Source organism: Callithrix jacchus, chromosome 19 (assembly GCF_049354715.1).
Source record: "Callithrix jacchus isolate 240 chromosome 19, calJac240_pri, whole genome shotgun sequence".
In the NCBI taxonomy this organism is placed as follows: domain Eukaryota; kingdom Metazoa; phylum Chordata; class Mammalia; order Primates; family Cebidae; genus Callithrix; species Callithrix jacchus.
Window position 1 is genome coordinate 7,887,735 of NC_133520.1, and position 121,896 is coordinate 8,009,630.

Genomic DNA, 121,896 nt, shown 5'->3' on the forward strand with positions numbered 1-121,896 from the left:
TAAGGCAGGAGGATCGCTTGATCCTGGAAGGTGGAGGTTGCAGTGAGCTATGATTGTGTCACGGCACTCCAAGGGGGATCAACAGAATGAGATCTCATCTCAAAAAAATACTTAAGTACAAAAAATATAGACTGTTATACTATTTTACCATTAAAGTTTGTGATATATTTAAGAATAATGTGGATATGTTGGTACAAGCACACACAATGTTTGACAATTTAGTTCATTAGGATGCCAAAGAAATTAATTTTGTGATTCCAACTTAAAATGTGAGCCAGCATGGTGACTTTCACCTGTAATCCCAGCAACTCTAGAGGCTGTGGTGGGAGGATCCCTTGAGGCCAGGAAGTCTGAGCAACATAGTGAGGCCCCATTTCTAAAAAAATTTGAATGCGGGGCAGGCGCAGAGGCTCATGCCTATAATTCCAGCACTTCGTAGGCCGAGGTGGGCGGATCACGAGGTCAATAGATCGAAACCATCCTTTCACCATTCAACACGGTGAAACCCCATCTCTACTAAAAAATAAAATAAAAATACAAAAATTAGCTGGGTGTGGTGGCGCGTGCCTGAAGTCCCAGCTACTCCGGAGGCTGAGGCAGGAAAATCGCTTGAACCCAGGAGGTGGAGGTTGCAGGAAGCCGAGATCGTGCCACTGCACTCCAGCCTGGGCAACAAGAGCAAAACTCTGTCTCAAAAACAAACAAACAGAAACAAATGTGTAAACAAGTAACCGATTTAGTCTTTTAACTATTTAATGCAATAAGTAATGACATATTTAATATTATATAGTCTTTATATGTAAAATTGTGTATAAAATTTATATACAATTCAATTTCAGGTGAAAGGGGTATGAAAATAAATTTACTATATTTATAAGACTTAGAGTTTTGTTATATAATTGAAGTCCTTGAGAAGAAAGCAAAATATTAAATTTGTAAAAGTTGATTGAAATGTTTGGGGGAACTAAATTAAGTAAAGAGTAAAAGTAACTCCTTACGGTAATTGTGGAATTGTATTGGGTTTGTAAATAGTTTAAAACAGTATGTAATTTGAATGTAAAAGGTTAAGAGAAAGCAGATTTGTAACTTCACTAAAGCAACTATTGCTTTATATACAAATGGAGACCCTCGTAGTCCCTTTTCTGTGTGCAAAACTGACCTCAAAGACCTCTAGGCTGCTTATCAAATGGTGATATGGTTTGGTTCTATGTCCCCACCAAATTTCATGTTGAATTGTAATTTCCAATGTTGGAGGTGGGGCCTGGTCATGTTAGCAGCACCCCTGGGTGCTATTCCCGTGATAGTGAGGGAGTGAGCTATCGTGAGATCTTGTTGTTTAAAAGTGTGTGGTGCACACCTCCCCCTTTTCTCTCTCATTCCTGCTTCGGCCGTGTTTGCCTGTTTTCCCTTCACCTTCTGCCATGATTGTAAGTTTTCTGAGGCCGTCCCAGAACTGTGAGTCAATTAACCCTCTTTTCTTCATGAATTACTCAGTCTCAGGCATTTCTTTATAGCAGTGTGAGAAAGAACGAATACAAATGGAGACGAAGTTAGAACATCCATGGACCTAAAATACATTTTTGTCAGAACAAGATACTGTTCAAACGTCACAACAACATTAAGTCTGCCTTCAAAGGCAGAACACTAGAACAATTAAAAACTGATCTCCAGATTCAGTCTCTATAACCAGTGAACAGGCAGGATTTAAGATGTAATCAGAAACTGTCTTTATGTGGCATTCCTTTGTCTCTCTGCAAGTTATTCTGTGCAGAGACTGAGTCTCTTTCTCCTGGGAGAAAATGTAGGCAGTCCTATAGTTTTTCTGTTCACACAGAGGTAATAAGTCCCAAAGTTGTAAATATAGTCTTAATCTATATAATCCTAAATCACGTAATGTTCAATTCCATGTAATACTCAGAACCTGGAACCTGATTTAAGTAAATCCTCTCTCCTCCCTCAGGCAGCACCTGATGTGGGTGTGTACCTGTGTGCGGTGGCGATGAGGGAGTGGGGACTGGGGAGAAACAACAGTTTCTCTTCTGTTTCCCCCACCTAGTGTTTCTCAGTCTCCCAAGCTTGCAAAGTGATTTCTGACCCTTCCAGGACCTAAACAGAGAACAGTGAAGAAAACATCTTCCATCACTAGTATTGCCAAGGCGTTGTCTCACCCACAAGGCCTAGCAGATATTTGAAGCTGCTTTTCTATAGTTCTTTGCAGGCCCTCACTGGAAACATTCTACTGTACTGGTTATGACCCAGCAAATACCCTTGAACCCCTGATCACCTACGCCCTCCTCAATCTCCAGGGGTCCTGTGGTTCCATGCCAATGCTATGGTCTGAAAGTCTGTGTCCCACCCTCCCAAATTCATGTATTAAATTTCTAACTCCAAGGTGATAGTATCAGGGGATGGGAGGCCTCTGGGAGGTGATTAGGTCATGAAATGGAGCCCTCATGGGACTAATGCCCTTATAAAAAGAGGCCCCAGAGAGAAATCCCTCACCCCTTCTGCCATATGAGGACACATTAAGAGAGAGAATCTGCTGGCACCTTGATCTTGGACTTCCCAAGCTCCAGAACACTGAGAAATAAGTTTCTATTGTTTGCAAGTTACCCAGTTTATGATTTTTTTTATAGCAACCCAAATGGACTATGACAACTGGTTTTCCTATCCTGTGCCTTTAAGATGGCCATGAGGATACAGGATTTGATATATGGACTTCAGTGCTTCCTCATTTGGTGAAGGGCTCGAATAGCAAGCTCTGGGCTGGGCCATCTCCAGCATAACTCCTAGAATGATGACAGGGCTGTTACTTGTGCTGTAGTGAGGAAGCTGGGGCACCAGGAGGCTGCCACTGGAGCTGGTGGCTGTATGGATATACCACTTCAGCTGCCACCTGGGAAGCCCTCAAATCCCCTCAGTTAGCTACAGTCCAGTCCTGCCTGTGTCCCTGTCTGCTAGAGCTGCCATAACAAAATACTGCAGACTGGTGGCTTAACCAAGAGAAATTAATTTTCCCACAGTTCTGGAGGCTGGAAGTCTGAGTTTAAGGTGTTGGCAGGTTTGGTTTCTCCTCAGGCCTCTCTCTTTGGCTTGCAGATGGCCGCCTTCTTTCTGTCCTCACATCACCTTTGTTCTGTGCATGCACCTCCTCGCTCCTTCTTCCTCTTTTTAAAAAGACACTGGTCCTATTGGATCAGAGCCCCATCCTTATGACCTCATTCCACCTGTCTGTCCTTCTTTCTTTCTTTTTGACAGGGTCTGGAGCAGTGGTGTGATCTCAGCTCACTGCAGCCTTTGCCTCCTGGGTTCAAGCCATCCTTCCACCTCAGCCTCCCAAGCAGCTATGATTACAGGCCTGAGCCACCATGCCCAGCTATTTTTTGTAGTTTTTGTAGATACTGGGTTTTGCCATGTTGCCCAGGCTGGTCTTGAACTGGGCTCAAGCAATCCACCTTCCTCAGCCTCCCAAAGTGCTGGGATTACAAGTGTGAGCCACCTCACCCAGCCTCAGTCAACCTTAATGACCTCTTCGAAGGCCCTATCTTCAAATACAATCATATCTAAAGTACTGGAGGTTCATGTTTCAACCTGTGAATTGGGAGGTATGGGGCACAATTCAGTCCATAACAGACTGCTGGTCTGCACTGGCCACACACAGGCACCCCTCCCCTTTCTTTCAATACCCATGAGACTGAGGAGCAGACACTGGCATTCTGGCTGGAAAATCCCAACACCTGCAGGAGTGTGCTTGTCAGCAGAAGCAGCATAAACAGCTGAAGCTTGGCTTCCCCCCCTCTGCCTTCCAAAGCTCATGGGAGTGCACCTGATTAGCCTAAGCTAACTTGCTCAATTTCCTCCAGTGCCCCAGGGACCCTAAGTGATTTCACCTCCTAGACTGCACGCTGGAATGAGAGTGAGAAGAATGCTGAGCGACAAACCCACAACATTCACCGCTTGTAGGAATCTTTCTTTACTGATAAGAATTAGAAACTTGTTCTCCAAAGGAGCAAGGACATTGGAGAGCTAAGAGTTACGAAAACACATCATTAGTTACTGAGTTCAAAAATGTGTAGAGACCTCAGAAGCTTAAAAGTAACTGCTTATTTGGAATGACTTGCATAGAAATAGCTACAGGTATTTAATTGAAAACAAAGTTTCCATTTGTTCTTATGTTTTACTGTTTACTCTTCCATTTTGTAACAAATGTGTGAATTTAGAGTGAGAACACGTGTATAGACCAGAGACTGTATGAATTAAAGTTGTTTAAAACACTTTACAAGATAGATATAGACTGAAGAAGAAATATGTCTTTGGCTGATAAGAGCTGGTTACCAACCACGGACCAGACAGGAAAACATTTTTAATTTTCCAAAGATTGCAGCTTAAAAGGAAGGCGGGGGTACAGAGGTGGTGGGAGTGGCAGCCTCATATACCAGCTAAGCCTTAGTTTATGGTGCAGTCTAAAAAAAAAAATGGATGGTTAAAAAAATTACCCTTTCTTAGGTTAAAAAATTTACTTTTTAAAGATTATTTTTAATTGGGGCCTTCTACATTACCCTTTAGTTCAAAAAGTGATAAAAATAGGTGACATAGCAGGAAAAGAAACATTTCCACTTAAGTTTTAAGTATTTTCCTCAAATACGTATCTGCCGTAGTCATACAGGTCCCATAAAATGCACAGTTAGAGGCCAGGCGCAGTGGCTCAAGCCTGTAATCCCAGCACTTTGGGAGGCCGAGGCGGATGGATCACGAGGTCAAGAGATCGAGACCATTTTGGTCGACATGGTGAAACCCCGTCTCTACTAAAAATACAAAAAATTAGCTGGGCATAGTGGCGCATGCCTGTAACCCCAGCTACTCAGGAGGCTGAGGCAGGAGAATTGCCTGAACCCAGGAGGTGGAGGTTGCGGTGAGCTGAGATCGCGCTATTGTGAAACTCCGTCTCAAAAAAAAAAAAAAAAAAAAAAAAAAAATGCACAGTTAGAAATCTCAGGCACAGCACATTTTTATTTCACCTGAAGGGTTAGAGTTCTACATAGAGATAAAGGGCAAAGACTTGACATAAATACAGCGTATCGTGAAATTGCAGTTAAAGGGCACTGCAACTAGAATTTGCTACAATCATAAAACAAGGGTCTTGCATATATTTTTTCTTGTGGAATCTGAAGAATTTTTAAAATTCAAGAGCAACACTTTTCATTGTTGGCGGCTGTCCTGAGGGACTAACCATTAAAACCCACCAAGAGGCCGGGTGCGATGGCTCACACCTGGAATCCCAGCACTTTGGGAGGCCGAGGTCAAGAGATCGAGACCCTCCTGGCCAACATGGCGAAACCCCGTCTCTACTAAAAATACAAAAATTAGGTAGGCGTCGTGACACGTGCCTGTAATCCCAGCTACTTAGGAGGCTGAGACAAGAGAATTGCTTGAACCAGGGAGGCGGAAGTTGCAGTGAGCCGAGATCGCGCCATTGCACTTAAGCCTGGGCAACAAGAGTGAAACTGCGTCTCAAAAAACAAAACAAAACAAAACAAAAAAAGAAACCACCACCAAAAGTAAGCTTAGCTGGGGTGGGGGTGGGCCGGAGCGCTAATCAGAGTACATTCACATTCACCTCTGGCTAGCACAAGCATCGACCTTCTGGGCCATCATGGTCCACAGCCCAAAGCCTTTGGTCTTGCGAGGCTTTGAGCTGGGAGGAGACGGAGCGCAGTGTGGGCATTTGGGTTCACCTTTGGCTCCATCTCCAGCAGAGCCCAGGCACCAACCGCTGTGCCGATACACGAGAAAGCACGTAAGCTCTGCTTTGCAGGGCTCCCTCCCGCAGCTTTCTCAGCATAACTGTGGGGGTGAGAGTGGCATCACAGGGCTGCGTGATTCGTTTATTTTCTTACTGGGGGCTTTTCCAAATTCCACTCTGTCCTGCCAGCCCACATTGTAACTATTATAAAAGCATGGCTGACTTCTCCTCACTCCAGAAGAGGCACCTGAGTGCCAGGCCCACTTTTTCAGAAAAGAGCCCACTTTCCGCCCTGTCCTACCCAGCCCAGCGACTTGCCCAGGTGTGGAAACTGCTGTAGCCCGCTGCTCACCGAGGAAAGGCATGCCCGTCTCTAGAATCCCGTGCACCAAGCTTTCTTGCATTCAGCTCTCTTTGATATCACAGCAGAATGCAATTTTTACTTGTGTGTGCACAGATTTATATCTGTGTTATCACCAAATTGGAAAGTCTTTTGAATCATTCTATTCGGAAGCAGAATCAGAAGTCTCCTGTGGATAAAGTTTCGAAGCATCATAAGTTATTGGACGTGAGGCAGACAGGGAATAAGTAAACTTTTTACTGGTACTTTGGAAACTGAACTGTTAGGATCTTTCTGTTTGTCTGAGTAATAAAACTGACTTACCCTTTTGCCCATGGCCCCATATAGACTCTAAGCAGAAAGTGAAAGCTAAAATCCTAAGAACTCAAACTGAAAATGACCTGGAACATTTGGACAGACTTCTGCAACCCACGGAGTGAGGATTTATTTCAGAGTACTCTAGACCAGAGTAATTGTACTCTGTATCCTATGCCCTCTGTATCCTGCACTCTAAGAACAAAGGGAAGTTACGAATAGACATTGGAATTTCACTTAGTGGTTTTATAGTTAGTACAGTTTCGCTATTTTGGACCTATTTGTTTTATTGGACCTATTTTGGATCAAAAATAAATAAATGATGTTAGCTTTGTTATGAATCAAGAGCTTCAGAGTGGCCAATGTATGAGACATCCATTAAAAAGAAAACAAAGCACAATTATAGTTTGAGTATAGGATCAAGAATTTAAGTATTATGGTGGTGAAGTGACATTGGGACTATCTTGAAACTAGCTGTGAACTTTTTAGACATATGTTTGTGTGTGTGTGTGTATGTATACTTTTCCCACGGCCGTCCATTGAAATGGCCCATAAGTCATTCCAGCAGCACGAAGCCAGATAAGCACCTCGCAGTGCTCACAGTTGGGTCTCAATATCAATTTTGCCTGAAAGAAATTGGGGCTTTGAACATTAGTTGATTTCACATCTGGGACCAGATGTACAAAATGGGCCTGGGGCATCTTGTTGCCAAAAAGCAAAGTTACTTTAAATATTTTTCATGTTTTTTGTAAAAGGGCTACAAAGGCCAGTTAAAAGTTTCCTTTGGCTAAATTGTGACATTTAATCACTGAAAAAGAACTGATGACTACAAATAATTGAAACAAATTGTGTCAATGAAAAGCCATTCGTTCCTCACAGCAATCGGAGAAAAAAGTATATCAAAAGAATATAGCTGTAAAAGATTATGTTATTTTTAGATGTTATTTTAATATCTCTAAGGCTTTAGCCCCATCAGAGTTACATAATACAAAAAGAATGCAGAATTCCATGACGTTTTCACCAAAATTGTCATCAAAACTTTTATCAAAATTTATTGAGAGAATTTTCATGAAAATGTATCAAATTCTATTAAAAATATATGAAAGCTTTTACTTGGGGATATGAGGGATCCAATGAAATGGAATTAAAATGCCTTTGTAGCTGGATGGAAAGATGTTTAAATCACATGAGCAAATAAAAAAGTGCAAACTCCAACTTAAGCAGGGAAGGATGTTGGCCTCAAATCCATGAGTAGGCAGAAGGAAAAAGACATGCTGCTAGTTAAGTTTAGGGCACGTGGGACACAAAACCAAGTGCTTCTTGGGGAGAGGGCTTTGGGGTGTCTGTGATACAGACAGATCCAGAGGGTTCTGGTTGTTTGCAGGTGGTGGGACAGAAGCACCGTGTCTTGGGCAGGTGTTTTCCCTGACCTCCAGTAGTTCTCTCTGGTAATGACAGAAACGAACAGTTTCAATGTGTCAAAACCTTTAAAAGAAATGGTATTTCTGTCCTTTTGGCTGGGCTTATGTCTGCTCAATAGAGTAGCAGAGATTATCTGATACCAGAATATTTAATTGACAAATGGATTATTATTTAAATGCTGCTTGATGGAACCAACCTTTCAAAAGTTAGGTCAACAGGCTGGGCGCGGTGGATCACACCTGTAATTCCAGCACTTTAGGAGGCCAAGGTGGGTGGATTACAAGGTCAAGAGATCGAGACTATCCTGGCCAACGTGGTGAAACTCCATCTCTACTAAAAATACAAAAATTAGCCAGGCGTTTGGCATGCACCTGTAGTTCCAGATACTCAGGAGGCTGAGGCGGAAGAATCACTTGAACCCGGGAGGCAAGGGCTGCAGTGAGCCAAGACTCTGCACTGCGCTCTAGCCTGGCAACAGAGCAAGACACCATCTCAAAAAAAAAAAAAAAGTTAGGTCCACAAAGAGAAACGTGGGTGTTGGTAGGTGGTTGTTGATGATGATGTTGGAAAGAACCAGCAGTGCAGCAGGCTGGGATTCCAAAAGCCAGGGTGGAGACTTTGCTGGAAAAGACTTCGGAACAAATCATTTAAGACATCTTTGAATCCAGGTTCCTCAGGAGAGGAATGAAAGCATGACTAAAATAGTGTCTCAGGCCTCATCATCCCTGATCTTCTGAGAACACTAAGTGGAAGCAAAATTGGAATCAGTTTTTCAGTCTAGAACCAGTTTTTCAGTCTGGATACATTTACTTCCATAGTTAAGTAAACTTCATTTAAGAGACCGGATTATACCTTTAAAAAGAAACAGATTAAAGAAAAAACACTACCACTCATGTTTAGATCCCACTTTGTACTCAACATCTGAAGTCAAACTGCTTGGATTAATCCAACCTTTTCAGCTCCTTTACAATAGCTGAGAAAAACAAGTTATGTCAGCTGTGTGCCTATTTTGGGGTCATTTAATTTTCAAATAATAGCAACAATAAGCAGAATGCATTTTTATGAGTTAAAACATCAAACTTTAAATTTTTTACTTAATTATTATTTGATGAGGAGAAGGGCTACCGGAAAGCTGCAAGGGAAGTGGGAAAAGAACTCTTTTTACAGGGAGAGAGCAGAGACCACATTGATGCTCATAAAACTGAGGTGTCACCTGGCACGGTGGCTCACACCTTTAATCCCAGCACTTCAGGAGACCAAGGCAGGTGGATCACTTGAGGTCAGGAGTTCAAGATCAGCCTGGTCAAGATGATGAAACCCCATTTCCACTAAAACTACAAAAATTAGCCAGGCGTGGTAGCACATGCTTGTAGTCCCAACTACTCAGGAGGCTGAGGCAGGAGAACTGCTTGAACCCAAAAGGTGGAGGTTGCAGTGAGCTGAGATGACACCACTGCACTTCAGCTTGGGTGATAGACTGAGACTCTGAAAATAAAAGTAAGAGAGGGAAGGAAGGACGGAAGGAAGGAAGGAAGGAAGGAAGGAAGGAAGGAAGGAAGGAAGGAAGGAAGGAAGGAAGGAAGGAAGGAGAAAGAGAGAGAGAAGGAAAGAATGAAAGAAGAAAAGAAAAAAATAGAAACACATGTCACAGGGAAGAATCTCTGATGGCTGTCCTGTTTTGCAGTACTTGTCAGATATTCTTTACCCAAATCAATCTGCTCTAAAGGAAGGGCAAAGGAGACATTAAGATGCAGAGTCACTCAAAAATATACAGATTTGGAATTACTCTCTTGAAAAAAGAATATTGGAAGAGGCCCACGAATGAAGCTGTAGGGACTGAATTATATCTGCTAAGTTTAGGGAAAAAAAGAATAAATTATGTAAGAGAATATGTGTCTCACTAGGACGAGGGGATGGCTTCGATGAGCTGGGGGTTGTCTCTGCCCCTTGTTGGTGTCCTAACTCCTCTTTATCCCCTCTCCCTAGCCCCTGGCAACCACCGATCTTTCTGTTTCTATGAAATTGACTACTCTAGGTACCTCATATAAGAGGAACCATACTGTGTTTGTCCTCTTGTGACTGTTTATTTCACTTAGTATAATGTCCTGAAGGCCCATCCGTACTATAGCATGTATTAGAATTTCATTCCCTTTTCAAACGGAATAATATTCCATTGTACGTATACATCGCGTTATGTTTACCATTCATTGTCCATTCCTCCGTCAATGAACACCGGGTTGCTTCCTCCTTTTCGCTATTGTGGACAATGCTACTATGAATATGGTGGTGCAAATACACTGGAGTCCCTGCTTTCAATTCTTTTGTGTATATACCCAGAAGTAGAATTGCTGGACCATGTGGTAATTCTATTTTTAACTTTTGAGGAATCACCATACTGTTTTTCACAGGGGCTGCACATTACATTCCCATCAGCAATTCACAAGAGTTCCAGTTTCTCCACATACTTGCCAATACTTTTTGTTTTGTTTTTTTATAGTAGGCATCAAATCGGTGTCAAGTGTATCTCATTGTGGTTTTGATTTGCATTGCCCTAGGGATTAGTGATCTTGAACATCTTTGCGTGTGTTTATTGGCCATTTTCATATCTTCTTTGCAGAAATGTCTATCCAGTTCCTTTGCCCATTTTTAATCAGGTTATTTGTTACTGTCATTGTTGTTTCTTTTCTTTTCTTTTTTTTTTTGAGACAGAGTCTCACTCTGTTGCCCAGGCTGGAATGCAATGGTGCTATCTTGGCTCACTGCAACCTCCACCGCCTGGATTCAAATGATTCTCCTGCCTCAGCCTTCAGAGTAGCTGGGATTACAGGCACGTGCAACCACACCCGGCTAATTTTTGTATTTTTAGTAGAGACGGGTTTTCACCATGTTAAGTTGGCAAGGCTGGTCTTAGCACTCCTGACCTCAGGTGATCTGCCAGCCAAAGCCTCCCAAAGTGCTGGGATTACAGATGTGAGCCACCAGAGCCCAGCCTATCATTGCTATTTCTTAGCAACATGTCTTTTTTTTTTTTTTTTTTTTTTTTGAGACAGAGTCTTACTCTGTCACGCAGGCTGGAGTGTAGTGGTATGATCTCAGCTCACTGCAACCTCCACCTCCTAGGTTCAAGTGGTTCTCCTGCCTCAGCCTCTGAGTAGCTGGGATTACAGGCATGCACCAACATGCCCAGCTAAGTTTTGTATTTTTAGTAGAGATGGGGTTTCACCATGTTGGCCAGGCTGGTCTCGAACCCCTGACTTCAGGTGATCCACCCACCTCATTCTCCCAAAGTGCTAGGAATACAAGCGTGAGCCACCCCGCCCGGCCTGAGCAACATGTCTAATAACAGATTTGATTTTGGTAAGGACTGCTGAGAAAGTTCTTGGAGGGAAACATGCTAAGTAGAAAACACCATAAAGAGCATCAAGTCTGTGAAAAGTAGGTCCAATGCAGGACATGGGCAGGTTTTGGGCTGTTATCTTTCTGCACTACTGTCTTTCATCTGGTTGAAGATGACTCCTTGCCAGGTGTGGTGGCTCATGTCTAATTCCAGCACTTTGGGAGGCTGAGGCAGGCAGATCACTTGATGTTGCGAGTTCAAGACCAGCCTGGCCACGTGGCAAATCCTCGTCTCTACTAAAAATACAAACAAACAGTAGCTAGGCCTGGTGGCTTGCGCCTGTAGTCTCACCTACTTGGAAGGATGAGGCAAGAGACTTATTTGAACCCCAAGGCAGAGGTTGCAGTGAGCCGAGATTGTGCCACTGCACTCCAGCCTGGGCAACAGAGTTTGACTCTGTCAAAAAGAAGAAAACAAAGATGAGTCCTGAACATTACTTCCTCAAAGCAGCAAGATGAAGTGGGGACACTCTCTTTATGGAAACACATGGGGCAGAGGAAATGAACAGCCTTTATTCAAAGAGGGTTGCAGGAAAATGCTGCCTCTTGGAAGAGGCAAGGTAAGACAGGGAGGTGGAAGGAAAGTCCTGTGCAGAGATGAGGCGGTGAATGCTCCTTTGGACTAGGTTTCCAGAGAGCTTCAAACTATACTACAAGGCTACAGTAATCAAAACAGCATAGTATTGGTACCAAAATGGAGATATGGACCAATGGAACATAAAAGAGGCCTCAGAAGTAACACCACACATCTACAACAATCTGATCTTTGACAAATCTGACAAAAACAAGCAATGGGGAAAGGATTCCCTGTTTAATAAATGGTGTTGGGAAAACTGGCTAGCCATGTGCAGAAAGCTGAAACTGGATCCCTTCCTTATACCTTATACAGAAATTAACTCCAGATGGATTAAAGATTTAAACATAACACCATAAAAACCTTAGAAGAAAACCTAGGCAATACCATTCAGGACATAGGCATAGGCAAGGACTTCATGACTAAAACACCAAAAGCAATGGCAACAAAAGCCAAAATAGACAAATGGAACCTAGTTAAACTTAAAAGCTTCTGCACAGCAAAAGAAATGATCATTAGAGTGAAGCAGCAACCAATAGAATGAGAAAAAATTTTTGCAAGCTACCCATCTGACAAAGGGCTTATAACCAGAATCTACAAAGAACTAAAACAAATTTACAAGACAAAAACAACCCCAACAAAAAGTAGGTGAAGGATATGAACAGACACTTTTTAAAAGAAGACATATATGAGGCCAACAAGCATATGAAAAAATGCTCATCATCCCTGGTCATTAGAGAAATGCAAATCAAAACCACATTGAGATACCATCTCACGCCAGTTAGAACAGCTATCGTTAAAAAATCTGGAGACAACAGATGCCGAAGAGGATGTGGAGAAATAGAAATGCTTTTACACTGTTGGTAGGAGTGTAAATTAGTTCAACCATTATGGAAGACAGTGTGGTGATTCCTCAAGGATCTAGAAATAGAAATACCATTTGACCCAGCAATCCCATTACTGGGTATGTACCCAAAGGAATATGAATCATTCTGCTATAAAGTTACATGCACGCATATGTTCGTTGTGGCACTGTTTACACTAGCAAAGACTTGGAACCAACCCAAATGCCCATCAATGATAGAGTAGATGAAGAAAATGTGGCACTTATACACCATGGTTACAGTAAACCAAGATCATGCCACTGCATTCCAGTCTGGCGACATAGTAAGACTCTGTCTCAAAAAAATAATAATAATGAATAATAAATAGACCACTATTGAATAAATGGGTTCAAGATGGCCTCTGTGTATTGATCTCCGTGCTGTTTTCTTCTGTACCACAGCCCGACTGTCAACTCAAGCCTACCAGCACCAAATTCGAATTCTTTCATATCCAATTACTGTAAAGATAGCTCAAATATGTTTTACCCTTTTAGTGCCCACCTGTTCTGTATAACTTGTGAAATGGCATCCAATACCTTCACACCATACACAAGACCAACTATGGGGCTATGAAAGACCCCAGATGGCTGCTGTCCCTTGGGGATCTAGAACCAAGAGACTCCTCACTATGCTGCTATGTGACATCCCCACTCTGCAAACCCCTCTCCGATCCTCCTCTCCCTTGGAGTTTCCTTGTCCCTTTCCCCTCATGGTGATGGCCCTGCTGCTGTCTGGAAAGTCTCCTGATCTGAGGACTTTCCCCTTCCATGCAATCTCTCCAAGCCTCTCCAAATAAAGCTCTTGTGTGCTACTGCCATCTCGTGGTCTGGTCTTTCCTTTGATCAACCCCCAACACTCAAACTCACTGTTTATGTGCAGAATTTGCTATTGAAGTAGACTGGAGGACATACAGCAAAATATTCCCAGTGGTTTCTGGATAGTGAGGTGTTTCAGGGTTTTGTTTTCCTCTTTTGGCTTACTTGTATATCTAAATTTTCATCAAACATCTGTCATTTTAATAAGAAAATGAATAGTTTATTTTAAAAACAGAATAGCATACAAGGTTATTTTTATTGCCATTCTGTTATTTTATGACTCTTAGCTGCAAAAGTAACATTCAAAGGCACTAGAACAGCTCAGCATATAAAATTTCTTAATTTTTTTAATTGTAGAAACCGGCTTGGTGTGATGGCTCACGCCTGTAATCCCAGCACTTTGGGAGGCCAAGGCAGGTGGATCATGAGGTCAGGAGGTTGAGACCAGCCTGACTGACATGGTAAAACCCCATCTCTACTAAAAATACAAAAATTAGCTGGGTGTGGTGATGCGCGCCTGTAATCTCAGCTACTCAGGAGGCTGAGGCAGGAGAATCACTTGAACCCTGGAGGGGGAGGTTGCAGTGAGCCGAGATCTTGCCACTACACTACAACCTGGGTGACTGGGTGACATCATAAATATTGAGAGTCTATCAAAAAAAACAAACAAACAAAAATTGTAGAAGCCAAGAGAATTCCTTCACCTCATCTTTCTAATATATTACTTCCCCCACCCCGCCCCAATAGTTTACATTCGTTAGGTACTCAAAAGGGTCTTTTAGATGGAGTGGAATGCTCTGGAACTATACGGCAGTATTGCATGGCATAGTATAGTATATCATAGATGAAGCTTTGGATACATAGGCAAACGGCAATATTACCTTGAGAAAAATGTATGCATTAGGTAACTTCAATATCTTGAAGTGAGAGAACTTCAGTCTCTCACGCCAGCTTGTCAACTTCAGCCTCTTGAAATGCTCTTAAAAGGAAGACCTGCTACATCAACCTGGCTCACCCCAAATAGCATTTTAAGTGGCTGAGATGAGCCAGGCTGTTTACTAGGAGCTGTGGTGCAATGTCTTCTTGCTGTGGTTTGCTTAGTGCCAATTATTGTGTATTTGTTTCAGAATTCTCCCAGCTCACCAGATGTTACAGGAGATCCTGTGTTTATTTTGTGGCTTTCTTCTTTGAGTCCCAAGTCCCACTAGTGTGTCTGCAAAATAAATACTTCTGGCAAACTTCAGAAAAAATAATGTGAAATATCTGAATTGCTGGAAGCGTGCTTTGAGAAACTGAGCAAAACAGAAGAGGCACTAGACACTACCAAAACAGGTACACATCAAAGATCTAGAAAGATCTTTGAGTTGCTTAGGAACTAAGCACTGAGGAAGGAAAATGAAAGGTAATTATTAGCAATTAGCATGGATTCATTAAGAACTGCATTCTACCAGATAACCTTTCCCTCCTCCTTCTCTTTCTTCTTGTTGTTATTATTGTTAAATAGAATGGAAAGTATACCTAGATTTCAGCTACACGTCTGGAAAAATCAAAATGGGGAAGAGCAAGTTGGATGATTACAGATTTAATAAGACTTGTAACTGGCTGAATGAAATAGAGGCAGATCAGGAAATTGTCCACATACTTGTGCTTCAGGCCCCTCCCAGTGGAGGATGGAGAGGAGAGATGGGAGGGGGGAAGAGGGGTTTCCTTTGGGACAATAGTTTTCTTTGTGCTCTGTGCCTGCCCTTGGCAATATTAAGGGCAGGCTGGCCTTGTCTTTGTTACCAATGAAGCAGCGGTAGCATCGCCAGTTTTGGGAGACAGCCTAATTTAGAGCCAGCATCATAAGAGCTCTTTCAATCTATATTTTGATTCTTGGACATTTATTATCAGTTAGTCTAGACATGGATAATAATAATTTATATAAATTACTGTTGGAGTTGAAAAAACTGTCCACAATGGGTACAGGGATATCCAACAGGAGTGCCTCATGTCAAATAATTTAATTAATGGTGGCATAAATACAAAATATTAACTCGATACAACTCAGATACTACTTTAATAAAATTTGCACTCTGGGAATGTATAAAGAATTCCAGTTAGATTTGTTTATGGGTAAAAAGGTATGAGTGAGATATTATCAGCATGTAAGAGAGTTTGACATCATAAATATTGAGGAGTTTTCTTGTATTTTACTTGCACATTCCCATCTATGTCAAAACATGACTGACTTAGAGATAAACTAAGACCAAAACTAAGAAATGCCACCTTTTTTCAATGTAAAAGTTACAGTAATACTAAGTAAAAAGTATTACTTTTTCCAAGTATTTTGATTTTCAAAGTAAATGTCACTAAGTTTTTTGAATTACCTTTTCTTTAGAAGAAAAAAGATCAAGATTGAAGTATCGTTTCCCCACGCCTTGTCTATATTTCAAGTGTATTAGCACAGAACCACTGAGTATAGCAGCAATTATTAGGAAATGTTACAGAACATGTCTATTTGCAATGATCATACAGTAGAGCTTTGAAGTGAGAGAAATTTAGTCTCTGACACCAGCTTGTCAGAGACTGAACTTCTTCAGTCTCTGAAATTTAAAAATATTGATGATTTTTAAAAGACGATGTTTCTTATATTTTATATTTATATCTTATATTTATATTTCTTATATTTAACACTCCATATCTACAAACGGGTTTTTGTATTGCCATATATACTGTGTCCTAACAGCCTTGCAAAAGAGGCTGTAATTTTTTTTAGGGGTCTCGCTATGTTGCCCAGGCTACAGGGCAGTAGCATGATCTCAGCTCACTGCAGCCTCAACTTCCCAGGCCAAAGTGATCCTCCTGCCTCCATCTCCGAAGAAGCTGGGACTACAGGGACTACAGGCTGAGACTACAGGGACTACGGGCATGCATTACCATGTCCAGCTAAATGTTTTCTACTTTTTGCAGAGACAGGGTCTCACTATGTTGTCCAGGCTGGTCTTGAAATCCTGGGCTCAAGCGATCCTCCTGCCTTGGCTTCCCAAAATGCTGGGATTAAAAAAAAAAAAATTATCTGGGCGTGGTGGCACATGCCTGTAATCCCAGATACTCAGGAGGCTGAGACACAAGAATCACTTGAACCCGGCAGGTGGATGTTGCAGTGAGCCAAGACCATGCCAGTGCACTCCAGCCTGGGCAACAGAGCAACAAGACTCTGTCTCAAAAAAAAAAAAGAAAGAAAGAAAGAAAGAAAGACAAAGAAAGTGTCTGATAATCGTAGTTATTACTACTTTCTCATCTCTGGCCCAATGTTGTTGCCATTACACTAAATTAAATTCACTTGCTGTTATGTGCCTTACACAACTCTTTCTCCCTGTTATGAAAGAAAATGTTTATTAAGTTGCAATTCTGAGAAGCCTAGAGCTTTATTCAGCTCTGAGTTACTTAACAACTGATTTTTTTTTTTTTTTTTTTTTTGAGACAAGGTCTTGCTTTGTCGCCAACTAGTGTGCAGTGGCACAGTCACAGCTCACTGTAGCCTCAGCTTCCTGGGCTCAAGCAAACCTTCCACCTCAGTCTCTCGAGCAGCTGGGATGACAGGTGCATGCCACTATATCAGGCTAATTTTTTTAACTTTTTGTAGAGATGGGGTCTCCCTATGTTGCTCAGGCTGGTCTCAAACTCCTGCACTCAAGCAATCCTCCCTCCTCTGCCTCCCAAAGCAGTAGGATTACAGGCATGAACCACCACACAATGGCTCTAAACAACTGCTTTTTGTAAAGAACAGAGACCAGTGTTTGTCTTGTGCCAAGTGTGAGCCTCATGGTCTTTGCATAGCCCCTACACAGGGTGGCAGCTGCCTCACAATCTATGGTCTGTGTACTGGCAAAGTAGATTTATAATCTTCCCCATGTAAGAGGTCTAATGAATTAGGACACACCCTCCCTTAGAGTCAGTTTGCTCTGTCTGAATGGAAACCCCAGGCACCATCCCGAGTGACTCTACCATTAGATAAATGTAGTGTCTACCAAAGGTCTACGTGTACACACGTCACTCTCAGGCAGGGGACCCTGGAAATCATGCAAAGGCCTTCCCAGTCTAAAAATAAAATTGAAAACCCTGCTTATATGAGACTACAGTTTGTGTAAATTGTATGTCTTCCACATTCCATAGACTTCCCATTGTATTTTTAGGAGAAAAGAATGCTAGAGATAAATGTCATCTGTAGCATCCAACTGATATTTCTAACAATATGTCTTAGGGGAGAAAAACAAAAAACTAATATATGCCATGCTATACAAATTGACTGCAAACATAATTCATTTGACCAGCCCTCTTGGGAATGTGCTTCAGTGACTGACTTTCAGAAATCCCATCAATCAAACCTCAGCATGGGCGGCTCCACACCAGCCATTTGCTCAGCAGCAATTCATACCAGCTATCAACTACGCTCAGGACTCAGGAGGTGAACTGTAGCCAGAGGTGAGGCAGAACTCAAGTTTCAAGTAAAAGGTGACTTACCTAAAGCCAGTGGACTGATAATAAAATAATGGAATTGGCCAGGCACAATGGCTTACGCCTGTAATCCCAGCACTTTGGGAGGCGAAGGCGGGTGGATCATGAGGTCAAGAGATTGAGACCATCCTGGCAACATGGTGAAACCTCATTTCTACTAAAAATACAAAAAGTAGCTGGGCATGGTGGCGCACGCCTATAATCCCAGCCACTCAGGAGGCTGAGGCAGGAGAATCGCTTGAACCCGGGAGGCGGAGGTTGCAGTGAGCCAAGATAGCACCACTGCACTCCAGCCTGGCAACAGAGCAGACTCTGTCTCAAAAATAATAAATAAATAAAATAATGAAATAATGCTCAGATCTAAAAATGCCTCTAACAGGAAAATTTGCCAACAGCAGAAAATATGAATCGGTTTATACAAAACACAAGAGCAAGCAACTCTGGGAAAAAAATAACTTGACTCAGGAACAGCCTCATTAGCCTCAGGGCTGCCTGTGGCAAAGCCTGGGGAAACTTTGCAAGTCTACTTCATAAAATTCAACCAACATCTGTTCTGTTTGCCAGATGTACCGTGACTGTTTTATTTAACTGTCTGTTTTCTACTGTGAGACGTCTACAAGCACAACAAACCAAGCCACCAAAGCCACCAAAGCCAGGATTTCTGTGGCCTCCTAAAGAGGAACAAGCCACAGAAGATAGCAACCCGGGACCCCTTGGCAGGCCTGCCTCTGGGGGTCCACCCTCTTGGGTTCCACCCTCGGGGGCATTCAGCAGAGGAGAGGCCCCACCACCGCCTGTCGCTTTCACGTCACCACTTTCCACTGGGCATCGTGCTGCCCGCCTGTGGTTTCTCTCCTTTTTCATATGTTTGAACTTCCCATTTGGAACTCACATAGACATTTTCCTGTCAAAAATACTTGAAGTTTCCAACATTTTTGAAGTTTCCTTTGCTCCTATAAAACATTCATCTCAAACTATCCATTCATCAGCTAGCTGAGAGGAAAGGGTCCGGGAGGTGACTGGGTCTCTTTATGTCCCACTCAAGTGAAAGTCCCTGCAGCCACCCCATGGTCCAGAGGAGAAAGACACCAAATACTTCAGAACCCTTCGAGACTCTGGCTTACACCTACAGAGAATCTTTTTTTCCTTTTTCTCTTTTTTCTTTTCCTGTGTGTATGTGTGTGTGTGTGTTTTGTTTTGTTTTTGTTTTCTGTTGTTTAATTATTATTTTTTTCCACCTATAGAGAATCTAGATGTGGAAGGGACCCTGAGAGGTCACTTTATTCTCTCTGCCTCTAAACATGACTATATCTAGTGCCAAATACTGAAAAGTTCAAAGTCCTCACATAAAACAAAAAAATATATATATTTAAAATTTGAATATTTTTCTCTTTCTGAGTGAAACATATGTAAAGCTGGAGCTAAAAATCAGTTTTCTGATTATAAAATTTTTGGAGGCCAGGCACGGTGGCTCATGCCTGTAATCCCAGCACTTTGGAAGACTGAGGTAGGCAGATCACCTGAGGTCAGGAGTTCGAAACTAACCTGGCCAACACAATGAAATCTTGTCCCTACTAAAAATACAAACAACAAAAAAAAATTAGCTGGGCATGATGGCATGCACCTGTAATCCCAGCTACTGGGGAGGCTGAGGCAGGAGAATCACTTAAGCCAAGATCGCCTCACTGCACTCCAGCCTGGACCACAAAGCAAGACTCCATTTAAAAAAAAATCAGAACTGTATTAGAGCTGAGTCTTTCTTTCTCTTGCTCATGTCTACATGTGCACATCATGCTTCACAGATGCCCTTAACATGTGCCTTGTCTGTCTATTGAGTAACCTCCTACCCAGATGTCTACCTTTTTCTCAGACTTCTTAAAAAAAAAAAAAAATCCTCCTTTGCTCACAAACTCTTGGCAAGGTTGGGAAAGAGCCTGGCCCAACCAGCGAGATTCCCACCAGAGGTCCCTTTCCAAGACAGCACCAGCAGAATAAACACCACTGTTTATTTAGTCTGGCCCACTGTTGACCCTTTTCACATTCCTAACACTGTGGTTCAGAATAGATCTTCCCCTCACAATGAGATGTGTAGCTCAACCAGGAAGGAGCAGGTTGGCATATTCAGTCTGTTCCTTTGTTGGTGAAATGAGCATTATAATTATATCATGAGGCTGGACGCGGTGGCTGATGCCTGTAATCCCAGCCTTTTGGGAGGCTCAGGTGGGCAGATCACCTGAGGTCAGGAATTTGAGACCAGCCTGACCAAGACAGCAAAATCCCGTCTCTACTAGAAATACAAAAATTAGCCAGGCATGGTGGTGCCCGCCTGTAATTCTAGCTACTTAGGAGGCTGAGGCAGGAGAGCTGCTTGAACTCTGGAAGGAAAGGTTGCAGTGAGCTGAGATCACGCCACTGCTCTCCATCCTGGCTGATAGAGCAAGACTCTGTCTCAAAAAATAAATAAATAGAACATAATTACATCATGGGGGTGTTGTGATTACAAAATAAGGTGAAAAATGTGAAGTGCTCAGAACAGTATCCAGTACATTATAAAAGATGACTAAATGACAATGATCATAGAAGTGATAATTACTATTTAAAATAAACGTTCTCTTGATGCCTGTGATTATCCGCATTCCCGTAAGCAGAAATCAACAACTGCGTACATGTGTTACCTGCTTCATCTTCAGCAAAGGAGATGATGAACTTGCTATGGGTACTGATCAGCCCTGGGAAGGCACAGGACGTGGTACTGCCCAGGCAAAGATCCTGCTTCTTCCATTTCCTGGTTTTTCTATCTTCCTGCAAAGCCATAAGTCGACTAGAAGAAAAATGAAACCTTATGTTTTAGGAATCCATATATCCACTCTGCAGAATACTTTTTCTCCTAAAACCAGGGATGCCTGAGTACTAGGACTGAGTCCCCCATTAGGAGATGAATAACTAGCCTCCCTCCAAGCACCCAAAAAGCTGCTTCAGAGCTACTTCAATCACCCACTTGCCCTAGATATGGAAGTTCACATTCTACATAAAAGGAGTTCAGGTCAGGCCCAGTGACTCACACCTATAAACCCAGCACTTTGGGAGGCCAAGGCAAGCAGATCACTTGAGCTCAGAAGTTCAAGACCAGTCTGGCCAACAGGGTGAAACCCTGTCTTTACTAAAAATACAAAAATTAGTGGGACAGGGTGGTGCACACCTGTAGTCCCAGCTACTTGGGAAGCTGAAGCACAAGAATCGCTTGAACCCAGGAGGTGGACATTGCAGTGAGCCAAGATCATGCCACTGCACACCCCAGCCTGTGTGACGAGTGAGACTTCATCTCAAAAAAAAATATGAGTTTAGTGCCATGTGGATTGTGCAGGCAGCACCACTACAAAAGACTGATCTGATTTTTATTACTTGTGTGACCTTTGGATAGTTGCCCAATATCTCTAAGCTTCAGATTCCTCATCTGTAAAATGGGGAGTGATAACATAATTTACCATAGGGGAGGATTGCAAAGGTTAAATAAAATAATATACATAAAGATATCACCAATGTGTGTGGCACACAGTAAGGGCTAAAAAGACTACTAGCTGTTATTATTATTGCTATTATTATTTATGTCTATATAGTAGCAGAAAGATGCTTCATGTCCCTCTATCATCCATCTGAACTAAAAGCAGGTTTGTAGAAGAAAAGGGAAAGGAAGTTGGTTAGACCCAAGGTGCTCATCAGAATCACCTGGAAAGTTTTATGGAAACAGAGATCCCAAACCCAGGGGATTTTGATAAGTACACCTCAATTAAGAATCACTGCCTACTGACAGGGTGCAGTGGCTTATGCCTGTAATCCCAACACTTTGGGAGGCTGAGGCACGCAGATCACCTGAGACCAGGAGTTTGAGACCAGTCTGGCCAACATAGCAAAACCCCATCTCTACTGAAAACACAAAAATTAGGCAGGTGTGCTGGTGTGCACCTGTAGTTCCAGGTGCTTGGGAGGCTGAGGCAGGCGAATCACTTCAATCTGGGAGGGAGGGGTTGCAGTGAGCCGAGATCACACTACGGCACTCCAGCCAGGGTGACAGAGCAAGAATCTATCTCAAAAAAAAAAAAAAAAAGGATCACTGCATTTTAACCAAATGATGTGTGTACAGGGGCAGGGTGGTGAGTGGAGGTTGTAGGGAAAAAAACCATAAAGAACAATGAAATCCCAGAGATCTAGTAAGTGATGATAAAGGACCTGAATAGAAATCAATGGCATTAACTTCACTCCATCTCCATAACCAAGAATTGCAGCATGAAAATAGAACGCCTTTTCTAACAGGGACCAGATTTACTCTCCCATCTTAAACAGTCTGAAACCTGCACAAGATAGAGGAATAATGGCTTAAAAGATTCTGAAGTTCGGGCAGTATAGTAGTGTGTTCTCTGAGAGATAAGAAACAAACAAGGTAAACCCGATGATTGTCCAACATACTACCTTGAGAGTTTCCAGCACAGGGAGGGAAAATACAGGCAAAGCCCAGCAGGCTCCTTGAGCTGAAAAGACATTGCTGAGAGTCCAGGAAAACCAATGCAGTAAGAGATTGCAGGACAGATACCAGAGAGAAGGAAACTGCACAGAGAATGAACGCCGGAGAGCTGCAAATGGTTCCCCTGACGTAATCATCAGTATACCCGACAGCAGGTACATGTGGAAAGTATTTTAAAACAAAGGAAAGAATGAGAAGAAAATACTTGGTACTTACTTGGGATCAGGAATAGCATAAGCATCACAGGGCATAGGTGGAACTCAGTAGTGAGGAATAGAAAGCTCTAGAAAAAGCACTACCTTGATTCTATTTAGCAAATATTAATAGCAAGATCTGAAAGAATCACACTACTTCCAGATAACTATGTCTCCAAAAGAAATTCAAAGTCATTTCTAGTAATACAAAAATATTCAGCATCTACCGAGTTAATGATTTCTGGCATCAATCAAAAATTGTGAGGCAAGTAAAAAAGGAGAATATAAACCATAATAAAGAGTAAAATCTGTCCATTGAAACTGACACGGAACTGATACAGATGTCAAAATTAGCACACAAGAACATTCAAACAATGATTCGTAAGTATATTCCACATGTTCAAAAAGGTATATAGAGATATGAGAGATGCAAAACAGACCCAAATCCAGTTTCTAGAGGTGAAAAAATACATTGAGATCACACACACACACTCAGTGGGGTGAACGGCTGGCTCGACATTACAAAAGAAAAGATTCATGAACCAAAGACATAGCAATGGAAACTACCCAAAATTAAACACAGATAAATTCTTTAACATAAATAGATCATCAGTGAACCGTGGAACAACTTTAAGCAGCCCAATATCCATGTCATTAGAGCCTCTGAATAAAAGGAGGGAAGGGGCGGGAGACAGAGGAAAACATATTTGAAGATATAATGGCCAAATATGTTTCAAATTTCATGAAAACTATAAATTCACAGATCCAATAACGTCAACAAACTCCAAGCACAAGAAATATGAAGAACACCAAACGAAGGCATATCTTAATGAAACGGCACAAAACTAATGATAAAGAGAAAATCTTAAAAAGCGGTCATGGGGGGAAAATGACATATTACATATGACAAAACAAACAGAAGTCTGACAGCCAATTTCTCACTGGAAACGATGCACACCAAAAAATAGCGGGGCAACCTCTAAACAGTCAAAGAGAAAAACATGTTAACATAGACTTCTGTACCCAGTGAAAATATCTTTCAAAACTGAAGGCAAAATAAAGACTGCAAAAGTGAAAATAATTCATCACTATAGACCCCATCGGCAAGAAAGGTTAAAGGAAGTTCTTCAGACAGAAGAAAAATGATATCAGATAGAAACATGCATCTACCCAAAGGAATTGAGAGCATCAGGAATGGTAACATTCTTATTGCCACTATAACAACTTACCACAGCTACAAATTACCACAACCTCGTGGCTTAAAACAACATACACTTATTCTTTTACAGTGTCGGATGCCAGCACTCTGAAATGGTGTTCACTGAGCCAAGATCAAGATGTTGGCAGGACTGGGCTCCCTGCAGACACTCTGGAGGACAGCTGGTTTCCTTACTCCTTCCAGCTTCCGAAGGCTGTCCCTATGCCTTGACTCAAGGCCCTCATCTTGTCACCTTTTCTCCCTCTGCCTTTGTTGTCATGTCACCTTCTATCTCTCCCAGCTTCAAATTTCCCCGTACCTTTCTCTTCTAAACACACATGTGATTTCATTTAGGACCCACCCAGAAAATCCAAGATGGTCCTCCAAGTCATAGACAGTATGTTCTAGGACCACAGTAAATAGAAAATAGAAATCAATAGCAGGAAGATCTCTGGAAAATCTTTAGATATTTGGAAACTAAATAGCACACTTTGAAATAACTCATGGGACAACGAAATGAAAAGGTAAATTAGAAAATGTTTTTAACTGAATAAAAATGAAAACAATGTATCAACATTTACAGGATACTGCTAAAGTAGTACTTGGGGGGAATTTATCGCACTAAACACATATATTACGAAGGATGAAAGTCAGATCAATTACCTCAGCTTCCATCTTGAGAAACTAGAAACAGAAGAGCAAACCAAACCCAAATCAAGCAGACGGAAGGAAAAAGAGCATAAATCAATGAAGTAAAAAAGAAACACATTAAAATAACAGGAAAAAATCAATGAACACAAAATCTGGTTCTTATAGAAGACCAATAAAATGGACAAACCTCTAACCAACGGTATCCAGAATAAGACAAGCCACATCACCATAGTTTCTACAGATGTTAAAAGAATAACAAAGGAATATTATGAACAACTGGATGCCAATACACTTGACAACGTAGGTGAACTGGACAAATACCTTGAAAGGCACAGACTACCAAAGCTCACTCAGAAAGAAACAGATAAACTGAACAATTAAATCTAATAAAGAAATTAAACGTGTAATTAAAAGTCTTTTCACATAGAAAACTTCAGGCCCAGATGGTTTTCCTTGGAAGGAAGAACACATAAGGAAGAAATAATACCTATTTTACACAAACTCTGGCAGATAATTGAACAGAAGTACTCATTCTATAAAGCCTGTCTACCCTGATTCCAAACTCTGACAAATACATTACAAGGAAGAAAAACTATAGTTCACTATCCATTCATGAACACAGATTTTAAAATTTCAAACAACACGTCAGCAAATCAAATCCTTCCATATATAAAAAGGATGGGGCCAGGGGTCAGTGGCTCATGCCTGTAATCCCAGCACTTTGGGGGCAAGGTGGGAGGATAGCTTGAAGCCAGGAGTTCAAGGCCAGCCTGGGCAACACAGTAAGACTCCATCTCTACAAAAATAAGTTTGTTTTTAATTAGCTGCATGCCACCAGCTACTTGGGAGGCTGAGATGGGAGGATCACTTGAGCCCAGGAGTTTGAGGCTGTAGTGGGCTATGATCCTGCCATTGCAGTCCAGCCTGGGCTACAGAGCAAAAGCTTGTTTGAAAACATAGTAAGATAATGCATTATGACCCCGTGGTATTCACCCTCACAATGCAAGACTTCTCTAACAATTTTTAAATCAATCGATCAAATTCACCATATTAAGAAACTAAAATTTTTTAAACCCACATGATTCAGCAAAAGATGAAAAGAAGCATTTGACAAAACCCAACATCAATATCGAATACAAATTCTCCGAGGAGTAGAAATAGAAGAAAACTTCCCCCGCCTGATAGAGGGTGTGTAGAGAACACCTGCAGCTGACGTCATACTGGCGTGACGTCACACAGTGACATCACACTAATACGATGGTGAAAATGAATGCTTTCCCCATTTCTATTCGACACTGAACTGAGATTAAGATAGAGCAATAAGCCAGTTAAAAAATAAGGCTTCCAATTTTTAAAAAAGAAAGTAAAAGTGTCTCTATTTACAGACCTTCTAATAAAATGACCTTTCACATAAAAAATCCAGCAGTATCTACAAAAAAGCAATCAGAATGAACAAGGGGTTCAGGAAGGTTGCCAGATACAAGCTCAATATAAAAAAATTCTGTATACTATGAATTAACAATCAGAAACTGAAATTTTACAAACATTTACCATAACGTCAAACACTATGAGATAGGTAAATATTCAAGATCTCTACACTGAAAACTACAAAACACAGTTGCCATGTTATTCACAACATGGCTATAACTGGGAAGAGCCAAAAAGTTCATCAGTAACACAGAGAACAGATGAATAAACTGTGGTGTATTCATACAACTGAATATTACAAAGCAATAAAAAAGACAAATTACTGATACATGGAACAATATTGAGGAATCCCACAGACATTACTGAATTTAAAAAACCAAGCACAAAAAGAAGAGTACATACTATAATGATTCCATTTATATATGAAGTCCCAGAAGCAAAATAAGCTGTGGTGAGCGTGCTTATCTCTGGCTGGGGTGTGTGTGTGTGTGTGCGCGCGCGCGTGCGTGTGTGCGTGTGTGTGTGCTCGTGTGTGTGTGACTTCTTTTTGGCCTGGATGGCTATATGTACATATTCACTGGGGACGGGGGACAGGCTGGAGATCCCTTTGGCATGTTTGGAAATGCTCAGAACAAGTAAGCTGGATGGAAGCTGGGCCCCTGCTCCTTTAAAGTGAGCCCTTGGCATGTGAGAGGGAGACAGAGAAAGGGAGAGACAGAGAGGGGGGCAATAGGCAAGAAGAAGCCTTCTAGGGTGATGGAAGTGTTCTACATCTTGATATGGTTGGTGACAATATGAGTGCACATATTTGTAAAACATCATACAACTGTGCTCTCACGTGATTGTATTTCACCATATGTAAGTTATACCTCAGTCAAATAAAAAGAGGGAGAAGGGACATCGGTCCTTCCTTACCCACTCATGAAGTCTCCAAAGATATACAGGCCATTGAGGTTTGGGGATTCACAACCCCGACAGACATAACCTCCAGTGACCGACTTCCCCACTGCGTGGCCATAAGCATAGATTGGAAGAACATCATCTGTCCAGGAGAGAGGAAAGAGAGTGACCACCGTGGCCTAAAACTGAAAGCTTCAAGGAGAAAGAAGGGGACTTTTTAATGCAGTTGCCTAATTCAGTGAAGAACACTTCATCTCCTGGTCCTCAGTAGGACAGGCAATCAAGTGAATCATGTTTATTCTCAATAGACTAGCCACAATACTTGCAAGCTTCCTACTTAACCGCTATCTGCAGGCAGAGAGGAAGCCAAAAATTCCCTCCATGAGGCAGTGACCTGGAAATCCACACAGCTAAGCTTTCCCCATAGGTTGATATGGCAGATATCCAGGTTTAAGGATATGGAAAATGCCAGTCTGTAAGACTGTTTTGTAACTTAGAGGGCAAAAAAAGACTAAGAAGTAGTGATAGAGTCAGAACACTAGAATTTTGAGTCAGGTGGAGTCTCAAGCATGCCTCAATTACTAGTGTTTAAAAAGTGTCCTCGGCTGGATGTGGTGGCTCATGCCTGTAATCCCAGCACTTTGGGCAGCTGAGGCAGGCAGATCATGAGGTCAGGAGATCGAGACCATCCCAGCCAACATAGTGAAACCCCGTCTCTTCTAAAAATACAAAAATTAGCTGGGCATGGTGGCGCTCACCTCTAGTCCCAGCTACTGGGGAGGCTGAGGCAGGAGAATTGCTTGAACACAGGAGGCATAGGTTGCGGTGAGCTGAGATCGGGCCACTGCACTCCAGCCTGGGTAACAAGAGTGAAACTCCATCTCAAAATAATAATAATAATAATATGCCTAAAATTAATGTGGGTCACTTATTTAAAATATTGATTCTTTTATTTAAATACAGATTCTCTTTCAACAAGAGTTGTTGCTGTTTCTCTGTCTGTAAAATAGATATTGTTATATGTACAATTCATAGGATTCATTCATTCCATGTGCAATTATGGGGCAGCTCCCTTGTGCCAGGCACTGTCTAAGTGCTGGTGATACATCAATTAACAAAATAGATATAAATTCTTGCCCTTGAAGGTTTTCAGAATTTACAAATGTGTATTGTCTGAATCTTTACATGTACCTTCTCAGATACATGTAAAGATTCAGACAATACACATTTGAATTGTGGCAATAGAGATATATGGCTGCTCCTTAGGCAGACATGTGAGGACTATTTGCCCAAAGGAGTATCTGCTACTCGGCCCTCCCTAGACTATAACATTTTTTAGGAGGAAAATAGAATATTGTGAGCAGACGAGTGACTCCCAGTAGTGATGAAAGACAGAGGCAACAGAGATTAGGAAGGTAAGAAAGTCCAATTCAAGGCTGGACACAGCGGCTCATGCCTATAATCCCAGCCAGCACTTTGGGAGGCCGAGGCAGGCAGATCACCTGACGTCAGGAGTTCGATATCAGCCTGACCAATATGATAAAACGCCATCTCTACTAAAAATACAAAAATTAGCTGGATGTGGTGGCAGGTGCCTATAATCCCAGATACTCAGGAGGCTGAGATAGCTGAATCGCTTGAACCTGGGAGGCAGAGGTTGCAGTGAGTGGAGATCACGCATTGCACTCCAGCCTGGGTAACAAGAGTGAAGCTTTGTCTAAAAAAAAGGAAGAAGAAGAAGAAAAGAAGAAAACAAAATCCAATTCGAAGGGTGTTGTTTGGAGCCATGCATTAGAGCAGAGTTCACCCAGCAGCCCAGGAGCCCCCTTCTGATCACTAAGGACTCTCCTGAGCCAGCCAGCCTGTGCAGAGTCGTCTCCTTCACCTCTGCGCTCCCATCACTTCACAAAAGGACCAGCGGCATTTTTCATGTATCTGGGAGTTCCCTGTTCTCTCTGATTTCCCCTGACTGTAGATTGCAGAGCCAGCTTTCAGTCACTGCGCAGAGGGGAAGAAGGAGCCCAGACATTCACAGCGGCTCCCCTATGGCTGTTTCCACTTAAGACACTTACCGCAGCAGCTATTGAGGCAACATGACCCGCTCTGAAGTGTCCCCTCACTGACTCTGTGCACTCTCAGGGAGTGGGAAAAAGAGAGAGGGGAGACTGAAATAAGGACGCAATACTGGAGAATAGAAGGGGGCTGTGGAAAGAGAACCACAACTATGGCACACTCTCATGCAGTCATTTAGAGTTTGCAAAGTTGCTTCTGCTGAATTAGCTCAGTAACTAAGCAGATACTTCCCTACTTTAAAGGGAAGAAAAATCAAAGCCCATAGAGTCTGTAGCCAGGTGCAGTGGCTCACACCTGTAATCTCAGCACTTTGAGGGGCTGAGGCGGGTAGATCACCTGAGGTCAGGAGTTTGAAACCAGCCTGGCCAACATGGTGAAACCCTGACACTACTAAAAATACAGAAAAATGGCCGGGCGCGGTGGCTCAAGCCTGTAATGCCAGCACTTTGGGAGGCCGAGGCGGGTGGATCACGAGGTCAAGAGATCGAGACCATCCTGGTCAACATGGTGAAACCACGTCTCCACTAAAAATACAAAAAAATTAGCTGGGCATGGTGGTGTGTGCCTGTAATCCCAGCTACTCAGGAGGCTGAGGCAGGAGAATTGCCTGAACCCAGGAGGTGGAGGTTGCGGTGAGCCGAGATCACACCATTGCACTCCAGCCTGGGTAACAAGAGCGAAACTCAGTCTCAAAAAAAATAAATAAATTAGCCAGGTATGGTGGTGCACACCTGTAGTCCCAGGTACTCAGGAGGCTGAGGCAGGAGAATCACTTGAACCTGGGAGCCAGAGGTTGCAGTGAGCCAAGATGTGCCACTGTACTCCATCCTGGGCAACAGAGCAAGACTCTGTCTCAAAAAAAAGAGTCCTCTGTGACTGTCCTGTTGAGTCTCTTATACATGCCAGGCACTGTTCTCTGCATTGACTGGGATGCAGCAGTGAGTGAAATGCACAAAATCTGTCTTCTAATGGAGCATATATTTGGGGGGAGCTCAGAAAATTGTTAAGTAAACCAGCCAGTGCTGCTCTTCCGATACTTTAGCCCGGTGTAAAGGGTGCAAGACGTGGAGCCTAAGCATCTAGCTCTGTGCCCCAGCACTGTTTTACCTCGGGTAAGTCATCTAAAACTCTTGAGCCCTCACCAGTAAAATGAGGATCGTAACAACTGCCTGCAGAATCATTGTACCCAGCAAGGATTCTGCAAGTGTTGAGGAAGAAAGAAGACCTTACAAACGTGAACAAATAAACACGTGAAGGATTGTTTGGCTGAAATTGTTCTTATTCCTCAAATCCCTACAACAACAGAGCTGCTGACTTTGACTTTCTGAAGCCTCACGCAAGAGGGCAGGGTCAGGTGTAGACGATTTTACCGGGGAGATCTCAGAAATAAACATTCTCAGTGCTGCTCATTAAAGCTCAGCTTCTACCCTAATGGGTATCCTGGAGTTAATTCTCCAGGAAACAGTAGAGGGGTGGTACCTGAGAGTATAGCCGCAGGCGGTGCCACCCAGGTGGCTGAACTTTCTGAGCCAGGCTCAGCTGTAATTCTCTGCTGGCCTCTGGGAAGCTTGGTTAACCACTCCACACCCTGTGTGGGAGTTACAGTGGTCAGCAAGTTCAGGAACAGTGGCACCAGGAGTCATGAAGAGATGCCTGTGGATAGCCAAGGCATTGCGCTGAGAAGCCAGGAGGGTCTCAGATCAAAAGGCTGCCTGGACTTCCTGTCTCTCCTCCCCATCATCATTAGAGGGGTCCTCCCCATGCCACCTCTTTCATCAGCTTTCCAAATGCTGACCTCTCCCCATTCACCCCCAAACACCTTCTTCCTGCAAAGTCTGTGTGTGCCGCCTGCACCCGTCTTGTTTTCAGGCTGAGCTACACCAAAACGATGCCTCCCAGGGTTGTGGATTTTGGCTGTTGAGCAGCCAGGAGAAGCAGAAACTGTGAGTCACCGCTACTCAGCAGCTTGTATCTCTCTCTCCCAGCTCTGGAGTGTTGGGCAGACAGAACTCTGGGGAGAGTCCCCAACCCCTGCCGCTGCCACTGTCACACCAGAGATGATCTGGCACAAATCACCCAGATGAGAAAGGACTGAACCCCAGCAGATGCCACCGCCCCCTCCCTGATGCACTTGGTAAATGCCATGGGGATAAGTGCCTAACTCTCTGAGCATGGCAGAGGATGCAAATAATTATTTGCCATGCACCGCAGAGGGAGCGTGGCAAATAATGGCTACTCTGAGAACTCCAGGAAGAGTGTCCCTCTCATTCTCCTGGGGAAGAATCAGGGCCAGCAGGATCCCAGAGGGAGAGCTCTGGGGAACCCATAGAGATCAAAGACAGCACACCTTCACGTCAGTGTGCCTGTCCAAAGCCGGCAGCTCCAAGGGGAAGCACCCGGTACGTGAACTTCTAAAGGGCTGGGCTCCCAAAGCATCCCTCCCCTCAGGACCCACACCATGCAGCCCAGCACACAAAACCCTGGGGCTGGAAGGCACTTTTACTACCTGGCAAAGGATGTCTTTAATGTAATGTCCACACAGCTCATGTCTCTTCAGATCAAAGTATTCCATGATGTCCCGATACCGGGCAGCGATGCTGCGGTCCTTGTGCTGGTCACAGCAGCCGAAGGACTCATAGTCAGAGCAAAACGCAAGGTGCAGAAGGGGCCGGAAAGGGGGCCCATAATCCAGGCACTGGGGGTGTCCCTGCATCAGGCCCACCTGGCCCAACAAGAATGTGAGGCAGAGGCAGAAAATGCCAGAAGAGAGCCAGGGGGCCCAGCAACACAGACTGCCATGCAGACGAGGAGTGGACGTTCTCAGCATTCTGGCCTTGGGAGCATTCGGGCTGCTGCTGTGTTTGCTCAGGTTGGCTTCCCCGCTCTGCCCAAGGTCCTCCCTCTCTTCCTACCCCAACTCACCCCGTCTTCCCTTCCTTCCTCCTCTTCCCCTCCTCTCCCGCTGAGGTGGTTTCTGAGCAGTGACCCTTCTGTGGGCTCCCTTTGAAAACCGTGAGAGGTGTCCCTTCCCCCTTCCTCAACCCATCTAAACAGGAAGCCCCACTCTAGGCTGCTAGTGTTATGGGGTCACACGTTTGCTCAGCCAAAAGTGCAGTGGTGCCAACGGCAGAGGTGCTTCGGTTCCTTAAAACTACAGAGAATTCCTGCTGTGTGTGGGGAGGCCCGGAAATTTACACTTTTTTACTGATTCTTCACAGGCTGAGGGCCCAGAATCATCATGAGAACACCGTATATTACGTCATCCCAGACTTCACACTCTGTGAAAGGAAAGCTTCGAGCGTTCCTACAGTGCGGAAGGGCACCAAGGGGGTGGGGGACATGGAGGGACCACGGCAGGAGGCACGTGTGCTGCATAGCTCCTCAGATCTGGCAAGGCATGTATTTGGAATGATAGGAAGAGAGGGCATTTCATGAATCTTGCATCCACAGTAAGGACCAAGGAGAGGAAAGAGGGAGGACACAGTGAAGGAAAAGAAGGAGGAGTCTTAGTCCATGCTGCTGTAACAAAACACCACAGAGTGTAATTTACAAATAATAGAAATGTATTGGTCACAGTCATGGAGCTGAAAAGTCCAGGATCCATATGGCAGTAGGGACTGGGCGTAGTGGCTCATGCCTGTAATCCCAACACTTTGGGAGCCTGAAGCAGGAGGATCACTTGAGCCCAGGAGACCAGACTGGAAACATTGTGAGACCCCATCTCTACAAACATAAAAAGAAAATTAACCAGGCATGGTGGTGCACACCTGTAGTTCCAGCTACTTGGGAAGCTGAGTCAGGAGGATTGCTTGAGCCCAGGAGTTTGAGGCTGTGGTCAGCTATGATCACGCCACTGCACTCCAGCCTGGGCAACAGAGCAAGACCATCTCTAAAAATAAAAAATAAGAGATGCCAACAGGTTCACTGTCTGGTGAGGGCTCTGTTCCTCATTGATGGTGACTTGTTGCAACATCCTCCCACGGTGGAAGAAACAGAAGAGTTCAAATCTACTCCTTCAAGACCTTTTATTAGGACCTGAATCCTACCCATGAGGCCTCTACCGTCAAGACCTAATCACCTAGTAAAGGCCCCACTTCTTAATACTATCACATTGGTGATTACATTTCAATATGTGAATCTGAGGTAGGGAGGGACACATTGAGACCATAGGAGAGGGAGGGTGGTCCAGTGAAAACAAGGAGTCAGCAAGGAATGTTTGGGACAACGTCCCCAGGAAGCACAGGACGACTGGGTGCCTTTCTTTGCCAAATGTATAACTGCTCTAGGGACCCTCCTCCTCACTTAGTGTATGTTCCACATTACTATTTAAAAATGTGTTTTGTGGCTGGGTGTGGTGGCTCACACCTGTAATCCCAGCACTTTTGGAGGCTGAGGCAGGCAGATCACAGGTCAGGAGTTCAAGACCATCATGGTGAAACCCCATCTCTACTAAAAATACAAAAACATTAGCTAGGCCTGGTGGCACATGCCTGTAGTCCTAGCTGCTCCGGAGGCTGAGGCAGAAGAATTGCTTGAATCCAGCAGGTGGAGGTTGCAGTGAGCCAAGCACACCACTGCACTCCAGCCTGAGTGGCAGAGAGAGACTCTGTCTCAAAATAAAATAAAATAAAATAAAATTAGTCAGGCATAGTGGCAGGCGCCTGTAATCCCAGATGCTTGGGAGGCTGAGGCAGAATTGTTTGAACCCAGAAGGCAGGGGTTACAGTGAGCCGAGACTGTGCCATTGAACTCCAACCTGGGCAACAAGAGCAAAATTCCATCTCAAAAAATAATAATAAAATAACAAAATAAAAATGTGTTTTGCTTTGTATGTCCCTTGCACATGACAGGCTTTGATAAATATTTCTTGAATGAATGAATGAATGAATGCAGAACATGGAGTCCCAAACTCACACAGCCCCAAACCCAAACAGGCATGAGCCAGGTAGAGGTCCATGGGGACATTTGGCACTTGAGCTAACTCTCCTTTCAGCATTTTCCATGGTTCTGGTCCACCCTGAATTTCCATACTGGCAAGAGCTTCCATTTGAAATGCAGATGAAGTCCAAATGTCTTCTTATTCCAGATGTGCTTTACAGAGGCCACCCAACCTGGTTGCCCAGCTCATCACCAGGAACAGCGTTTGCCGGGATATCATCAAGAAGGGACAGTGAACCTCAGTCTACCTAAGTCTGTATTCACAATGTTCTGGATTATGAAAGCCCCAAATAGCATTTAAAATACAAAAAAATTGGCCAGGTGTGGTGGTTGATGCCTGTAATCCCAGGACTTGGGAGACCAAGATGGGAGGATCACTTGGGCCCAAACATTTGAGGTCAGACTGAGCAACGCAGTAAGACCCTGTTGCTATAAAAATTTTAAAAATTAGCTGGGTATGGTGGCACACCACTGCACTCCAGCCTAGGTAACAGAGCAAGACCCTGTAGATAGGTAGGTAGTAGATAGATAGATAGATAGATAGATAGATAAATAGATGATAGATGATAGGTAGATAGATAGAAGGGAGTAGTCAGAATGATTATCAGCACAGTCTTGCTTTCTTATTTGTACTGTTCAATATTACACCTAGTTAGCCAGAAGCAGTGGCTCACACCTGTAATCTCTTTGGGAGGCCAAGGTGGGTGGATCACTTGAGGCCAGGAGTTCAGGACCAGCCTGGCCAACATAGGGAACTCTGTCTCTACTAAAAATACACAAACAAACCAAAAAAATTAGCTGAATGTGGTGGCACACGCCTGTAATCCCAACTCCTCAGGAGGCCAAGGCAGGAGAATCACTTGAACTCAGGAGGTGGAGGCTGCAGTGAGCTGAGATCACACCATCGCATTCCAGCCTGGGTGACAGAGTGAAACTTGGTCTCAAAAAAAAAGCATACCTAGTTGAGTGGTGTTTTTTAAAACAGATCACACCTATAATCCCAACACATTGGGAAGCCGAGGTGGGTAAATGGCTTGAGCCCAGAAGTTTCAAACCAGCCTGGGCAACAGAGTGAGACTCTGTCTCTACGAAAAATAAAAATAAAAAATTAGCCAGATGTGATGGTGCATGGCTGTGGTCCCAGCTACTTGGGAGGCTGGTGTAGGAGGACTGCTTGAGCCCAGAAGGTCAAGGCTGAAGTGAGTCATTATTGCGCCACTGGACTCCAGCCTGGGTGACAGAGTGAGACCGTCTCAAAATAAATAAAAAATAAAATAAAATAAATGTTGTCCATGATTCACTGGTAACTGTTGCTATTTCTTCTGGGTTTGCTCAGATGTCACAGAATGTCATGGTTCTGGAAGCCTTGAGCAGGAGGAGTGACACTGGACTAACTTCCGCCAGTGAACTCACCCCTATTGGCTTCTCAGAACCATCTAACCCTGGGATGTGTAAGAATGAGTGCATTCTCTCATTCATATGGGACCTGGGAGTATTTTCTAATCTTCTCATGAAATTCATGTCTCCGTTTCCCCTTTGCCATGAAAAGTACGGAAATCTTATTGTTTTGAGCAGAGTCACTGCAAGATTAGCAGGGAAAGATCGGCAGGCAGAATCTGATCAGACATAGTGACAGCATGAGTTTCTGATTATTAAAATATGTGACATTTCAGATGATGCTACATTTTAGATATAATTGTATAATATGTATAACTATGTAATAATCATGCAATAATTTTACAACAGATTTCATGGTGTTAATTCAGTAAATACATATTTTGTCTGAAGAATGCTGGAAGAGAAGTGTTTAACAGAAAACTAACATATAAAACATTTTCAAGGAGTTTGTGCTCTGAGAAAAAAGGATTAAAGTATCCAAATAATACAAGGCAGACATAAGATTAAGATAACAGGCAGGAGCAAACGCTATGAGGGATCACAAGGAGGGAGAGATGACATTGGACTGCGTGGGGATTAAGAATATTGTAATCAAAGTTGAGTGGGGCTTTTAGATAAGGTATGGATGCAAAAGCACAGAAAACACGTGTTCACTGAGTGTTAGGTGAGCTTATGAAATAACTCTGGAACTATAAGCTAGGACCACACGGAGTATCTGAAATCACTCAGCTTCCACTTTTGAAGCAAACATAATCCTTTATAAAAAGTATTTCGTTTGCTGGGGCTGCTGTAACACAGCCACAGACTTGGTGGCTTAAACAACAGAAATGTATTCCCTCCCAGCTCTGGAGCCCAGACGTCTGAGGTTGAGATGCTGGCAGGGTTGGTCCCTCCTGAAGGCCGTGAGCGACACTGCTCCATGCCTGATCTCTAGCTTCATGGGGTCTGCCAGCAATCTTGCATTCCTGGACTGTGGATGCATCACCCCGAGCTCTGTCTTCATGTTCACATGGTGCTCCTTCTCCCTGTGTGCGTTCATGTCCAAATTTCCCTTTTCATCAGGACACCAGACATACTGGATTAGTGCCTACCATAATGACTTCATTTTAACATGATTCTCTCTGTAAAAACTATCTCTGAATAAGGTCACATTCTGGGGTATTGTGGGTTAAGACTTCAGCAATTCTTTTTTAGGAGATGCAATTCAGCCCATAGCAGTAGCACACATTAACATAAACACACACACACACACAGAGTTTCATATAGCATGCACATTTTAACTTTTTTTCCCCAAGACAGGGTCTCACTGTTACCCAGGCTGGAGTGCAGTGATGCCAGTAGCTGGAAGTGCAGGTGTGTGCCACCACGCCCAGCTAATTTTTGCTTTTTTTTTGTAGAGACAGGGGTTATACCATATTGCCCAGGCTGGTCTTGAACTCCTGTGCTCAAGTGATCCACCTGCCTCGGCCTCCCAAAATGCTGGAATTACAGGCGTGAGCCACCGCGCCCGATGCAAGTGCCTTTTAAAAAGTGATATTGAGAGTCAGGTGTTTATCCTAAATCACGTCATGGAATAGAACAGAGAAAGTGTAAATAGAAATGTTCTAGCTCAGTAGCTTCTCGTATAGCTTACTGACGTAACTATCTGTGTGCCTCCAGCCATCTCCCTCTCTCAGTCTAAAGATGAATAGATGTACCTGAGATTAGAGAAGGTACAACTCATCTGCATGAAGCACTACAGTTTACAAAGTATTTTCTCACACTGCATTTCATTTGATCTTCAATTCTCTCAAGACAATTATGTAAGCAAGGTAGATACCATAGTACCAGTGAGCATGAGTGAATTAAGTCCAGGAGGGGTTCAGTGAAATATTTTAGGGCCCCAGTTTAGATGAACAGAGATGGCAACACAATTCAGGTATTCTGAATTACAGCCCAGATCTTTTCATTCCATCATGATGTACCCAAAAAGAATGAAAGTAATCACTTTTACTTGTTCTTCATTTAGAAAACTTTGTGTTGGATGCACCCTACCGCAGCGTATTGACTGAACACTCAGCTCCACTGGTAGGATTATCTGGGAGTCCTTGGTGTAGGCATGATAGCAGTTGTCATTAAACAGCTGGCAGTGGTGTTCACAGTGGGACTGACGGGCAGAAACAGAGCTGCCTCTACTCACTGAGCTAACGGCTACCTTCATAACTATTAAAACAACATACACACTGCTGTGTATTTTCTGTGGGACTGAGTAGACTCTCATTTGTTGGCAGATTAGTTTAGAAGCATGAATCTTGGATCGACTTATTCAGACGTTAGTCATATTATTTGTAGACTATCCATCAAGGGTCTTGCTTGTTTCCTTTTGGAATATTTAAAATACAGAGATTCTAATTAAATCCAGCAGGAAAAGCCCTTGTGCTGTAAATATGGGTAAATAACTGGGTCCAAAGGGGCACACCTGTTTTTTTCCTTATTTTTGTTGCTTTTCCTTTTTCAAAAATGTTAATATTAAACAGTGTTTCTATTTATTGAGAAAAAGCATTTACCAGGACCCACGCTCAGCATTTTACATCAACCTTTCCAGACCATCCCATTTTACAGAATAAAGGTGAGGCCCAGCTAGGTGGGCGGGGCTTCGGCCGCGCTGGAATTTGAACCCAGGCTTTTCAGACTCCACAGAACATGCTTTTCTTTCCTTTTGAGGGGAGGTGGGAAGGGAATGGGGTGTAACAGCTTTACAGATATAATTCACATTCCATATAATTCATCAGCTAAGGGGCTAATAATAATACAAAATACACAAAGAACTCAAACAACCCAACACCAAAAATATAATTCCATTTAAAAAATGGCCAAAGGGGCCGGGCACGGTGGCTCACGCTTGTAATCCCAGCACTTTGGGAGGCCGAGGTGGGTGGATCACAAGGTCAGGAGATCGAGACCATCCTGGCCAAATGGTGAAACCCCATCTCTACTAAAAAAAAAAATACAAAAATTAGCTGGGCATGGTGGCACCTGCCTGTAATTCCAGCTACTCAGAAGGCTGAGGAAGAATTGCTTGAACCCAGGAGGAAGGCTGCAGTGAGCCAAGATTGTGCCACTGCACTCCAGCCTGGCACCTGGCGACAGAGCAAGACTCTGTCTCAAAAAAAAAAAAAGGCCAAAGGAACGAAATAGACACTTCTCAAAAGAAATTTGAATAGCTAACAGGTATATGAATACGTGCTCAACAGCTCCAGTCACCAGGGAAACGCTAATCAAACCAGAAGATACAGCCTCACACCTGGTAGGATGAATAGTACCAGGGGTCAAAGATAAGTACTGGTGAGGATGAAGAGGAAGTGCTTGTGTGCTGCTGGTGGGGATGTAAATATAGAAAACAATATGGAGCTTCCCCCAACAAAACTGAAAACAGAAATATCTGGATATGCACCCAAAGGAACTGAAATCAAGATTATAAAGAGATATCTGCACTCCTATGTTCACTGCAGCATCACTGGTAACAACCGAAACAACCTAAATGGCCTTTGACAGATGAAGAAATATGTGGCATATAAAAAATATGATTAAATATTACTTAGCCTTAAAGAAGAAATCCTGTCATTCTCAACATGGAGGACATTATGCTGAGCAAAATTAAAATAAGCAAGACACAGAGAGAAATACTGCATGATCTCACTTGTATGTAAAATTTAAGAGCCAAATTCACAGAAGCAGAGGGTAAGATGGTTGCCGGGGACTGAGGGAAAGGGGAAATAGACTGATATTGGTCAAATGGTACAAAGTTTCAGTTATACGAGATAAATGATTTCTGGAGATCCAATGTCCAGCATGGTGATGACTGTTCCGTATTATATGACATACGTGTCATTTGTTAAAGACAGATCTGAAATCTTTTCATCACACATACATACACACACAATGGTAATTATGTAGAGGTAATGAAGATATTAATTAGCTTGATTGTAGCGATTTCACAATGTATATCAAATATCAAGCTGTACATCGTAAATATATACATTCAGAGGTTTCAATGAGAAAACAAGACTTTAAATTACCTTTAGTTATTGCTACTGTCTTAAAGTAGTCATGAGGAATGGCTGTAAGTGGTAACCACATAAGCAAGCAGTCCTTTCGGACCGTTCCAGCACAGTATGTCAGCTCACTGCTTCTATACAGGTGGCGGAGTTCCCTACAGTGCAAATCACATCAAGCCTGCTCAAAAGCTGCATTCAAGCAGAATCTCATCAAGGTTTGGGGGTTAAGAGTACATCTGGTTATGGATGACAGAAGCATAATCACTAATCCCATCAGACATCATCTCGTGTAGGAAAAGGCAAGGACTGGGGTCATTTAACTTTTAAGGAATGTGGTGACTCAGGCAAGAGGCGTGGGGGTGCCCTGTGCTCTAGGCTGTTTTGTTTTTAAGGCGTCTCTCCAGAGAGTTGCATGTCATCACAGGGTCCGGGGCTTTGTGAAACGATGCTGGCAAGCAGAAAGGAGCAGATCTGGCTTCCGCTGTTTTGCCTCACTCTACCTAGCTCAGTGCTCTGCACGTAGTCAACACCGACTGCACTGGGAGGTCACACAGCTACTATGTGATAGTGTGATCTTTGGAACCACACTGATTGGGTTAGGATCCTGGTGCCAACATCTACAAACTGTGACCTTGGCAAGTTACTTCATCTCCAATCACCTCATTTTCTTTATTGGTAAAATAGTAATAACTCATAGAATTGTGGTGGTTATATGATCAAAGGTAAAACCCAAAGTGCTTGATAAATTTTAGCTATCACCATTATTCATGGAAGCAGCTTAAACATCAATGGACCTAAAAAGAAGTTCACAGGCGAACTGCACTACTCTTACTGAACAATTAGATAAGAACATTTGATGTAAAAATGTTAAGAGACAGTTTTGTATGGAAACCAAGAATCATACCTACTCATTTCTTTTATCCTCACCTCCATTTTCTTAGAGATCAAGAGAAATCATAATCCTATTTTATAGCTGTTGGCTAAAAGTTTCAGGAAGTAGATCTTGGGCTATGCTTTGAGATTTTTTCCACGTCATCTGGGAATTTCATTCCTGGAGTATTGGTCTTTTAGAGAACTCCTACCCAACCCAATCATGGTCTCCCGAGAGTAAAGCTAGCCCTATTTATGTGGTAGTTTTTACTTGGTTCACTTAGGTTCCGTGAACACCTACTCATTTTACATGTACTTTGTAAGTACTTCTTTCTTGATAGACCTTTCTTACTAAGTAATATTGAAATATAAACTATTGACAAAGCATAATTTGTCCCCTAATCTTCTTGCAGATGGTTGAAAATCAGTAGGAATATAAGCCAATGGGAAACATATGTGTCTTGCCATCTAAATATTAGACTTGCTCTGAAGTTAGGGAGCCGTCATGGAACTCAATTACTAGTTATCTCAGCAGTAAATGTATAAAAGCCAAAGCGTTTCTGAAGAAGCGCCATTGTGCCAACCATCCCATCATGTTACAAAGCTCAGCTCATGTTCCAGGAAAGTTGCTGTGGCTTCTGACCAGGCTTTTCCTGCGGGTTTACTGTCCTCAGGGACAGTTGCCTCTACTGTTTCCACTGGCGAGTTTCCTCCACTGTCCAGCTACATGCTGCTACATCCTATTTCCAAGAGAAAAAGGAAAGGGGACACGTGAGTTCTAAGTGTGTCTTAGACTGCTGTGCCAGGCACCAAAAAAGCCGAGAGCCCTTTAAAGTCAGGCCAGTGCCAGCTGAAAAGAGCCAGACCTCTACACGCTGTGACCCAAATTAGCCTCTAGAGTCAAAGGTCTCTCTCTAGCAGGAGGATATTTTGCCCCAAACTGTCATGTCTTTATACTGAAAGAGAAAATGTCTTTTTCTAAATCCTTCTCTTTTCAAAATTCCTCAACAGAACTCATCACCAATATATATTTCTTCATGGTGGTATACCTAAAATTGATTAATTAGAATAAAAAGAAGAATGCCAATTCATTTCACAGTACCAGAAGTGGTATTTTATTACACAGTAGCCAGAGGAAGATTATTTGCAAACAATAACTGCTGTAGAGCTATATTCTCTAGTTAAATATTTTTTTCATTTAAAGAATTATTCCTTAACAAATGTAACATTGAACATTACAAAAAAGAAAACAGACATATTTACAAAGAGCAAAGGCAGTAATATTGTTTCTCTAGCTATAAATAAAATTAAAATATATAAAAATAAGTTTTTTAGACTCATATAAGCTTCTTAATACACTACATAAATACATTCAGTAACTCTGAGCTGCTCACTGTGTAGCTACTACTGTGAAATAACTAAAATCCAGCATCAGAGTCTTGGATTTACAAGACTGTGTTTCTTCACAGGTCTCTTCATCCGCTTAATTTTCTTCCCTAAGATTTGGTGATCTTGCTTTAAAATATACCGAAAATACCTACAACCTAAAAAGTAAAGCAAAATAAAATGTTTTAATACTCATCATTTTTTCTCAAGTATATTTCTACAGTTTTAAAATTTTGCTTTAACTCTGGCACACTAATGAATATGAAAATAAATTAGTATCTACAGCAACATGGCCTAAGCATATTCTCAGTGTCCAATGACATGTATTTCCTCCTATATACAAAGATGTTTCTAATCTCTCATAATTAAAGCACAGACTTTAATTTGTTTCTACCTTCCTCCTAGACCCCAGCGATGGGGACAGGCATATTATATACAGTCACGTGTTAAATGAGCCTTCTCTAGAGGCGCATTTGCATAGATTCCTTCTCAATGTTAGCTTATAAATCAGCCAAAGTTACATTTATAACAGTAAGAAAGTTCTCTGTAGAAAATCTTGGTGTGAAGGATTAGAATAAACAAACCATAGGTTAGAAATGGTCAGACAGTATCTCTTCATTCTAGCCATGTAGCAAGCAGCAAGGCAGAGACCATGTTTCTCTGACAGAGGTGCCTCATGCTCATTACAACACAAAGGACTGTCAAGTATTTGTCAAATACTTCAGACAAATGAATCATATTTCTTTTAAAAAAAAAAAAAGTAAACTGGATACTGAGTTCTTTTTAGAGTTGGTGAATGGACAAGACCATAAATCACATGTGAAAACTTAACTTCACTACAGTTTCAGCTTGTATGCAATATCTTCTCTGAGAAAATTCAAGGACATATACTGTACCTATAGTAACCATTTTTACCATTCCAGAAACTAGTATGCCAGAATTGCTAATATTTTGTTTTGTTGTTTTTCCTGAGATGGGGTCTCACTATGTGGCACACTCTGGTCTCAAAACTCCTGGTCTCAAGCAATCCTCCCACCTCAGTTTCCCAAGCAGCTAGGATTACAGGAGCACTGCATGCCACTGCACCCAGCTCAGAATTGGTAATGTTTTACTGGCTGAGAAGCAGTGGTGCCTGTAGTATTACTAAAATAATTTGTGTTTCTAAACATATACTCACCTTAGTAAAAAAAAAAATACTTTGCAACAGAATTTTGCCTCTACCTACACAGAAAGCTGGGAATAACTCGGTTCCCATCCCAACAGAGAAAAAGCTTAATAAACCTCAAGTATTAACTCTCGAGTCCACCGGAGAGCTGGAATCCCAGGGCAACCAAGTAGTTTCAATCCCAACAAGAAAAGGCCCCTCCAAGGAGAAATGAGCCTAGCTTGCTTTTAGCAGGGCATAGGAAGAAAGGGAGCCACCATACCCCACTCTAAGCACAAAGCAAAGGCAGAATTTGAATCCTATAAAGTAAGGTTGGTAACCAGAGCAAGAAGAACTAACGAATACACTGACTCAACCCCACACTAACAGCTTGAGAGGAGATGTGGCTCTTGCGGGAGTAACTGATACCTGATATTTGTAGAGTACTTTAGAAATTATGAAGCACTTTGATGCGATGTTCACATGATACTTACAACAATAAGATGGGTATCACAATGCCCACTTCACAGAAGAAGCTCTTAAAAGCTAATTGCTTGACTAAGTTACATAGCAAGTGAGAGAGAGAACTGCAAAATTAACCCAGATCTTCCTACTCTGCTCAGAGACCTCTAGATAATTGTGCTAGATGCCTTTCCACTCATAAAGTAGAAAAATGACAATCCAAATCACCTTTCTGTTCCTTGTCATCAGTGTATTAGAGAATTTTTCTTTTCTTTTTTTTTTTTTTTTTAAGAGATGTGGTCTTGCTATGGTGCCCAGGCTGGAGTGCAGTGGCTATTCATAGGCATAATCCCACTACTGATCGGCACAGGAGTTCAGACCTGGTCCATTTCTGATCTGGACTGGTTCACCCCTCCTTAGGCAATCTGGTGGTTCCCTGCTCCTGAGAGGTCACCATATTGATGCCAAACTTAGTGCAGACATGCGATCGGCATAGCACACTGCAGCCCAGAACTCCTGGACTCAAGGGATCCTCCCACCTCAGCATCCTGAGTAGCTGGGACTACAGGCATGCGCCACTGCGCCCGGCTTATTTTCTTCTTAATCACATTTTATTACATTCACTGAGACTACTAATTCAAAAATAATAGAAACCATATTCAAAAGTGAGTTGGAGAATCTCTTCAGCACACCTTAAACTCCACAGCAATGGACTGCTTGCTAGTGGTCACTGAAGATTTATTTCTTCATTTCTGGACACACTTCGTGGCAGTTTCATTTCAGTACTGGCCACCTTTTCATATTTCAGTGGTACAAAGCAGGTAAGAGTTTTACCACCTAAAATATTCCTTTTCTTTGAAGAAAAAATCAATATCCCTTTTCTTTGAAGAGGATTTTTTTCCTATGCTAGTAGGAGGTATTTTTTTCTCTTAAGCGGAGGAAATGTTTCACGCTTTCAGGAACAGATAAGTAAATATTAGTATAATATGGAGCTATTAAAGAACAATGAGGTCAGTAAATGATATTTTCATACATTTAATAAAGTAAAAAAATCTCAGTAAACTTTCTATAAAACCAAGGCTAAATGGTCAATTATTGTGAAAAGTCTGTATCACATATCTTAATGCCCCCTAGCAACACTCAAGTCAGAAGGTGAAAACCAATCACAATCAATAATACAAAACTACTGAACTGGATTCATTCTTTCCTCAAGCAGTCATTTCTTACGTGCCTAGTATTTTCAGGTACCATACCAGGTAAGCTCTAAATGATGGCCATACTTCGTAATTTCAACTTTAGCCAAAAAACTGTGTCTAGATAAAAAGAAAAAAAAAACATGTACCTTTTCCTAACAGCAATCCAGCCACAAAGGCTTTCTCACAGGCCAAAGCCGTGTCTTCCTTCCAATCACTTTTTGCCCAAAAGTAGCTGAAATGAAAGCGTGGCCACCAGCTTTTCCTGGAGTTCCACTCTTCTCAAACCCACACAAGGTGGTTTCTGGAAAAGAAAAATGTGAAAAGAGAAGGTCAACGATGGGAACAAATCTATATTATCAGAATTTAGACTCCATTAGAGTCTATGGAAAGATGACAGGGAAGACGTTTCCAAACTGAATTCTGAATATGGCAAAGGCAGAACACATGACTGGCAACAGCAGGGAAGCAAATCCTTTTTTGTTCTCTTCCGTCTCCATATCCCACTCTCCATTTCACTAAACAGACACCTTATTCAGCACAGTAGTTACAGAACAGACTCAAAGCCAGAATCCTGGATTCAAATATCAGCTCTTCCGTTTATTATCGATGTGATCCTGGGGCAAGCTGTTGAACCTCTCTGAGCTTCAGTGTCCTTGAGGACATCAGTGCTACCGATCTCACAGGACTATTATTAAGATTCAATTATTCCAGTAGTAGGGTATGGCAGGTCTCATGTAACGCTCTTTGCATAGTGTCTGGTACATAGTAAATATTCAATCATTTTATCTACTACTATTACTTAAGTAAAACCTTACTTAAAATTATATGCTGCCATGAATTATTATCCAAATCAAGATGCCATTATTATACAAACACATGAACACATAGGTTTAACTGTTAAATGCGGGCAAGGCTATGTGTCTGTGAATAATTCTTTCACTGTACATATTCAAGGTATACAACATGTTTTATATACATATAGTTAACTGTTGTGTGTGGTAGGAGCACCTGCACTCTACTCTTAGTAAACTTCCTATGTGCTATACAGTATTATTAACTACAGTCTGTGATGTACGTTAGATCTCTGTAATTGAACAAGTAGTTACTTAGCACCCATGTGCCCCCTATGGTAGAACATCTAGAAGTTCAAAAACATGAACCTCTTTGCTTTTAAGGACCTTATAATCTAGTAGTTTATTCAGTGCTTGAGATTTAGAAAGGGGTTTATAGGGAGTGCATCCACATACGACACCAAAGCCATTTTATAAACAGCACTGTTCCATCAGGACCAGTCAGCTCTGAAGCCGGAAACAAGTTCCAACTGATAAGGAATTGCCTAACACCTAAAATGGATATAATAAATATATGAAACCATTTTGTGATATCCCTTCTTATCACACACTAAGTAAAAATAACCAGAAACTCATTTTCTTTTACTCAAAATGTGATGCTAATAAGATTATGATCAGAGGTACACGTTTAGATACCCAAGTCACAATGGATTTAATGAGTATCTGTTGAATAAATAGGGTACGATGACCTCGTGGGGTCCTAAGAATAGCCACTGAAAATGATCAAACACAGGTGGGAGGAAAGCTGCTTCTCACGTGGTCTTCCAAGTTAAGGATGCACAAATCACAGAGTCTTTAGCAGAGAGTGATCCCTGCTAGTCTTTATTTCCAATGGGAAACACCTATGTATTCCTTAGCAAACAGTACTGCTAAGTACAGTATTTGTTTTGATAGCATAAAAAATTGATAGAATTTTTGTATGTTTTCCTTATGACTCTGTATTTCTTTGCTTCAGAAGAAAATGTATGCAGAGAACAGCTGGACAAAGTTCAAGAAATTCAAAAACATAAACAAAGATGTTTAAACACTAATAGATATTAGCTAAAATATTGGGAAATTATTTATGACGATCTAGTAATAAATACTTCATGTTTCTTACCCCACTAAGGTCTTCTTCAGATATTTTGCCAAGTATTTCCAAGCAGTTATATTCTTAGTGCATCCAGCAAAATCGAAGACTCCAAGTAATACCTCCAACCCCAGTTTATGGTGTTCTTCCTTTTCTGTAATGGTTGTAACAGTCCAAGTTTACACAAGGCAGTAAAGTGTACCAAGCTAAAATATACGTGTATGTATTTTATCAATTGTGCATGTGCTTTACATTCATATAGTTGATAAAATACTGAATCATAAGCCTTCTAAGAGTTTTTAAAAATTCACTATGCTCTTACTCCTGTGATGAATCTAAAAAACTCAGTAATTTCATCCATGTTAATGAGGGCATGGTGATGAGTCTGATCCCAATACGAGTTACACTCCTGTACTGAGAACAGCTAAAGTACCTGCCCTGTGTGGGCATTTTATACATGTTCTCTTACATTCAGAGAGGAACCCAGGCGGTCCTAGGACCAGTTTGGGCTTAGCCAGTTGATTTCCTTCTATGAAGGAATATACTCTTTTCTATGGTGTGCTGAAATCTAGTAGGGATTAAAATGGAGTGAATTCTATATTGAAGCCATTTCTCTTTTGCAAACTGCTGCCTTCATTGTATAACAGGAGTAGGCAAACTTTTTCTATAAAGGGACAGACAGTAAATATTTTAAGCTTTGCAAGACATACATTCTCTATCATAACCACACAGCTCTGTCACTACAGTGCCAAAGCAGCCACAGACAATATATAAACAAATAAACTCCAACAGAACTTGATTTATAAAATCAGGCAAGGGGTGGATTTGGCCAATGGGCCATAGTTTGCTGGTCCCTGGTCTATAGCTTGTCTACACTTTACTTATTACCTGATTTTCTAAGTAATGTATGGAATTCCAACATCGATTTATGAGATGGCACAATCTGATACAAAATCTGAAAGAAAGAACAGTCTTGTAATTTTTACACACTTGTAAAAGCATTTCTCAAATTTCAGCTACTTTAAAAATAAAGTCCTTACTGTCTAATACACTCTAAGTTTATTGAGTATCTTTAAAATACCTTTTTATTCTAGTTTCAATCTAAGTGTAGAAAAGCATTTTCCATAAAACTGTTTTTTTTTTTAAGTTTCTGCTAACAAGATAGTCAGGAGAACCGAGGGAAACAGACAGGGACTACTTGCCCCATTTACACACTATACTGTTTACCAGGCTACGGAACTTAAAATAATTTCTTTCAGAAGCCAGGACTGAAGAAAAATATAAAGAAAAAATCAATTATCACACAGAAAATATACTTATTTACTGAACAGAAAAATCACAGGACATTTATATAAAGCAAAAAAACTAAAAGGCTGGAAGGAGATTTCACAGATTATGAAGGCTATGTGAGCAAATATTTTAACAACATTTTACACAATAAAAAATTTTAAGGTTTTTCTTTTTAAAAATAGGAAGGACGATTTTTATGAATATTCAAAAACAGAATTTAAAGTAAAACTGTATTCTTCATTTTAACATTTAATATTAGAAATGAATTCATTCTGTCTGCTTACTGAAGTGCTTTGACCTTACACTGAAATAATTTCTAACAAAATTAAAAAGTAAATTTTGTTAATTTCTCTTAATCATTTTTAAGATCAATCAAGATCAATACACCAATATCAGAAATATTACTGAAACTGGGTTCCTACGAAAGTCACATATGTCTCATGATTTTATAGAATTCTGCATATGGCTCAATTCACTTAGTTTTTTTACTGAAATATAACATGCTGTAGAAATATATATAAATCATGACATCCAATCAGTTAAGTTAAACACTTAGGTAACCGGCACCCAGATCAAATAATGGCACATCACCAGAACACGAGAAATCCTCCCTTAGTTTTGAAAAATTCTTAGCCATCAGCTCTTCAAATATTAGGGTTTTTAAATAATTTCTTTGCTTCTCTTCTATTCAGAGGTTCTCCATCTAGGACTCCAGTGACAAGTATGTCGGATCTTTTCAGCAATTTACTTGTATGCTTGTTTCTGCACCTTTCATCCTTTTTGTTCTCCATGGTTTAGCCTGATATTTTCTATGCAGTTTATTAATCTTCTATTTTGCTATGTTCAATCTGCTATTAACCCCATGTATTGAGATCTTAATTCCAAATACTATATTTTTTAAATAAAAAAACAGAATTTCTCGAAATCCATCTTGTCTTGAATGAGATAAGTATTCAACATAGTTATTTTCTGTAGCATTTAAAAAATATATTTTCGAAAACACCATTAGTGATTGATAACCTGAGTGAAAGCACAGTCTTGCTTTTATTGTAACAATCCTTAATATTTTGTAACATAAATTAGTCAAAAGTTGTTATCTTAAGAGTAAAATAAAAATAGCAACTTTAAAAGTATTATTTAGTCCAGCCCGGGTAACATAGCAAAACCCCATCTCTCCAAAAAGTACAAAAGATTAGCCGGGCGTGGTGGTGTGTGCCTGTAGTCCCAGCTACTCAGGAGGCTGAGGTGGCAGGATCATCTGAGCCAGGGTTTGGGGGCTGCAGTGAGCTGTGATCGTGCCACTGCACTCCAGCCTGGGCAACAGAGTGGGACCCTGTTTTAAATAATAACAAAGGATTGTTTAGTAAAATAAAGTCCGTTGAAAAATTCATAAAACACAGTTTCCACATCTGAAGGTTTGATAATGCCAATTTTGATCATGAAAGTATAGATTAAAGATAATCAGACTTTTAAAATAAAACAGTTAATAACCTTTCTGTCATTTCTTTAGGTTGAAAAAGATCTTTGTCTTACACCTCTAAAATACCATGATTAAAAACTGAACAAAAAATATACAAAGAACTCCTATAACTTAACAACAAAAAACAAAAAACAAACAACCCAATTCAAAAAGGGGCAAAGGACTTGAATAGACATTTGCCAAAGAAGATATACAAATGGCCAATAAGCACATGAAAGGATGCACATCACTAGACATTAAGGAAATGCAAACCGAAACCACAATGAAGCAGAGATACCACTTCACACCCACTGGGATAGCGGTCCCCAACCTTTTTGGCACCAGGGACTGGTTTCATGGAAGACAATTTTTCCATGGACCAGCCTCTGAGGATGGAGGATGGCTTCGGGATTACATTATTTATGCACTTTACATTTATTGTGTACTTCATATTACATTATAATACATAATTAAGTAATTATACAACTCACCATAATTAGTGAGAGCCCTGTTTTCCTTCATCTGGGGGTAACAGGAGACAGTGATAGATCTTCAGGCATTAAATTCTCATTAAGGAGCACAACCTAGATCCCTCACATGTGCAGTTCACAATATGCTTCCTGCTCCTATGAGAATCTAATGCCACCGCTGATCTGACAGGAGGCAGAGCTCAGGGGTAATGCTCACTTGCCTGCCGCTCACCTTCTGCTGTGTGGCCTGGTTCCTAACAGGCCACAAACCAATACTGGTCCATGACCCAGGGTTTTGGGACCCCCTGCTCTAGAATATCAATGACCAAAAAAAGGCGATGGAGAATAGAAGGATGTGGAACTGCTGACGGGAATGTAAAATAGTGTAGCTGCTGTGGAAAACAGTTTGACAGTTCCTCAAAAAGTTAAGGAATTACCACATAAGGCAGCAACTTCACTCCTAGGTACACAAACAAAAGAAGTGAAAGGAAGGACTCAAAGTACACTCATCTTTAGAGCAGCGTTATTATAATGGCCAAACAACAGACAGAACCAAAATGTCTACCAAAAAATGAATGGATAAGCAAGTCATAGGTACATAAAATGGAATATTATTCAGCCTTAAATAAAGACGGGCATTTTGATATATGCTACAACATGGATGAACCTTGAAAACATTATGCTAAGTGAAATTAGCAAGACACAAAGGGACAAATGTATGATTCCACTTACATGAGGTACCTAAGAATAATCAAATTCACAAAGATGGAAATTAGCACAGAGGTTTTCAGGGGCTGGCAAGAGCGGGTAATGAGGTGTTATTGTTTAATGAGTAGTTTCTACTTGGAATAATGAAAACATTCTGGAAATAGTGATGGTGGTTGCAAAAAATTTCGAATGAATGTACTTAATGCCCCTAAATTATTTGATTTAAAAATGATCAAAATGGTAACATTTATTTTTCTAAATATTTTCCTACAATTTAAAAACGTAAGCAGTATTATATACAACCCCATGAAACAGGGACAAATTTAACAAAATACATATACTACAATCTAAAACAAAGTTCAGAGAGAAATGAAAAACCCACATAAATGGAGAGAAATACCATGTTTACACTTTAGAAACCTCAATACTGTGAAGATGTCAATTCTCTCAAACTGGTCTACAGATTCAAACTCTCAGCAAGACCTTTTTGTAACTACAGATAAGTCAATTATAACATATACATGGAAAGTTAAAGAACCTAGAAAAGCCAAAAACAATTTTGAAAAAGAACACATTTGTATAACTTTCATGATATGATTCCAAGACTTGCTACAAAGCTACAGTAATCATATTAAGGACATATGAGATAGTACTACACAACCACTAATGCAACAGCTCAAATTCAAAAGACCTACAATACCAAGTATTGGCAAGGATGTGGAGAAACTGAATTTTCTTTTTTTTTTTTGAGACAGAGTTTCGCTCTTGTTACCCAGGCTGGAGTGCAATGGCGCATCTCAGCTCACCGCAACCTCCGCCTCCTGGGTTCAGGCGATTCTCCTGCCTCAGCCTCCCGAGCAGCCGAGATTACAGGCACACGCCACTACGCCCAACCAATTTTCTGCATTTTTAGTAGAGACAGGGTCTCACCATGTTGACCAGGATGGTCTCAATCTCTTGACCTCGTGATCCACCCGCCTCGGCCTCCCAAAGTACTGGGATTAAAGGCTTGAGCCACCGCGCCTGGCCCAAGAAACTGAATTTTCATGTATCGATGTGGAAATATACATCACTAGAACACGAGGGACTTCATATATAGCCTACTGGTTTTCAACCAAGTTCCAAATGTACTAAATGGAGAAAGGAGAGTCTTCAACATAGTGCTGAACAACCATATGGGAAAAAATAAACCCTGGCCTTTGCCTCACACTACCCGCAAAAAAATAGCTAAAAATCTACCATAGGCCTAAACATAAAACTATATAACACATCTAGAATAAAAAAAAATAGAAGAGATTCTTTATTAACTTGAGATAGGCAAAGATTTCTTAGACAAAAAGCACTAACCATAAAAGAAAAAATGTATGAACTGAACATCAAAATTGGAAGTTTCTGCTCTTTGAAAGATACCACTATGGAAACCAAAAGGCAAGGCACAGTCGGAGAGAAAATATTAATAATTCATATTCTTCAAAAAGGATTTATATCCAGATCATATAAGCATTTCCAAATCAATAAGAAGACAACTGATCTCCCCAAAAATAGACTAAGTAGTTGGACACTTGACAAAAGAAGATATAGGAATGGCCAATAGACATATTAAAAGATCCTCAACATCATCAGTCACTAGGGAAATACAATTTAATGCCACATGAGAAACCACTACATACACCCGAGAGGTTATTATTCGAAAGACCTCCAATACCAACTGTTGGCACACATGTGGACAAACTGAATTTTCATATGTTGATATGTGAGTCTCAATGGTACAGTCGCTTCAGAAAACAGCTGGGCAGTTTCTTAAGTAGTTAAGCATATACTTTCCTTACTACACTTAGGCAGCAATTCCTCTCTCACGTAGCTACCCAAGAGATATCAAAATATATGCGTATACAAAGTCTTGTACGTGAATGTTCTTAGCAGCATAATTCATAATAGCCACAAATTAAAAACTACCCAAATGTCCATCAAGAAGTGAATGCATAAAAATGCAATACTACTCAGCAGTAATAAGGAACAAATTACTAATATACACAGTAACATGGCTGAATCTCTATGTTATGCTGAGCAAGAAAAGTCAGATAAAAATGAATACATAAGATTCCATTTATATGAAATTCCAGAAGAGGTAAAAATCTATAGTGACGAAAAGCTTATCGATGATTGTGTGGGGCCAGGGGTGTGTGGACAGACTGGCTGCAGAGGGAAATGAAAGGCATTCCGAGGGTGACAGAAATGTTCTATATCTTGATTGCCATGGTGGTTCATGAATGTGAAGCATCCAAGAATATACTTAAGTGTTTCCTGTCTGAAAATTAAATTTCAATAAAGTTGATTTTCAAAAAATATCAATGCAGAGCATTCCAACCAGGGCTGCACAAGATTTCTGAAATCCTGATCCTCTCCCCTCAGTCTCACCTGGGCAGCAGGGGACAGTGGGGATGATACTTACGTGGAGATGGCAGCTGGAGCCAACTTTCTCGTTTATCTCAGTGTACCGCACATTACTGTAATTTTCTGCAGATGCTACAAAAGTTAGAAAGCAATAGCCTAAGAATGTTTTAATGTAGATTCCCAACCCTGTTCAAACATTGAGATAAAAATCCTATACCTTAAGCACACTTATCAATTTTGATGTTGGTGCCTTCTGTCTCTTTAGAAAGTTGTGTAAGTAGATGTGGGCATTTGGATTTGATGGTAACTTTTCATCATATGCATAATTGGTGAGTACCTCTTGGGCTCCATCTCGATCCCCATAGAATTCCAGCAACTATATAAAATAAATCATAATATATTAGCTGGATTCTGTAAGATAATATACAGCATAAGTTGACTGATGGATATTTTTTAAAAAGCACAAACTGACAAAGCTCCCTTTTTTCCCCTGTATTTTGTTACCATTAATAAAAAATGCAACAACCTCAACATAAATACTCTTCCTATAAAAAATAAGAGTCCTCAAAGCAGGGAATACTAATCCTTGAAAATGTGATGCAGCTAACCTCAGTGCCCTACATAACTGCAGCCACAAAGGAGTGCACAGGAATTATAGTTCATTTCATTCTGTACCCATGTTTAAACAGGAATTTCCAGGTTATGATTTTGGTGATCACCTTCTGACAACACAATCATCACATTAGCATTCATTAATTTTCACAAAGCAAATTATTTTGAAGATTTATTCCTAGTGCCTGGCACCAAGGCCCTCAGTCCTTTTACAATGTCTCTGTGATGAAAGGACATTCTTATGAACCTCCAAAAAGCCATCATTGTTCATCTCATATATTGCGACCCACTTTTGGATTTTTGTCCTCTTTCCTTCTATATCCCACCAAATCATAAACTACCTTACTGCATTTATTTTAAGCTCAACAAGAATAAGATTGAATTAACATTTACAACTATACTGCTATTTATTTTACAGATATTTGGTCACAATGCCTTATAGTGGTGAAAATAAATTCAGAGCAAAAAAGAGATGCCATATTTTTGTTTTCTTCTAAATTATTTTTTCCAGTGGTTTCTTTCTGATCAATAAAGATTAGGTATGCAGTCACTGTACAGGCTTTTGACAAAATAAAACCAATAAATTTTATGAAAATTCTAGTTACTTCTACATAACTCTTCACAAAAGGGTCCCAAACTCCAGGAATTTTAATCAATGCAGAAATATTTACAGACGTCTTCCAGCTATGGTTGAACGCATCTTGGGCTACTGCGCTGTAAGCATAATCATCCTTATCTGCCCAAAAATAAAAGATCTTTTAACACTGATTAAGTACTGAGGACTTCTATTAAACTAGGAATATAAAAAACTGCCCACAAGAAAAACTCAGTTCCTGATAGCTACAATGGTAAATTCCAACAAATATTTAAAGGAAAATACTAATTCTTCACAAATTCTCCAAAAAAAAAGGACAGAAAAGAATACTTCCCAACTTATTCTAAGCCAGTATTACCATGATACCAAAACCAAACAAAGACAACACAATAAACCTAAAGATCAGTCTCTCTTATGAATATAGCTGCAAAAATCTTTAACAAAATACTAGCAAACTGAGTCCAACAACATATAAAAAGCATTAAATATCATGCCCGGCCGGGCGCGGTGGCTCAAGCCTGTAATCCCAGCACTTTGGGAGGCCGAGGCGGGTGGATCACGAGGTCAACAGATCGAGACCATCCTGGTCAACATGGTGAAACCCCGTCTCTACTAAAAATACAAAAAATTAGCTGGGCACGGTAGTGCGTGCCTGTAATCCCAGCTACTCAGGAGGCTGAGGCAGGAGAATTGCCTGAACCCAGGAGGCGGAGGTTGCGGTGAGCCAAGATCGCGCCATTGCACTCTAGCCTAGGTAACAAGAGCGAAACTCCGTCTCAAAAAAAAAAAAAAATATCATGCCCAAGTGGAATCTATTCCAGGAATGCAAGGTTGGCTTAACATATGAAAATCAGCTAATGCAAATAATAACATAGTGACCTACTGATCTAAACCATACCAAAAGAATACAGGACCCAAACCGCATGATCATCACAATAGATGCAGAAAAACTGTATGAAAAAAATACCAGAACCCTTCGTGATAAAAACACTCAATGATTTAGGACTAGAAGGAACTTCCTCAATCCGATAAAAGGCATCTATGAAAAACCCATAGCTAACATGGAACTAAATGATAAAAGATTGCATACTTTCCCCCTAAAATCAGGAACAAGGCAAAGATGTCCTTTTTCACTACTTTTGTTCATTATATTGGTGGTTCCAGCCAGGACAATTAAGCAAGAACATAACAAAAAGACACCCAAGATTGGAAAGAAAGAAGAAAAACTATCTCCATTTGTAGATGACATGGTCTTGTACACAGAAAATTCCTAAGAATCCACTAAAAATTTACTGAACTAATAAATGAGTTCACGAAGGCTGCAGAGTACAAGATCAAAAAGCAATAATCAACTCTATGTCTATATACTTGCAATGAACAATCAGGAAATAAAATTAGGAAAGCAATGCCATTTGCAAAAGCATCGAAAGTTACAAAATGGGTATAAATTTTTAAAAAGAGATGTAAAATTTTACTCTGAAAAGTGATCCGGTTAAAAAAATTTTAAAGACCTAAATGAACAAAAAGACACCGTATACTCCGTTTAAAGACTTAACTGTTGGAGGAGAGAGGGCCAAAATCTGGGGCGAGGAGGGCTGAACAATCATCGTGAACCGTAATTACGCCAATAACAACAGGGCCGGGGCCGCTGCGGGCCTTTTCAAAGGGCAGAGGGACGAACAGGAGGCGAGAGCCGCGCGGGCCCGCGGACTGCAGGGTGCCCGGCAGGAGGACCTCGGGGCGGGGGCGGGCTGAGCCCAGCTACTTGTCCCCTTAGCCGCGCCCGAAACCGCCCTCCCGGACGGCCGCGGGGGTCCCCGCTCCTCAGCTCGTCATGTCCAGGCTGCTGCCGCAGCTGAGGAGCCGGACCGCGCCCCGCCCACCCGCCTTCCTGGTGCGGCTGTGGCCGGGAGCTGCTTGGCGCTCGTGCCCCACGGCGGCTTCCCGGGCGCCCCCACACCCCCCCCCCCCCGCTCCCGGCGGCTGAGCACGCACCCCAACAAGGAGCCTAGGGAGGCGCTGAACATGGCACAGGGCGCGCACAACTTCATCTGTAGCCTGCGATCCACCGAGAGGAGCTGCCGGCTCAAAATATTACTATTTTATACACATTATATAAGCTTAGAGAAAATATCTTAATAAGGGATGTTGAACAATGGCTTCAGTTCACATAGAAAGTGTATCCCTCCAGCACTTTGGGAGGCCGAGGCGGGTGGATCACGAGGTCAAGAGATCGAGACCATTCTGGTCAACATGGTGAAGCCCCGTCTCTACTAAAAATACAAAAAATTAGCTGGGCTCGGTGGCACGTGCCTGTAATCCCGGCTACTCGGGAGGCTGAGGCAGGAGAATTGCCTGAATCCAGGAGGCGGAGGTTGCAGTGAGCCGAGATCACACCATTGCACTCCAGCCTGGGTAACGAGCGAAACTCCGTCTCAAAAAAAAAAAAAAAAAAGTGTATCCCTGATACAGGAGAAGCAGGAAGAATAATTACACAAAGAATGAGTACTAGAAGAAAGGAAGACATTAAAGAGGAGAATAATGAGAACTACAATTAATCATTTAGGTACAGCCAAATACTGTAATAATTGGTAAACTGGCCTCTCCATTCCTGCATCCCTATAATCCATCTTTCAAGGGGACCAAAGACATCTTGTTAGTCATTTACACAAACTCCTTCAATGGCTCCCACTGACTACAGAATTAAAATCCAAGTTCCTTGAGTATGGGATACAGGGCCCAGCCTACTTCCCCTGACCTCTACCCAAGTGATTTTTAGAGCAACTCAAGTATCGGACATAGGGCTACTGAACTCTTTATAACCCCTGCCATGCAGGACTGCCTGGTGAACTCCCCTAATCCACCTAGTGAACACACAATTGCTTTTCAAACTAATCTCAAGTATTAGATACTTGAGATTAGATAGATACCGAGACCATCCTGGTCAACATGGTGAAACCCTGTCTCTACTAAAAATACAAAAAATTAGCTGGGCATGGCGGCCTATGCCTGTAATCCCAGCTATTAGGGAAGCTGCGGCAGAAGAATGCCTTGAACCCAGGAGGCAGAGGTTGCAGTGAGCCGACATCATGACCCTGCACTCCAGCCTGGGTGACAAAGAAAAGGGAAAAGGAAAAAGAAAGCTCTTCCTTATGTAGAACCATAAGCTGCCTCCACTTAATTTCCAGTCACAGTATACCTGTTTACCACAGAACAAAATCATAAGAGCACCTGGCACATAAGCAGACACTCAAAACTTTTTTTTTTTTTTTTTTTGAGACGGAGTAAACTTTTTTTTTTTTGAGACGGAGTTTCGCTCTTGTTACCCAGGCTGGAGTGCAATGGCGCGATCTCGGCTCACCGCAGCCTCCGCCTCCTGGGTTCAGGCGATTCTCCTGCCTCAGCCTCCTGAGTAGCTGGCATTACAGGCACGCGCCACCATGCCCAGCTAATTTTTTGTATTTTTAGTAGAGACGGGGTTTCACCATGTTGACCAGGATGGTCTCAATCTCTTGACCTTGTGATCCACCCGCCTCGGCCTCCCAAAGTGCTGGGATTACAGGCGTGAGCCACGGTGCCCGGCCCTGATGCATACTTTTATTGCAAGAAGTACAACAAAAAGGAACACAATTTCCCTCTATTAAAAGCTTTTTCATAATTTTTTTAAAATGACAATGCAAGGCATTACAACCCTCTGCTATTCCTATGCTATTTAGATTCCATCAAATATAAAGTAATACATATTCAGTTAAAAATACCAACATCCTGGAAATTATTTCTTGCAAATATTAAGCATATAGTAAAACTTTTTCAGATGACACCTTAAAACTGTGCAAGGTAGTAGTCAATTTTTTCAAAAAAAAGTAGGGGATACGTGAGTGGAAAGTTTGAAGACTACTGACTGCACCAAACTAGAGTTCTCAGACTTTTGAACGTACATACAAATCACCTGGGGACCTGACCCTTGCTACTCAATGTGGTCCTGGAACGTGCAGCATTACTATCACCTGGAATCTTGTTACAGCGTACTATGCCCAGCTCTCTGAATCAGAAGCTGCATTTTATAAGTTCTACACCAAGGCTGCTCAAGATCAGTGGCAATACCAGCCAGCTAGCCTAGGAAACTAACAAAACACCTCGTCCTTAAAACATCTTTAATTTACCTAAAGGAGAGGACTGTTCTCAGGCTAAGCTCCCTTCTGTCTCTTAAGCTTTCACAACTGAGATTACAAATCAACTTTAGACAACTATACCTAAATGCTAGGAAAATACCCTTTTGTCTTCCAACCTAGTCTAGTTACCTCAGGAAAAGTTCTCCTTTCATTTCATTCTTTAATGAGCAAAAAGTAGTCTTACATGAGCCTGATGACTTCAAGAAAAAAATTTGTCAAGGAAAATACATTTTTACATGGAATAGAGATGTACAATAAAGAACCAGCGTCATCAACCTAACTTCTAATATGCTACTGAAAGAATCTGGAAACTTACCAACCTGTCCACAAATACTTTTTGAGCACCACTGTGTGCCAAGCACTATTCTAGGTACTCACCATACAGCTTCAATCCAGACTCGTCCCATCTTCAAAGTTTTTATTATAAGGGGCTTGCCGGGCATGCCCTTCAAAATGCCAAAAGATATCTACCAGCATGAAAAATAAATACAGTCATTGTCAGGCAATTTTGTTTTCCTATTATGGTTAATTACCAGAACAATGTCAATATTACTTGCAAGTATTTTCTCATTGCAGACCAACAGTATTTTGGGTTTAACAGGCTATCTATGACATGTAAAATATTTCTAAGCATGTAAATTTTGGTCTTTGGTCTTAAATCTATCTGCTTGCAGACTGACTCAGACCCTCTATAGGACACTGGTAACAGAAACATGCCCAAGTATGGCATAACTATAGGAAATTTAACTTACTAGTTCCCTGCCAGGGAGGAGGTAGCACTATCTCTGACATATCATTCATTCAGATCTGCCTTAAGCCACGTGCATTAATTTAGCAAAAATAAAATGAGGAGAGGAAAGGCACTATTATTTTTCAACACTCACTATGCATGAGATACTATGCTAGGCACTTGAAGTATACTATCTCATTTTTAAAAATATACCTCAGTGATTAAAAGCGTAGTCTTTGAGATCAAACAGACCTGGGTTTGACTCCTGATACCACCACTTAAAGAGTGTAATGTCTTTGAGATTCAGTTTCCTCCTACCTAAACTGTCTAGCACAAAAATTATGGAGTATTAACTTGCTGAGATCATTAAATGAGATGATACTTAGATTAATATAAAAAAATAAAAGTGAAATTTTAGAAGCCAAGGAATCTCTGTCAAGGGGAGAAAAGGCTGGGCAAAAAAATACATATTTAAGGGCAATAAGTAAAATGCTGGTTCAAATATATTCCCCAGACTATACCACTCAACATGCCAGCATACAGATAATTGCTTCTTTTATTTATATTAAATATATTCTGATAGGAAAACTATCCCATAGAAAAACATGCTTGCATTTACATTAGATAAAAATGGAGAAAATGCTCTTTTACCTAGGCTGGGTACAGTGGCTCATGCCTATAATCTCGGCACTTTGGGAGACGGAGGTGGGCAGATCACTTTTGGTCAGGAGTTCAAGACCAGCCTGGCCAACATGGTGAAATTCTGTCTCTACTAAAAATACAAAAATTAGCCGGGCGTGGTGGCAGCTGCCTGTAATCTCAACTACTTAGGAGGCTGAGGCCAGAGAATCATTTGAATTCAGAAGGTGGAGGTTGCAGTGAGCCAAGATCAGGCCACTGCACTCCAGCCTAGGTGACAGAGTGAGACTTTGTCTCAAAAAAAAAAAAATAAAAAAAAAATATATATATATATTACATGACCAAATCTATTAGAAATAATGTCAATGCAATTCAACAGTAACTTCCTGAACACTTCCTAGGTATGTTTTCCTCAGTGGCAGAGACCGTATCTTCTCCACCTCTGACTCTCAAATATATAGTCAATGCCAGGGATAAAAGTGTTCAGTAAGTATTACTAAAAAAAAATGCGTATCTAGCATAATACAGACTATCTATTATTAATCCGAGGGCAAAGAATTCTAGAAGAAAAAAGATTTTTTTTTTCCTTTGGCTTACGGCCTAAAAAATACCCCCATATATTCCTATCTTGAAAATTAAACCAGCCTCGTTATTCATTTTGTATCTGTACTGAATCCTACCACCTTCTTAAAGTTAATATGGTTCAATGTTATTATTTTACTTACCCACAGTTTCTATGTAGGTTTGAAGCCAAGGAAAATGCATTCCTGCACCAGAGAGCACAGATGTTTCCACTTGTTCATCATCTGTTACAGGCCCTTTTAATTCTTCACTGAAATCACTCATACCTATTACAGACTGAGAATACCAGTTACTTTCTGTACATCTTAATCCAGTCTTCTGAGTTGTACAGAAAAACAGCCATCTTTTTATCTAATAAATATAATTAGATCAGCAAAATGCATTACACCTGTAAGCTCTTTTAAAGTAAAAGATGAATTATGTCAGCAACAGCCAAAATAAATGATACATTAAAAAAAAGACCAAACTACCAATGTTTCAAGCCTATATAAAGAAAAATAAGATACTGTCCTCTAATTTAAAAAAGTCAAGTCCAGATGAATAAAATTAGCTACATATATATTAGTTAATATAAATATTAGCTACAAATAAATATTGTTTTGTTATTATTTGTGTAACAAAACAATATGAGAAGTACAGTAAGAATAGTAGCAGTAGCTAATATTTATTAGGCCCTTACTATGTACCAGAAGTATAAATTATCTAATTTAATTCTCGCAGCGATCCTGAGGTGAGTATATTACTTTCTTCCATGTTAAGGTTGAAAAAACTGAGGGGCTCAGTGAAATGATGAAACCTGCCTAACGTTACAAAGAAAGGTGATGTTACAAAAAAAGGAAATAGAACACCAGGCTACTTGGCCATGACTAGAATTCGGGGTGTGTGTGGAGGAGGGGTGCGGAAGGTGAGAAGCGGACCTAGAAAGACAATCATAAGCCAAGCTGAGTTTGGATGTACTCCTAAAGATGCTCAGGGCCCCTCCCTCATTCCCCAGACGAAATCGAATATTGGTACCTCTGATACTACCTCCGAAATTTCCCCAATTTCCCCTGTTCTCTGCAATCTTACAGCACTACCCTAGTTCAAGACCCCTTAAAACAGTGTCTAGATTCCTGCGTTAGCTTTCTAAACAACTACCCTGCCTCAAATTCTGCTTCTTTGCAACAGCCAGAGTAAACCTTCTAAAATCAAATTCTGTGGCTAGGAGTAGGAGTTATAAGTAACAACTGAATTTAAATTCGACCCATCAAGTATTTTGAGGAGTAGTTACACAAATCCTCCCTTCCCAAACCCTCAAAAATCCAAAAATCCGTTGCATTTGCCACGGCAACCAAAGCTTCTCCATCCCCCTTCTCTAGTTCTCAGACCCCAATAGTTTCAGTATTAGGAGGAAATAGAAGAACATGGATGATTTCTGACACACCCACCCCTTCCCGTTCCATGTAAACGCAGGAACCACGGGCGAGATCCGCCGCACTTACCAGACTAACGTTAGAGCCCCTCAGTACCGCTAAACTCAGTCTCCGACTCCGAGACACGTGACATGTTCACCGGAAGACGGGTTAGGAGAGCTTGATACGAGCATGCGCAAACCCCGCCTTAGGCCTTCAGGCAGGCGCGACCCCGCTCCTAACCCCTCCAGCAGCTGCAGATGTCTCATTGGTCTCTCCTCGACCCCGGAAGTGACTTCTGGATGTGACCCGGGAAGTGACGGTAAATTGCCCTGCTCCCATTGGTTTTGCCTGAATTGTACATTTTTTGTCTGTCTCAGCCAGAAAGTGGAAGACTTACTTTCATTTCAAATGGAAATTGGGGCGACAGGTCGGCGGCTGGGTGAAGGGACTAAAAGAGTAGAATGTTCCAACCCTGGCCGAGCACTCGGCTGAATGCAGCCACATGAGTGAACCCAGCCGATAATATCCAGACCCGGAGAATCACCCAGGTGAGCAAAGCCATAGAATAGGAAGAAATAAATGATTATTATTATTTTAGATGACTAAGTGTATTACATTGAAAGCATAACTAAAACTATAGATTTGAGTTTCCATCTCTTACACCATCTTCATTCATCCTGAAGAATTTTTTTAAGCATTGCTTACAGTGGAGGTCTATTGTGTTGAACTTTTTGTTTTTACTTATCTGAAAATGTCTATTCTCCTTTCTATTTTGAAGAATTTTTTTCTGGGTAGAGGATTCTGAATTGGCAATTTTTGTCCATCGCACTTTAAGCCCTCTGTTGATTTTAACCTGTTGTTTTTGATGAGAAGTCAGCTATCACTTTATTACTTTTGTTCATGTGTAATGTATTTTGTTTCTCTGACTGCCTGCAAAAATTTTTTTTCCAATAGTTGGTTATTTACAGTTTGACTATACGTGTCTAGGTGTGATTTTCTCTGTAATTAGCCTATTTGATAGTCACTGCGTTTCCTGGATTTGTCCATTTCTTTTTATGTTAATTTGGAATATTTTCAGCCATCGTTGTCTTAATATTTTTTTCTGTGCAGTTATGCTTCTGCTTCCCTCTCTGGGACTCCAATTATATGAATGTAAGACCACTCCGTATTGATGAGGAGCAAGGTTCAATTCATTTTTTTCCTGAACTTTAGACTGAATATATTCTATTATCTATCGTCAAGTTAACTTTTTGTTGTTTTTGTGGTGTCCAATCTACTGATTAGCTCATCTTGTGAATTTTTAAATTCAAATTCTATACTTCTTAGTTCTTGAAATGTGTCTTTTTTAAAAAAAAAGTTTTCATTTATTTTTTGACATCCCCTGTTTATTATGACTCTATTCCTTTAAGTCCTTGGAAGTATTTATAAAAGCTACTTTAAATTTTTTTCTGCTATTCTCAACATCTGGATCATCTCACAGACTTTTTTTTTTTCATAGATTGCCTTTTCTCTTATGGTTCACATCTTTCTATCTCTGTGCATATCTGATAAAATTTAATTTTATGCTGGACATGTGTAGGTGATAATTATAGGGAATCTGGATTGCGCTGGCTTCTTTTAAGGATATTATGTTTTGTGTGGCATGCAGCAGCTTAATTAGTGGTAAATTTTTTGGGTCATGTCAAATTTGGTATTATTCATTTTCAGTATGAGTCTTAATTGGTTTTAAATCCAATCCTAGCATATTCCCCTTACTTTTTGTGTGGTTCTTTCTCCTAAGACTGGTTCTGGATTCTCAATTAAGTGCTCAAGGTATTAGTGAAATTGCTGCATTGCTGGGCTGGAAATCTAATGTCTCCCAGCACTCCGTGACCTTTAGTATCACTCTTCCCGTTCCCCCTACAGCAGGCAAGCTCTGCTATGTCTTGCAAGGTTTCACTAGCACATCTGTATCCTCAGTGAATTTTCATACAGGCTTTTAATATTACCCCCTTCTCTCTCTCTCTCTGTCCTCTCTCTCTCTCTCTCTCTCTCTCTCTCTCTCTCTCTCTCCTTCTCTCTCTCTCTCTTTCTCTCCTCTCTTTCTCCCCTGTCTCTTCTGTCTCTCTCTCACTCTGTCTCTCTCTCTCTCTCACACACACACACACACAGCTCAGATATTCTAGCCTACAAAATTTCAGTAACTTCAACAACCTTGAACTCTGATAATTTCCTCCTCAACTCAGCAAGACCACTATTTAATACTTGAGTTTCTCCTTCCTGATTATAGAGTTCCCCTGTGTGTTTTGTGCTTATGGACCAGTCACGTGCTGCCTGTTTATCAATGCCTTAAATGGTTGCTTTAAGTCGTTTTTTTTAGTTTTTTACTCTTTTGTGACAGGAAGGCAAGGCAAGTACCAGGTACTCAATCATGGTTCAAAGTGAAAGTACTAACTTCCTTACACACTTTTCCATCATTCGTGATGGAGACACTCATTAAGTAGGGTTGTCAAAAATCTTATGTAGAGAAAATCTGTAAGTTAGACAGAAAAGATAAAATTTAGTTATCCTTAAAGGTAACTGAAGACTTACAAACCAATTAAATGTCTGTGTTTACACCAATACCACATTGTTGTAATTAATAAAACTTCATAATAAATCTTGATAAAGGTAATGTAATCTATTATTAAGTGTATACACATTTTAAAATGTATCATCTGGATGAGTTGACTTCTTTAACATTATGAAATGACTATCTCCGGTAATATTCTTTGCTCTGAACTCAATTTTGTCTGATATTAAAATGGCTACTTTAGTTTATTTTGATTAGTGTTGGCTTTGTTTATCTTTTTCTACATTTAATGTATTTGTGTCATTATGTTTCAAGTGTATTTTCTTGTCGATACCATATAGTAGGGTATTTCTTTTTAATTGAATCTAACAATCCTGCCTTTGACCATTTACATTTTATGTGATTATTGATATGACTGATAAAAATCTCGGGTCTTATTATTTGCTATTTGTCCCATCCATTTTTTCCCCTTTTTCTCTTTTATCACCTACCTCTGAATTAAGCACGTTATCTCTTTTGTGAGCTTACTAGCTATAACTCAGTGCTTTTCTTGTTGCTTCAGGATTTATAATATATATCTTTAATTTTTTACCGTATACCTTCATGGAATATTTTATCACTTCATCTATAGTTTAGGATGTTTATTTCTATTTCTCCTCTTCTGCTTTTATACTTTTGTTGTTATTCGTTTTAATGTACATATATTATATGTTTCATGATATATCATTATTATTTTGATTTAAATAGTTAATTATCTTTTAAAGAGATTTTTTTTTAAGAAACATGTTTTTTATATTTTAAATAGAAAAATATTTTATGCTTGCCCACAAATATGCATTTCTGGCATTCTTTATTCTTTTTTGTATATTCAGATTTCCATCTGGCATTTTTTTCTGCCTGAAGGGCTTCAACATTTCTTGAATTGTAGATCTTACAGTGATGAATTATTTCAGCTTTCGTGCATGTGAAAATGTATTTTATTTTGTCTTGCTTTATTTTACATATTTAGAAATATGCTTTTTGACATGGGAGCCTTTTGGAGGGTACAGCTTTATTGACCCACAACTTGCATACCATATAATCCACCCACTTGAAGTGTACAGTTCTATAGTTGTGAGTATAGTCAGAGATTGCAACTGTCAACACAATTAATTTTAGAATATTTCCATCATCCCAAAGAGAAACCCTGTACACTTCATCTGTCAATCCTTTATTTCCCATCTCTTCCAGCCCTGGGCATCCTATTTTCTGTGTCTATAGATTTTTCTATCCTGAAAATGTCATCTAAATGGAACATACAATATGTGGCTTTTTGTAGCCAAGTTCTTTCATTTAAAATAATGCATTCAAGGTCACCTATGTTGTAGTATGTATCATTATTTCATTCCTTTTTAATTGTCATTGTATTGATATATGTACCATATTTTATCTATTAATTTTTCAGTTGAATAAACATGTGGGTTGTTTCCATCTTTTGCTTTCAGGAGTAATGCTGTTATGAGCATTGGTGGACAAGGTTTTGTGTGGATAAAAGTTTTCACTGCTCTTGGTTATATACCTGGGGTAGATTATTGGGTCATATGGTAATTTTTTGTTTATCCTCTTGAGGAACTGCTAGACCATTTTCCAACGTGCCTGTACTAGTTGATATTCCCACCAGCAACATATGGGGGTTCCATTTCTCCACATTCTTGCCAACACCTGTTATTCTCCTTTATATTATAGCCAACCTAGTAGGTATGAAGTAGTGTCTCATTGTGGTTTTGATTTATACTTCTCTACTAGCTAATGATGTTGAGAACCTGGAATGTGTTTACTGTTGATTGTATACTACAGAAGCCAATATTAGTAAGCTTGAAGATGTAGCAATATAAACTCTTCACGAGGTATGAGCTGACAGATGTACAAAGCAAAAAAAGAAAAGCAAACATTTTAGAAAAGAACAAAAAATCAAACAACAAAACAAACAGTAAAGAGACTGAAAGAAATGAATAGACCATCAGTGTGGATACCTTCAACCAGTCCAATATATGTGTAATTGGGGTCTCTGAAGGAAATGAAGAGACAGAAAATATTTTTTAATAAATAATGAGTGAAGGTATTCCAAATTTGATGAAAACTCACAGATTCAAGAAGCCCAACCCCAAGCACAAGGAACATCAAGAAAACACCACTGATGCACATGAAATTGGCTAAAACCAATGCTAAGGAAAAAAAACTTGAAAAGGATCCACAGAAAATAAACATGATATGTAGAGAGAAGCAAAGATAAAATGACAGTATACTTCTTCTCAGAACCCTGTCAGCCAGAACACAGTAGATCAATATTTTTTAAATTCTGAAAAGAAAGTTGACGTTCTGGAATTAGTATATCAAGTGAAAACATCTTTCAAAATGAGGTAAAGTTGTTTCAATGAATGATGTTAAGACAACCAAATATCTATGTGCATAAGAATTAAGCTGAACCCTACTTCATACTACATGTAAAAAATAACTCAATATAGTTCACAGACCTAAATGTAACAGTTAAAACCATAAGACTCTTAGAAGAAAGCATAGGGGTAAATCCTGGAATAGGCAATGGTTTCTCATCTGTGATACCCAAAGCACAAAGAACAAAAGAAAAGAACAGATAAATTAGACTTTATCAAATATAAAGCTGTTATGCTTCAAAGTTTACCATCAAGAAAATGAGGAGACGTTACATCAAAAGAAAATTTTAAAAATAAATATGATAATCCCAGCACTTTGGGAGGCCGAAGCGGGTGGATCACGAGGTCAAGAGATCGAGACCATCCTGGTCAACATGGTGAAACCCCTTCTCTACTAAAAATACAAAAATTAGCTGGGCATGGTGGTGCGTGCCTGTAATCCCAGCTACTCGGGAGGCTAAGGCAGGAGAATTGCTTGAACCCAGGAGACGGAGGTTGCGGTGAGCTGAGATCGCGCCATTGTACTCCAGCCTGGGTAACGAGCAAAACTCCGTCTCAAAATAAAATAAAATAAAAAGACAGTGAGCTAGAACAGAAGAAAATCTTTGAAATTTATATATCTGATAAGGAACTTGCATCTAGAATATACAAGGAACTCTTACAACTCAATAACAAAAAGATAAATAACCCGATTTGAAAATGGGCAAAGGATTTGAATAGACATTTCTCCAAAGAAACTATTCAATGGCCCATAAGCAAATGCAACGATACTCAACACTGGATAGGTTGAATCTTATCCAGTGTATTTTTTTATCTTAGACATTGGTTTTTTTCACCTCCCTAAGTTTGAATTCAATTGTTTTTACATTTTCTTTTTTTGTCCTTTACATATGTATGTTTTTCTGTAGCATTTTGAACATACGGTCTATAACTGTGTCCATCACATGTATGTTTATCTGTAGCATTTGAACATACGGTTATAACTGTGTCCATCACATGTATGTTTATCTGTCGCATTTGAACATACGGTCTATAACTGTGTCCATCACATGTATGTTTCTCTGTAGCATTTTGAACATACGGTTATAACTGTGTCCATCACATGTATGTTTATCTGTAGCATTTGAACATACGGTCTATAACTGTGTCCATCACATGTATGTTTCTCTGTAGCATTTTGAACATACGGTTATAACTGTGTCCATCACATGTATGTTTATCTGTAGCATTTGAACATACGGTCTATAACTGTGTCCATCACATGTATGTTTCTCTGTAGCATTTTGAACATACGGTTATAACTGTGTCCATCACATGTATGTTTATCTGTAGCATTTGAACATACGGTCTATAACTGTGTCCATCACATGTATGTTTCTCTGTAGCGTTTTGAACATACGGTCTATAACTGTGTCCATCACATGTATGTTTCTCTGTAGCGTTTTGAACATACGGTCTATAACTGTGTCCATCACATGTATGTTTCTCTGTAGCGTTTTGAACATACGGTTATAACTGTGTCCATCACATGTATGTTTATCTGTAGCATTTGAACATACGGTCTATAACTGTGTCCATCACATGTATGTTTCTCTGTAGCGTTTTGAACATACGGTCTATAACTGTGTCCATCACATGTATGTTTCTCTGTAGCGTTTTGAACATATGGTCTATAACTGTGTCCATCACATGTATGTTTATCTGTAGCATTTGAACATACGGTCTATAACTGTGTCCATCACATGTATGTTTCTCTGTAGCGTTTTGAACATACGGTCTATAACTGTGTCCATCACATGTATGTTTCTCTGTAGCGTTTTGAACATATGGTCTATAACTGTGTCCATCACATGTATGTTTCTCTGTGTTCATCACATGTATGTTTCCCTGTAGCGTTTTGAACATACAGTCTATAACTGTGTCCATCACATGTATGTTTCTCTGTGTTCATCACATGTATGTTTCTCTGTAGCGTTTTGAACATACAGTCTATAACTGTGTTCACATGTATGTTTCTCTGTGTTCATCACACGTATGTTTCTCTGTAGCGTTTGAACATACGGTCTATAACTGTGTTCATCGACTTGTGCGGTAATTTCATCATTAGTGTCATTTTTTATCATTTCTATTGATTGATTTCTCTGCATTATGGGTTGCATTTTCTTCTTTTCATACCTTATAGTTTTTTACTGCATTCCAGACATTGTGAATTTACCTTGTTGAGTGTTAGATATTTTTGTATTCTTTTAAATATATTAGAGCTTTATTCTGGAATGCAGGTAATTTACTTAGAAGCATTTAGGTCTTTTCAAGTCTTGCTTTCAAATTTTGTTAGGCAGGACCAAGGTAGCCTTTAATCTTGGGCTTCTTTTCCCCCTTTACTGAATACTTTACTTGATGCCCTGTTTATTACAGTTTTCTTCTCTGGCTGGTGATAATACAAACTGTTCTGCACTCTAACAATTGTCTCTTCCATTCCTCTCTGGTGTTCTTTTCCTGGCGTCAGCTAGTTCCTCATACACATATGCTTATTGTTACGCAATTGAAGACTTGAAGGAAATCCTCTGTAGATTTCTGGAGCTCTGTCTGTACAATTCTCTCTTCTCCATGAAGCTTTCTTTTTCTCTCTTGGACTCTGCCCTGCAAATTCTAGCTACATTGGCTCCCTCAAACTCTCAAATCTGTCTCTTTAACTCAAGAAGATTTCCTATTTGAGTTTCTCTTTCCTGGCTGTGTCCTAGAAACTCTCCAGGCAGTAAGCCAGGGCGATCATAGTACTCATCTCATCTCTCAACTTTATCTTCGGGATTAATGTTCTATATTGCTTCTTGTCCAAGTCTAAAAACATTTTATATATTTTGCCCAATTTTTTAGATGTTTAATGTAAAAGAATAAATCCTGTCCCTGTTACTCCATCTTGGATGGCAGCTATAGTCCTCATATGTTTTACTACAGTCTGTAAACACTCCGTGATTTCATCATTGGTAATAGACTAGGTTCTTGTTTGATGGAGGCTCTGCAGAGTTGTGATTAAAAAGGAGCATACCACCTGCTTTGAATCTTAGCTCCATCACTCACTAGGTGTTTCAATGCCTTTAGGTGGTCCTCTCTGAAATGGGGATCAAAATAGTACTTACTACTGTAAGGTGCTGTTGTGAAGATTGAATTAATTTAATTTATAAGTGTAAATACCCTAGAATAACAACTGGGGGCACAAAGCACTCAATAAATGCTTTTAACTCGTTTTCCCTGCTCTGACATTTATTGTTTCGTTTTCATGTCAGTTGGTTTTCCCTAAGTCGTGGACTTATTTGAACAAGGCCCTCTCCCACACCACCCTGGATGCTTTATCCAATGTCTGGCACAGGGTTGGGGAGCGCAGCGTTGGGGGACCCAAACGGGCAGAGAAGGAGTCACGCAGAGATTCTGCAAGGGACTGGGGCAAAGGCAGCTGATTGAATGTGGGAGAACAAGCGAGAATTCTGCTTGCCAAGGCAGCGACCAGAGAAAAACACTTCGGGGTGAGGACTAGGCTGCCAGTCCCATTCCTGGAGGTCCCCCGCATCCCTCTTGAAGTCCCTGCTGACCTGTCAGTCGGGAACTGCTCAGACCTTCCCTGGCACTGCGGGGCGGCACCCGGCTTCCCACCCACCCCAGGCGCTCCGCCCCCGGCCCCCTCCTCGGCGTCACCGGCTCCCAGAGGTGACCACAGCTTGGCTGCGGCGCCTTGGCTGCTCTTCTGGCTGCTCCTGCTCGGGCTGCAGTGGCGAGTGCCGGGCCAGCCGGACCCCAGCACTGGCCAGCGCTTCTCGGAGAACAAACTCTGCGCAGACGATGAGTGCAGCAGTGAGTGAGTCTGCGAGGCGGCCGGCCCCGGGGTCTCCGAGGCGGCACTGCCCGGCTTGTGCTGGGACTGGAGCTCTGCAGCCCACCCGGCCGGCCCCGGGGGTCTCCAAGGCGGCGCTACCCGGCTTGTGCGGGGACTGGAGCTCTGCAGCCCGGCCTGCTGGCTCCGGGGTCGCAAGCGGGACGCGCGGGAGGCAGGGGTGGGCTGGCTGCGGGTCCCTGTGTCTGCCTTCTCCGGCTGAGCCGGAGCCACTCAGGCCTGACCGTGGGGGCTGCACCTCCCACTTGTTGCCAGCGTGTTATTTTTCCTCTGCCGAGACGGGGGGTTGCTCGCAGTGGTCCCTGGTTTCCCCAGGAGTAGCTCACAGCATCCCTTCCCCACCCCGCCATCCGCCTGGGCTCCGAGGGTAGCTGTGGTTGCGCGTCGCGCTACTGGGCTCCCCACGCCGCAGCCAAACGCTTTATTGCTCGCGCCGCGGGGACCTCGGTGGGTGCGCTAAGGGCTCGGTGGGCGTTTTCCCAGTGGCAGGTTGATGGTGGGGCTTCTCTGCAAAGGCTTTCTGGGGCTGTCCCTTTGCCCTTTCGCTTCACTGGGATTTGGGCTTAACCTTTTGAACAAAAATTGGGAGTTTAGGTTTGGGAGGAGTCCAGAGTACAAGCACTCATTGTATTCCGAGGTCTCTACCCCGACTTCATTTCTGTGCTTGGAAGCCTTTTTGCAGACTGCTAGGCAGGGCAGCAGGAAGGCCAAAAGCTTTCGCTCTGCAAAGAGGCCGAGGATCTGCACCGGCCACCTGGGACCGGCAGCCTCCTCCTCTGTGCGCAGGAAGCGGAATTGCTCTCCAGTCCCGGATTGGAGGTGGGCAGTGGGGAGATCTTCAGGCTCAGATAAAGAGGGTTATTACAGGAATGATACTAAATACCCCAAGGGTCTCAAAAGCCAGCGTAGGTTTAGACTTAGCCACTTGGGTGTTGAAACCTCTTCTCTGTGTTCCTGGTTCCCCAAACCAGGATCACTCTTAGAGCCTTTCAGCTGGTCTCAAACAACCTTGTAACTTAACAGCCACTGCGGAAACGGTTTTTCATACATTAAGTAACGCCTATAGAAAAGTATTCATTTTAGAAAGGCCAAGAACCCTATAGTTTGGCTATTTATATTCAAATTTGTTATCCAAACCAAATTTCATAATTTGAACTGTCCATATAACACTAATCAAGAAAAGAGATGTCTAATGAGCGTGAAGCCATTCCTAGAGGTAACCCTGTGGCTGATGTGAATAAGCTGTCAAAAGCAGAACGACTGCCATGATTTTTCCCTTTAGTTTTCTTCGAGCAAAACCACGCTGTTATCCATTTGCTGTTGGCGGTGGCAAGATAGTTGGTCTTCTTTGCTTGCAAGCATGGCCCTGCCTGGGTTCGTCAAAACAGGTTACCTGGAGAATCGTCACATCACTGATGCTTCTCCAGTACTGAGGCCTGATGTTAGAAGAGCTCACGGTTGTAACATAACTTGAGAAATGGTGTGTGTTCAAGCAGAGGAAACCAGATATGACAGGCATCAACAGGAGCAGCGTCTAGATGGCTCTGTGTTGTGTTGTATGCAGTGTTTTGTAATCTGAGTGTGTACAGTGTCCTTGTGTGCTTTTCAAATAGCTGTTCCACTTGTATGCTGGCCTCTGATGTGTTATTCTAAATCCTCTATGATCTATTCTAAGGGAGAGCAAGAAAAACACTGCCATTTCCGATTTTGATCTTATTCCCAATCTTAAATTGTCTGTGGCCTTAAACCTGGCCTCTCACGCAATAATGTCTGAACTACAAAGTTGACATGTTGGAAAATAATCAGAGCCTAGCTTCAAAAAACAAATAACTCCCTCCAAATCTATATGTTTGTATAGCCATTTAAAGACATGTTTAAAATGTACTTTATTGCAAATTGGCTTTTGGAAAAAGTCTTATTTCCATTTTCCTTCATTGTCTCTGCTATTTAAATATAGTTATTGTCCGTTTTGTCTTACATGGGAAACTGTTTATGTGGCCACAGAAAGAAAAGTACTGCTTTACAGTTTCTAGATCAAGCATGATTTAAGCGTGCATTTTAAGCATGAAGGGAATTACTGACCTATTCTCATAGTTTGCTTAGTCCTGGCCACATGCGATGTTGACTTTTGATTTTGTTTATAGAAGCATATACATAAGGGTATTTTTTCTTTGTTTCGAAACTTTCTTAATGTTACATGCAGTCAACATTATTTACTTTCAGAAAATATTGCCTTGTGGTGTAGTTGAATCTATAGTAGGGTGTGGTAGATATCCTTTTCCATTAATCTCTCCAGACACTGTACAGAGAGAAAAACTTGGCTGCCAGTGAAATTGACAGTGTTTACTGCCACATAGTAGCGGTTTCAGCCACTTGAAGGTAGAGCCTTTTAATGGTTAGTTCAAGTTAACTGGCCTCTTGGGAGTTCCTGGGTACTCTGGTTCCCTATTACCTCTTCAGGTAGCCATGCTGAAGCTAGTCATCATCTGGGCTTGCACTTGCCAATTTGCAAAAGGAAGCTCTTTATGAATATGAAACAGAAAAGATTGAGGAACTGGAAAGTTAGAGAGGGAATCAAGAGTTTCACTTGGGTAAGAAAAGCCATGTTGGTAGTTGACACATTGCTTTTTGTTTCTCAGTATTATCCATAGAGAAAAATAGAGAAGGTTTTCCTTTCCTCTACTTGCAGAAGATATGATTTATAGCAGTAAAGCTCTAAGGATTTGAGATACTTTGAGCAAATAAAAGAAATTCCAGAGTACTGGAAAAACTTGGTTGTTATTTATATTGGGATTCTTATATTTTCTGATAAATCAATATAGACTGTGAGCATTGAATCTTGATAATCTGGCTATTTTTACCTCACTCTTTTTATACAGTGTTAATGTACCGGGGTGAAGCTCTCGAAGATTTCACAGGCCCGGATTGTCGTTTTGTGAAATTAACAAAAGGTGACCTTGTATATGTCTACTATAAACTGGCAAGAGGATCGCCTGAAGTTTGGGCGGGAAGTGTAAGTAAAATTTTGACATACTTTATTTACTTAATTTTTATTGGCTTGTTTAGCACTGTATATTTAAATGACTATGGTTTTTTGGGACCTTTGATGGAATTAACCTGTCCTCTGTGCCAGACTGTGAAAAAAGATGGCCCTGTGCCCCCAGTGGCCTTGGGTCTGCATATAGTAGGGGCTCAGCAGAGCCTTATGAAATAGAACTGATTCTAGCAAGTTCCCTCAGTGTCAACCTCTAGGATGCTGCATACATATTAGAAGTTGAAATGGTAAGAGCCGAAAAATTCTTTACTTCATTGCTTTAAAAAGGAAGGATTCATGGGAATTAGACTTACTCCTGTAAACTATGTGTGAGAGAGTGTTTAACATTTAAATTTTAAACATGTAAGTTTAAAGTTGATTTTGGCCAGGTGTGATGGCTCATGCCCATAATCCCATCACTTTGGGAGGCCAAGGTAGGAGGATTACGAGGTCAGGAAATTGAGACCATTCTGGCTAACATGGGGAAACCCATCTCTACTAAAATAGAAAACCTTAGCCAGGCGTGGTGGTATGTGCCTGTAGTCCCACTTATCTGGGAGGCTGAGGCAGGAGAATCCCTTGAACCTGGGAGGCGGAGGTTGCAGTGAACCAAGATCGAGCCACTGCACTCCAGCCTGGTGACAGAACAAGACTCCATCTCAAAAGGTTTTTTAAAAAAGTTGATTTTATGTGATTTCTTTGTTTATATTAATATTTATGAAAAAGTGACAGTCTTGGGAATAGTTCCCTAGTCATCTGTGCTGTTACTAGTCTGTAGAAAAGCAAAACGTGTGTTTCCCGTGTGCTTTCTTGTGTGTGTTTTTGTTTGCAGCTTTGTGGTCATCCTTGTCCTGCTTTTCAGACCCTGGGTGTGGAGGTTACCCCAGGGCTCTGTTCCCAGCTGATTTTATGGGTGCCCTGATATCAGACTTGGCAATCAATGACTGCATCACACTTTTGTGTTTTAATGAGATTCACTGGGAGTGACCTCTGGTTGAGAGGCTCGTCTTATGAGTTATTATCCTTTTTGTTTTAGACAGTGTGATGTGTGGATTGTGTCTTTACTTCAAGTAGTAAGGGTCCTCGATGTCTTTAGGATTGTTCCAACTTAGAGAAATTCCCATCCCAACTGTGAAAGTTGTCACTCTCAATAAAACACCAAACAAACAGAAAATAGGCTTGAGAAATCCCCTTGGAAAAACAGACTCATTTTGTTGGCATTCCAGGGTCCCAGGGAATAATCTTGGGAAACAACAAGTGTTCAGGTTCATCCTATTTAGAGAGCATCCCCAGTGACTCACTCCCTACCAAGACAAATCTATTCTCTTTCTTTCAAGTCTGCCTAAGGAGATTTGTTGGTAGTCTTTACTCTTGGAAATGTTTTTCCATGTATCTAGGCTGAGTTTTTGCTAGAACAGTTAAGATTTTTTTCCCCACTCCTCATCTTTGAGCATTCGGATGAATGAACTTGACTTAACATTTTCCTCCCACTGCAGTTTTTCTTATAAACGTCTTCAGCTCTAGATGTCCCGTCAGTCTTTCTGGGTCGCAGCTCTCATCCTGCCTTCTTAAGGAACACTGCCTTCGGCACCCAGCCAGAAGGGGTCTTTGCTGCCTGATGACTGTTTGGGTGGCACTTTGTTTGCACTGTTCCTGTGGCATTTGCTTTACTGCTTTGTATGGCAGTTAATTTGTGTAGTGTCTTAGCTCACATAAAGTCAAGGACTCTTTAATGGAAGGGCTCATGGCTTATCTGTCTTCCTTTTCAGTATTTCCTTATGGGGAATGACATTTATTTATATTTATCCTGATATTAACTTATCCAGAATTTGTTCTCTTAAGGCAATACGCTGCTTACCCCCACCCTCTACAACTGAAATCAACAGCACCTTGGCAGAAGAAAGATTACTTCTTGTCACGCGGGCCTATAATTCTGCAACTTTTTTTTTTTTTTTTTTTTTTTTTTTGTCAAATGGTAAGAAATGAGATGCCACCTGTGGTCTCAATTGACAAAGATTACGGAAGGTAAATGTATAGTGTTTCCCTTTCTCTACATACCTCTGATTTGTTTCCTTTTTCCAGGTTCTCCTTTAATAAAATAGTCTCCCCTCTAATTTGATGAACCTTCTTCCCAGGAAATTAAAAACTCTTTCTTCAGCTTCCAAAATGATTCTTGTTTCCGTTTCTTAGTTTTCATTCTGCAGTCTTTTTCAGTTTCTTAGCATTTTAGACTTGATCTGCCAATAACACACAGTTTAACTGCCCTTATCTAATCTTCACGGCAGTATTTTACTACTAATACTTGCTTCCAGGTAGTTTTCAGATAGAACAAGAACACTCATCAATAGAATAGTGATAAGATGGCCTTTTTCTTTTTGTACATTTGATTTACATGCCAGCCTCCTCCCTTAATGATTGGGAGAGCTACCTCTTCCTTTCAGACAGTGGCTAGTAAAAGACTGTGTTTCTCAAGAGGGCACGTTTTACATACCTTAGCTACTAGTGCTGAAAATGAATGGAATTACTTTCTATAGAGAGTTTGCATGAAATGAAAGCTTGGTGTGCAGATTATTGTGTGTTACATTGTAATTTTATTTTGTCTCCAGACACCTGTAATGTGATTTTGGAAAATGACAGTATAACACATCATATCAGCAAATACGGCTGATCCTAGGGCAACACAGGTTTGAACTCTGTGGGTCCACTATATGCAGATTTCTTTCAATAAATGTATTATAACATTTCATGGAGGTTTGTGATAATTTGAAAAAACTCTCAGACTGCATAGCCTAGAAATATTGAAAGAATTAAGAAAAAGTTAGGTATGTTATTAATATATAAAATATATGTAGATCCTAGTGTATTCTTTACTACCATAAAACATACACAAATCTATATAAAAGGTTAAAATTTATCAAAACGTACACACACAAACTCAGGTCTTACATGGCATCTTTCGCAGTGGAGGAAAATGTAAAACATAAAGATAAAATATTAAATCGTAATTGCATAAATTAATTTTACTCCAATATATCATAACCACCAACTCTTGCTGTTCTGCTGAGCTCAAGTATTGTGAGTGTCCACTTAAAATGTGACACTAATTATTCCACATGAGCAATTCATCTCCAATAAATTGTATAGTGCTTAAAAAGTGATCTCTTGTGGTTCTCGTGTACTTTTTGTGTTTAGTGCAATACTGTAAACCTTGAATAACACTATGAAACCCATACAGAGTGTCACTAGTGATGTTGGAAGTGCTCTCAAGTAGCAGAGAAAAGTAATGACATTACAAGAAGTCGAATTGCTTGATAGGTGCCGTAGACTGAGGTTTGCAGCTCTGTGTTTGCAAGATTAACAAATCTAGCATAAGGACCATTATAAAAAAGGAAAGAAAATCCTTGAAGCTGTTATTGCAGCTATGCCAGCAGTCATGGAGATCCTACACTTTTTGTTTTGCAAAATACCATTTTATGTACTATTAAAAATACAGCTTTTATGTGGTTATAGGCTTGCTGTTAGAAAGGCATACCTATAGATTCTAATGTGATTTAAGTCAAAGCAAAATCATTGTATAACAACTTAAAGCAAAAGGCAAGTGAAGGGTCTAACACTGGAGAATTTAATGCCAGCAAAGGATGGTTTGATAATTTTAGAAAGTGGTTTGCGTTAAAGAAAGTCAAACCAACAGCAGAAGCAGCTTCTGCCAACCAGGAGGCAGTAGAATATTTCATAGACACCATGAAGAAAATCATTTAGGAGAGAGGGTATATGCCTGAACAGGTTTTTAATGTTGACAGAAGTGCCCTATTTTGGGGAAAAAAATGCCATAAAGGACATTTGTTAATAAGGAAAACAAGTGAGCAGCAGGATTTAAAAGAGGAAGGGATAAGCCAACTCCATTGTTGTGTGCAAATGCAGCTGGGTTTATGATCAGGACTGCCTTCTGCCTTTATCTATAAATCTGCTAACCCCTGAGTCTTGAAGGGAAAGTTGAATACCAGCTGCCAGTCTTTTGGATATACAATAAGAAGGTCTGGACAGTGAGAACCCTTTTTCTGCATTGATCCCATCAATGCTTTGTCCCTGGTTAGGAAGTAACTGCCAATAAGGAACTGCTTTTTAAAGTTCTTTTGATATCGAACAATGCCCCCAGCCATCCACAACCTTGTGAGTTCAGTACCAAAGGAGCTGAAGTGGTCTACTTGCCCTAAACACAGCATCTCTAGTTCAGCCTCTAGATTAGGAGGTCACGAGGAACTTCAAGGCCCATGACAGTCCATACTGCGCGGAAAGGATTGTCAACGCTATGGAAGAGAATGCTAATAGCAAGAAGATCGTGAAATTCTGGTAGGATTCTGTCATTGAAGATGCCATCATTGTTATAAAAAAGACTGTGAAAGTCATCAAGCCCTAAAAAGATAAATGACCACTGGAGAAAACTGTATCCAGACGTTGTGCTTGATTTCACAGGATTTGTGACACAGTCAGTCAAGGAAATCACGGAACAGATTGTGGATATGGCAAAAACGGTGAGGATGAAGGGTTTCAAGATATGAATCTTGGAGAAATTTAAGAGCTAACAGACGTCACACCAGAGGAATTAACAGGAGACAACTTGACGGAAATGGGTGCTTCAAAACTAGTGCCAGACGGTGAGGAAGAAGACATAAAGGCCAGAGAACAAGTCAGTATCAGACAGTCTGATAGAAGGGTTTCAGTTATTAAAGACTGCTATTACCTTCTGTTATAACATGGACCAATGTCTGATATGGGCACTGAAAATAAGGCAAACAGTAGAAGAAGAATTGGTACCATACAGAAACATTTTTAGAGAAATGAAAAAGCAAAAGAAGCTAGACAGAAATTACATTGTATTTCCATAAAGTTACATCAAGTGTGTGTGCCTCCTCTTCTACCTCCTCTGCCTCTGCTACTACTGAAACAGCAGGACCAACCCCTCCTCTTCTTCCTCTGCTTCAGCCTACCCAGCATGAAGATGATGAGGATGATTGTCCACTTCCACTTAATGATAAATAGAAAATGTTTTTCTTTCAATTTTCTTAATACTTTATCACCCAGGCTCGAGAGCAGTGGTGCCATCATGGCTCACTAAGGCCTCACTGCAGCCTGAATCTCCTGGGCTCAAGTCATCCTCCCACCTCAGCCTCCCCAGTAGTTGGGACTACAGGTGCATGGCACTGTGCTCAGCTAGTTTTAAAAAAAAAAAATTTTGTAGAGACAAGGTCTCACTATGTCACCAGGCTGGTCTCAAACTCCTGAACTTAAGTGATCTTCCTGCCACTGCCCAGTGTGATTACAGGCATGATCCACGATGCCTGGCCTTAATAACCTTTTCTTTTCTCTAGCTTACTCTACTGTAAGAATAAAACATATGCCTATAACATGTAAAATATGTATTAATTGACCATTTATGTTATTGGTAAGGCTTCTAGTTACTGGTAGGCTATTTGTAGTTAAGTTTCTGTGGAGTCAGAAGTTATATGAGATTTTTGACTGTGCTCCTAACACCTGTATTGTTTAAGGGTCAGCTGTATTTGCCTTTTGTTGTAGTGATCATGTATTTTAGAAACTTTGTATTCTTTTTACTTATGACATGGCTGTTGTTTATTGTTTAAGAAATACTTATAAGTCCTGGGTTATGACCAATGCTATGAAATGTGCAGCTACATTTTTGCTAGAGGTTATTTGGAATTGAGTTTATAACCAGCTTTGCTATGCAGTTTTAATCATATAAAATATACAATAATATTCCCTTACACAGATCTTTTATCTACTTCTAAACACTAACCTTACATGTCCTGCATTTAGAATTAAGCCGAATGTAGTAAAAAAAAATTCCGCAGTTATAGAAACGTTTGCTTGACAGTTTTCTGTACTTAAATGTTCAGAGTAATAAGTAATAATCTTGGTGTAATTACAACAGCAACTGTCTACCTCTCTTAGTTACATCTACTTACCTATGTGTTTGTATATTTTCTACACTACTAAGAAGTCTCTCGTTTATATTTCTCATACAGAATTTGATTGATATTTGTCCCTTTTGCCCATTCTTTTGGACAAAAGACATCTTTTGTCTTTTCCAAAAGATCTAATCCAGGTAGTTCATGAATATTCCAAAGAAGAGCTACAAGTTCCAACAGATGTAAGTTGTGGTTTCTGCCTTGTTCTCAGTTGTAAGTTGGCTTATACATGACTACCTAGAAAGAAAGAAAGAAAAATTTCCAAAGAATTTAAATGAGATTTTATCATAATCTGATAGTTATCTAATATATTGAAATAGATACTGTTATATAAGACTGTGTACTCTTATACAAGGCTTTTCTTTGCTTCCTTATATGTGAAAAGCTAAGAATACAATAGTTTTGTATTTACTTATTAATGTTAGAAGGCAAATAACTTCATTTTATGAGCAAAAGGAGAAGCTATATCCCAATTTGAAAACTATTTATTGGATAGTTGTTAGACTTGTTAAGGATATAGAAATCAGGTTACATTAATCAAGCTCTAATTTTATACTGAGCCAGAAATGCAGACTTAAAGGTTTTCTTATTATTGACTCTTTAATGATTTAGGGAATTGTGGCTATAGATTTGGAAAAGGGAACCTGAGAGTCTCAGATAAGGTCCAGTCTCAAATCTCTAAGGCACTGACTACACATTCTATAAAGCATTAATCTATGGTGCACAATGGTTTTGTACTAAAAGGATTTTGTTTTCTGGTATCTGCATTCCATCTGATTATTATTTTTTTGAGATGGAGTCTCGCTCTGCTGCCCAGGCTGGAGTACAGTGGTGCAGTCTCAGCTCACTGCAGCCTCTGCCTCCAAGGTTCAAGTAATTCTCCTACCTCAGCCTCCGAGTAGCTGGGACTACAGGCCTGCCACCACACCTGGCAAATTTTTTGTATTTTTAGTAGAGATGTGGGTTCACCGTGTTGGCCAGGATGGTCTCGAACTCCTGACCTCAAGTGATCCAGCTGCCTTGGCCTCCCAAAGTGCTAGGATGATGGGCTGCATAATATATCTATAACACTGTGCCTGGCCCCATCTGATTATTTTCTGAGTTTTAGAATATATAGTAATTGATGCCTGTCTTCATGTAGAAGTCTGAATAGCTGTTTGGGGTTACTGCAGAGCATGCAGGCTGCTGGGCTAGGGCAGTTCTTAGATGAGATAGGCAGAATCAAGTCAGAGCTACCACTATGCTTACAATTTCCCGATGCCCTCAGGGGTTGCATAGTCAGTCCTATTGCCTGTTTGGCTTCACTCCTGATGAAGAGACTGCTCAGGAGATGAGTGTGAGACAGCAGTTCATTGGTCACAGAGACCTGACCTGCTCTAGATTCTGTGTAGTCATTGCAGTTCCCATTGCATCATTCCCTTGATATTAAAAACAATTGGCTCAGAAGTGGGCATGACGGAAAGAGGGACATCATTCATCTATAGTACACCAGACAGGTCTCCCCAGAAGATTGTGAATGTTTAGTTAGGGGGAGAAAATTATCTTTGTTGTTTTTTTTTAACTTTTCCATGTTTTATGGCTCCTTGTGTGTCAATTTATTTACTGGAGGAAAGGAAAAATATAAATTTACTGATAATCCTGAGAGCAGATCTCAGTGGCTGCCTCGAACCCTTATTTGGAGTTAAGTACCTACCTCACTGATTCCTGTTTTCAGGGTGTTCTTGTGGCAGTAACACAATGGGGAGCCCCCTTTACACCATTATTTGTTCTCTTAGATTTTTACATCTCATGCACCTCTTCTCAGTAAGTTCCTTCTGAAGCTGATTTATCTTTCTCAATCCAAGGAAAATATGATTCCCAAATCCCTGTAGACTAGGAGCCTGACAGCCAGGTTATTCTGCCTGTTTCTGACTGGATGAGCAGCGAAGTATGGCATGTAGGGCACACTGTAGAGAAGCCGATGGTCTTTTAGCTCCTTCTAGATGGGTTATTATGAGGTGAATTCCCAGAACATCAGGTATAGATGTTGGGAGTTGGGGAACCCAATAAATGACACCTCACTCTTCCCCACCTGTGCTCAAAACAAATTGAGACACCCAGAAGTTGGGCACATAGATCAAAATGACCCTGTTACTTACTGATAAAGCTGTTTGGAGTGTCGGGGTCCGGCACGTCTGCCAGGGGGGCTACCGACCCACGGGAGTCCCCAAGACCACCAACGTAGATGTCTCGTTCAACCTAAGGGAGAGAGTGTGCGGAAAAGAAAGAACACAGGAAAGTAGAGTCTGGAGGTCTGTGTGCAGTCAAGCAGCACACAGCACTTTATTTTTGTAGGTTACAGCTTTTATACCTTTTTTCTTGTTACATTTACTTTAGCTCAGCAGAAAAACGGGGCAAACAGAAAAGGGAACAGAAATCATGTAAAAATAGTTATCAGGGGCTTCAGATAACAGCTCACAAAGCATTTTTAAGGGGGCCTGTGATAATAGCTTACAAAGCAGTTTAAGAGTTAATATACGTTTTTCAAAGATACACAGTGCAAGCAAACAATGGTGCCCTTTAAGGTGGCTTGTTAACTATGTTTTCCATCAGGAGGTTGAACAGAGGCTTAGCTCCTGAGAAAATATGGGCAGGGGTCTTTTGCCCCTCTCAGGCATCTCAATTGCAGCAAGCCTATTGCTTACACAGAGACTAAAGGGTATATGAAGCAGTCAGCACAATGTCCTCATAAACCACAAGCCCTTACTCTGCATTCTGTTTTTGCCTCAGTGGCTTAGCCATTTTTTGCCTCAACTTGACAACTCTTGAGAGCAGGGAGAGAGGGCAGATAGGTCCAGCAGCCAAGATGGGGATAGTCACGCTACTGTCTCAAGCCCTTGGCGCGAACACTGTCATTGGAGTATGCAGAAATAATGGGCTTTCTAACATTACAGTCTAAATTAAGATGGACTTACCCAGTCACAAACAGAGCTACCCAACTAGGGGTCTCCCCAAGGGGGACTGTCCCTGTAAAACCGACAGCATGAAGGAACGGAATGGAATGTGTCTTTTCTCTCCAGGAGGTCCCAAACAGAAAACAGGAATGGGACTGAGCAAACTCACCAACCACGTGAATCATTCCTCCCCCGAGGAAGAGAGAATGAAAGGAAGCCAGGAGTATTTCTCAGATAAGAAAGTGGGTTCCAGCCTCCTGTCCACCCACTGCCCATGAACAGGTGCCCAACACTGGCACAAAAGCTCCTTTAGAGCCAAACCTGAATTTGGGATGATCTCAGTCATTAACATGGATAAGAGTTTGCTTTTGTGACACTTGATTAATGACACACTGATTCTTTTTCTTACAGGAGACAAATTTTGTTTGTTTTGATAGAGGAAGCGATGATTTTGATAATCATAATGTCGAAGAACTTTTAGGGTTCTTGGAACTGTACAATTCTGCAACTGGAGATGCTGAGAAAGTTGTAGAAAAAACTTCGCAGGATGTGGGAGTGATCCCTGAGTTAGCTAAGGAAAGTGAAACTGAGCCTGAACCAGTAGAAGCCAACTCAGAAGAAAGTGACAGAGTGTTCTCAGAAAAGGCAAAGGATCTTCAGGAACAGTTTACAGCTCAGAAGTACCACCCCCATACAAACAGCCAAGCACATCATGCTCAGGGAGAGCAGCCTTCATATGAGGCTTTTGAAGAAATGCTGCAAGATAAACTAAAAGTGCCAGAAAGTGAGAACAACAAAACCAGCAATAGTTCTCAGGTCTCAAATGAACAGGATAAGATTGATGCCTATAAACTTTTGAAAAAAGAAATGACTCTAGACTTGAAAACCAAATTTGGCTCAACAGCGGATGCAATTGTATCTGATGATGAGACAACCAGACTTGTTACTTCATTAGAAGATGACTTTGATGAGGATTTGGATGCTGAGTATTATGCAGTTGGAAGGAAGATGAGGAGAACCAAGAAGACTTTGATAAGCCATTACTCACCTTTACAGATGGGGAAGGTATCAAAACTCCAGCAAAGTCTGGAGATGAGAAATATTCAACAGATAAAGAGCCGAATTCGAATGAAGAGGATAAGGCTGAGCCAACTGTGCACCCTGGCATCAAAAATGATGATAAAAATATACTAACAACCTGGGGGGATACTATCTTTTCTATTGTCGCAGGAGGTGAAGAAAAAACAGATACACTGGATGTAGAGAGCTCTAATTCAGAGGAAGAAAAAGATGATGATCCGTTAGTCCCAGATAGCAAACAGGGGAAACCACAGTCAGCAACAGATTATAGTGACCCAGACAATGTACATGATGGTCTTTTGATTGTAGACATCCCTAAAACAAGTAATGACCAAGGCCCAGAAGTAAACACAGAACTTCAAATTTAAAAAAAAGGGTGGGAAGTTCAGGAATCCAAGAAGGGCCTGGTCCAAGATGAGACTGAATTCGAGGATGAAAAGCAAGAAGGGATGACTGTGTACAGGTCTACTCACAGCAATAACCTCAGCTCTATGCTGGCTGATGAAAAGGGCAAAGATGCATTAAAATCAGCCTTCGACGATAAAGAAAATGACCTAAAATGAGCAGTTATTTATATCTCAAAAGGAATTCCCCACGAAGAAAAGCCTGGAGAGCAGATTTTGGAAGGTGGCTCAGGGAGTGAATCTGCACAGAAAGCTGTAGGGAATGAAATGAATGACAGAAAGATTCAACAGGAATCCTTGGGTACTGCACCAGTCATGGGAGATAACCACCCTAACGCATCCAGAGACCGGGTGGAGGGAGACGCTTCAGTAAATGGAGCCAAACCACACACGCTTCCAGTGGAGCATCAACGTGAGGAATTTAAAGAGGAACTAGTGCTTAAAACTCAAAACCAACCTAGATTCTCCTCTCCAGATGAGACTGGTTTGCCCAGAAAACTGGAGGAAAAGCTTCCCATCCTGGGAAGAAATCTTTCTTGGCAACAAAGAGATTTGGCTGCCACAGTCAATAAGCAACTAAGTGAGAAGATAAGGCTCTCCGAGGGCGGGGCCAAAGAGGACTCCTCGGATGAGGAGGTTTTTCATCACGAGGCAATGCAGGGCACACAAGAAGCAGGACAGACATACCAATCTGACAGCACAGGAGAACCAGCTTTCCTTTCAGAAGCAGTAGAGGATGATTATCCCCCTGAAGAACTACTGGAGGATGAAAATGCTGTAAGTGCAAAATGGTCTAAAGAAGAAGACCCTGGAATTCAGGGCAGGCAGTTTGATGTTAATCTACAAGTCCCTAAAAAAGCAGTTTTGGGGACCACTAATCCTGATCCAGAAATTGAAGAAAGCAAGCAAGAAACTAGTAAGATGTTGGATAGTGAAGAAAAGCGTGAGACTGCAGCCAAAGGAGTCAACACAGGAGGCAGGGAACCATATACAAAGGTGGAAACAGAATGCCCTCCCGCAGACGAGAAAGCACACGGACCATCTGAAGGAAGCGACTTTTCTGACCGCATAAAGACTCAGACTCCAGAGTTAGGTGAAGTGTTTCAGAATAAAGATTCTGACTATCTGAAGAACAACAACCCTGAGGAACATCTGAAGACCTCATGGCTTGCATAGAAGCCTGAGGGAGAACTCTCAAAGGAGGACCATGTGACCGCAGACAAACACATGGGCACAGAAAGCCAGGGGTCTGCTGCCACAGACCTTGAAGATGACTTGTTCCATTGGATTCCCCGTACAACTGTAAAGCCAGAGTATAGTGACAAGAGGGAGGACTTGCCCATCATAAGCAGCTTCTTTAAAGGGCAGTCTTTGCAGCGGTTCCAGAAGTACTTTAATGTCCATGAGCTGGAATCCTTGCTACAAGAAATGTCATCAAAACTGAAGTCAGCACAGCAGAAGAGCCTGCCCTATAATGTGGAAAAGGTCCTAGATAAGGTCTTCCGTGCTTCTGAGTCACAAATTCTGAGCATAGCAGAAAAAATGCTCGATATTCGTGTGGCTGTGTATAGATATCTGGAGATGAAGGAAAATAACATATTCGAAGAGGCTGCAGTGCTTGACGACATTCAAGACCTCATCTATTTTGTCAGATACAAGCACTCCACAGCAGAGGAGACAGCCATACTGGTGATGGCACCACCTCTAGAGGAAGGCTTGGGTGAAGCAATGGAAGGTGAGATACTTATGGCCTTGTAGAATTGGGCTGGAGAAGCAGGCGGAGCAGGGTTCGCTGAGGTGCCTTGTATCTTACTTGTAAAGCTCTGTTGAGTTTCCAGTGTGCCTAAAGGAGGGACAACACAGGGAGGCCCACATATTCCTTCCTGCCTTCTTTTAGGCTGCAGCATGGAGGAGGATTTCTTGCTGTTTCCCCTGGAATAGTTGAGACTGGTTAGCATTTTCAAAAGGAAACTTTATGAAAAGTTAAAGATATAACCCAGAAAGTAATGTACAAAATACAGATGTCATATAAAATTATGAAAGGATTTTATTAAACACAGTTTTTCAATCATAAGATAACTGCTCTCTAACCATGGATTGACTGGTATAACTTTTAGATCAATGCCTTGGCTGAATTCCTATGTTCTCTCCAGTTTTATCTTTTGCGGATGGCTTGTTCTTCCTGTTTTTTGGAAGCACTTACTCCAGTTAAACCCTCCTGGATCTAAGGTTCTTGCATTCAGATTAATCAAGGTTGGGACAGGGATGGGAAGCCTTCTAATGCAGCACTTGATGCGTGGAAACCATTCAGCTGCATTGACTCTGAGCCAATATCTTGACATAAGCGTTCTGATTTCTAGGTCCTTGTTCTATTCTCTGCATGTAGGTTTTTCTTTCTTTTCTTCCCTTTTCCTGGCCACCCTCCCTTCCTTCCTCTTTCTCTTTTTTTTTTTCTTCAGACAGGATATCACTCTGTCACCCAGGCTGGAGTGTAGTGGCATGATCATAGCTCACTGCAACTTCTAACTCCTAGGCTCAAGTGAACCTCCCACCTCAGCCTCCCAAGCGGCTAGGACTACAGGCATGCATCACTGTACCCAACTAATTTTTTATTTATTGTAGAGACAGGGTCTCAATATGCTGCCCAGGCCAGTCTTGCCCTTTTGGCCTCAAGTGACCCTCCTACTTTGGCCTCTAAGAGTACTAAGATTACGTGTGTGAGCTACCGCACCTGATGTATGCAGGCTTTTCAGACAGATGTATCTGAATCAAGAGCACCAGCGGGACAGAAAGCCAAAGGCAAATGTATTTCCCCAGACTGCTAATTTTTCCCGAGACTTGGGGGAGGAGAACTCTTTTTGCATTTAATTAAAACATATGTTTTGGATGAGAATGCAAAATTCAGGTGAATTTTCAGGGTAAAATAGGAGACTACAAAGAAATCTACCTTTGCTGTAGATCACACTGGACTGTCCCCTGAGCCTCTTAGGGAAGGAGATGGGTTCACTTCCTCTGACTCTTTGAGGTACTTTGAAAGTATTCGAAAGACATTTCAGCAAGCTGCCCTGCCGTGGCAGTCCCTGTCTGTACTAGTTCTGTGAGAAAAAGCATGCTTGTGCGTGCAAGAGTTCATGTTACTTCTCTGCAGAAGAGATGTTTCACATTTCTGCTCTTAAGTGGAATTCTCTTTTGCACATTTATTTGTGTGGGCATAGGTGAGTTTGCCAAGGAAAGAAGTTACTGAAGTCCCTACCATAAATATAATTATTTATGAAATACTCCGCTGTAGATTTTATTATGTAGATTAGTCATCCTTTAAATGGAATAAAAGAAACTGAAATTCTTATTTCCCTGCCCAGTTGTGCTCCATGGGATGCCTGTGCATGGTGGGCAATGTTGAGGTGCTCTGCAGCTGGGATGGTCAGTGGGATTAGCCAGACATGTAGTGTCATCAAGCTGTGCTAGCCCAATGCATTCTTCTCACCTGTAGAGATGCAACCACCGCATGAAGATAACGTGTCACAAGAGAACACCGCAGAACTGAACGCTAAGGTTCCTGAAAAGCCCACCCGCTTGGACCAACCTGTGATGAGGGACACTCGTGCCTCAGAAGTGTTTCCAAAGCCACATACTGAGAAAGACTTGGACCCAGGTAAAGCTTGCTGATTTTTTTCTACGAAGTGGAGACATCAAAAAGAAGGCCTTCTAGGAGATTCATTGTCAGAGGTAGTAGCTAGAGACATGTTAAACTCAAAGGAAAAGCGGATCCCAGAGCTGAGAGAAAAGCAGGCGTTCAGACAGATGGAGATCAAAAATAGGAAAGACACCAGAGACTGTAACTAACCTACAAACCAATGTTTGGCTGTCACTGTCTTGTGTAAATTATTTCAATCTAAAATGTTATTCTTCAAAGGCCTCATGCTCTAAAACAGTGGTTTTCAACCAGACCGACAGCATCAGAAACTCTGGGGGTGGGACCAGCAGTCTGTGTTTGACAAAATACTGATTGATATCTCTCCAGGAAAGACTGACCTGATGCAAATTAGCAGTGGTTGGAGAACCACCGCTCTAAAACACAAATTCTGTTTTCCTTCTACTCTACCCCTTCTCTTTCCAAATAGAGTACTGTGCAATGCAGTTCTTTTTTTTTTTTTTTTTTTTTTTGATTTGCTATCTGGACATGGTAAATAAAACTTCTTAAAATACAGTGAAGGGGTCCAGGTATGTTTATACCATAAGCTTATAGGAGACAGTACGGACATTGGAGTTTGTAATAGTCCAGGGCAGACTGATACGAAGAGTATTTCACCATAGTGCTCGGGCAACATCAGGTGAGATGGGAAAGTTTACTTTCCAGGCATAGTGCCTAACATTTAGTTGATACTCAATAAGTATTTTTTTAAAATGAGAAACAATTCTTATTCTAAAGCACAAAATATCTTTTTCCTCCCAGTTCTAGGGCCAATTACAACAGAAGACCCTCCTACGGATGGTGTTGAAGCAAACAAGCAACTGGAGATGGTTGCCGAAGAGCCAGCAAGCGTCCCACCCTTGGAAAAGACAATCCTTCTAATCTGTTCATTCACGTTTTATTTAACTAAGTTGGTAAGTTTCACACATAGGGCTTTTTTTTTTTTTTTTTTAGCTAAAATGTTGATTATTACAGTTTCTAAGTTGATTTTGAGCATGAGGTGAATGACTTAAAATGTGTTTATGAAGATGACTCCTGATCCTGTGAAGAGAGATCCTGAAATGAGCCACAGGTGTGTGGCTTTAATGGGCTCTTAGTTCAGCACATGAGCAGGCTTTACTACATGCCCGAGCTGGGCACAGGCACATCTGTCAAATGCGGTTCTTCTCTTCAGGATCCTTTCAGTCTAGCCAGGAGAGAGAGACATTCACTTGAAATGTACTGTGATAATGAGCAGAAAGAGAAGTATTTACCTGATGGTAGCACAATCTATGGCATAAATTGGTTCACTGTGGTGGGAGAGTAATATGAAAGGCCGGAAGTTTACTGAGAGATGCTTTAAGCACAGTCGAAAGACAGATGGGAGCTTGACTTGGAGTTGCCAAATAGAAGGGCTGGGGAGGGAGATGGGCAGGGGGGCGGGCACCATGCAGTCAGGCAGAAAAAATAACACATTCAGAGAAGTGAAGGCATGAAGGAAAGGTTATTTGGGGAAGCCAGGGAAGCGTGAGTAGTTGCTGTTAATTCTTTTTTTCCTTTTTTTTTGAGACAGGGTTTTGTTCTGTCGTCCAGGTTGGAGTGCAGTGGTGTGATCTCAGCTCACTGCAACCTCTGCCTCCTGGGCTCAAGTGATCCTCCTGCCTCAGTCCACTTAGTGGCTGAAATCACAAGTGTGCACAACCACGCCTGGCCTTTTTTTTTTTTCCTTCTTCTTCTTATTTTTAGTAGAGGTGGGGTTCCGCAGTGTTGCCCAGGCTGGTCTCAAAGTCCTTACCCATGGGCGCTTTCATCACTTTTGTTTTAATTGAAACAAAATAAGGAGCAACCAGACTCAATCAGTAACAAAACGTCTCCCAACAAAGAAAAGTCCAGGACCAGATGGCTTTACTGCTGAATTCTACCAAATACATAAAGAACAACAATTCTGCTCAAACTACTCCAAAGAATTGAAGAGGACGAAACTCTTCTTAAATCACTGTATAAAGCCAGCATTACCTTGATACCAAAACCGAAGACACGACAAAAAGAAAACTACAGGCCAGTATCTCTGTTGAACAAAGACTCCAAAATCCTCAACAAAATACTAGCGAACTGAATCCAACGGCACATCAAAAAGATAGCAGAGCAGGAGACAGTAGCTCACACGTATTAATTCCAGCTAGGTAGGAGGCTGAGGCAGAACTGCTTGAGGTCAGGAGTTTAAGACAGCCTGGGCAACAGTGAGATCCTGTCTCTCAAAATAAACAAAATAAAATAAATTAGCTGGGCCTGGTGGCGTACACCTATGGTCCCAGTTCTTTAGAGGCTGAGGCATGAGAATAGCTTGAATCCAGGTATTCGAGGCTGCAGTGAGCTATGATCGCACCACTGCACTCCAGCCTGTGTGACAGAGCAAGACCCCATCTCCAAAATAACAATTATAATAAAATAATACACTGTGATCAAGTGGGATTTATCCCATGGATGCAAGGATGGTTCAACATAATGTAAGTCAAAAGGTGATACAACACATCAACAATGTGTTATGTCCTTCATCAATGAAGAACAAAAACCAAATGATCATTTTAACAAAGACAGAAAAAAGCATTTGAAAAAATTCAGCATTCCTTCCTAATAAAAGCTCTCAACAAAGTCTCAGCAAAGAAGGAACATACTTCAACATAATAAAGGCTATAAATGACTAAAACCCCAACATCATACTGAATGAAAGCCTTTCCCCCTGAGAACTGGAACAAGACAAGGATGCCCACTTCTTCTTATTCAGCATAGTACTAGAAGCCCTAGCCAGAGCAAGAGGAAGACATAAAAGAATTGGAAAAGAGGAAAAGAGAAAGTTGAACTGTCCCTCTTTGTTGATTATATGATCTTACATATAGAAAAACCTAAACATACCACCAAAAATTCTTAGAACTGGTAAACAAGTTTAGCAAAGTTGCAGTCTATTAAAATCAACCTACAAAAATCAGGAGCATTTCCATTCAACAGTAACATACTAGCTGGAAAAAAAAAATCAGGGAAGTAACACCATTTACAATAACTATGCCAAAAAATTAAATAGGAATAAATTTAATTAAGGAGATGAAACAACACTACAAGGAAAACTATGATACACTGAGGAAAGACACTGGAGACAGAAACAAATGAAACAAAATCCCATACTTATGAAGAATTCATATCATTTATATGACCACACTACACAAAGCAGTGTAAAGATTCAATGTGGCCAGGTATCGTGGCTCATACATGTAATCCCAGCGCTTTGCAAGGCTGAGGCAGCTGAGCACTTGAGGTCAGGAGTGCGAGACCAGCCCGCCCAACATGGTAAAACCCCATCTCTTTTAAAAATATACAAATTAAACAGGTGTGGTGGCACATGCCTGCAGTCCCAGCTACTCAGGAGGCTGAGGCAGGACAATCACTTGAACCCAGGAGGCGGAAGTTGCAGTGGGCCAAAACTGTGCCACTTCACTGCCACCTGGGCAAATGAAATAAGCTAAGCATAGAAAGACAAATGTCCCATATTCTCACTCATATGCGGGAGCGAAAACAGAGCAAGACTCCATCTCAGAAAAGTAAATATTCAACGCAATTCCTAGCAAAATGCCACTAATATTCTTTATATAAACAGAAAAGGCAATCCTAAAATTCATATGGAAACACAAAAGACTCCCAAATAGCTGAAGCAGCACTGAGCAAAAAGTACAAAGCTGGAGATATCACACTACCTAATTTCAAAATATACTTCAAAGTTAATAGTAAAAAACAGCATGGTGTTGTTATAAAAACAGACACTTAGAACAATGGGACAGAATAGAGAAGCCACAAATAAATCCACCGGTGTATTGCCAACTGATTTTCAACAAAGGCACCAAGAACATGCAGTGGGGAAAGGACACGCTCTTTAAGAAATGGTGCTGGGAAAACTGGCTATCTGTGTGAAGAAGAATAAAAACAGACCCCTACCTCTCATCATAAACAAAAATCAACTCAAATGAGAGACTTAAATCTACGACTCCCCACAACTATGAAACGACTACAGGAAAACATAGGAGAAACTCTCCAGACTAACATTTGGTCTAGTCAAAAATGTTATGGCTAAGACTTCAAAAGCACAAGTAAAAGAACAAAAATAGAAAAATGGGACTATATTAAGAAAAATCTGGCCAGGCATGGTGGTTCATGCCTATAATCCCAGCACTTTGGGAGGCTGATGTGGGCGGATCACAAGGTCAAGAGATCGAGACCATCCTGGCCAACATGGTAAAACCCTGTCTCCACTAAAAAATACAAAAATTAGCTGGTGGTGGTAGTGCACGCTTGTAGTCCCAGCTACTCTGGAAGCTGGGGCAGGAGAATCGCTTGAACCCAGGAGGTGGAGGTTGCAGTGAGCCAAGAACGCACCACTGCACTCCAGCCTGGTGCCTGGCGACAAAGTGAGATTCTGTCTCAAAAGAAAGAAAAAGCTGCAGCACAGCAAAGGAAACAATCAACAGAGTGAAGAGACAACCTGTAGAATGGGAGAAAATATCTGCAAACTATTCACCTGACAAGACTCTAATACTCAGTTTATAAAGGAAATCAAATAAATCAACAGCAAAAACAAAAAAAATAGAAAACAAATAATCTCATTACAAAGTGGGCAAAGGGTGTGAACAGACATTTCTCAAAAGATGTCATATAAATGGATAAGAGGTATTCAAAAAAATGTTTAACAACACTAATCATCAGCGGAGTGCAAATCAAAACCACAAGGAGACATCATCTTAGCACAGTTAGAATGGCTACTATCAAAAAGACAGAAAGTAACAAATGATGGCAAGGATGTGGAGAGAAGGGAGCTATGATAACTTAGGTGGGAATGTCAATCAGTGTACAGTCATTATGGAAAACGTTATGGAAGGCCGGGCGCGGTGGCTCAAACCTGTAATCCCAGCACTTTGGGAGGCCGAGGCGGGTGGATCACGAGGTCAAGAGATCGAGACCATCCTGGTCAACATGGTGAAACCCCATCTCTACTAAAAATACAAAAAATTAGCTGGGCATGGTGGTGCGTGCCTGTAATCCCAGCTACTCTGGAGGCTGAGGCAGGAGAATTGCCTGAACCCGGGAGGCAGAGGTTGCAATAAGCCAAGATTGCACCACTGCACTCCAACCTGGGGACAGCAAGACTCCGTCTCAAACAACAATAAAAAAGACACAAAATGATAAATTCAGTGGAGAGGTTCAACAGTAGATACAATCTAGCAGAAGAAAAAATAAACTTAAGATAGATCAATAAATACTGTATAATTCAAAGAATAATAACAAAACTACAGAGAGCCTCAGAGCCATCATTACACACATCATTCAGCAAACCAACAAATGCATAATGAGTTTCAGAGGAAAGGAGAAAAAACAGAGGCAGAAAAAATATCCAAAGAAGTAATAAATGAAAATTTCTGAAATGTATTAAACAACACCAACCCATACATCCAGAAAGTTCCATGAACTCCAAGAAGGAAAAAACACAAAGAAATGGAAAAAAGACATCACAGTAAAAAGGTGCAAGTTAGGCTGGGTGCGGTGGCTCAAGCCTGTAATCCCAGCACTTTGGGAGGCTGAGGCGGGTGGATCACGAGGTCAAGAGATCGAGACCATCCTGGTCAACATGGTGAAACCCCGTCTCTACTAAAAATACAAAAAATTAGCTGGGCACAGTGGCATGTGCCTGTAATCCCAGCTACTCAGGAGGCTGAGGCAGGAGAACTGCCTGAACCCAGGAGGCGGAGGTTGCGGTGAGCCGAGATCACGCCATTGCACTCCAGCCTGGGTAACAAGAGTGAAACTCCGTCTCAAAAAAAAAAAGGTGCAAGCTACAGACTTTGGGAGGCCAAATCAGGTGAACTGCTTGAGCCCAGGAGTTCAAGACCCACCTGGGCAATATGGCAAAACACCATCTCTACAAAAATTAGCCAGGCCTGGTAGCCTGCACCTGTGGTCTCAGTTACTTGGGAGGCTGAGGTGAGAGGATAGCATGAGCCCAGAAAATTGAGGCTGCAGTGAGCTATGATTGCGCCACTGCACTCCAGCCTGGGTAAGAGAAACAGCCTGTCTCAAAAAAAAAAAAAAAATTACATCCACATAAAACCTGAACATTAATGTTTTTAGCACCTTTATTCCTAATATCCAAAAACTGTAAACGACCCAGTTGTGTACTTCGACAGGTTTATGGGTAAACTGTGATACATCCACACCATAGAATACTACTCAGCAATGAAAAAATACTACTACTAAAAAGCTTAGACGAATCTCAAGGGAATTATGTTGAGTGAAAGAAATCAGTCCCAAAAGATTATAAACTGCATGTTTTCATTTACATAGCATTCTTGAAATAACAAAAATATAGAATTGCAGAATATATCCATGGCTGAAAGCAGTTAGAGAACACAACGTGAGGAAGATAACTTGGTTATAAAAGGGCGACAAGAGGGATTCTTACAGTAATGTTCAGCATCTTAACTGTATCAATGTTAATATCCTACTTGTAATATTATACTACGGTTTTCCAAAATGTCATCATCAGGGAAAACTAAGATGTACAAGAGATCCGTATTCTTAAAATTTCATTTGAATCAATATCTGAAATGTGAAGTTTAACAAAAATAAAATTTTTTTTTTTGAGACGGAGTTTCGCTCTTGTTACCCAGGCTGGAGTGCAATGGCGCGATCTCAGCTCACCGCAACCTCCGCCTCCTGGGTTCAGGCAATTCTTCTGCCTCAGCCTCCCGAGTAGCTGGGATTACAGGCACGCACCACCTTGCCCAGCTAATTTTTTTGTATTTTCAGTAGAGACGGGGTTTCACCATGTTGACCAGGATGGTCTCTATCTCTTGACCTCGTGATCCACCCGCCTCGGCCTCCCAAAGTGCTGGGATTACAGGCTTGAGCCACCGTGCCCGGCCAAAAATAAAATTTTAATGAAACTGGTATCAAATAGCATGTACCAAAATAAAACCAAGCACATCAGTTTTCTCCACTGAAAGAAATAAATGCTTTTTTATACCATCTGATATCATATGTCTAAAAATTTAAAAGTAAATCAGCAAGCAGTAGAGTGTAGTTTGGCTTGTGTGGAAGCAAATAATACTGGCAAATGTGCAAGATGTGTAACATGTCTAAAATGTTTCAGAAGTTTTCAATATAATTTACTACATAATACAATATGCAATGTATGTCACAATATGTAGTAATACTACTCTGACAGCACTTTTTTGGTATTTTGAGACAGTCTCGCTCTGTCACCCAGGCTGGAGTTCAATGGTGCAAACTCAGCTCACGGCAACCTCCATCCCCCACCCTGGGTTCAAATGATTCTCCTGCCTCAGCCTCCTGAGTAGCTAGGATTACAGGAGTGCTCCACCACGCCCAAATAATTTTTGTATTTTTCGTAGAGACAGGGTTTTGCCATGTTGGCCAGGCTGCTCTCGAACTCCTGACCTCAACTGATCCACCCACCTCAGCCTCCCAAAGTGCTGGGATTACAGGCGTGAGCCACACTGCGCCTGGCCTCTAATAGCGCTATTGACCCATTCAGTGACCAAATTCTTGGTTTTGAAACTACAGATGCTCAAGGCCACGTGCTCCCCAAAAATTCCCACTGAAATGTACATAAAGAACTGAAAAATCAGTGAACTGATTATTATTGACATCCATGCTGTGGCCCAGACACGGATTACAGGCATGACCCACTGTACCCCACCAAGCCATAACTAATAGCAGTAGACAAAAAGTCTACTGCTATTCCCAGGACAATGTCTTGCACGATAATTACGTTACTGAATAAGATGATGTTTACTAATATAAAATAACATTAAGCTCAAAGCAAATACCAGCAATGTTTTTTTCATGCAGTACTAAAATTATATATTGCTTTGTATGAAAACGTTTTAGTTTTACATGCCAATGTAAATTTACATAATTTTCATATAATTAGAGTACACTCTCTAAGAGTATTTACATAAACACTTTCTTTCAAGTGTCATAACCTAAATTATAATTACCTTATTTAAAGCATGTCCAATATGAGGGTCACCATTTGCAGGAGGAGGTCCATCAGGAAGGCAAAATTCTGTCTTTACTTTTCTTTCTCTTTGTCATGAACAAAGTTCTGAAAATCCACATTTCTGTTTAAAAAGAACAACGATATCTAAACATCATATAAATACATACTCCTGAGTCTTACAATCAATAACAGCCAACACTTGCTTATTTCCATTCCAATCTATTCAACTCTGAAATACAAGGTGAGGTTTCTGAAATGTGTGTCTGAGTACACATCTCTTAAAACCTTTCAGTAGTTTCCCCACACACCTCAAGACTGAAGTCTAAACTCTTTACATGATAGGCAGGACCCTCCAAAGGTTTAGTACCACTAAGTTCTTGGGCATTCTCTCGTCACTCCCCACCCCCACCACGTTGAAGGACCTACAGATTCCCGATACACACATTCTTGCTATTCTTTGGCTGCGACGCTTGCCACTCCCAAAATCTGGGAACAACATGTATGGCAGTCTCACTTCCCTTCCCTCACTTGCTGTGTGATCTTGGCCAAGTTACTATGCACTTAGCCTGCTTTCTCATTTGAAAAAAAAAGTGTTAATAATATCCATCGCACAGGGCTGGTGTGAAGATTAAACAAGAAAACACTGGAAACTGTCACTCTAGCATAGAGAAGGTACTAAATAAAAAGCCTTTAAAAAATCAGATGAACTCTGGGCGGGCACGGTGGCTCACGCTTGTGATCCTGGCACTTTGGGAGGCTGAGGAGGGTGGATCACCTGAGGTCCGGAGTTCCAGACCAGCCTGTCCAATATAGTGAAACTCTGTTTCTACTGAAAAATACAAAAATTAGCCAGACGTGGTGGTGCACGCCTGTAGTCCCAGGTACTCGGGAGGCTGAGGCAGGAGAATCGCTTGAACCCAGGAGGTGGAGGTTGCAGTGAGCCAAGTTCGTTCCACCGCACTCCAGCCTGGGAGACAGAGCAAGACTCCATCTCTAAAAAAAAAAAAAAAATTTAGATTAACTGTCAGAATATTTAGCTCAGTATATTTACTTAACCAATATTCCAAGAATATCAGAGATTTTTAAAGACTAGAATTACAGATACTAACGAGAGGAATCTCTGCCCTTAAAAGTTCAGTCTAGGCTTGGCACGGTGGTTCACGCCTGTAATCCCAGCACTTTCGGAGGCCAAGGCGGGCAGATCACTTGAGGTGAGGAGTTCAAGACCAGCATGGACAACATGGTGAAACCTTGTCTCTACTAAACATACAACAATCAGCCAGGAGTCGTGGCATATGCCTGTAATCCCAGCTACTTGGGAGACTGAGGCATGAGAATCGCTTGAACCCGGGAGACGGAGGTTGCAGAAAGCCAAGATCGTGCCATTGCACTCCAGCCTGGGCGACAGAGCAAGACTCTGTCTCAAAAAAAAAAAAAAAAAAAAAAAGGCTTAGGTTAGTAGAGGAAATAGACACATAGTCTATAAAGGGGACTCTGAGCAAGTACTGCTACTTCATATTTCAAACGAGTCATAATTCCAACTAGGGATCTAAAGAGCCCAAAAAATGGACTTAAGCTTCCCCCTCATTCGTCATAACTGAGGTTTTTTTAAGTTTTTTTTTTTAAGAACAAGGTTGGGCGGGAGGAGGCCTAGCCAATATGGTCTTGAACTCCCGTCTTGGCCTTTCGAAGTGCTGGGATTACAGGCGGGAGCCACTGCGCCCAGCCTAGGTTTTTATTTGCATGTGGACATGTGAATTTACTTTTTACAAGGCATTGGAAAAGTGCCCAAAGTTGATCTGTTCTGCCTACGGGAGAAATGGGGCACACGTGCGATACATGCTGGTATCTGGGTATCGCTAGTGTCCCCCTTAATTTCCCGCCCCGGAACCTGCTACAAAGGAGGGAGACTCATCTAGAGATTTCTACACTTAGGTTTTCAGCCCACAAACTCCATGGGAGGCAGAAGAATTCCACCAATCTGGTCACACCCCTGCCCACCCGCACCGGCGTGGAGCGCAGAGGTGTGGCTCCCGCCGAGCGCCAGGAGCCCGCAGCTGGGTCTGGCCTCTCCGGAGGCCCCGCGCCGAAGCAGGGCCCGTACCTGCTGGATCTCCAGTTCCGTGTCCGGCTGCTGGCGGCCCAGCAGCTTCATGGGGAAGGTGGTCTGCGGCAGCAGCACCGTGTCCCGGTATCTGCCGCCATTCGAGTTCGGCTGGTGGTTACTGGCCCCGGAGACCGACTGCTCCAGAAGCCTTTTCGTCGCCGGTAGCCATCCCGGGCGGCAGGGAAAGCGAGGCGTCCCCCACAAAATTCGGGCCGTGGCCAGGGCCGCCGCCCGAGGCCTGCGAGGGCGCAGCCCCCAACGCATAGTCGGGCTACCCCTAGGCGTGTGGTCGTCCGCTCCCGCCCCGGCTGGAAGGGACAGGACCCCCGGAAACCTAGAAGAGCCGAATAAAAGGGCGCACGCGCCCGGGGAACGGAAGGGGCGGCACCACCTTCCGGGAGTCCGCGGAGACGGAGCCACCTCCGGTTCCTCCCTACAGCCGGGGTCCTCCCTAAATCGCCGGTTCCTGGGGAGGGATAGCATGGGGAGAAATGCCAGATGCCGGTGAAGGGGAGGAAGGCAGCAAATCACACTGCCACGTGTGTACCTATGCAACTATCTACCCCACAACCTAAAATGCAATAAAAAAAAAGTATTCATTGAATATTTACTTAATGAATAAATATTTATCTTTGTTAAAAAAAGAAAAAAAAAATTCGCCGGTTCCTGGCGGAAGCGCCAGTCACCTCCGCCTCTCTATTTGCTCTTTTCCCCTTCGCTCCCTCAACAGTTGGTTCCGTCCACTCTAGCCCCGCCCCTACGGGCCGTCTCCTTTGGTGCGGTGACGTGCGCCAGGGGGCAGTGGCTGATGACGTCTTTTACAGGAGGCCTAAAGCGAAAGTGCCGGCAGCTGAAAGGCGAAGTTCAATCCCAGTGTCCGCCTCCTGAACTGGATCCTTTCCGAAGGAGGAAGCTCTGAAACACAGGGGCCCAGTGCGGTTCCGCAGGGAAGAACAGCTTGTGTTCAGCTGTTCTACACAATGAACTCAGTACCTGCCACTGTATCTTCTCTCCCCGCCACCCCGGGGGACCCGGAACTTCTGGGACCCCTGTCGGTGCTCTACGCAGCCTTCATAGCCCAGCTGCTGGAGGTGAGGGTACCCATTCCCAGGGAGGGACCCCACCTTTGGCAGGCGGGTGGACGAATTCTAAGCAGAGTGGGTGCACCGATTGTCTATGCAAAGGAGAAACGGCGTGTCAGATCCGAGGAAGGCAAGACGTTTGATGCTGTTTAGGGAGTCAGGTGGAAGTGTGTGTGAGGTTTCGTCACTTTTGTTTTAATTGAGTACTTAACGTAATGACCGCACTTTAAGTTCTGGTGTATAGTCATGATCAAAACACAGCCTACAGGTCTTTTCACTATAACCCCCGGCACTGTTGGGAGATGGGGCCGGTATGATAGTGTACTTGCAGAGGACCGTGAAAACAGCATAGAGCAGACAGGTGTTTAATGTACTGTCTTCAAGGAAATATTTAGAATTAAGGCACTAAAGTCAAAGCGGTTTATGTAGATCGGTTATCAGGAGCTATCATAATTTACTCAGCGTTCTTTGTTTATGTAAGAGTTGATTTAAGATTGTAAGTCTTAGAGGAATAGCACTTCTTTGTGGTATTCATTATCATAATATTGGTTTTATTTTTAGCCATAAAAAGTTGATCACGTGTATATCTAAGGTTTTTTGTCTTATGTGTTTTCTTAAGCAACAAAAACCAACTTATTCAAGAGAAAAGTATGATCCAGAGAGATTGATTAATAACATATTGTATCAGGGCCTATTGCAAACTAGAAATACATGCTCAACCTAAAGACATTTAGACTCATAATACTTTGAAACACTACAAGCCAAACACTAAGTATGAGACTCCCAGTGTCCTATTTTTCTTGAAGCAGTGAGAGCTATGGAAGATTTTTGAGGGGATAGTTATCTGACAGAGTTGTTTTAGAGTTTCGATGGATGAGTCTTCGTGACTGCTTTATGTTAAGTTTCTTTAAGGTTTCTCATTATTTCTAATATGCTGTTTTCAGCTAGTTTCTACATTGCCTGATGATGTTCAGCCTGGGCCTGATTTTTATGGACTGCCATGGAAACCTGTTCTTATCACTGCCTTCTTGGGAATTGCTTTAGTTGCTGTTTTCTTCTGGAGAACTATCCTTGTTGTGAGTAAATTAATGTATATTATATCTCATAAATTCAAGTATGGTTTTATAATAATAGCCCTTTTCTTTCTTTTTTAGTTATTAACATGAACAGAAATTAACACTATTAATTCAAGCTAACCCTGTAAAATAATTTGGTGTAATTTTTGTCTTGGTAAATTGTCTTTTTTCTTTTTTGAGACATAGCCTTGCTCTGTCCCCCAGGCAGCTCTTGGTTCACTGCAACCTCTGACTCCCGGGTTCAAGCACTTCTCTGCCTCAGCCTCCTGAGTAGCTGAGGTTGTTGGCGCCCACCACCATTCCCAGCTAATTTTTTTTTTTTTTTTTTTTTTAATAGAGATGGGGTTTCACCATTTTGGCCAAGCTGGTCTTGAACTCCTGACCTTGTGATCCCAAAGTGCTGGGATTACGGGTGTGAGTCACTGCAATCGGCCCTTGTGTTGATAAATACTTAAGTAACAAGATAACATGTATAATCTGGATGGGAAAATTTCAATTTATATGTCCCTTATATCAAAATTTAAATAATAAGAATTAGTTGGGTCTTTATCTCAACTCAAAAAGGAAAAAGAAAACAATTAGATAGGTCATATGTACACTGTTAGTAGAATTGGGAATTCTTAGAGCCATCCTGAAAAGTAGTTTCATGATATGCGTCAGAAGTCTTAAAAATGGTTATCTCCTTTTATATTGTATTACTATCATGTCTAGTAATCTATCCAAAAGAAATAACTAGTCGGCCAGGCACCATGGCTCGCACCTCTAATCTCAGCACTTTGGGAGTCCAAGGCAGGCAGATCACTGAGGCCATGATTTTGAGACCAGCCTGGCCAACATGATGAAACTTCATCTCTACTAAAAATTTAAAAATCAGCTGGTGTCATGACGCACGCCTGTAATTCCAGCTACTTGAGAGGCTGAGGCAGAGAATCACTTGAACCTGGGAGGTGGAGGCTGCAGTGAGGCCAGATGTGCTACTGCACTCCAGCCTAGGCCACAGAGTGAGACTCCATCTCCAAATAAATAAATAAATAGATAGAAAAGAAAAGAAATAACCAGTCATACATTAAATATCTTGCATGGCTGGGCCTGGTAGCTCACACCTGTAATCCTAGCATTTTGGGAGGCCGAGGCAGGTGGATCACATGAGGCTAGGAGTTTGAGGCCAGCCTGGGCAACAAGACGAAACCCCATCTCTACCAAAAATACAAAAATTAGCTGGGTGTGGTGGCAGAAGCTTGTAATCCCAGCTACTCTGGAGGCTGAGGCAGGAGAATCGCTTGAACCGGGGAGGCAGGTTGTGCCACTGCACTCCAGCCTGGACAACGGAGTGAGAATCTGTATGAAAAAAAAAAGTTATAAATATCTTACATAAGAGCATTCAGTGGAACAGTATTTATTAGAGTGAAAACTTTGCACAACCTGCTGTGATTCACAGTAGGAAAATTGTTAAATTATTTTATGTTCATATAATGGGATATTAGTCTGCTTTATATAATTCAAAAACAGGAGCACAACAGATACTCACAATTTAACATGAAGTAGAAAAAAAGTAGAAACTAAGCCTTTAAGGTGTAAACTGTCGTAAATATACACAACAGAAAATAAATGCTGCAAGGAAATATAACAAAATGATAAAAATTCTTTTATCTAGATGAGGTAAGTTTTCAGTTTTTAAAAGATGTGTGTTTCTGATTTGATTATGTACTATTTTCCTCAAAATATTTTTTATTTGGCAATACAGATTATATCATGTGCAAAGACACGATTAAGTCTTTTTGATCTTTTAGTCTTCTGTGCAGAATTTATCTTTCAGACTTAAACATATGTATGTGTAAGTGTATATACTCATACTTGTACCTACTTATGATTATACTGTATTGCATTTAGCTTAACATATTTGGGAGAATATGTTATTTAACATAATTAGGAGAAAATTATTTTGTATCAATGAGCTTTGCAGATATGAAAAGCTTTCGATTGAAATTTAACAGTTAAAATGGCCAAAATAATTGAATGCAAATCTTTCTAAAACTAAGTATTCTTCTTCTGATTTCCTAATTATATCACATATATCATCGTTAATAATTTTTCTCTGCTTTCACAGTTGATTGTAAAATCACGTATAAAGAAGGGTCTTTTTTTCTGTGAGGCTTTCTTGAACCTCACAGGACTTTTCCTCAGATAAAAAGGGAGAATCGAAGGGTAAATGGAAGGGGAAAAGGTGAAAACATTTTACATTTCCCACTGTTGTTTCTCCTACTTATTAATAAAAAAAGTCTAACACCTTTTTTGTTTTTCAGAAAGTTATATAGGCCCTCTGTCCTAACTGCTGTTCCTCAGCCTCAGCATTTGAGTTTTGGAACCTTGGTCTCTGCTTGCCTGTTAGTTTGGGTGAAATGGAGCACAGGAAGTTTGCTCTCATTAGCAAGGCCGTTAGAGAGAGAGTAATTTGTTTGCATGTTGGAAATTTCTGAATGCATATTCCTATAGTAATAGTATTTTAAGTGAGATTTAGATACTGTAATTATTATGTATACAGTATATTAATTGCTATATATAATAACAGTATATTATACAGTGTATTATGTAAACAGTATAATAATCTCACCCAGTGAGATTATTATTCTGGGTGATTTGTGAACTGGTGTTAGTGTCTCATCACCATTTATGACATTTGAAAGGGATAAATATGTTCTGGGTAGCAAAGAAATTTAGTAATATTCTTTTTTAAAGATTAGTTACTAGGAGGCTGAGGCAGGAGAATTGCCTGAACCCAGGAGGCGGAGGTTGCGGTGCGCCGAGATTTCGCCATTGCACTCCAGTCTGGGTAACGAGAGCGAAACTCTGTCTCAAAAAAAAAAAAAAAAAAAATTAGTTACTGCTTGGCTTTTATTTGTCTCATCATTTAGTGCTGTTTTTGGCGGATGATTTGGGTCCTGCCCTTCCAGGAAGATGATAGTTGTCATTTGTGTCGTTGCTTGTGCATTTTCCTCTAGCAGTCTTCCCTTCCCTGTCAGGTTCATGAGCACTGTTTTTAGTGGTCTAAGAAAGTCAAATGATCTGCCTTAGTGTTAATAGAATCGTTTCTAAATCCAGCCAGTAGTCAACTTTGAACAGGATTTCTCAGATATTTTCTGGAAAGCAAAAGAGGTGTATCTTAGTACGAAGATTATACCTTTAATTTTGTTTCCTCAGAGTCTTTTTGAGTAGTCAGTGTTTTTAGATTTCATTCTGGCTCTTTGGAGTTGTCAAATAAGTGACTTTGAGAAAATAAAATGTTAACATATTTATTATAAAAATACTAGCCATTTCTGTTATTCAAGTGAAGTGCTCATTTCATGAGACTGGTGTTCATTTAGGTATGTAAACATATCTTTAGCTGCGGAGTAAGATATTTATCTTAGTGCTTCATCTGTCAGACTGCAACATGTCACTACTGTAAAACTTGAAATGCTTTTGTAACCTTTTTAAATGTTTTAACCTTGTGGATTTATTATGCTACAGCAAACTTATTATATTCTCATTTGGTTACAATTCCAACTGTTGTGTTAGGAACTGTATACACCTATTAATGAAATGTTTGACATAAAATTTCATTTTTATTTGTCTTTTCTAGGTGAAGAGTAGAGTATATCAAGGTAAATCTTTAGGCTTGTTGTTATTTGTACTATTCCCTCTATATTGGTGTTTGATATGGGTTTTATATGGAACTAGTTTTAGTGACTTCTGATGTCTGACTGACTTACAGCTTATGAAAACTCTCCTCTTCCTAGGTTGCTAGCTTGGATGATAGAATTTACCTTAAACGTTGATGTATAGTTTATTACATGTGACCAGTTTTTCTGTGCTAACGATTTAAATATTTAATATAAAATATAAAATATTTATTTAAGTAGATAATTTCAGGGCTAGAAATATAAGTCAGCATGCTTGCATTTTCTGTTTCTCTTTGCGAATGACATATTTGAAGCGATGCCATTTTTGAGAAGAAAAAGTGCTTCATGCAGGGAGGAATATTGACCTATAACATTTTACTGTGCTTCCCATCTTGGAAATAAATTTAAATTAGACTCTCATTGAAATAAAGATTCTCATTAAATTTTTCATAAATTGTAACAGTATTTTTACATTCTTATTCCTATTAGCAGATTGCTTTTTGTATTAATCTGTTCTCACACTGCTGTAAAGAAATACCCAAGGCCAGGTGGGATGGCTCATGCCTGTAATCCCAACACTTTGGGAGGCCGAGGCAGGAGGATTGCTTGAGCTCAGGAGTTTGAGACCAGCCTGGGCAACATGGAGAAACCCCATCTCTATAAAAAAAAAAAATACAAAAATTAGCCAGGTGTGGTGGCACACACCTGTGGTCTCAGGTACTTGGGAGTCTGAGACAGGAGAATTGCTTGAGTTCGGGACTTTGCATTGAGCTGAGATTGTGCCACTGAACTCCAGCCTGGGTAATAGACCGAAACCCTGTCTCAAAAAAACAAATACCTGAGACTGGGTAATTTATGAGAAAGAGGTTTAATTAGCTCATAATTCTGCAGGCTATACAGGAAGCATTGTGACATCTGCCTCTGGGGAGGCCTCGGGGAGCTTTTACCCATAGCAGGAGGCAAAGCAAGAGCAGGCCGTCTTACATGGCAGGAGCAGGAGCAAGAGAGAGTGAGCGGGGAGGTGCGGCACACTTTTAAACAACCAGTCTCCATAAGAACTCAGTCACTGTCACAAGAACAGCACCACAGGGATGGTGATAAACCACTCAAGAGAAGTCACCCCTATGATCCATTCACCTCCCACCAGGCCCCAGCTCCAACACTGGGGACGATAATTTGACTTGAGATTTGGTGGGGACACAATCCAAACCATATCACATTTCAAAACCATAATAGTTATGCGAAGAAGTTCTTTTTCCTCATAGTGCCAGATAACATGTCTTTCTGCTGATACATTGGGTAATTCAGTTTCATTTAGTGATCATAATACCCTTATATATTTTCTTTTTTCAGTCACCGAACAGCAGATTTCTGAGAAGTTGAAGATTATTCGGAAAGAAAATACAGAACTTGTACAGAAATTGTCAAATTATGAACAGAAGGTATAATTATTCTTTTGTTTTCTTTCCCATGGTCCCAGCTTGAATGATTTTCACCTGTCTTATAGTTCGGTTACTATGGTATTTTAAAATAATATTTATTATTCCATTAATTCCTCTAAACCATCCAGATCTTAAGCAATCATATGTGTAAAGTGCTGTTTTCTTCTATAAGAGGTCAGTCACTTCAAAGTAGGTTCCAATAGCACAATACCGTGTTTTTGTGGATTCTGAATGCTTTATTATTTGTAGATCAAGGAATTAAAGAAACATATTCAAGAAACCAGGAAGCAAACAATGATTCTCCCTGGTAAAGCAATTAAATTTAAGGTAAAAACTTCTTTTGGGGATTACATTTTAAAACAAAAGTAAAAATTAATGAGTATAACTAATCTTAGAATCTTTTTTGTAGGATGAAATCAAGAAACTTGAAAAAGAAAAGGAAATTCTGGGTGGCAAAGCTAAAAACTTCGTGTTATGTTGGAATCTATGAGAGAACAGAGTGTCAAGAATCAGGATTTGGTAAGAGTTTTCTGCTAAGTGTTACTAATAACTGGTTTTTGAACTCTGTAGATGGAGTTGAACTTTTTATTTTCCATGGTGTTCTGTGAAGTAAGAGTGCGAGTCAGGGATGTTGAACCTACTTCTGTCCGTTTTTGTGGGATTTTAGGTACTTACACAAGAAGTTATTCTTACGGGCCTAGGAAGGATTTTGGTTCTCAACCCTAGGTAATTGTATTGCTTGGCTCTGCCTCCAAAACATGTGGGGAAACTAAGAAACCACAACCCAGTTGAACAGTCCTTGGGTTTTGTTTGTTTGTTTGTTTTGCAAAGTTTTTTTTTTTCGCTATAAGCATTTTACTTTATTAATAGAATAGTTTCAGAATGACATAAAAATTGCAAAGATAGTAAAGAGGGTTCCCACAAATCCCACATCCTATTAATCTTGATGACCTCACTGAGCTTACTATTGCCAGGTTTCTTCACTGTAAAATTACTTCTTTTTTAACCTTTTGCATTATTGTACTCTTTGGAAGGAGGTTAGCAACACAGCCCACAGTTAAAAAGTGAAGGATTATGCCCCATACCCTTGAGGAGCCAGGATCTTCATAAATGATTTGGAATTCTTGTATATGCATGGTCTGTCTATTCTCACTCCAGTTCTACCATTTTTAATTTAGGCAAAAGAATTTTTAAAGTACCTTGGGGATTTCTTTTTCTCTCTCTTGCCCCAAGGGAAAAAAAACCACATTGATTTGAACTGGTTAACTTGAAAGTTTCCTCAATTTCTTTTCTTTCATCTTTTAGTCTCGCCGTCTACCACATTTTATTCTAACAAGGAAGGTTGTGTATGCCATGAAATATTTATGCCTTTGATTATTTTCCCTTACCTCTTTAAGTTCTTGATTTTTCCCTAGGGCAAAACTGAAAAACCTGCTTTTACCTGAAATACAGGATGGCTCTAGGATATACTTTGTTGATGTTTCCTCTTTTTAGTGTATATCCCAGTGTTTCTACTGAAATCCTAATATGCATTTTGTGTTCTGTTTTTACATGGCAGATATCAGAAAAGAAGAAATCTATTGAGACGTTAAAAGATGTTATTTCCATGAATGCTTCAGAATTTTCGGAGGTAAAGCTGACTATAATTCCTGCAGGATATTAAAACCATATCATAGTTTTATTGAGGAGCAAAAATTTGACATGTGCTGAAATGTGCAAAAAATGAAAACTTTGATGTTGGGTTGGGAAAGTAACTTTTTTTTGTTTTCTTTGGAATTAATTCACTAATAGTTTGGAGTGTTTTGCATTAGGTTCAAATTGCACTTACTGAAGCTAAGCTTAGTGAAGAGAAGGTGAAGTCTGAATGCCGTCGGGTTCAAGAAGAAAATGCTAGGCTTAAGAGGAAAAAAGAGCAGGTAAAGGAAAGTACATGCCCTGGGTCTTGTCAGATAGAGAACCCAGTATCATATCACATGAATGCCATTTTTCAGATCTATTTTCAAGGTAATGTACATGCAGGATTCTGTTCTTAAATACGCCAGGTTTAAACTATGCTTCCAAAATTGAGTATAGGTATACATTTTCTGTCTGTCCCGGGTTTTCTGTACAATTTATTTTGCTTATCAGAGTGTTTAGTCTTGTTTTGTCAAACACCAATTACTATTAACTTGAGTAGCCTTAAGTGGGTAATAGATTGACTTTTTAGACCTAAGAATTAGATATTTTATCACCCTCCTTTTAGTAGTTACTGCTTCACTAGCAAAGGGAAGGTTACATGATCGTCTAGACTTGAGAGATAGTAGGATGAGCCCTTCAGTTCCTTCTGGAAGTAAATTATTTGAATTGGCTATAATTTTCTGAAGGATGCAATAAACGAGATCAATTTCATTGTCAGCTCTGATGTTCTCACTACGGCTCTGAGGATTGGGGTCACTCTCTCCTCCCACTTAACCAAGGTCTTAGCCCACAGTGACAGGCTAAGGAGAGGCATGGCTCCTTACCTCCCTGTCTCATTCACTTGGTCTTGTCCCCGGTGCAGAAGCCCTAACCTGTGGGAATCGTGTGTTTTAACTTTTCAGTTGCAGCAGGAAATCGAAGACTGGAGTAAATTACATGCCGAGCTCAGTGAACAAATCAAATCATTAGAGAAGTCTCAGAAAGATTTGGAAGTAGCTCTTACTCACAAGGATGGTTATATTAATGTAAGTACCTTCTCATGAATACAAGCTTAATTCTTGTGAATTATCATGAAATCTGTTGAACTAAACTGGAAAGACTCTTAGTGCCCTTTTACTTCTTTTCTAGGCTTTGACTAATTGCATTACACAGTTGAATCGATTAGAATGTGAATCTGAATCTGAGGGTCAAACTAAAGGAGGAAATGATTCAGATGAATTAGCAAGTGGAGAAGCGGCAGGTAAGATGGGTCTCCAGGAGGATGGACCCCTTTTCCCTTCCTGTCTTTAAGTACACTAATGCTACTTTTCAGCTGGCTGCATTTCCTCTTAAGCTTTAGAGTTGTTAACACATATCACTGGATTTGTGTATATGTCTATTTGCATTGGGCAGAGGTGGATTGCTAGGGTATGGTGTAGCAATAAGCATGCAAGGAACACTGACTGTGTTTTTACATCCCATTGAGACTAGAAGGTGCACGGGAGCTGCACTGGTCATGTCTTACACCTCTAAGTATTGAACATACACAGTAGTAGAAACTGTATTTCTCAATTTCATGGAGATAACATTTTAAAACTCGTTATCTCAGGAGCTGTTTGATTTTTAGGCCCACAACTGGTTTTAAGAGTACTAAGGTGGTTGGAGGCATAAACTAAGGCCGTGAGAGAAAACCACAACTGATTTTAAGATTACTGAGATGGTTGGATCCAGAAACTACGGCCACGAGAGTAGAAGCAGTGGAAGATGGGGTAGAAGGAGAGTAGAAGATAGGGTAGCAGTGTTTACTGATGAGGAAAGTGTTTCTAGATGTCGTCTCTCCGGTTGGATATTGCTTACGTAGTGAGTGTTTTAAACCACACCTGATAGCCAACTCTGGAGGAGAATAGGAGGGAATCTTTCTGAATGAGACACTTACTAAACCCAGGTGGAGACAGATCTGAGATTGAAGAAAGAGCTTTATGTCACATGTTTCTTCTTGCTCAAGAATGGCATGTATAACATGTTTATTGTGCAAATGGGAATTCACTTTTTGAATCTAGGTTTGCAGTCAGTCTAATCCTGTTCTATTTTTGATTGTTCTTTAAATGTTTGAACATGATAATTATTTAGTTTTGCATAAATCAAGAAAATACAGATTTAAAGCTCAAGGGAAGAAAAAGCAATGAAAGTCTTTTGTTTTTTAGGTGACCGGAAAGAGAAGATGAAAAATCAAATTAAGCAGATGATGGATGTCTCTCGGGTATAATCCTTTTTTAGAGTCCCATAAGTGCCTGTGAATGCTTTTACTGTGTCTCACTTATATGAATACTTCTGTCTTCTGTAATTTTTAGACACAGACTGCAATATCGGTAGTTGAAGAGGATCTAAACCTTTTACGATCTAAGCTAAGAGCCTCCAGGTCCACTAAATGTAACCTGGAAGGTAGGTTGCTTCTTGAGAAGAAATTGCTATATATTGGAAAGATGCGAAATTGCATTAGACAGATAAAGAGTGGTTTCCTGCTTTCATACTTCTCATTCCTCTCCGCACCAAACCCCCAACCAAGTTCTCAAGTTCTTGTGCACACACATAGAGCTCAAATGTTTTACCCTTTGCAGACCAGATAAAGAAATTGGAAGATGACCGCAACTCACTACAATCTGCCAAAGTTGGACTGGAAGATGAGAACAGAACCCTGAGGCAGAAAGTGGAGATTCTGAGTGAACTGTATCAGCAGAAGGAGATGGCTTTGCAAAGTAAGGTTTTCATTTACTGTTCACTGTCATGTGACTAAATAAAGGTGTACTAATATAGACAGTGTTATCTTTTTTAGGATTATTTATCCTTCTTTCCATCTCTAATTAGTACAAATTTGTCTTTCTTCCTATCTGCTTTGTTTCTCATAACCTGCCTTTTTCTTTCCTTCCTAATCAGTTGTCAGAAACTGTTGCCTGTAGCTCATGTAAGAGGGAGCATTTGACTGGGACTGACAGTTCCTGCTGTGGAAGTGCTTCTCTTTTGAAGATCTGTCCACGCCTTTTCTGTGGCTCCACCACTTATTTCACTTTCCTTTCTTTGTGGCCAATTACATAATTTCCTTTAAAAAGTCTGAGTGATTTGTATGACATGTTTTAGTAGAATAAAAACTTCAAAAAAGGACATTTTACTTATTAAAGGTACATTAAGTTTTGGACTTCACAGAGTCAAATATTCAGACTAAATGTAATTGTGGCAAAGATGAGTTTTGAATATAGAACTATTTGGTGTATATATTTAGATACTAATCTTCTGAAATGCACATCTCAAATTTTGAGCTAGGTGTCTTTTGAAAACTATATTTTTATAATTCAAGTTTTTTCTCCACAAAAACATCTGAATTCTCTAAAAATAGGTTGTCTGTGGCAGTTACTATTTGTGTTTGCTCTTATATTTTACTCTATGGTATAGATGGCAGTGTGTGAGAAGACCTCTCTTGCTAAGCAAATTTCACCTTTTAAAATGCTTAGTCTGCTACTGCCGTATACCATTAAACATTAAAACTATACCATTAACTTTTTCTCTAATTCTTTGCTCACCAAGCAGCCAGTTTAGATTTTCCAGATTTTGCTCAGGCCAGCTCTAAATGCCTGTCCTGCTTCAGAGAGACATTCCTCATTTCATTACGTTTTTGAAAAGAGCACTTCTCTGCCTCCAATAGTAATGTGAATTATTTAAATGGCAACTGCTTTTCTTCATGATCCAGTTAACCCATTTATGTGCCACAACATTCATTCATTCTCCATGCGTGGTTTGTACTCTGCTGTCCGCCCCTAAAGTCACTGCATGTGTTCAGGCCCTTGTCATCTTTTATGCCAGTCCCCTAGCTAATCACCTCTCTATCTTCAGTCTCTCTTATACATCTGCTTCCAAATTCTGATTGTCTCTATAGCTGCTAGAGTGAACTTTCTAAAATACAAGTCTGTCTGTCTGTGTCATTATGTGCTTAAAATCTATCAAGTATGCTCCATTCCCTTGAGGGTCAACTCCATAGTTCTTAACAGGTACAGAGGCCACTTTCCCCTCAGCTATCCCTGAGCTGCCTCTCCAGGTACACTTCCTGCGGTTTCTTCTGATGCTTCTTGAACTGTAGACACTCAACAGTTCCTCCATGCCACTCTAAACGTCTTTGTCTTTCTGTATGCTGTTTTTTCTGCAGTAAAAATGTCCTTCATTGTTTCTGCCTGGCAGTCACCTACCTACTCACATGTTCATGCTCCTAAAAATCTTTCTTGGAATGAGTAGCATAAATAAATAGGTAGCTACACAGACTGAGCCTCATTTGCTTCTTAAATGTAATTCCTAAATTATATTTGAGTTTAAATCTACATATTGGTATCTTCTATTTATTTGATGGCCTGTTCTGTGTTCCTTTTTTTTTTTTTTTTTTTTTTTTTTAATTATTAGAGTTTTTTAAATTCTTCTGCTCTTCTCTATTTAAGTTTCGTGGTTACAGGTTGTTCTAGTTGTCTTGTTGTCTTTACCTTAAAGGCCACAGTACGTATCCTGGACTTATTACAAAGTCTGACATAAGGGAGTTACCTCTTTCTTCATAGAGAAGTTACCTTTCTTTTTTTGTGTGTGTGTGAGACAGGGTCTCTCTCTCTCAGCAGGCTGGAGTGCAGTGGCATGATCTCGGCTTACTGCAACTTCTGCCTCCTGCGTTCAAGTGATTCTCCTGCCTCAAGTAGCTGGGACTACAGGCGCCCGCCACTATGCCTGCCTAATTTTTGTATTTTTAATAGAGATGTATTTTGTTTCAGAGATGGGGTTTCACCATGTTGACCAGGATGGTCTCAATCTCTTGACCTCATGATTCGCCCACCTCAGCTTCCCAAAGTGCTGGGACTACAGGCGTGAACCACCACACCAGGCACCAGGCCGAGGAGTTACCTCTTTCTGGGCTTTAACTTCCTCCTGACTTAAATGTTACTGTGGTAATGTATTGAAATGCTCTCTGTAGCTCAGACTCCACAGAATGTTTTGTGTTTTACAGTGCTATCCTGCTGATCCTCAATTTACATACATATTTATAGTTAGTATCACGCTTCATTCTCCTGCATCTTCAGTCTTCCATTTGCGATCACTGTCATTCTATTTGAAGAATATACTTTAATTCAGGTTCAGTGCATTCATTTTTGTATGAAAATGTCTTTATTTTGACTCTATTTTAAAAGGATCTTTTTTTTTTTTTTTTTTTGAGACAGAATTTCGCTCTTGTTGCCCAGGCTGGAGTGCAACAGTTCTATCCGTGCTCATCACAACCTCAGCCTCCCAGGTTCAAGTGATTCTCCTGCCTCAGCCTCCTGAGTAGCTGGGATTACAGGCATGCACCACCGTGCCCAGCTAATTTCATTTTTGTTTTGTTTTGTTTTGTTTTTAGTGGAGATGGGGTTTCTCCATGTTGGTCAGACTGGTCGCGAACTCCTGACCTCAGGTGATCCACCTGCCGTGGGCTCCCAAAGTGCTGGGATTACAGGTGTGAGCCACTGTGCCCAGCCTTAAAAGGATCTTTCTACTGGTTATGGAATTTTGATCTATCTACTGGTTATGGAATTTTGATAGTTGTTTAATACCAGCACTTTAAAGATAACCAGTTATCTTCTGGTTTTAAAGTTTCTTTGAGGAATCTATTATCATTCTTATTTTCTCTTTTTCAAATACATCATGCCTTCCCTAGCGGCCTTTAGTCATTTTTCTTTTTGGTTTTTCAGCAATTTTGTTGGGAGGCGCCTCATGTAGGGTTTTGTCATCACCCCCCACCCCCACCCCCCTGCTTTTTCTTTTGCATTTATGCTGCTTGAGGTTATAAACCTCTCTTGAAATTGGGGCCTCTTTTTTCACATATTCCATTTCATTCTCTCTTGTCCTGAGAATCCCATTAAACATACTAGGATCCCTCATCCCTACCCCTTGCCCAGTGCTCCTATATCCTGAATTTGCTTCATTCTGGATGTTTTCTGACTGGCTTCCCGTGTGCTAAAATGTCACCTCAGTTATCTAATCTGCTGAAATCATTAATTGAGTTCTTTTTGGTTTCACTTACTATTTTTCACTTTTATAGTTTCTGATCCTCTGCTGAAATTCATAATCTTGACTTTTACTTCCTTCCATATATAAGGCACAATTGCTTTAAAATCTGTGGTAATCCTATTATGTGGATCCCTTATGAGTCTGTTTCTCTTGTCTTTTAGATTGCAGTCACGTTGTCTTGTCTTATGGAATGCCTGGTTGGTTTTGATGGGGTGGTAAACATTGTTTATGAAAATTGTAGGGGAAATTTGAGGTCTCGGATGATGTTACCATCCTACAGAAAAGATTTGAGATTACCTCTAGCAGGTGGTGGTCACTTTATTCCAGTTAGCAATTAAGTTCATTGAAAAACGACTTCGTCTGTTTAAAGGACATTATATTTCCTGTTCAGTACTCCAAGTGTGCAGCTCTTTTCTGGTCTCAACCCAAAGCCTAGGGCTTTTTCTCGGGGACCTTCTCATTGTGAGCCCTGAACTCCACCTCTTGTTTCTCTGAACCCAGGGATCTGTTGAAAGTTCTTCTCAACCTTCATATATGTCTGGCTTATCTTTAATGTGTGGATAAACCTGGGGGACAATGGCTTAAAATGCCAGACTTCCTTGTAATTCTGTGGTTTTTCCTACTGGATTTTCTTCACTGCCTTATTAGCTTTCTGATGCCTTCAAGCACATTCATTCTATTTTTGTCCATATGTTCTTATCTTCAGTGTTTGCAGACTAACTCATCCGTTATTGGAAGCAGAATTCTCTTGAATCTTTCTCTAAGACTTGTTTTTTCCACATCCCCTCCTAAGCCAGAGTCAGGGAGGGACTGTTCTATTCTTATACCCACCTTTTATACATTCAATTGTGAGCTCTTTTAGTGCAGAGGTGGTACTTACCATACCCAAACCTTTATCTTAGCCTCTTATAAGGTAACTAGTATATTACAACCACTCACAAATATTGCTGAAATATGAAATGCGCAGTTATAAAGGAATACATCAGCTTTTCTCTTTGGTGTTAATAACCTTTTTTACTATAGCTCCATTTCTGTTTCCAATTTATAGAAAAGTTTCAAGTATCTTTTGTATCAGAACTATGAGTAAAGAAGTACAAGGGTAACTGCAAGTAGCACTTTTAAACCATTAAATGTTGCTGCCTTTACGGTCTGTGTTACAGTATGTTGACGCCTTGAGCTTGACAATTATCAGGTTAAAACCAGTTTTCAGTACATAGCACCCTGATTACGGGACAGTTGGATTCTTTTTCTGTTCAATAGACATTGGCAATACTCAGATTTGTCTCTCTGCTTAATCATGATTCCTTTGAAATAGGTAGGGGAGCTCCGTATCTGAAGTGTGAAAATGTTCTGTGGTTAACTGTACGGTTAGAAGGCATGTTCTAAAAAGCCCTTTCGTTGGCTGTCTTTATCATGGTACCAGTCTTGGATTGAGAAACAGCGCATAAGAAAGTTAATTAGTGGTTTTTCCATGGTTTAAAATAAGAGAAGTAATTATCCCCTGTTTTATCCTAATAAGCTTAACTGTGTCCTGGCTTTCTACATTGAAGAAAAGTGAGCATTCATCATTTCAACACAACAGTCTTTCCCATGGGAAACACAGTGTTTGTTTATTACATTTACTTACTAGTGAGGAAGGAATTACGAGACATTAGAAAATGCAGGTGATGTATCAACAGGCTGCAGTTGGATTTTCATCCTAAAGGACACTTTGAATTCCTTCCTATGAATTTGTATAGTCTGTGCATTTTTAAGAATAGGATAGGAAGTGACATTTTAGTAGAGCATTCAGACAGAATGCCAGGAGGAAAAGAGAAATACTTTCACTGACAACCGGTTTTATCGTAGGAAATTAAGTCAAGAAGAGTATGAGCGGCAAGAACGAGAGCAGAGGCTATCAGCCGCTGATGAAAAGGCAGTTTCGGCTGCAGAGGAAGTAAAAACTTACAAGTAAGTTCACCCTCTAAGACGGTGTCACTGGCTAATGAAACTAGTTTTTTTTTTAGCCCAAAAGTGTAAATAAATGGTCAGAGGACATGAATACATAAATTCACACAAAAGAAAAACTAAATTTTAAGTTAACAAATGGAAAAATATTAACAAATACCCAGTGCTGGCAAAACTGTAAGGGAACTTGGTTCACGCAAACAGCTCTGGGGGTAGAGGGCGGGGAGGGGGGCAGTTTGTTGTGTGATGTATCAAAAGCCATTAAATGTGTTGTATGATGTATCAAAAGCCATTAAAGTGATTTTGCCATTTGATAGACCCAGTAATTCTACCTTTGGGAAATTTTTTTTACGATATAATTAAAGGATGAAAAAAGGAAAAAAAGGTTTATAGTGGACGATAACAGGATTATTTGAGAAACATATTTAGGAACAGTTGAAGTAGCTCTATTAGGGTGCAGTTGTTAGGGTAAGTGTTAACATCGTCACATTGTTTGGGTTTTATTCGGTTGTGCCTTAACTCATAAAGCCAAGTGTAATTTTTAGGCGGAGAATTGAAGAATTGGAGGATGAATTACAGAAAACAGAGCGGTTATTTAAAAACCAGGTAATGATTCTAGTCTCCTATTTAGTGCCCAGAATTCTTTGATAATTAATGCAGGTGATTAGAATGAATCTGTAAGCATATTTTGTGATGTATTATCTTTTTTAGATCGCCACCCATGAGAAGAAAGCTCATGAAAACTGGGTAAGATTTTTTCTTTCCTGTATTTGGTGCATAGTCTCCTAGAACTTAATTTGAATATATTTCTTCCGTAGCTCAAAGCTCGTGCTGCAGAAAGAGCTATAGCCGAAGAGAAAAGGGAAGCTACCAACTTGAGACACAAGTATGTGATTTGGATGCCTGTGTTTTCAGTGTTATCTCTGAAGGAATTGGTTTCTGTTTCATATTTAAGTCTTTCTTAAATACTCTTTCTCTATATTCAAGATTATTGGAATTAACACAAAAGATGGCAACGCTGCAGGAAGAACCTGTGATTGTAAAACCAATGCCGGGAAGACCAAATACACAAACCCCTCCCCGGAGAGGTAAGGGAGCACCTTGTGAAGGGCAACAATCTGTTTGTGGTGTAAAATGTATGTAAATGACTTTTGTTTGTGTTTAATGGTTATGATACCCTAGGAATAATCTCAAGAACTTAAGAAAAAAAGGCTGTCTTAAAATGGTAACAAGACACTGTCATCTTTAGGTCCTCTGAGCCAGAATGGCTCTTTTGGCCCATCCCCTGTGAGCGGTGGAGAATGCTCCCCTCCACTGACAGTGGATCCACCTGCAAGACTGCTCTCTGATACTGTCAGTCAAAGAGCTATGCCTAGATTTGGTGAGCATTCACTTTTCCTTGCAATACTGTTTCAGGTGGCTTTTTCCCTTTTATTTGAGGATTCTAATGCAAACAACACCTTAGAATTTGGGTCTATCCAGTATAAAAAATGAAATTTCTTAATTTGTTTTGGTGGATAAGTATTCAACTGCAAGGTTTGTTTTAAAACAAAAAGCATTTATTATTTCCGTTAAGGTCCTTTTACTCTTTCTTTTTAAATTTTTTACTATGAAGTGTAAAAACATTTTACTTTGTCTTTAAATTAAAGTTCTGTGGGATTCCTCTCCCAAATACAGCTGACCCTTGAACAACACAGGTTTGATTTGTGCAGGTCTGCTTATATGCAGAGGTTTTTCAAAAAATACCTTGGGAAATTTTTTGGAACTTTGCAATAATTTGAAAGAACTTGCAGATGAACCACACAGCCTAGAAATATTAGAAAAAATTTAGGTATGTCATGAATGCATAAAATATATGTAGATACTAGTCTATTTTATCATATACTATTGTATAATATACAAAAATCTATTTTAAAAAGTTTATCAACACTTGCGCAAACACAGATATACATGATACCATTCACAATTGGGAGAAAGTAAACACATGTAAAGACACAGTATTAAATCATAAATGCATCAAGTTAGCTGTAGTATACACTGTACTGTAATAATTTCATCGCCACCTCCTGTTGCTATGGCGGTGAGCTCAAGTGTGACGAGTATCCGCTTTAAACACCGTGTCTGTTAATCTCCATGTAAACATAATCTTTCACAGTTGTTGTGTATTTTTTATGTTTAGTGCAATAACATAAACCTGGAATAACACCACGTGGCCCATATGAAATGCCGCTAGTGATGCCGGAATTATTCTCAAGAAGCAAAGTCATGACATTACTAGAAAAGCTGAATTGCTTTGATATAGACCAAACACTGGAGTGTGCAGCAGCAGTTATCTGTCATTTCTGTCACGAGTCCTCTTGTAAACAGATCCTGTACACTTACAGTATAGACAAATACAGTACAGTATTTTGCATACATTTCCTCCTAGGATTTCAGTAACATTTTCTTTAGCTTACTCTACTAAGGTAAGAATACAGTATACAATATATATATACAGAATATGTGTTAATCAACTGTTTATGTTATTGGTAAGGCTTCTGGTCAGTAGTAGGCTATTTATTAGTAGCTAGGCTTTGGGGAGTCAAAAGTTACACATGGGTTTTTGACTGCACAGGGGATCAGCACACCTAACCCCTGCATTGTTCAAGAATCAACTGTATTTGCCTTAGTAACTTCATAGTTTATGAGGCATACATGTTTCCACTTCTCATTACTATAGTGTGAAATGCTGTTGAGTCTATTGTGAATCCTAAATATGTCTACACTAGTAAGATATGGAAGTCAGATTACATATACACTGAACAACAATCACAATGTAGAATACTGTATATAGAAGTCCATAGCTTGAAGTATAGACCAGAGCCATGAATGTGCAGGTTTATTGTTCTTTCAGTGCAAGGCATTGCTTATTTTAATTCTTTAAGTCCGTGCATAAATTATAAATGATTTGCCTTCATGAGTATCGGGAGACCCGTTTTTAATGTTGCTTTCCAGATAGACTTGAACCCTAACCTGTCTACAATTTGTTATTTCTTCTGAAAAATACATACAAGGGCTCTGTTATTTCTTTCACAAGGTTCTGTGGACGGGCCTCTGACTCATCCTCGATGGTCAGCTGAGGCATCTGGGAAACCGTTTCCTTCTGGTAAGGGAGCAAGAGTGTTTAAAGAGTCTAAAACCATGCAGGAAGTGGGGAGAGGATTTTTTTTATCGTCCTCTTAGAGTACACAAGTCAGAATAAGCCTATGTCAATTCTCTGGTCTCTGACAGATCCAGGACCTGGTACAGCTGCCATGATGAACAACAGCTCAAGAGCCCCTTCCCATACCCGGATGATGGACGAAGGCAAGGTAAATGGACCCATTTTGAATAGTTATTTCAGGAACATGTAGCTTTTCCTACAACTCTCTTTGCTTCATCTCCTATTTGTGTGTTCTATTTGTACTATCTCATTTATTTTTCTAAAAAAGCAAACTGTTCTCCAAAAGCCTGAAGTCCCCTCCGTTCCCAGCATTACATCTTCAGCTGAGCATCCAGTAGCAGTAAGTACTTAGAAGTGTGGACTGAAGTGGGCTATAAATTGCCTGGCGATATTGATCGTACTTTTGTCCTCGACTTGGGAGTGTTGCTGAAGTCTGACTGATTTGTTGGCCTTTTCTCCCTCTCCTGTTTGATTAGACATTTAACCTGTGTAGAGCATTTGCTGTAACTGTAATTAACTTAAACAAAAGTGCAAAGTCCCCACTCTTCTGCATTTCAGGGTTTAATGCTCTTATGCAAAGTAAATTCATTGTAAGTTGTGTAATTCATTGTTATGTCTTCCTTTGGAAATGTGCTGTTTAAGAATATCTCCAATTGTATACTAGGCAAAACCTATTTTGAACGATCTGAAATTACAGATTGATAACAGAAGAATGTTTGTTGGAAGTGAAGTACTGAGTAGTGGAGGTCTATAATTACCCATTGGGCCAGTTCTCAGCAGTGGCCTTAAACAGCGTTCACATAAGCGTATTCTCTTGTAACTTGTGTAGCTGTTAAGGCTGGTAAGTCCTCTGGTCAGCCCTCACCATGCTTCTCTGTATTGAAATCAAAGTACATTTATTTTAATGATTGAGAGTTTCCAAACCACTTTCCCATAGGGAATGACTAGTCAGTCAGTGTGTCGTAGTGGACAGTATTACTAGTGAATGAATGTATTTAGAGTGTGCCGGTGTCATTTGTGTATATAACATTGTTTCTCTTGGAAAATGCTTCGGAGTTCCAGCACATGACTCGAGGAATACACATCTCTTGAGAAATCTTTTTGTCCAAGGGCAGCTTGGATAAGAGCCAAGAAGACCCCTTTGAAGTAGAAGACTTCAAAGAGAGTAGAGACTACTTTGTTAGAGAGGAGAAGTAGAGGTGGAAAGAACATGGCTTGGAGTCAAACCTGGCATTGAATTCCAGCCCAGCTTCTTACATGCTTGTGACTGTCAGCAAATTATCTAATACTCTCTGTGCCTGTGTTCCTGCATATTTAGAACAAGATGGTCCTATTAGAGATTTAGAGATAGGAGAATTTGAGTTAACATACGTAAGGCCTGTTGAAGGTACTGTGAATAATGCTGTTACATGGTAGAGAATGGATTTTTCATTCCCTTTTATTCTCTGCATTCTACATATGGAAATTATTCTGATGGGAGGGAGGGATGTGCAGAGGGAGCACCTGCCGTAGAGACAGTATTAGTCAGGAATGACTTCCCTTTATAACCTTTGCTTGCCCTTCCATTGCAGATATAAGCAATAATACGATTATAGCAAAAGTGTTCACTCCTGTGACATACTTTTAACCTTTCTAAGCTGTCAGTGGGAACCAATGAGAGTGGTAGTTGTTGCACTGATTCTGCTCTTTGGACAAGTGCCTGACATGTGCTTCATTGGGTTTTAGTTGTTACTGGTGCTGGTACTTTTGTCTGTCACACCAGAGCATTTCAAAACTTCAATTGCTTCTACTCTGCAGGCTAACACGACTCCAAAAGGGCCCCCTCCTTTCCCAGGAGTCCCTCTTATGGGCACCCCCATGGGAGGCCCTGTACCACCACCCATTCGATATGGACCACCACCTCAGCTCTGTGGACCTTGTGGACCTTTTTGGCCTCGGCGAATTCCTCCACCCTTTGGTAAGATGATCTGAACAGTAGTAACTGTAAAGCATGGTCATCTTCTCTCTATCCCTTGCTAAAACAACTGCAATTGCTGGGCTTTGCAATGCAGCGACGAAGCTGACTGAGTACATCGTAACTTCTCCCCAAGTTTCTTAAGACACAAAGGGGGCTGCATAATGGCCTTTATTAGATGGGCAATAAGTGTCTCTAATAGAACAAGGAAAGGGGCTATTTATAGAAAGCCAGAAATATTCAGCACATGTTTTTTTAATATCTCTGGCTGTGTACTAGGTTCTGCAATGGATAGCAAGGTAGATAAAACACATCCCCTAATTAAGATGTCCTGTAGGTCACAGATATACACAGTCTACAACATAAAGCTTCTAATCACCCACAACAGAAGCATGAGCAGTGGGTGACAGAATATTAGAGAGGGAAAGATAAAACCCTCAACCCTCACCTTGGGGAATACAAAGAAGGGAGATAGGAAAGAGAAGGAAGATTTTAACTGCTGTCTAATGAATGCTGCTGATTTAATTTGATGAAGCTGGAAGACCTTTTCCAGCAGGTCCAGCACCTGGATTATTATGGCATGTATTAGGCACATGTTGAGCTACTACATAAATTCTTAATATACAGTAGTAAACAATGGAATTTATCAAAATGTTGGTTGCAATGAAGCCACATTTAGTCTGTCTTCTTGTTATGGTATATAGTACTTTCAAGTACAAATCTATCTCAATATAAAGATGACAGGCCAGGCACAGTGGCTCATGCCTGTAATTCCAGCACTTTGGGAGGCTGAGGCACGTGGATCCCTTGAGCCTAGGAGTTTGAGACTAGCCTGGGCAACGTGGTGAAACCCTGTCTTTTCAAAAAATACAAAAATTAGGTGGGTGTGGTGGTTTGCACCTGTTGTCCCAGCTACTCGGAGTCTGAGAGGGAGGATTGATTGAGCCCAGGAGATTGAGGCTGCAGTGAGCCATGATCACTTCACTCCAGTCCAGCCTGACTGACAGGCAAGACTCTGCCTCCAGAAACAAGGGATGACAGAATATATTAACGTACCTGGCATCGTCTTAATTTAGGTACGTTCCTAGGAATTTACTCTACATAATTTTTGTTTTCCAGGCCCTGGTATGCGTCCACCATTAGGCTTAAGGGAATTTGCCCCAAGAAGACGGGACGTGCCACTCCACCCTCGGGCATTTATACCAGGACAGGCACCATTTAGACCTTTAGGTCCTCTTGCCCCAAGAGAGTACTTTATTCCTGGTACCCGATTACCACCCCCAGCCCATGTTCCCCAGGATTACCCACCACCACCTGCCGCAAGAGACTTACTACCGCCAGGCTCTGTAGATGAGCCTCCTCCTGCCTCTCAGCACTAGTCAGGACTGTTCACCAGGTCTAAAGCAGGGCCCATAACTATGACCTCTGATGTTTTATTGGAGAAAAAATGGACCGTGCATTATTCATTACAGTAAAGGACTTCATTGGCTTCAAAATCCAAGTGTATTTTAAAAGATCTGTTAGAACTAAGCTGCCTTGGCAGTGTGCATTTTTGAGCCAAACAATTCAGAAATGTCATTTCTTCCCTAAATAAAAATCACCTTTTAAGCTATAGCGTCCTTACTACTTTGAAATGTGCAATAAAGAATACTTGTGTTTTAGCTAATGTGGCATTGTAATTGCTAAATGATTTAGAATGTCATGAAAAATATGAACATTTCCTGTGGAAATTCTTTAAGGACATGTATTTCCATCATCCTGTTTTTAGCGTACACCGGCTAAATACGGGGCAATGGTGTACATAAGCATTTTTGTTTTTTTTTTTTAAACTATCTGGTCCCAAAGACTGTTACGCTAAAAATGTTTACTAAAAGATCACTAAACTTTCTCTCCCCTCTTGCTGAAGTTCTTTGTAGTAATAGCTCATAAAAAGTTGTTTATTAATATTTCACAAATGTCTGTTGATTCACTGGACTCTTAGGAGGCTTGCGCCATTTGGAAAACATGTAAACTCAGTCTCCCAGAACTGAAGATGGTGGCTGGCAGCACACTTCCGGCCGCTCCCCTCAGACACCTGTGAAGTCTGCAAGTGATGTCTTTTTATTTCAAAGAAGTGAGTGGGTTCCCACTTGTGCAGCATTCACATGCCTGCTTTATGGCACTTACTGTCTATTTGAGAATGGTTTTCAGAGAGTGAGTTTACATTAGTAGCAAGAGGTGTTTGACCTGATGTTCTGTCGCTTTCACCATTCCTGTAGAAAGGACGCACAACAGAAAAGTGAAAACGATGTGTCATAAAAGTACTAAAATCTTTTTAA

The 121,896-nt window shown here is 40.8% G+C and overlaps 2 protein-coding genes and 1 pseudogene across 3 annotated transcripts; 2 read left to right on the forward strand and 1 right to left on the reverse strand.

Annotated features, from left to right (window-relative positions):
* Positions 1–41,488: 41,488 nt before the first annotated feature.
* On the reverse strand, positions 41,489–61,506 carry LOC100415555 (TATA box-binding protein-associated factor RNA polymerase I subunit A-like; annotated as a pseudogene). Its single transcript, XR_013529684.1, has 8 exons — positions 61,382–61,506; positions 60,098–60,220; positions 58,382–58,470; positions 52,842–53,000; positions 47,192–47,258; positions 46,334–46,457; positions 44,530–44,684; positions 41,489–41,739 (listed from the first exon to the last, which is right to left on the reverse strand). The product of XR_013529684.1 is annotated as a TATA box-binding protein-associated factor RNA polymerase I subunit A-like (transcript).
* Positions 61,507–70,019: 8,513 nt separating this feature from the next.
* On the forward strand, positions 70,020–98,090 carry LOC144580348 (transport and Golgi organization protein 1 homolog). The gene is given in 7 exon segments (XM_078356482.1): positions 70,020–70,177; positions 73,097–73,230; positions 82,580–83,168; positions 83,171–85,387; positions 87,143–87,304; positions 88,106–88,257; positions 97,320–98,090. Coding segments are annotated over 7 exon segments (3,693 nt in total). The 5' UTR covers positions 70,020–70,176; the 3' UTR covers positions 97,758–98,090.
* Positions 98,091–98,339: 249 nt separating this feature from the next.
* On the forward strand, positions 98,340–121,239 carry LOC100410418 (MIA SH3 domain ER export factor 3). The gene is given in 26 exon segments (XM_078356490.1): positions 98,340–98,582; positions 99,518–99,649; positions 103,269–103,290; positions 104,662–104,750; positions 105,000–105,077; positions 105,160–105,214; positions 105,217–105,269; positions 106,309–106,380; positions 106,562–106,666; positions 107,330–107,452; positions 107,556–107,667; positions 108,611–108,666; positions 108,758–108,848; positions 109,025–109,161; positions 114,322–114,425; positions 114,968–115,028; positions 115,134–115,169; positions 115,241–115,308; positions 115,410–115,510; positions 115,672–115,803; positions 117,499–117,567; positions 117,693–117,772; positions 117,893–117,964; positions 119,422–119,581; positions 120,698–120,950; positions 120,952–121,239. Coding segments are annotated over 26 exon segments (2,415 nt in total). The 5' UTR covers positions 98,340–98,471; the 3' UTR covers positions 120,995–121,239.
* The last annotated feature ends 657 nt before the right edge of the window (positions 121,240–121,896 follow it).